Here is a 144,179-nt window from a genome sequence, read left to right as displayed (position 1 = left end):
ACACATGCCACATGTGTGGGGTGATCCCCACGCGTCTACTGATCGGATGGACGGTATGGACATAACACTTACCTCATGATGGAGGTCATAGAACTTGCTAATGATAATGCAGCAACAGTTGCATGCTGCTTGGGACCCACCGTCCTTACTTGGACAGTGTGGATCCAACACATCCTCAAGGTGGGTCCACAAGTGTGGGGCTCACCAGGATAAAGCTGATTTTTATTCTCCCCTACATACGGTCTAGCAGTAGGTGCTACTAGACAACCTATGTCGGGACGATCTAGATGACCCAGTCTCAGGGTGGGGCCGTGATCTGGCCAAAATGGATGAACAGTGTGGATAGACACAACATCAAGGGGGTCCACATGGGTGGCCCACCAGCCACGGACCAAGCCTGATATTTATGATTCCTCTACGGTCCGGGCCAGTCCAAACATACAGCAGTGGGCCCCGCTTGGACAGCGGTGTGTCCCACGACCTGGACAGCGTGGATCTCATATATAAATCAGTGGTGGGCCATACACGCACACATACCAGGTGGGCCACACGCCTCATCATCCACATAAAAATGAAAGAAGAGAGAAGGAGAGAGGAAGAAACGTGTGAAGGGGAGGGACCCCGCCACTATGGGCCCTTCCTATATAACGTATACATCAAGATGGGTCCCACCATATGTGGGGCCTCAAATCATCAAAATCGAGATGATGAACACCCACTGTTGGATCTCCTCTTCCTTCTTCTACCAATGCATCCTAGAGCTTCAATAAAACATGATTCAATGGTTGAGATTGATCATTGAGGGTGGGATTAGGTGGTAGGAAGGTGAGCCACACTAGCTTCTTTGGGAAGCTTGGACAATTGCTCTCATGGTGGATTGGAAGATGGGTAGAGAAATGAGAGAGAGAGAGAGAGGGTTGTAAGGAGAGAGGGATGGGTGATGGAGTGATGGGTGAGTGAGTGATGTCTACTTAACATGTAAGGGATGGGTTGCTTTGGTAAGGGAGTGATGGGATATGTACTTGACTAGTGATGTGTATTTAATTGATGTGATTGATTGATTGATTTGACATGTTCTCTTGGGTTTTACAAATTGTGGCATTTTACTTGAACGGAACGCGAGCCCACATCTCCTGGCCTAAGTATCTCCTCGGCGTACAGGATGCGGCGTCGAAACCGCGGTGACTGTGCGGTTGCTAGGGTACAAGTATCGGGTTGAGCCAACTTTAGAATATGAGACACAACTCAAGGTCACACTCTACTACTATCTACGCATCGTGGGTCATCCAAATTTGACCGGCAGGACTATGGAAGCCTACAGAATGGTACAGTCTAGGATAAGGCCTGACAACATCCACTATCCAGGTACCATCTTGAATGGCTACTTGCTTTGAAAGTTACGTGGATAACAAGACACTTACTTTTAGAACCCATTTTCATAATGGTTTTAGGTTTAGGAGGATCTCGTACTATTCGCTGTTTTTAGGAGTAAGAGTTTTTCTTGTTTCTACTTACTCTATTATTTCTAGAGTTGGATTTTAAGATCTCTTTAAGCAAGTCCACTATCTTATCTGTTAGAGGAGGATTCTTATTTTTCCTTTCATATTTATGATAGTTGGCCTAAGTTTTTGGATTAGAAGTTTTTTTTAAAGGTTTTTCATTCTTCTTTACTTCCTCTACAGTTTCAACTTTAAACTTTGAAGATTCACCTTTTACAAATACGGGAGCATAATTTTTAGATTTTTTTATGCGACTTTTGATATATCCAAAGCCAGATTTGTTGCTACTTCGTCAAGATGTAGTTAATAAATTTTCAAGTCTCTGGTCACCTTGGGTGTATATCCAAGTATCTTTTGAAGTCTTAAGGGAAGCAACTTCTAATTTTAAATTCTCATTCTTGGTTTTGAGATTTTGAATTTCAGAACTTTTCAAACTTAAATCCAGTTTGGATTTCTCATAGCAATCAGAAAAATGAGATTTTTCCAAAACTGATTTTTCAAGTTCTAATTTTAGATTAGCAAAGTTTTCTTTTTGAATTTTTAATTTAGCTGCAATCTTACAACTTTCTTTGTATATGGCATCATAAGTGATTTAAAGATCTTCTTCATTTTTAAAATCACTTCCAGGGTTTCATAGTCAGAAGTTTCACATTCATCTGACGAAGTGATTATACCTATGGTCATGAAAGCCTTTTAATCTTTCTTAATTTTTTGGTCTGATTCGTCAGTTTCTGAATTGGATTCAAATTATGATGATTCATCCCAAGTGGCAATCATGCCTCTTCTTCTAGATTTATCCTTCTGGAGACATTTTGAACCTAGATGCCCATATTCAGAACAGTTAAAGCATTATGTGTCTTTGGATTTTGATTTCTAAAATTTTGGATTTCCTTTTCTTTTGTTAATCAGTTTTTTTAAAATCTGATCTATTTTTATTTTAGAAAATTCTATAAAACTTTTTAGCCAACATTGCCATATCATCCACATTTTCCTCATTATTAGATTTTACATTTGTAACTTTAGATTTAGATTTAGAGGATTTAAGACCTATAGACTTGTTTTTAAGAGCTTTAAAATTCAGCTCATAGGTTTGTAGAGATCCAACTATTTCCTCAGCTTTTATAACATCGGTATCTCTCAATTCTTGTATAACATTAACTTTGGAATTGAACTTGTCAGGAAGTGATTGCGGTATTTTAGCGCAAACCTTATTTTCAAGGACTTTTTCTCTAAGACCCCACATCAAATTAACAATGTCATTTAGTTTCATATAGAAGTCCATGAATGACTCACATTCTTCCATACAAATTTCCTCAAAGTTAGTTGTGAGGATTTGGAGTTTAGACTTTTTGACAATGTTAGTCCCTTCATGTGTGATTTTGAGAAAATCCCATGCTTGTTTTGTTGTATGTTCAGCGTCAAATATTGCATATTTTCCCCATTTCTATCTTGGTTTTATGAACATGATAATACTTAACGGTATATTTTACACATGTTTATGTTGAAAGGTGAGTATAAGAGCTTAATTTGAAAAGAATGTGAAAAGCATGGATTTTATGCTTAAGAATCACCAAGGCAAATAATGGATCTTTAGAAACCAAGATTGAAGGTTTTATGACCTTCAGATTTAAGAAAATCAAGTGGAGAAAGAAGGAAGTGCAGAAATTGGAGTAGAAATTCTTAGAATCTGAGCTTAGATCTCATCGAAGGAGTTTCAATGACATTGAAGGATGTTCACTAACATCGAAGAATTACAGAAAAATTGAGTTGGTTGCTGGACAAACTGGATGCATTCTTCGATGACATCGAAAGAGTTTCGATGACATCAAAGCCAGTCTTCGATGATATCGAACACTGTTAGATGACATCAAAGAATTATAGGAAAATCAAGTTTAGTTGCAGGATAAATTGGATACATTCTTCGATGACATTGAAGGCTGTTCGATGACATCGAACCATTACACAGATTTTGCGCAAACTGCATAAATTTGATGCGATTTTTCGATTTTACGCAAACAAGGCTATAAATATGGGTTTCCTAAAGACTTATAGGGGGATCTAGGGTTTTAAGAAGCAAAGTAAAAGGCTGGAGTCGTCTCTCAAGAGTTCCTAGTTTTTAATGTTATCTTGGAGGATTCTTGATCCAACCATGTCTATAGTTGGCTAGACCTCTTAGGTAGGGCTAAGAGGTGAAGCTTGTAGCATTTTTACGATGTTTTTCTTATTTTTATTCTTGTTCTTGTAGAACCTCTTTGATATCTAGTTGATTTTAAGAATTACTTTTAGTTTTTAATAGTTTATTGTGACTCAAATTACAATAGATCAGCGATAGCTTTGAGTATCTTCTTTTCTTATTTGAGATTGTGGGATTGGTAAATCTTATTGTTTGTCATTGTCTCCTAGGCATGGTTGGGTGATGAAATCCCTTCCAAATCTTCACAATTCTCCTCCTTTAAGGCTAGATCAATGAGAAGTTCATAAATTAAAGTATCTCTTTCTCCAACTGGGTAGGATAGGACTCGAATTCCAATTAGGATTCCTGAATCAAGCAAGGTAGCATCTCAATTGTTACAAGTGGATCCTCGGCACCCTAGTTCCTACTTTTAATTGATAGTTTAAACAATATTCATAATTATTCCTTTTATTTCAGATTTCTAATTTAGATCTTCCTCTAGGTCTAGTTCTAGTTACTTTCAGAAACGTACAAGATTAGTCCCTGTGGATTCGACCTCGGTCTCACCGAGATTATTACTACATCACGACCCTACACTTGGGGTTATGAACAAGTTTTTGGCGCCATTGTTGGGGACTACAGCTACGTTTTTCTAAGATTAACTAGTTTTGAAATAAGGTTAAGATTAGGGTTTTTAGGATTTTTCAGTTTTTTTAGATTTTGTTTTTAGGATTTATCTTATTTTTCTTTTCTCTTTCTTCTTCTAACATTGCTAACATAGTTTAATTGTTTTGATTTTATAGGATTTTCAATTCTAGTTCTTCTTCTAATAACTTCTTCCCTCTACTTACTTTCCATATTGTTGTAGAATTTTTTTTTTAAGAATTAGAGTCAGAATTAGGGTTTCAATATATATATGCATGAGTGGGAATGTCAGTATGCTAAGCTACTTCTAGAAAGTGAGAGATATTGTGAAGGGCTGTCAGATGATTATGTTAGAAAATAACCTATGTCTCAAAATTCTTCTAAAACCATGATTGAGAATCGACCGGAATATAATGCTCCATCGATTAAGAAGTCTATATGCGATCATCTGCGGGAAAATAATTACACCCCACCAATTAAGAGAATAGTACGTGATTACTAGGGTGAGAACTATTATCACCCATCGGACAAAAAGAAAACAATGCAAGATTATATTATGGGTGATAATATGTATCAATAACCATCAAACTCTCCCACATATGACCCGTATGACGATGATCAGTGTAAACATCAACAATGGAGAGATGAACCAACAAGAAATTATAGTGACTATTCTCTCAGATCCCCTAGCTTTAAGATCCAACCAAAAATGATTCAAGAGGATTGACTTTAGAATTTTCTTCTTCACATAGAAGCTCAAGAACAATTCAACCAATTCATCACATAGTCATTTGCAGACATTATAAAATCATTAAAAGCGATTAAATCCTCCATTCAAAGAGCCGAATCATACCTCAATGATACAAAAGAGGCTATTTTTTCCCAGTCTCAACCCAATCCAAAAACAAAATGCAAGGAAAGTGATCCTAACTTGCTTATGTAGGGTACTGAAGTTGAGAATGAAGAATTGGATTGTGTTAATGAGAATATGGTTCAATTCCTCAAGGAGTTGATCTCGATGACTGTCCAAAGGGATGATCAAGAGACACTGATATTTTTCAAATATAATGATGCTGAGACACTTCACCCATATGACACACTTGACCTCAATAAGAAGGAAGAGGCTAGTTTATTTGAGCCTCAACCCAACCTAGAAACACAATGTGAGGAAAGTGATTTCAACTCACTTGTGAATTGTCCTGAATTTGACAATGATGACGAGTGAGACAACAACCATGAGTTTACAGCCCAAATCTTCTAGGAATCATTCTCAATTATGGTCCAGGTAAATGATTAAGAAGTACAAGGAATTGTCAACCATAATGATTTACTCCACCCATCTAACACATTTGATTTAAATGTGGAGGATGAGTTCCTTCCTAGTGAACTGCATGACCATTTCGAGGTGTGCTCGGCCCACTCCCCTTATTTAAATGATGATTTGATTAGGGAGATGGACGACTTGCTAAACATGACTCTAGTATTTGAAACTACCCAATGGAAGCCACCATTAGAACAGTCATCCCTTGATGATACAATGCCTCTACTGACTAGTATCAAGGAACTGAGTCTTCTCCCTAGATCTTCACTTACTAATTATCAATCTGTCTATACAGGGCAAGGCAAGATGCATCTGGTGGTGACTAACTCTCACCAAGATGAAGAGAAAGAGAGCACGTTTCCCATCATTCTAAAAGAAGAGGAAGGAGTCCCTGGGCATATCACTACAGACCTCATTGTGGAAATCGAGCTTCTCTTAAATGAATTTCTCAACTCTCTAGAAGATTGCTTGGCACACTTTAAAGATTTTAATGATAATATGATCAAAGAAATAGTGGATGCCTTGGAAGACAATACCTCGGTAGTTGTTACTGACCGAAGGAATCATTATTCTAAAGCCCCTCCTTCCACAAATCCTAAATGTTTTCCATCAAAAGAAGAGGAGCTAAAAATTGAACTGAAGCCTAAAACTTCATCATGTGTTGAGACTACACCACCTACTGAGAATTTTTTTGAATTTCATCAACTTATAGTCTCTGATTCACATAGTGATTAAAATTAAAAAAATTTCTATCACAGGTGAATCGTATATACTTTGGACACCTCAAGAGATTAAAAGGAAACCTTATGCTGAGATCCATAAATTTCTTTGGACATTCATGCTCTAAGGCATCTGAGCCTAGTACAAAAAGGGCTTTTGGATGATCTTATTGAGAAACCTACTTAGAAATTTATTAAGATACGGGCTAAAGGAGGAACCTTGCTACATGATTGAGTAGTTTTTCCTTGCTTAGCCAGTTTAGGATTAGAATTTATTGCCTTCATAGAATTTTGGATTAGGGTAGCTTGATTTTCAATAAGTTTATTCTTCTTGCTAACCCATTTGATTTTGAGAATTTTGGAAAAGCTTCAATTCTCCTTCTTCAGAGTCCTTTCCATCGCTTCTCCCTTCATTTCATTGTCTCATGTGCATTGTATGCTCATATTTGTAACATTAAGGACAATGTAGATTTTAGGTTGGGGGTATGGATTAGGTAAACTAATCAGCATTTTCTTAGTCTTTGAGCAAAAATTCAAAAAAATTTCAATTTTTCAAATTAAAAATCTACTCAGAAAATGAGAGTTTGCGTATTTAACTATGTTTTGAGTATGATGAGATAAAGATTGACTTTTGAATTGTTGGAGTTTGATCAACTAAGTAATTTATCACCTACAGTTCTTGCACTCAATTGATTAGGAAGTTCGAATATCATGTTAATCTAAGTCACAAGACACTTCAAATTACTTTCCATGAGTTGTTCTAAAATTTCTGATTGTTAGCATGAGAATCATTGATAGATATTGAGAATTGAGTCTGGAGAATTTTATCCACCTTAAAAAGGATGAAAAGAACCATTTAAAAAATAAAAGATTGACAAAAAGGTCATGAATGGTGAAAAGACTGGATTGAAAAGGAATGAAAAACAATGTACAGTCTGGAAAAAAAAAAGAATGAATAGAAAAAGACCATCGATATAAAATCAAAAACTGGAAAAAAAAAAAAATGGGGATAAGTTTGGAATCAATACTTAAGTTTTCAACTAATATTGATCTGGTGAGCATGGCTGACATTATGAAATGATTATATTCTTATGAGAAGTAAGTTGATTTTTACTAAGCACATTGAAAAACTTACTATATAAACTGATTCTCTGATTTAATCGATAAAGAACCTATTTGATTGATTGCTTATATGATTCGACTCTAGATTTTTAAAATCCCACTTTCTCACCTTAATTCTACTCATTCATACTTGATTCCAGAAAGGATTGATTTTTGAAAAAGGATTTGAACATTGAGAAGTGAGAAGTACTTCACGCATGTTTTTCTCGGGATTAGCAAAATGTTGGTTGAGGAGTGTGTTGAGTGTCAAATATTACATATTTTCCCCCATTTATATCTTGGTTTTATGAACATGATAATGCTTAATGGCATATTTACACATGTTTTTATTGTAAGGTGAGTATAAGAGCTTGGATTGAAAAGAATGTTAAAAACATGGATTTGATGCTCAAGAATCATCAAGGGAAAGAATGGATCTTTGGAGACTAAGATTGAAGATTTCAAGACCCCAAGATTTAAGAAAACTAATTGGAGAAGGAAGTGCATAAATTAGTGCAGAAATTCATAGAATATGAGCTTATATGCCATCGAAGGATTTTCGATGACATCGAAGGTTGTTCGATGACATCGAAGAATTACAGAAAAATTGAGTTGGTTGCTGGATAAACTGAAAGCATTCTTCGATGACATCGACGCCAGTCATCAATGACATCAAACATTGTTAGATGACATTAAAGAATTACAAGAAAATCAAGTTTAGTTGCTGGACAAATTGGATACATTCTTTAATGACATCAAAGGTTGTTTGATGACATCGAATCGTTATGCAGATTTTGCACGAACTACATAAATTTGATGTGGTTTTCTAATTTTACACAAACAAAGCTATAAATATGGGTTTCTTAAAGAATTTAGGGGGATCTACGATTTAGAGAAGTAGAGCAAAAGGGTGGAGCCATCTCTCAAGAGCTCTTCTTCCTTTCTTTCCTAGTTTTTCCTGCTTACTTTGAGGATTCTTAATCCAATCATGTCTATGGTTGGTTAGATATAGAGGGTGAAATATTGCATATTATCCCCCAGTTATATCTTGGTTTATGAATATGATACTGCTTAATGTCCTATTTTACTCATATTTGTGTTATAAGGTGAATTTAAGAGCTTGGATTGGAAAATGTGCTAAAAGCATGGCTTTGACGCTCAAAGATCACCAAGGCAAATAATGGATCTTAGGAGATAATGATTGAAGATTTCAAGGTCCCAAGATTTAACGAAACCAAGTGGAGAAGGAACAAAATCGAAAGAATAAGTGTTAAATTCACATTAACTGTGTCATCGATCACCATTTGATGACATCAAAGACACATTTGATGACGTTGAACACGAGCCGATGACATCTAATTTACGAATGAAAATTAAGTTGGTTGCTGGATAAATTGAAGACGTTTTTCGATGACTCGAAGCCTTACTCGATGACATTGAAGCCAGTTAAATGACATCGAATTTTATATGAATTTTTGGCAAAACTCGCTGGACTGTTTTGGATGCATTATCAATTCCTAGAACAACGCTCAATGACATCGAAAACATCTTTGATGACATCGAAGGTAGGTTCGATGACATAGAAGATTAAGTAGTCTGGACGAAGTTACGTAGCGTGAAAAAAGCACGTATAAAAGCCACATTTGATGACATCGAAGGCAGTTCGATGTCATTGAACTACTTACCCAGAGTTGCACAGAATTACGCGAAGTGCGTATATTTGAGGTGGTTTTCAAATTTTTCCAAGGAGGTACGAAAGGAGGTGTTGCACAACTATACTTAGGAGTCCCCAAGGCATCCCTAGGCATCTATCTATGGTTTGGAGGAGTGAAGCACAAGAATAGAGAGCCATCGCCAAGCATTTTTCTTCTTTCTTCCTTAGTTTTTTATGCTTTCTTCTAGGGTTTTGGATCCAATCATGTCTATGGTTGGTTAAACCTCTTAGCTAGGGCTAAGAGGTGAAGCTTGTAGCATGATGGGATGTTTTTATTACTTTAATTCATGTCTATGTTGAACTCTCTTTGATTATAGTTTGATATTTAAGGAATACTTTTAGTTTTTAATGGTTTGTTGTGACTCAAATTACAATAGATCTGCAATATCTCTGAGTATCTTCTTTTCATGTCTTGAGATTGTGAAATTAGGAAATCCCGTTGTTCACCATCATCCCTTGGGCATGGTTGGGTGATGGAATCCCTTCTAACCTTCACAATTCTCCTATGTTTGATTGTGGAATTGGTATATACTGTTGTTTTCCATTGTCTCCTAGGCATGGCTAGGTGATGGAATCACTTCCAATCCTCACTACTCATCCGTTGAGAATTAGGTCAAAGGAAGTTCAGATTTGGTTTTACAAAGATATCTTCTAACTAGATACGATAAGACTTTGATTCCAATTGTGTCCTTGAATCAAGTAATAGATCTCTTTGATTGCTATAAGTGAATCCTTAGAAACCCTAGTTCCCACCTTTGAATTCTTAAGTTTCTAATTAAACACTTCACAACTACTTCCTTTAATTTCAGATTTAGATTTATATCTTCTTCTAGTTCTACTTCTAGTTACTTTTAGAGTACACACGAGATTAGTCCCTGTGAATTTGACCTCGGTCTCACCGAGATTATTACTACATCATGACCCTACACTCGGGGTTGTAAACACTACACCTCTTAGTTAGGGCTAAGAGGTGAAGCTTGTAGCATTTTTGGGATGTTTTTCTTATTTTAATTCTTACTCTTATTAAACCTCTTTAATTTCTAGTTGAACCTCTTTAATTTCTAGTTGATTTTAAGGAATACTTTCAGTTTTTAATGGTTTATTATGACTCAAATTACAGTAGATTTGTGATAGCTTAAAGTATCTTATTTTCTTATTTAAGATTATGGGATTAGTAAATCCTGTTGTTTGCTATTGTCTCCTTAGCATGGTTGTGTGATGGAATCCCTTCCAAATCTTCACAATTCTCTTCCTTTGAGGCTAGATCAATGAGAAGTTCAGAGATTTAACTATCTCTTTCTCCAACCGCATAGGATAGGACTCTAATTCCAATTGGGATTCCTGAATCAAGCAAGGTAGCATCTCAATTACTACAAGTGGATCCTTGGCACCCTAGTTCCTACTTTTAATTGATAGTTTAACTGATATTCACAATTATTCCTTTGATTCTAGATTTCTAATTTAGATCTTCTTCTAGTTCTAGTTCTAGTTACTTTCAGAAATGTACAAGATTCGTCCCTGTGGATTCGACTTTGGTCTCAGCGAGATTATTACTACATCGTGACCCTACACTTGGGGTTGTGAACACTGTATCACAAGAGATGATTCTTTTGAATTCATCTAGTGATAGATCACAAGTGATTGCATTTAAGGCTTTTGCAATAACACTGTTTTCACTTTCCTGAATGGAAGTTCAAAAAGTATAAGTAGTTTTTGTGAGATCCGACCTGAGAGCACATGTGTGCATGTGTGTGTCAGTATGCATCTCATTCATCTTGGTCTTGGTTTCCTATCAGTCAAATTCCGGTGACCCGCGACCCTCGGGTGGTGTTTATAGTCATCCTTGAGTCTGGTCATGTAGACCCGACTCAGATCGACCCAAGACCTATGTCATCTTGTCCACATCGTCGTAGCGGTTCTGATGCCGCATCCCATGCGTCCATTTGAGTTGTAGATCATAAGTTCTAAGCGCACATCATTTAAGCCATTGATCATGATTGTGGACCCCACTTATGGGTGTGCACGTTTTTTCATAAGGCCCACCCTAGTGCACTTTCTCCTATAAAGCTACCCTACCTAGCTACTAGCCTACCTAGAGCCTAGTAACTCATGATGAGATTTCTTCCAAAAACCCATCATTACCTCCTCTAAACAAGAAAACCATCATGACCTTGCTCTTCCCTAGCCAAGAGAGCAATGAGTGCTTTGGTATACACCCCTCCCTTCTCTCTCTCTCTCTCCCTCTCATTCTCTCATTTCCTCTCCCCTTGTAAAAAATGTCCAACCTCCCTCTCCCTATTCCAGACCTTTCTTCCTCCTTTCCTCCACCATCTAGCCATCAAGACCCCATTTACAATCTTCAATCACCTTCCTCTTGAAGCAATGAACCTAGATCTTGGAGTTTGAAGGTATCTTTAGAGGTGGGTGTTCCTCTAGATGTAAAAAACTGATTTCAGTGGCTTAGATATTTTTTTCTTTCATGAGGAAAGTGTGGGACCCACCAATCAATGGTGGAGATCTCACAAAATCCCATGGTTGTGGCCTAATGGCCCACCTTATGCATGCATGATCCATACATGGCGCCTTTCTCTATGGGCCCCATCATGGTAGTTTTCTTTCATATCATATCATGTTTGGGTCATCTAGACCTTATAATCATGGTGAGGATGGCATCTCCTTCATACATTTTGATCATAAGCCATGCATGTGCAAGATCCATGTTGTAAATGTAAATCTATGTATGATGTGTGGTGGGATTGTTCTTGGGAGGGCTCAATAGTGGTGGAGCCCTTTCCCTATGACTAGATTATCCTTCTTTCTCTCCTTTCATTTATTTTCATTTCCTGATCATGGTGTGTGGCCCACCTTGTGCATCAACAAAATCCAGCCACCCAAAAAAGGAAGGACGCCCATGGCATTCCACCCTATGACATGTGGCCCTAAAATCCAACTAATTAGGGTACATGCAAAAGTGTTTATGATGGTAGGATGGTCTGGATATTTGTGGGGCCCACTAGGGTGGTCCATTCTAAAATTTTCTGGGATTAAATCCCATTTTAATTATTGTTAATAATTATTTTATTCCAATCTATTGTTGCTGTTCAGAATTGTATGGACAGATTTTTGGGCCACCTTGGGGCCTGATTTCTAGTTATTTGGTGGGAAGACTGATACTATTTAATATATGATTATTGTAGGTGTATGTACCACCTACAATCATACCAAATTTCAGCCCCATTTGACCCTATTTGGGCATCCAAAAGGGTTGGCTAACATAATGGACTGCCAGGAATTTCTGTTGTGCAGTCCAGCAGCATAGTCCCATAAAAACTAAAAGTTAAAAATACATCCTCTGATGGTGGGCCATCTTTCTGGGTCCCACCTTATTGTAGGCTTGATGAGGGACCTTGGGTCCAAATTTCAAGAATTTTAGAGGCCCTAAACCCACCCGTTTGGATGGCCCAAATTCAGGATAGCAACATGTATGTAACGGATTTTTATTCTAACCTTGTTGTCTTCTTTGCAACTATGGAACTTATTGGGCCCAGCCCATTGAAGCCTTTGTGCATGTCTATGGGGCCCATCTTGTGATGTTCTAGAGGGTCTTGGGGCCATGATTATGGGCCCATGTGGCTGGACCAGTGGACCATGATAAACGTCTAGCTAGTGGATGCCCACCATGATATATGTTTTTCCTCCATGTCGTCCTTCCGTTTTGTGGGGCCCATGTGTGTATATGGTCCACCCTATGTGGACATCCCATGTGAGGCCCACATGAGATGTGAGGGGACCACCTTAGTGTAAAGGCCAGGCCATCCATAGCCTTAGGCCTTCCCACCCTTGGGACATCCCTGTCTTAGGTTGTTGGGCCAGCATTCCGGTGACATGGCCCACTTGAAATATCTGTTGTACATCCCCCTCTCATTTGGTGGGACCCATAGTGATGTGTGTGGGCCATAAGGAAATAAATATGCTATAAATTAATTCAATTTGCTAGACTCCAACAAACCCAGAAAGCGGGTGGGCTGAAAATTCAGCAATGGACCCAATGTCGTTACCCAAAAATGTTTGTTTTGGAGCAACATGGCCCACCAGATTTGAGGATGATTTAATCAGTTATCTTACCTTTTTCCTTCAGTATTTTTGGGTATAATTAGTGCTCATCTGAGGCCCACCCAAGTTAGGTTTTTATTGGATCATTGTATGTGGTTGATTGGTAGTTCCTTAAGCCTTTTGGACTAGAACCTTCTAGATAGGCCCATTGACCTTTGGGCCTATATTTTTCTACCTGTTGTGATGGAGTTTGTGGGCCATAAAATACAAGTAGTTGGACCCTTGGCTGCCCACCAAATTGACCCTGTACTTAGGCTAAGATGTCAGGCCCAACTCACTTATATTAAGTGTGAAATTGCCCACATGGTTGAACTACTGGGCTGCCCATGAGGCCCACTACAAATGTGGGTTTATGACCTTTATGGTTGGGCCCAAACCTTGCTTGAGGCCCACCATATTGCCTATGAGTTGGGCTTTATGTATAGCCCATTAAGCCGTGGATTGCTTGGGCCTTGGATCTTACTTTATATGCATAGTGGGCTACCTTTTGGGACTGACTTGAGGTTAGATGTCCTCCTTGGTAGCCCTAAGGTAGGCCCATAGGGCCCTTATAGGTGGTTAAAGGCCCACCTTAGACCTTGTTAGGACTGTTTCCTCCATTAAAACCTTATAACTCTCTTAGCTTGTGGGTCACCCCAAAGTATTGGGCCCCCACTAGAGGACTTCACTTCTCCTTAAAATACTTATCTATGTATCTAGACCTTGTCCCTCCTTAGAAAGGAGGAATATATTCTACAGGTAGGGCACTTACATCATTATGACCTATATGCATCATCTGTGTGAATTGATTACATTGTATAGTGGTCATTGAGGGATGGAGTTTCTCCCCTCGTGCACATTGAGTGCCTGAATCTAGTACATGATCTATATGTGTGACTCATGCATTGGCATCGCATTTCTTGATAATACTGCCCTTGCTTTTCAGGGCCTCGCCTCCACAGGGATATTCGTGGATGGCTGGATGTGTGGACACTGGAAATAATACTTGAGCATACCGGGTGCATAGGATGTCCATGGATGAAATTCTCAAAACTTTCATGGTACCAAGGATCTACCCCAACGCCGTGACCAAGTGAAAACTATGAGCGCACGAGGGCCTTATATCGTTAGGCCACAACTCCCACTGTCGTGTAGTCGGTTGGGTGGGGATGTGGCCTTATCCGCTTGTAAGGGAGGGCATTGTAGGCTGAGTCTGACCAGCTCGTGAAATGAGTCCGCTGCCATCAAGCCTTATTAGTGATTGGCTGTCTACAGGCGGGTAGTGAGGTCTCTTATGCTCGTATGACTGTGCGGGTCTATAAATCGGTAGTCATTCCGCAGTGTAATGGACCCCGGTGATTTTCTTATAATTGGAAACGTACTTGATATATGGATTGGTTATGAGTACTGGCATTACTTTGCATCGCATTCGCATTGGCTGCACAAGCCCCTTCATGCATAGCCTTGGTATGGCATCCAGTACTCATTGTATCGTATTCATGATAAGCCTTGGTAAGGCTACTGATATTGTCATCAAGCATGTTTCTCTTCCTGTACCTCCTACTATTCTTCTGTACACCATTGTCACACACTTTCACCTCCCTCTAAGCTTTTATAAGCTTATACACGATTAATGCGTGCAGGAGATCCTAGGCAGGCATCGTAGTGGTGGAGCTAGAGTTGAGTTGAGCTTGAGGACCCCCAGTGTTACAGACTTTTCTTTCCTTTTTCTATTATCTTATGTATGTCCTTTTGGACCTTATAAAAGCTTGTAAAAGTTCAAATTCTTAGTGAATTTTATGATATATGCCTTGTTATTCTCAGATATACTTGTTGTGATCTTGGGTATGCTCATATTGAAAATGATTATATTGTTATGAAAATCCTCCTTGTAGGATCCCAGGATCGGAACCTGCCTCAGGAGCCGAGAATGGGGCACTACGGTAGCTATTGCGACCAGAACCGGCCATCGGGTTCCTTATGAATCCGGTTACCGAGTCTGGAGCATGACAGTTTTTTCATGGATCTAGTTCCATCCTCAGCCAATACTTCCATTGTTGAAGAGGTCAATTTAGTTACAGTGGCATACCACACACTTTTATCAATAGATTTTTTTAAAAAAAAAATCCTCATTCTGGCTTTCCAATAGGAATAATTTAAGTCATTAAAGGGAGGTGGCCTAGTAAAGGATAGACTATTGAAATTTGACATTCTAATAGCTCTGGATCTTACTTTAGGAGGTTAATCCCAAAGAGAGCAACCTCGCTCTGATACCACTTTAGAGGACGAGCAATAGATCCCCTAGGGGGGGGGGGGGGGGGCAAATAGGATTATACAAAATATTTCAATATAATGTGGAATAATAAAAAAAATACACTCAAATGATTAGAGTATTAAAATCTTGATTTTAAATAGCTTGTAGGACAACCTTCACTTAAAAGATTTAGGCAGGACGACCTTATTTCACGACATCTTTGAGATCAAAATATCAAACTTAGCAAGAGACAATCAATCATAAGTAAAGTATATAAAGCATTTAAATAATCACCACAATGCACAAGGATATACAGTGGTTCGATGTTAAACCCCACACCTACTTCACTCCCAAAATTAATACCCTCGTAATTTTGGCTTTCACTATTTCAAGGTTTCCACAAAGTGTAACGCCCTGAAATTCGAGGGTCGAGCATAACTCAGCTCCCGAGTTTCAAAACATCACTTATGCAACATATGCAATGATGGATATATGTTGTCTGTATGAGTGCATAAAACATGTAATAGATTAAGTCAAACTGCAAACATAATTCAGGGATAAGTGAAAGTCGCAAGCGGAAGACTAAAAGAAATATATGTATACAAGTGCAAGTCCCTGTGATATGTATGCTCTGTCAGGTCATAATTACAAGTGTTTGTCTTCAAAATACAAGTATTAAAATGAAATTATCTATTATAAAAAGAAAACCCAGAATCCCCGTAGATCAGGACACGGTTCACATGAACCCGCCTGAGAATTACATGAAAGAAAATGTGTCCTCATCATCCTCATACTCCTGCTTTGCCTCAGGAGTCGCATCATCATCTGCATCTAAGACAAATTCTAGTTGGTATTGAAACACCGTCCCAGAATGTGGGAGTGAGTGATCAACTTAGTGGAACTACACAGTAAAAGTTAACATGTTATCAAATCAATCAAGCAGTAATGATAAGGCAATACAATCAAACACGTCCTAATTACTCTTGTTAATGCAAGGATGTATGTAGAAATAATGCATGCTCTTGCCTGCACTCCCTCAACATCTTCATCTTACGGTACGCATGACAACCTCCTGCAGTGCCAACGACACCAACACACATGCAATGCGGTGCGTGAAAATGATTACCAAGTTATTATTAGTCTTTTTCATACAGCAGGATTGGGAAGCTAAGGTACCTTACTCATATCAACTCCCATATAGTGATACATTCTAGGGTCGTCAGTCCTAGACAATCTCATACGATCATATGGTTCTAGGTCGCTGCAAAGGGCTCGTCACTAATCAATGCATGCCTATCATACCTTAGTTACTACCCTAAGGCTCGTCGCCTCAATGTAGTATTAAAGTATGCTCGAGGTCACTACAAAGGGCTCGTCACCAATCAATGTAGGCCGACAGCACGAATATAATGTCCCATACCACCATAATCGGCTCACAAGTCTGGTGTGCTCACTGGTCACTACGAGGAGGTTCGTCACCTCAGCGTATACCGACAGCTCGACCACGGTGTCCCATACCACCATGCCCGGCTCATGAGTCTTAGCGGATCGAGGTACAATGGTTAACGGGATTGCATTGGTAAGTTTGGTACCCTAGATTCAAACAAAAGCGTCCATACATAATGCACATCCACCGAGACAATCGGGTTACTTGACGAATTCAACTAGCACGAGCGCATGTTGAGTTGAACGACATAGAGTGCGCAAACACTCCGTGTGGCCAAACCACTGCCGTCAACCCTAATACGACTCGGGTTCGTCAAACATGTCCTATGTGGCGGAAACAACCACGGCCACGAACTTAAGGTTTGTTACCGATTTCCTGGACTATTTCATAGTCCCAAACATCTTCAATCATAACATTATTCATATTAATAATTTAGAACAGTAATGGATCAACAATTCTAATCATACAGTATGTGAGCATTTAATAAATATCAACTTAACATGGATTTACACAAAAGTAGAGCTTGAATTTAAACAACAAAGAATGTAAATTGCGTGTAGGAAATCATACAAACTAATAGGATAGTTGAGAATCTCTTCTCAACGTCCATAAATAGGACAATATATTACACACTTGATCATTCAGACATTTCTACAAACACTTAGACTACATATTTGTGCCTGAGCACACCAGACAAACACTAGAAAACCTAAGGCATGAATAAAATGAACTACATCAACACTTAGACTATTCTAAGCTCCAAAACAAACTAGGGTTTGATTAACTTACCCAAGAATGAACTTAGAATCGTCGGAATAATGATTCAGAAGTGATGGTTTAGAGACACAGGGTAACAGGGAAGAATCTCAAGATGATTCACCAACTTCTCTCTCACTTTCTCTCTCTTTTCCTCTCTCTCTTTTAGCTAGGGTTAGAAATTTCGTATGGAATTGAGAGTGAGGGTTTTAAGGTCTTTATATAGGCCTAAAATTGATGAAAATAACCCCAAGGCCAAGGTATACTTAGGTTATAACCAAATCCGGTATATATCGGTCCAACGGAGTGCTTCTGGTGGTCCCTTTTCCACGTGCGGTCGGACTTAAGCTCACTGACCATGGATCTAGGTCAAGCTGAGTTTTTGTACCAATTGGATTTACAGATCAGCCGTGGCAGGCCAATCTCAATTCAACGGTCACCGAAACTCGATCAGGTCCACAAGCACTATGACATGCATGGGCCATCTTCCCTGATCCGAGGGTAAATTTGGGTCAAAATCCAATGGTCAGATTGCTTAAAATCGTCGCGCAAGCGACACGACTCAGATTTTATAAATTCATATTTAATTTCTCACCTTTCTCACCCTCTTTACTCCGGACTCAAGCAAATCGACTCAGGACATCATCTGGACTTGATTTTTGAGGTGATGGTCAAGCCCAACAAGGTGATCATAATTGTCTAAGATCATCGCTATCGGACTCTCGACGCACGATCCAGGTCCGATACAAGGTTTCCAAGTACTCCTGAGAGCAACTGGATTTAGCGTTGAATCCTAAATTTCAGGGCAACATAGCGCTAACGATTCTACAGGTTTTGAGTCTTGCAGATCAAATTTAAAGTGATGGATGCTAATTTCACAAGCAATTGAGTTTAGCACTAATCAACCCACATTTAACTTCTAACAAATTTAAGGTAGTACTCGGGTCTTTGCATGAAATTTTTCGGGTCATTACACAAAGTCACCTTAGCAACCTGATACAATTCTTTTGATTTTCAGGGGCTATCACAACAAAACTCACTTTGTGATTTTCATGGGATCACCACAAAACAACTCGCTAAGATTTTCAGGCTATTTCATAAGAACCCAAGCTGAAACGAAAGTAAAATAGTACTTATCGATTGGCGAGTCAAAGGCGCATCTGTAGCTTAAATGCAGAGATCTTCTTTCTTAGGATATAGATGAAGCCGAGTATGTGTTCAACCTAAAAAGAACGTAGGGATCTAATATATTTTCAATGAAATGAATAATACCCTAATGCTGTAAATTTACTTCTCTATTTCTCAAGTATGGATTACTCTATTAAAACAGTTTAAACTAACTTAAGAGAGAGAATAGAATTAGCTAAATCAAATATAAAAATTACCACACAAATAGCTTAAGGAAGCTTGGACTTTCACTCTTTTCTAGACAAGATGGATTTGTATTTTTCATGTATGAAAGAATAAGAGAAAGTCTTTATTTATAGCTAAAGTCATAGGGAATTCGGTTGGCCGAATGCATGGTTCGGTTGGCCGAATCTCACTGAAATCTGAGATCTTTATGTATCTGGATTCTTGACCGAACATGTTTTAAGCTGGCCAAGCGGACAAGTTTGGCTTGCCGAACTAAAGGTTGGGTTGGCCAAACTTACCACAGAAATACTTTGACCGAAGGTAGTTAGGCTGGCTGAACCAAAGGTTGGGTTAACCTAACACTAGTATATTTAACTTAGAATCATATAATATCGTGATGTTGTGAAATACACCTAACCTAGGGACAATCTAAGCTAATACCACCTGATGGTTGAAACATACAAAGTGTTCTGATTCTGAGACTTCCTTGAGATGTTGATCGAGTCTTTACGAGTCCTTCATGAGTTGTCAAAGCGTATCTTCATGAGTGCTTGCATTCCTTTCAGGACTACGAAATTTGATAATCTAAACTGTGCTTAAGTGTAAGCACTTACAGATGTGCTCCAGCTATGTTGCCAAAAAATCATCTTCGTACATATCTATAAACATTCAAATACACCACACGGATCCATCTAAATCACACATAACTTACTCTAATTAGCTCTCCTAAGAAATGGCAACAATAGGGAGGAACATTGCCCCCCCACATCATTCGCCTTTGGGAAAAGGTGAAAGCGACGTGCGACTCCTCATTAATAAGGTATTAATTACCTACACATGGCGACTCCCCAATAACCATCTTCGGCCAAGTCATTGCAATATGTCAACGGTAACTGTCCTTTATCAAAATGAGAGTCGAACCCTGTTTCGACACATGTTTTTACATAATTTCTAACAAAATCATAATTATGCCCTAATAAATGCTCCATCACTTTGGCCGATATACCCGTCGTTTCAGTATTCTTCTATCCTTATGCTTTCCTATTCTTTTCTAAAAATCTAGATCCGAACTCCAATCTCATCTTCGAACAATGGCTGCCTCATCGTCTTCCTCTCCTTCATTCCATCAAGACAATCTGGTCACAGTGATGGATGCCCTTTCTGAAAAATATCTCAATAAAACAGTCTTTAAATCGCTTATTGGAGATTATTACTACATGGGTCCAGAATTTTCTCTAGCAACAAACGTCGATGATGTTAGCATGATGGATACCCTATTTCCCATCTACCCTGTGAAACTCTATTGATTCAATCCGGATCCATCCCTGAACCTACCAATGCTCTGAAGAATCCTCATTTATGGTTAAAGCCATTACCAAAATGGGATGCTTGGTTCGCTCGTGTTTCCTATCAATACGAGGCAACGTGGAGAAATTTGGGCATTTGCGAATGCATCAGGTATCCGTTCATGATTATCCATCAGATCCCGCTCTTCTTATGATAGCTTCAATATTTTGGAGTTCTTCTACCAACATGTTTTTCTTCGGTTGTAGCCCCATGAGTCCAAATATCTTAGACATCACAACCTTAACTAAACTTCTTTCCTTTGATGAATCTGTTTTCCCTGGTTTCGCATAAAAAGCAACCAAGTGCTTCACAAATAAAGTCGGTAAAGCCTATTCTCACTTTATGCAGGCCTACCACAAATGCAGTGGACTAGTCAATTATGAAGACCATATGACTTTCCTATTGCTTTGGATTTTCCAATATTTACTCTGTGTGAATGCTCTGCAAATTACAAATAAGTACGTTCATCTGGCCGAGGTACTTGTTCAAGGTCGGAAACTTGCTCTAGTGCCTTTCATAGTCAGCCACCTATAGAGAGGCATTTACGAAACCACCACCAAAGGTCTATACCACAAAGGAGTACCATTGTGGCTTCTTCAAATGTGGATTTACAAATATTTTCGTCATTCCCCTGTACATAATTCCATAAACTCTGAAGCCGTTTATTCTTCATATAACGAATGCATCATCAACTCCCCTCAAGAAGTTCAATCATTTTCTATATATATGAGATCTTTATTCTTTTCTTTGGATAGGGGTAGGTGGAGTCGGTCATTCATCCCATTTCATGCACGGAGAATATGACCCTACTTGGTTCACTGGCCGATATGAGCAAGAGGGTGATCAAGATGTACCTTAGATGCATCATGCAACAGAAAGCTATCTCATCTATAGAGATCTTCCTTATGATGGTACAATCCATTTTTAAAAAATTGCCAAAGTTGAGATCGAACAATACTACCCGAACTTGCTCACTTGCCAATTTGGCCTGGTCCAGTGTATCCCCTACCAATAGAGTCAAGCTCTACTGTTCTCTCTTCTCTTCTTTTCATAAATCTAGCCCAACTCTCGATCTTCACTGTTATCTGAACCAGTCTTAAGTGATGGACACCTTTGCTATCTAGTGGGATAACCATTATAAGAAGCTAATTAATAAGTCTCAACAAGACATCATAGCACAACTCTCTTCTACTATAAAGCTCAAAGGGAAGAAAAAAAACAACACCTCCATCAACTATTACCCCTAGCTGAAGAACAAATAAGCCAAAGACTAAATCAGCTGCTACATCATCTCCACAAACCTCACTAACCGAGACAACAACTACTCAACCAAAGCGCCAAAAAAGTTATGGTGAAGGTACTTGTTGCTCCTACATCTCCACCAGTTCGCCAACCTCCAGCAGCTCTGAAAGGAATTCTTGACTTAGGAGCTCCTCTTGGTCCGCCTCCTCAACCCCCTACTCTGGTTTTCAAGCGTGTCGATCCACCTTCCCAACTGATTACTACAGATCGACCGTTGCCAATTTCATAGAAAGGATAAAGGCAATCAGGTACTTCCTCAGCCAAGGCCATATCTTCATTTGAAAAATACTTCAAAACTAAATACTAGCCATGACTCTCTGTTAAAGATTACTCTAAAGAAATCGAAAAAGGTTTGAAATGTCATCAGGAAACTCATTATAAGAAGTTGAAACAAATGGTGGTAGGATGGAAAAAGATTAAATAATTTAGATATTCCATTTGATGAAAAATATCTCACTCCCTATCATCCCATCTGCCACCATTCCCCACTTCAACATGAGCAATGGCACTGATCATAAAAAATCCTTAGACTATGTACAAATGATTCATCACCTACATCGTTTGTTCTGATTTAGTTGGAAGTTACTTACCTGTATAACTATTCAGAATGTTTTTCACTTCTCATCTCAAGTAACTATATCCTTCTTTTGTAGTTACTCGAGAGCTAACGGCTAAAGAAAAATAAGTCATAGTGGTGCAGCCACTACAGCAATGTTAACCAGCGACTGATGCTCTTGAAGTTGCTGATGTACAGACTGTTAACTCTGAGGACACAGTCAGTGTTGAATCTCTTCCTTCCCATAACTCCCCTTAAGACATAACTCTCATCATTGAGTCCGAATATGTTGTCGATCTTCCCCAAACACCACCTATTGATGTCAATCAAGAACAATAGGAAGAAGAAGAACACCCTTAAGTGCTACTCCTCACAGTTCTAGCAAAAGATCATCTCCTTGACCAATTTCTTCATCCATCGAGCAGCTTCCCACATTAGTTGCAGAGTCTTCATCTCATAAGGCAACTGTGCCTGAACCAATGATAGAAGAGACTCTAGCGATCGATGCTCTTGTGCCTGATTCACCCCCACTACCCACATATGTGCTAACAATCATGGATGACACTTCAACTCTTCCTACTTATGTCGAAGACGTGCTTCCGCTCGACGACATCCTTTTCTCTCTTGATTGGGTTCTTGTCGAAGATCTCGTTGTGCCCGAGTCACCTTCTTTCTCAACCAGTCTACAAAATCTCCAAGTAGAACTCCAAATCCTCATGCAAGCAGGGTTGTCTGGAACCTTAATAGGAAAGATGATCTATATGCTTGATCAACTAATTAAAACATATAGTGTCTTCTCTTACTTGGATCCCAGCCTCGTGGACAAATTACCAACTCTCCAAAAATTCTTAGGATACATCAAATAAGAACACAAGCTATGTGTTATTGTCGGCCTCTTTAAGACAGAGCACACAATAATAGAATTAGAAGTGGTTTCATCCAGAGATAACGCCAACAAGCTTTCAACTGGCACCGCTGAGTTGAAAACATCTGGGGCCGAGTTCGAGGAGACGTAAGTCAAAATCATAACTATGAAAGCAGAACTACCGGCTCTAAAGAAGAGTTATGCAAAGAAACACATTGAGCACGATTGTTGGAAGAAAATAGTAAAAAATTGGCAATGTCCGCTAGAGCACAAATGACAACCATCGATCAACTTTGTCAGGCTGCTTTCAAGCATGAAATTGCCTTATGCGTGGTGAAGGGTTGGTCAGAGAGAATCAAGGCATCGATCTTGAGTTGTAATTTTTTTACATCAGAAAACATTTACTAATACAAATAGGCTATCGAGCCTCATTTTTATTGTCCAAAGCCTTAGCTTATTTTTGTAACTAATTACTAATTAGGCCTCTAAATACAAGACATCATGCATTACCTCCTGAATTAAAGGCCCGGGCGGCTACACATCCCTGACTTCTTAGGACATGAAGCATCTTTTCCTACCATAACTGCTCCAATCGTGGGCACCTGAATCATGCATTTAAATTGCTTCGAATCCTATTTGAATTTACACCAACATCACCCTAAACTATGCAAACTCTCCCTTCTTGCTTCCATTGCTTTTGACTCTTCTTCATTCCTTACCGGTGCCAAGAGCTACTTGTAGGAGATCTTTGACTGGGGTTTGACAGACTTCTATCAATCTTCATTACTCTTTGATGTGAACTGCTTTGTTAGGGAAGCCTTGATAGCGGGCAAAGTAGAGGTTGTGCTGGAAGACCTTCTTTAGAAGTTGAAGCGTTTGTACTTCATTGGGCATCGTTACTTCAATCTCACCTTCGAATCTGAGTAGCTCACAAGATACCTCCAACAACAACCTGCAGTCAAGGAGGATTATCTAGAGGTGAACGAAGCTCATGAGCTAGCTTGGAATGAATGACTGCGATGGGCTCAGACTCATCAGTTCAATCGAAATATGCTCTGCATGCTACAGGTGCAACATTCTGGACTACTGGAAGAACTTAAGGAACGAGAGCATTTCTTCTCTACCAAAGACCTTTTCGTTCCTGAAGATCTTTCCTTCCTGGATACATAAATCGTTATCTACCAGGCTTGGTTGAAAATAAGCCTAGCTGGGAAGACAGAGGCTAAGAACAGAGTTTCTTCCCATAGCATCCACGTCGACCAACTTCTTCATATTCTTCCGATGATCATCGAAAAAGGGGCTAACTGAAAATCTAAACAGGAGCCAAATGAAGTTAAGATGTAAGCTCTTATTGAAGAATTCAAAGAGATGAAAGATAAAATGGCCTAAATCGTTCATCCTCTTTGCTTTTTTTCTTTTCTTTCTACTTTTATAACGTTATCGATGACCAACAATGCCTTTAACTAAATAGCACTTTTTTAGATTTCCAAATGCATCAAGATTGATTTTCATAGTATATCATAACAAGATATCAGATTTTTCTTCTTGGATATTGAACCCTTTCTTCATAATCAGCCACAGCTCAAGATATTCAGAGTGACCGATTAACCCAATCTGTTTACCATTATGGCACAAGATTTGCTAGATGGTTACCCTTAGCTGATTTAAGCTATTGTGTAGCTCATCTCATTGATATCCTTCATTGATAGAACCTATCCGTCGTAGCTCAATTGCTTAATACTTAGCCTTTTTTTCATTTATTTTGTATGCATAACCACATACTAACTCGATTACAGTGAATGCACACCATTTTCTGAGAAAGCTCATTTATCCCTTTACGTACTCTCACTTTTCAATAACTGAAACGGCAACTCAACCATTCATTTCAGGTTCCCAACCATCAAACCCTATCTGATACATGCATTTATTACCTTTTACAAAGCTTATAAAATCACCCCTTGCTCAGATTTGTAACACATTCTAAAGTGTCAAATATTACATATTTTCCGCCATTTACATCTTGATTTTATGAACATGATACTACTTAATGGTATACTTTATGCATGTTTGTGTTGCAAGGTGAGTTTGAGAGCTTGGATTGAAAAGACTGTTAAAAACATGAATTTATGCTCAAGAATCACCAAGGCAAGAAATGGATCTTTGGAGACTAAGATTGAAGATTTCAAGACCCCAAGATCCAAGAAATTTAAGTGGACTAGGAAGGAGTCAAAAGAACAAAATGTTGAAATTCACTTCACTTTCTGTGTCATCGACCACAGTTCAATGACATCGAAGACATTGTTCAATGACATCGAACACAGGTCGTTGACATTGAATTTATACATGAAAATCAAGTCGATTGCTGGACATATTGGGTGCAGTTTTTTATTATTCGAAGCCTCTCTCGATGACATCGAAGAACTGCTTGATGACATCGAAGTCTATTCGATGGCATCGAATTTATTGAAGAATTCTAAAGCAACTTGTGGACTGTTTTGGGCATATTCTCGATGGATCGAAAACCCTTAGATGGCATCGAAGGACTTCTCATTGATATCGAAGGAAGGTTCGATAACACAAGGACTTACGCAGTGCGTAGAGGCGCGACTTCCAAATACAAATCCCCTCGATGACATCGAAGGATGTTCGATGTCATTGAACGAGTTACACGGACTGCGTAAATTGAGTCAGTTTTATGAATCTAGACGGGCAAAACTATAAATATGGGTTTCATAAACACTTCTTGGGATATCTAGGGTTTTGAGGAGCAGGGCAAAGGGGTGGAGCCATCATCTAAGAGTTTATTCTTCCCTTCTTCCTAGTTTTTAATGCTTTCTTTCAGGGTTTTGATTCCAATCATGCCTATGGTTGGCTAAACCTCTTAGCTATGGCTAAGAGGTGAAGCTTATAGTATTTTTGGGATGTTTTTCATATTTAATTCTTGTTCTTGTTGAACTTCTTTGATTCTGATTTAATATTTAAGGAATACTTTCAGTTTTTAATAGTTTGTTGTGACTCAAATTACAATAGATCTGCAATAGCTTTGAGTATCTTCTTCTTCTTATTTTGAAATTGTGAGATTGGTAAATCCTGTAGTTAGCCATTGTCTCCAGTGCATGGTTTAGTGATGGAATCCCTTCCAAACCTCACAATTCTCCTTCATTAAGAATTAGGTCAATGAAAGTTCAGATTTGATTCTATTGATATATCTTCCAATTGGATAGGATAGGACTCCAATTCCAATTGTGTTCCTCGAATCAAATAAGGAAACATCCTAATAACTGCAAGTGGCTCCATGGAACCCTAATTACCTTTAGATTATTGAAATTTATTTCACAATTACTCCTTTATTTCTAAATTTCTAATTTAGATCTTTCCCTAGTTCTAGTTCTAGTTACTTTTAGAATAGACACAAGATTAGTCCTTGTGGATTCAACCTCAGTCTTACCGAGATTATTACTACATCGCGACCCTACACGTGGGGTTACACACATCGCAACCGAGACTTTGATAGCGAGCCTTACACTCATGGCTTCCTCCATTTTCTTCTCACAATCCTTGACGATTCTAAAGGAGATCCTTGAAGAAGGGATCAACTCTTCTTCCTTCCTCCGTGATACCTATTGCTTCATAAGATATGCCACTAAAGCGGCAAAGACTGATGAACCTTTATGAGAGGTTTTAAAGGTTCTTTCAAATTTACAGCGCCTCAAGGATGCCTATTCTAAGGACAATTTGGAACTCCAGTAATGTACTACTCTTCTAAAGAAATGTTCAGCCATCCATGATGAGGCTGGGACCCTCTTAATTGTTACAATGCTCCATGGAAGAATTGATTGCACTGGACTCGCCAACATCACTTCGACCAACAGATGTTGCGACTACTAAAGGCTCGGTATGGCAAGTTCCTCGCTGTCCTCTCAGAGGTTGCCCGTCTCTATTTAGAATGTGATTAGCCAAACTCTTAAGACCTTCTGAACTTCATCAAGTCCCAACTAGAATTCTATCTGTCTCATGAAGAATCTAGCAAGTTTGAAGAATTGAAGGCCAAGCATGAACTCAAAACAGTCAACCAATGCCTTGACGCAGTCATCGACCTTCTTCACTGTTCACGAACCCCAAGTGCAGGGCTATGATGTAGTAATAACTCAGTGAGACTGAGGTCGTACCCATAGGGACTTGCTATATTATATGGTTTCTGAACTACATTAGAACTAGAAGTAGAATCTAAACTAATTACTGAATTCTGATTTTTAAGAAGTAGTTTTCAAAGAAACTATCATAAATAAGATTGTAACACCCTGAACTTTTCAATACCCGAGTATTGAAAGTTCTCTAGTGTTATCATGAAGTTTAACTAAATATGTACATGTATTCCTTGACAGGAATCCAACCGTTAGGAATGATCTCCATTCAATAAATCAAGTCATCCGACTGTTGATCACGTGGATTGATACTTGTACATTCTTTTAACTAAATCAACGAATAACCCTTCATCCATAATAATTGAGACATAAGTTCTTTTATAAGAATTACTTAGAAACGTGCCTACGACCATGTAGAACCATTAAATTTCGCAAAACTCCCATACCAGCAATGATTATGAAAATATCATTAACCTAAACCCTTGAATTTCAAATCACATGGTTCTTATGATCCGATTCATGTGAAACCTTATATCCGGCCTAATTATCATAAATTAACCATACATGTCAATTTTCAATCGTTGGATCATCATAGTAGTGGCCCAATTGGGAAATCAGCCCCTAACCGTCGATTTTGATCTCCGTCAAGTGAAAAAGCTGGTATGTAGTTGTAGTAGGATGTTTCCAGTCATATGAATGACTTGGATCCCACATCATATGGACCAAACATGAAGTATGAAGGCCCCACTTATAGTGCATGTGCACAACGCATGTGCACCAATAATGCACTAAGCAGGAAGTCAGGTCAAACAAGGTTTGACCCGACGGAATTTAAACGAGAAGAGAGGGAGAACCGTCTCCCCGAAATCCCTCCGTCTACAATGCGAATAGACGGTGTCTCTTGGAAGGAGTTGCGGCCCTCCTTGATCGTCTGATGGGGTGATCCAAACCGTCCATCCAGTAGGAAAGCCACCACCGACCAAACTCTATGAAACTTGCATGTTGGGACACACATGTGTACACACGATTCCCGGCCTAAGGGGGGCCTCTGCATTGCAATGTTAATAGACATCATCCGTTTGGGAGTTGTTGTGGCCCACCACCACGCAATGATAACCCAATCTAAACTGTCCTTCTTGCCCGAAGGGGGAATTCGACCAAAACCCCACTCTTTTCACAACTTGTTCTATCAAATGGATGGTTGTTACAAACCTTATGCAAAAACATTAAGAGAAGGGCCTGTGTGAACCTTTTTCGCGTGTAAGGAATCCACATTAGGCACCCAAACTCCAATCTGGACCGTCCATAATAGAGGGGTGAGCTTTCCGACCCCCTCCAAGTTGACCAAAAGCAAGGCGTGGGTGGAAGCCTGTGCGCTGAGCTTCAGTTATGCAAGGAGCCTTTGCGTAAGGAGAAACTGGAGGGTTAACGTCCATTTTTCTTGCTGGGTAAACAAGTTTATGCAACAGGACTTCCAGGTTCGAACCAGCTATAAAAGGGTCTTGCTATTCCGCAAGAAAGAAAACAAGAGAAAGAAAGAAAAGAAACGTGAGAGAGGGAGAGTTCTAGCCAACCAGTGACAGCAGGGAGGCATCCCAGCGAAAAAGAGGGAGAAAAGAGAAAGAAAAAGGAAAGAAAAGAAAAGAGAGAGAAAGAGAGAGAAGAAGAGAGAGTAAGATGGGCCACACCAACATTTGGAATTCTCATCCGAAGAACTACGGCCCTGGATCACGTAGTTAGTAAACTAAGTCCTTCTCTTCCCAGTATTTTCGTTAAAACCCATCAATCTATTACTCTAAAAACAAGAAATGATCACACACAACCCTTTCTTTCCAGCCAAAGTGTCACACCTGTAGGATATCTAGACCATCCAAAGGGTGGCCTAAACTATGACGATCGCCGTGTGCGAAAATCAGCCCTATCCACTCATCGGGCAAGGCACGACGCCAAAATCAATGGACGGCCGATGATATGACCCAAATCTATAATTACATCCCACCGAATGAATGGATGGCTTCGATCTTCATGGTGGTGCTCACCTAACTCAAGGATTTGATTCCCTTACAACTAGGTTTTTGTATGATCAAGACTATAATTTAGCGATAAAAACCCCATATCAAATCTTAACCACACAAATTACATGATCTAGGACAAGATCAAGATTGACGAAGTAAATAAATGGCCTTAGTCAAGAAACGATTTGATTTCACAGGTGAGGGTTTTATCCTTTAAGCTTTCGTTAATTTAATTTGCTATGTTTTATCTTACCTGTTACATACTATGTTTTCATGTTGCTATGATTTTCTTCCTGCAATTATTTTATCATCAACAAATTATCTACCCTTTGGGAATTATGATATGATGTTAATTACAAGTGATCTTTATGAATTTATGTGGAGTGATGGATACAAGCATTGCCCTTACCTTTATCAATTTGTTGAGTTGGCCCTTATCACTCTTCTCTTTATTGAGTTGGCCATTACCACTCTCCTTATTATTGAGTTGGCCTTTGTCACTCTTCTATTTATTGAGTTAGCCATTGCTACTCTCCTTTTATTGAGTTGACCATTGTCACTCACCTCTTTATGAGTTAGCCATTACTACTCTCTTCTAGGGCTGTACACGAGTCAAGCTAGCTCGAAAAGCTCGCTCGACTCGGCTCGAGTCAGCTCGGATTGACTCCGCTTGAAAGGCCAACTCAATGTGAGTCAAGCTTGTTTACTAAAGCTCGAGTTGAGTTCAAACCAAGTTCGATCGTGGTGTATTTCAACTCGACTTGACTCAAAGCTTGAGCTCGAGATCAGCTTGAATAATATATTTTAATAATATATATTATATTAATATTAAATAGATAATATATATTCCAGTTTTCTTTTAAAAAAAGTTAAAACTTAAAAGTTTTTACTAAAAAACCCTATCCGACCCTACCTGTCCCCATTCCCTCTTTTTCTTTCCCTTACCCTACCGAGGTAAACTCGACTTGACTCGAACCACTAGCTCGACTCGAACTCGTCTCAAAAGCTTTGGCAAATAAGCCAAGCTTCAATGTTGAGCTCGAGCGTGAGCTCGAACTTAAGTATAGCATGAACAAGTCAAGCTGAGCTTAGCCCACCTCGACTCGACTCGGCTCGAAGTAGAGCCCTACTCTCTTCCTTACTTTACTAGCCTCATGTTATTTATCTTTGAGGCTTGGACATGTGTCTTGATATTCCAGAACCCCCATGATTCGACTTTCGTTCTCTATAAGTACAAGTGATGTGTTAAGAGGTATCACAACTAGTGATTTAATTATTATATCATGGACGTAATGCGCTTTGGGTAGAAACCCTCTTAGTCGACGCGTAATTCATTGGGTTTTGGGTAGTGGTGCACAAATTGATGTAAGTAATTTACAATGCGTGTCATATCACTTCCAGGATTAGATGTCGTAAATAGTCGGTCCATGAACAAATCGTGTCACATAAATTCATCCGACTCATGTGTTGTGCCACCTTGAGGTGTTCACGTAAATCCACGGTAGCGTTGGACATGCCGGTGAATCTCCATAGTGTGAGAATGCAGGGCGATCCAGGTTTTCTATTAATTGTATTCCACATTGTAATGATCACTATGTATGATGAGACGCACATGCCTTACTAGGCATGCATCTCATATAGGTTGTTTGCGCATGCTGATACCCATCGTAGTAGTGGAGTATGAGACGTATCAAAACCCTTACATTACTTTTATGAATCTCTTGAATTATTGTTAATTTTAAGATATAACCATCACTATGAGTAGGGCATTGACCCTCTCCAACCGTATAAATGATGCAAGTAATGTACAGATTGAAGACCTAGAGGATCATCTCCCTATGGAAGATTATACTGAAAGAATAAGAAGATAGCTTTAAGTTTTGGTTTTATACTTCCGCTGCGAACTCGATAAATGTAATAAGCTCCCATTGAGAGGGTATTTAATTATTTACTGAATTCTTTTACTTTGATGAAACAATCGATGCAGTCAATTTTATTCTCATGAATGTTACCTTCATGAATGTATCTAGATGTGATCTAAAGGGAAAAAAAAATGAGGTACGATTTTTTTAAAGCATCCAATTTGTACATTATTAATACCCAATTTTCTAAGGCACAAGTATAAACTCTAGCCATGAAAATTCGGGATGTTGCAAAGATATTAGAGCGTTGAGGATCCACTTATAGCTTCCTTGATGTTAATTTACTTTATTCAATTGGATCACACAATTTGAATCAAAGTCCTATCCTATCTAGTCGAATAATAGAGCAGTTAAATCATCATTCATGCATAAAAATAGAATTGACCTTTCATTGAACTAGTTCCCTCATAAAGCATCAGCGTTTTGATCATAGGGAATTCAAAGTATTTATCGTGCCCGAAGTTAACAATAGATCAATAGAGTTTACAGATCAATCCCTTGCAAAATAAGTAAGAAACTATTCATAGTCTTCCTAAGCATCCAAAATGCCCGGAGTCGACAATCGATCAAAATAAACTAGAAATACTTCTTCATTTAAACCAAATATCAATGAATCATTCAACATATAAACCAAATAACTTGAATCAAAGTAAACTAAAAATTAAGAAGACTATGAGCTTCTCCTCTTAGCTCTAACTAAGAGATTAGCCAATCGAATAAATGATTGAACTAAAACTCAAATATAAAAATATAAAAACTAACTAGAACCAAAGGATTGGAGAAGAGAAACGATTCCTTGGAGCTTCATAACTCTTTGCTCTACTCCTTCTACCTTAATTCATATATAAGAAAGCAATAAACATCCCTTTATATATCTTTGATTCGCATCGACTTCAAACTGACATTGAATTTGCACACTTGATTGTATCTTAGAGGTCACTTTGAGGGGCTTCGAACTCCCATTGAAAGAATCGAGTGAAAATAGAAAATTGTCTAGCAAGGAATCTTTAACTTCTGTTATTTTCTTGATGGCATCGAATGGTGCATGACTCTGTCCAGCAACAAAATTGAGAAATTCATTATTTTTGCAAAAGCATCGAGGATAGCTTCGATGGCACTGATACTTACTTTAATGGCATTGAAGGTGTCATCGATGTCATCGAAGTGTCATTTTATGCACTTCTTGATTTCTTCACTTCAACTCTACAATTTTCTTCCATCCTCACTTGGTTTCCTTAGATCTTTGGCTCTTAAATTCATTAGTATTGACCTCCATAAATCCAATCCTCTACTTGGTCATTCTTGAGCATTAAATCATCGCTTTAAGTGTCATTTTCTCCTTAGCTCTTAAAATCACCTCGCAAGAGAAAATGTGTAATTAGATCGATTAAGTGCATCTATGTTCATAAAACCAATGCATATAAGAGGAAAGTATACAATATTTCATACTCAACATTCACCAATCCACAATCAAATATTCGTTGTGTAGAAATAAACACATGTAAGCTAAGGAGGCAAATGAGTTGTCTGTTAGGGAAATTGAAAAACTCAAAGCAGCCTACCTGTAGCTATTGAGGGTCAAATATTGCATATTGAACCCCATTTATATCTTGGTTTTATGAACATGATACTACTTAATGTCCTATTTTACTCATGTTTGTGTTGTAAGGTAAATTTAAGGTTTGGATTGGAAAAGGTGCTAAAAGCATGGATTTGTCACTCAAAGATCACCAAGGCAAAGAACGAATCTTAGGAGACAAAGATCGAAGATTTTTAGGTCCCAAGATTCAAGAAAACCAAGTGGAGAAGGAACGAAGTCGAAAGAACAAGTGCAAACTTTACACTAACTGTGTCATCAATCACTATTCGATTACATCAAAGACACATTCGATGACAATAAACATGAGTCGATGACATCGAATTTATGAAAGAAAATTGAGTTGATTGCTGAACAAAGTAAAGACATTTTTCGATGACTCGAGGACTTGCTCGATGACTCGAAGCCAGTTCGATGACATCGAATTTTCTGTGGATTTTTGGCAAAACTCGCTGGACACATTGGGTAATGTTCGATTATTCGAAGCACTTCTTGATGACATCAAAGACCTGCTCGATGACATCAAAGGCCTCTTCGATAACATCGAATTTATTGAAGAAATTGAATAAACTCGCTAGACTGTTTTCGATGCATTATCGATTCCTCGAACAACTTTCGATGACATTGAAGGCCTTTTCGATGACATCAAAGGTAGGTTCGATGACATATAAGGTTACAGAGTCCAGATGAAGTTACGTAGCGTGGAAAAAGCACGTATAAAAGGCACCTTCAATGACATCAAACCACTTATGCGGAGTTGCGCGAAATTACGCGGAGTGCATAAATTTGAGGCAGTGTTTGGATTTTTCCAAGGAGGTGCAAAAGGAGGTGTTGCAAAACTATAAATAGGAGTCCCCGAGGCATCCCCAAGCATCAATCTAGGGTTTGGAGGAGCGAAGCACAAGGACGGGGAGCCGTCGCCAAGCATTTTTCTTCTTTCTTCCTTAGTTTTTCATGCTTTCTTTTGGGGTTTTAGATCCAATCATGTCTATGGTTGGCTAAACCTCTTAGCTAGGGCTAAGAGGTGAAGCTTGTAGCATGATGGGATGTTTCGTATTGCTTTGATTCATGTTTATGTTGAATTCTTATTGATTCTAGTTTGATATTTAAGAAATACCTTTAGTTTTTAATTGTTGATTGTGACTCAAATTACAGTAGATCTACAATAGCTTTAAGTATCTTCTTTTCATGTATTGGGATTGAGAAGTTAGGAAATCCTGTTATTCACCATCATCCCTTAGGCATGGTTAGATGATGGAATCCCTTCTAACCTTCGCAATTCTCCCATGTTTGTTTGTGGAATTGGTATATCCTATTATGTGCCATTGTCGACTGGGCATGGTTGAGTGATGGAATCACTTTCAGTTCTCACAACTCTCATCTGTTGAGAATTAGATCAAAGGAAGTTCAGATTTAATTTTATTGAGATATCTTCTAACTGAATAAGATAGGAATCCGATTCCAGTTGTGTCCTTGAATCAAGTAATAGATCTCCCTGATTGCTACAAGTGGATCCTTAGAAACCTTGGTTCCCACCTTTAAATTCTTAAGTTTCTAATTAAATCCCTCAAAATTACTCCCTTTATTTCCTAATTTAGATTTACATCTTCTTCTAGTTCTAGTTCTAGTTACTTTTAGAATACTCACGAGATTAGTCCCTGTGGATTTGACCTCGGTCTCACCAAGATTATTACTATATTGCGACCCTACACTTAGGTTGTGAATAGTAGCAAAGCTACTCGACCGAGCACTTCCCTTTTCTTTAGTTTTTCTTTTCTTCTTCTTTCTTTTTTTGGTAATTGAATGGTCCTTAATTTTTTGGCATTTTTCTTACAATACAACTATTTGCATCTATTCTTTCGCCCATAATAGGATATTGTAATTCTTGCCCTTTAAAATTATTTAGTTTATTCCTGGACTATCACCCATAGCAAGGGATAATGCAGCTTTAGCAATTGGCCATTAATTAGAGCCTTTGCAATTTTTTCATTCATATCTTTCAGAATATACGCTCTACCCTTAAGGAATTAGATGACGATCTACAGTCCATCCCATGTGGGAGACCACTTCTTACCTAGAGCACGATCTGTCGTGCCCCAAACTCGGAAAACTCGCTCACAGAATTCCCAATCACTGAATTCGGTGCTGACAGCCTCGATAGTACCCCATTCTCGGCTCCCAGCACCCATACGCTAGATTCTAATCCTGGGATCCTACATGAAGGATTTTTCAACGTATATTTATCTCGTAAGAAGCATAACCACAAGTTTACCCAAATCACAAAGGCAACATCATCATCACATATCCACTAATATAAACAGTTGAATATAATGCTGAAAGGGAAATACATATATTAAAAATAAAGCTCCAAAAGATACTTGCATGCTCCAAGCTCAACGCTACTGCGACCTAACGCCACCTGCACGCATCTATCGTGCATAAGCTTATAGAAAGCTTAGAGGGTGGTGTAAGTGTGTGTACAAGGTAAGTGTCAAGTATGCAATATCAAAACAATGAGGAAACATGCTGGTAAGTCCATAAATACCATTAGCCTTATCTAGGCTATGCGATGCAAAAACATAATAAGCCAATATCATATACTGAGGATGTAATGCAATATGCAAATCCTGACGAGTCCACGAATATCGTCAATTGTATCTAGGTCATGCATCAAACCTGCGTGTATCGCGTAATCATGTGGGCACAACTCCATCTCATAAGGAGTCTCATAAACATCTCAGCCCAATGGCACATGCTTTAATCAATCATCCCTCACAACATGCATACAAATGATAAGTTCTACAGAAGGACAGTGGATTTAGTCCAAATATCAAGATAGGCTCTAAACGGTGGATACACCAAACCTGATACTGCATATCCTTCCGTCTATGGCAATGGGTAATATAGACTACTTTGCCAAAGCTCACTGATTTAAAATGCATCATGACAGTTAAGGAAGGAATCCAACTTATAGCCACCACAACATTAGACGATGCTTCCAATGTGGGACAAAGTTCTGTCTTCACTGTGTGCACAGTCGCCTGCCAATCACTGGTAGCTCGCCCAGGCCCTTAGGCCCTACCCACATCAGTGTCCGCCCACATGTGCCCGTTCATGTGTGCAACAGTGACGGAGCATCACAATATTCCCCACCGAGGGCAGACCCGAGTTTAAGTACAATAAGTGGGCTTCCTTACCCTCTCTATCACGCAATAAACTGGACTTCCCTATGGGCCCAATATATACACAAGGTGGGCTCCAAGGTGTGAGTAATTCTACAAGGCATGATAAAAGGCACCATCATTTATGGGGGCCTAACGATTTAGGATAGCACAATGAATAGATGGATCATGCAATATCAATGGGGCCTAATGATTTGGGTCAACCCACTTAGATAAGGATGAGAATGGGCCTAACAAGGCCTAACGGAAGGTCACAACGTGGACATTTAACCATCATTGCCCATTAATGTGGACATTTAACCAACATTGCTCCCAAGGAGTGGCCCACATAGAGCGTAACGTATAGTGGGTCCATGGCCTCACATAAGGGCCTAATATACATCACCATGGGCCTCACTCAAGGGCCACATATACATCATATTCGGCCTCACCATATGGGCCTCACTCAAGGGCCACATATACATCACATTGGGCCTCACCATATGGGCCTCATATACATCACATCAGGCCTTACACATGGGCCACATATACATCACATCGGGCCTCACTCATGGGCCACATATACATTACAAAGGGCCTTACTACATGGGCCATATATACATCACAATGAGCCTCACCAAATAGGCCACAAATACATCATAATGGGCCTCATCAATGGGCCATAAATACATCACAATGGGCCATAAATGTGTCACAATGTGGGGTCCACGGGCTGGACAGCGCTGATAAAACACGTACAACATGGTGGCCCACGTCGAGCCCATAGACGACAAGGATAAACACGTACAGCTTGGTGAGCCAACGGCCGGACAACATGGATAAAATAGATACATTATGGTGCGTCCCACATCACGTCCAGATGGACGGTGTTGATATATAATGCATACTTAAATGTGGGCCTCATCCTAGAAAACAGATGCATGACATGAATATACAATGCATACATGAGGTGGGTCCCATCGTCCTGGGGCAGATGGATGGATGGTGGGGATAAGCCCCATATAGCACCGTCTAGATGGACGGTGTGGATACAAGATACATACATCAAGGTGGGTCCCACCCCCACACGTGCCACACGTGTGGGATGGGCCCCACGCGTCCAGAAATGGATAAACAAAGTGTATATATAACACATTCATCTGAGGTGGGTCCCACCGTCCTGCCCAATGGATGGTGGAATATAGAACACGTACATCAAGGTGGGCCCCACCCTCACACCTGCAGCACATGTTGGGTGGCTCCACGCCCAACAAAACAGATGGACGACGTGGCTATACAATACATGCATCCAAGGTGGGTCCCACCATCCTACAAACAGACGGATGACGGAGTCTATAAATCACATACATCGCGGTGGTTCCCATCCAAGGTGGATATAATACATAAATTGTTGTGGGCCACGTAAATGGGGTCCATATCTAGCTGGACTGGACGACGTGGATGCAACACGTACAGCGTGGTGACCCACGCACCATTGTCCTAGGATGGACAGTGTGCATAAATCACATACATCACAGCTGGCCCCACCATCCCTGCCTTTGGACGGTGGCTGCACACAACACATACCTCAAGGTGGGCCCCACCCCCACATGTACAGCACGTGTGGGGTGGGTCCCACGTCCAGATAAATGGACGGACAACATGGATTAAAACACATACAACATGGTGGGTTCCCACCACCTACATGTGTGACACGTGCAGGGTGGGACCCACATATGGACTGTTGGATATAACACATACATCTAATTAGACCCTCAGAACTTATTGACGTTAAGGGGGTCCCACCATCCAGGCAATGGATGGTGCGGATGGCACACATGTGGCCCACCAAACGAGTTTTGAATTAAGCAGATATCTGTGTTTTCCTTCATCCAAGCGTCCTAGACGTCCATCAGACGGACGGCCTGGATGAAACCCATCATCAAGGTGGGTCCATATGGATGGACAATGTGAAGAGAATACATGCCTCAGGTGGTGCCACGTGGGTGGGCCACCAGGGTCTGGATCAAGCTGATATTTATTTCCTCCCATCGTCCAGGCCTGCTAGACGGTCTAGACAACATCCATCCAGCAGCCCCTGGCCCATCTGGCCGTCGAGTATGGACGGTGTGGATGCACCACACACACATCAGATCAAGGTGGGGTCCACAAAAATGGGAAGAGAGAGAGAGAGAGAGAGAGAGAGAGAGACATGTGTGTGAGGGAGGAGCTCTGCCACTATGAGCTCCTCTCGGTTTACAACACATACATCAAATGGGTCCTATTTAATGTGGACTCTCAAATCCTTAAATCCATAGTAGAAATCCTAGATCACCCACCTATTTCACTTCTTCTAGGCTCCTTGATCTCCCGAGCTCCTAAGCTTCCTCTTTGATGGAGGATGATGAGATTTGAAGGGTTGGATGGTGAGATCTTGGGGTAGGAAGAAGTGGGCCACACGTGGCTCCTTGCTCTCCTTAGAGCCTGGACGGTCCTCTCTCATATAATGGGTAGAGAATGAGAAAGAGAATAGGGTTTGCTATAAGGGAGATGGGAGGAATGGGTGTTGTAAGGGAAGTAACATGAGAAGTATGGGCTTGGTTGACTTTGGGAATGGGAGAGGTATGGGTGTGATGGGTAGAGTGATAGGTTGTGTACTTGATTTGATTAACGTGATGGATGGTAGAGATTCTCTCAAGATTCACAATACGTGGAGTTCTCTCGAAATAAACGCGGGGCCACAACTCCTGGCCTGGGTATCGCCTTGGCGCACGAGATGCAGCGTTAAAACCTCAGCAACGGTACGGTTACTGGGGTACAAGTTTCAGGTCAAGTCGACTCGGGTTGACAAGGTGTGACTCAGGGCCGCACACAAATGCTATCTATGTGTCGCGGGGCCGGAATTCGACAAGGAGGATCGCAGAAGTCTAATGAATGATACGGACTAGGATACGGGCCTTAGACGATCTGCATGACTGATCAATAATACAATTTTCCAAACCACATCCACTTCTCTGAAGGATTTTTCTTTTACCCTTTTGTTATATGCGCTAGCGACGACCGATTTATTGGTAATGATGGAATCAAGGGCTTTCATTCAGACTTCATCCAATCCTTTGAACTTAATCAACATGGCATCTGTAAACTCAGGAGAGGTTTACTCGGCTTGATAAGCGGTTCTTAAGGATGGCATAGTGACCTCTAGGGGTATTACCGCGTCATATCCATAAGTTAACGTAAATGGACTCATCCCAGAACTTGTACACAGCGAGTTTTTATATGCCCACAATGCTTCTGATAATTTCATATGCCAGTCTTGAGAATTTTCATTGATCATCTTATTTAAGATGTCTTTCAGCACCTTCTTACTAAGGTTGGCCTAACCATTGGCCTGTGCATAATATGGCGTTGAATACGAGACTTTTATTCCATACTTGTTCGCCATTGCTCGCACCTCTTTTGCTGAAAATGATGCACCCTGGTCCATCGTGATGGATTTTGGAATCTCAAATCGATGGATGATACTATTTTCAATTAATTATATAATATCTCAATGGTCGACCCCTTTCATAGGCTTTGCTTCCATCCATTTAGTAAATTAATCAGTCGTTGCAATGATGAATGAATCCATCCGTGATGAAGGTGGGTGAATTTAACCTATGAATCAATCACCCAGCCTCGAAAGGGCCAAGACTTTAGGATCGAATGTATTTCAGTGACGACCTCTCTTGAAATTTTTAAGAGGAAACACTGGAATGAGTTTTCCTTAAAACTTAGTGGGTACTTCTATCAAGTGTCATAACACTGTAGTGAGAGTATAGTGCAAGAAATCTATTGCATCATAAATACGTTGCATTTACAACTAACAAATTAGCACAGATAACCACATATAACATATGCTACTGAATAGAAGCGGATGGAATGCAAAGATGAATATAGATGCATACATGTATACGACGCATTGACTCTCCAAAATACCCCAAATAACAATAGCAAAGATAATCTCACATCCCTCCTGATAAGGTCGGGGGATGGGTGCAATTCACTATTCCCCCTACGTCGATTTGTCAAACTCTCTCCCCTTCTTCCAACTTATACACGTGTGAAGTCAGAGCTTCCCATTGGTCAATTAGGGTAATTGTTGAATATCGTATCCTAAGGACCCAATAACCTCCATAAGCTAGGGAATTGGGGCTTTTTCACATAGAAGAAGATTACTACAACATCCTTTGGGGCGTCTGTATGCTTCCCAGTTAGATAGAACCATCCATGAATTTGGTTAAACCAACATGAGAGCCACTACTAACCACCCATACTACTCCTCGGTTCTTGTCACCACATCGAGAGAATATGATGGGCCGCATGGCAATACACATCATAAAACCTTGGGTCTTGTCACCTTATCGCGTGGATGGGCCGCCCGATAATCATATAATGCAATATATAATCTACTTAGACACATGAGGACCCAAATATCTTATCATATACTTCAATTGACCAACATGAGGGCCTACTATCATGTCACATATTTCACTTGGCCAACAATATCATATCACATATTTCATTTGGCCAACACGAAGGCCTAATATCATATCATATATTTCACTTGGCCAATACGATAGCCTAATATCTTATAACATATTTCACTTCGACAACACGAGGGCCTAATATCCTATCACATATTTCACTTAGCCAACACGATGGCCTAATATCATATCACATATTTCATTTGGACAACATGAGGACCTAAGTCTAGTCTTCCTTTTCCTGGGATTTATGCATGGGAATGTTATATTATACTAATGTTAAATGAATATCATATACTATTCAGGCATGCATCCGACTATCATTGAATCATCTACGTATGATATTCAAATGGGCTTGTGCCGAAATCCTTGGGTTTCATTTTACACCACTTAAGTACATAAAATCATTCATTATTGTGCAATTAGTACTCTTGATCATGAAAGCGGCCTTCCTAGCCCCTTAGCAATTCCTTTTGTGAGTCGGCTTAAAGGCCCGAATCCCATGAGCAAGTGGGCTTAACCAAGACCTATGAACATGTGGGGTTAACAAGGCCCCATAACACAAGTGAGCTCTCCCTCCATCCCACAACACAAGTGGGCTTCACTAGAGCCCGCCAATCAAGTGAGCTTTCTAAAGGCCCAATTTTCCATAATATGTGGACTTCTTATAGCCCATAGGCCGAGTGGGCTTCATTAAGGCCCAAATAAAATAAATAGGCTCTCACAAATCCCAAGGCACAATCACTACAAGAGATAATAACTACATTTACACACTTATTACATTATAATACCAAATAGGCCGAATGAAAAATATATGATATGAGGAAATTTACATCATCACAACTACACATTCCATCACACACGTCAAAACCAGTCATCACAATCAACCAAACATCATAGGGGCGTCCACACATTACATTAATTAAGTTGAAAATATATGTTGTGATTGGATCATGGTGGATGTCATATATATAATGCATATATCAAGGTGGGGTCCATGGCTAGTGGGTCTATCATCTCATCCAATATATGTACAAAGTATCGACATCATGTTGGGTCATAAGGTGGGCCTAAGGGCCACTGACCAAGTGGATATTTGTGTTATCCCTTCATCCAAGTCCTAATGACCTTATTAACGGGTTGGTTGACAACTAACCTCACAAAGAGCCCCTAGTGTGGTTCAATTTATGGAAAACATGGGTTATACATATTGGATTGGCCTCAAATTTGGTATATAAATGTCATATCAATTATAATATCATCCTACAAAATTTAGAATTAATTAGATATCTTTGGACCCTACAACTCTAAGCCATTCGGAAGGGTGTTAATGCTAGCCACTGCACTAGAAACAAAACTGGTTTGAATTACATGAATCAGATGAAGGGGTTAGAAAGATTAGATTAAACCCAAATTTAGTATAGACATGTGTTCACAACCCCGAGTGCAGGGTCGTGATGTAGTAATAGCTCGGTGACACTGAGGTCGAATCCACAAGGAATGAAGAACACGACCTAAAACTAATCTAAGTCTTATGGTTTGTCTAGGTTTTTAATCCAGCATTTTAAGAAAAAAAATTTTAAATAAATAAAGAAAAAAAGACTAAGGATCCAGGAATTCACCTATAGCAATCTCAATATTCAATCTACTTGATTCAATGACACCTCGATTGGAATCGAACTCCTATCCTATCCAATCGGATGATGGAGCAGTTAAAACATAATCTGAACTTTTCATTAGTTTAATTCTTAAATATTCGTCTAATTGCAATGATTATAGGGAATTCAATCATCTACCATGCCCATAGACGAAGGTGAACAACGAATTTTACACATCACACAATTCTGAAGCTAATAAGATTATATCAAAAGCTTTCACAGCATCTACTATAATTTTAGTCATAATAAATTATAGAAAACTGAAAATATATCTTTATTTAAACTAAAACTTAATTGAAGTTCAACATATACTTAAATAAAAATAAACTAAACATCAAACTAAACTATAGGTTTCGTCCCTTAGCCTTAGTTAAGAAATTAGCATAAGAAGACTAACATCTTATAAGAAAAATAAAAGATCAACTAGAACCCATGAAGAAATTGAAGTGAAAGATCATTGTCACACTCCACCTAAGCTTTCTCTCTCTTTCCAAGCCTTAAAAGATGCTTTGAAACATCCTAGGTGTCACTTCCCAAACTCGAAAACTGGGCTCACAAAATTCCTAATTGCCAAATCCGGTACCGACAGCCTCTGTAGTACCCCACTCTTGGCTCCCAGAGCCCATACGCTAGATTCCGATCCTAGGATCCTAGAAAGAGGATTTTCCAATGTACATTATCTCGTAAGAAGCATAATCACAAGTTTACCTAAATCACAAAGACAACATCATCATCACATATCCACTAATATAAACATTTGAATACAGTGCTGAAAGGGAAATACATGTATTGAAAATCAAAGCTCCAAAAGACAGCTACACCCTCCAAGCTCAACGTTGCTGCGACCTAACACCACCTGCACGCATCTATCATGCATAAGCTTATAGAAAGCTTAGAGGGTGGTGAAAGTGTGTGCGCAAGGTAAGTGTCAGGTATGCAATATCAGAACAATGCGGAAACATGCTGGTAAATCCACAAATACCATCAACCTTATCCAGGCTATACGATGTAAAAACATAATAAGCCAATATCATATACTGAGGAAGTAATATAGATCAACTATGCAATGCAGAGACATAGTAAGCCAAATATCACATACTGAGGATGCAATGCAATATGTGGTGTGAATAAAATGACCAAGCTGAAGTATGAAGTCGGGATGATAGTACGTAGTATCGTAGGCTATGGGGTCCATCACAAGGGACTTCTATCCAAATCAGTCTCATACCTAAATTTAGATAGTCAGACACAATGTAGTAAACTCCTGACCTTAGGTTGGTCGCACGCCTCAACCAAGATCCTAGCCATTGTGAAGGTACAATAATAATTAGTTGCACATTACAAACCCGAGTGGATAGTGAATGAATAAATAAAATGTTGAGAATGCCACACCTGCTAAATAAGTCCACACATTAGTACTGTACATCTCTGGGATATCACTGGGGTCTAGTACACTCTACTCCAGCTTGTCGCCCCTATTCGAGTGCACAACTAGGTAAGTGAAAGAGACCTCACTATCTGTCTGCCAATAACAGGCCCAGCTCGTCGATAACAGACCCATTCCTCAAGCTGGTCAAACTCAACCTAGATATTGCCCCTTCACTCAGGCAGGTAAGGTCACACCTCCTCCAACCGACCACAACAGAGTGGGAAACACGGCTTACTGGTATATGACCCTCATGCGCTCATATATATCCACTTGGTCTAGAAGTTGGGGCATCTCCTGACCATGGAGGTTTAGAATTTTCACGTAGGGACATATATGGCGCTCGTATGCTAGAACCAAACATTTTCAGTGTCCCATCTAGGCATCCAAGACATGTTTGTGGAGGCCACGGCCCTGATATCGCTAGGACGTATGGTAGTCATATTACAAAATGTGAGATGCATGAGTCATACCATCCAGTCATGCAACAATCCTGTGTACCGCGCGATCATGTAGGGCAACTCCAACTATCAGGGAGTCCTATAATAATCTGCCCAGATGGCAAATGCGATGGTCAACCATATCTCATATCAAGCATTAGATGATGCGTATGGGCATGTGTCATGATGTTATACTATTATGTACTCATAATCGATATCAATAATCGACCTAACAAATGGCTTAAGGGAAGGTCACAATGTCAACATTTAACCATCATTGCCCATTAATATGGAATTTAACCAACATTGCTCCCAAGGAGTGACCCACATAAAGCCAAATGTATAGTGGGCCCATGGCCTCCCACAAGGGCCTAATATACATCACCATGGGCCTCACTCAAGGGCCACGTATATATCTCATCGGGCCTCACTAGATGGGCCGCAAATGCATCATATTGGGCCTCGCAAAAAAGGCCACAAATACATCACAATGGGCCACATCTCATAGGCCTAATACATATCACAATGGGCCTCATACAAGGACCTCATATACATTACATTGGGCCACATCCCATGAGCCTTAAATACATCACACTGGGCCTCATTACATGGGCCGCACATACATCACAATGGGCCTCAAATATTGGCCGCATATACATCACAATGGGCCACATCTCATGAGCCTTATATGCATCGTAATGGGCCACAATAATGGGCCTCTTTTACATCAAGTGGGCAGCATCACATGGGCCTCATATACATCAAGTGGGCTGCATCGCATGGACTTACATTACATACATCTAGGTGGGCCTAATACACCACAAAATGGGCAACCCATAATCCAGGAAAAACAAATGGGCAGCCTGGATGTACAATGCATTCATCAGGGTGGGCCGCTGCCCCTAGACAGTGTGAATATACAACACATCACAAGGTGGGCCTCATGTCCAAGGGACGGACGACGAGGGTATAAAGTACATACATCATGAAGGGGTCCACCATTGTCCTAACCTGATGGACGGTGTGAATATATAATGCATACATGAGGTGGGTCCCACCATTCAGAGGGCTGGATGGTGTGGATAAGACCCATACGTCACGACCGTTCCCACATGCACTGTCCAGGAATGGACGGAGTTGATACAGAATACATATATCAAGGTCGGCCCCACCCATCAAACGGATGGCGTGGATGAGACCCAAACATCACAGTCAGTCCCGCACAATAGAAAACAGATGGATGACATGGTTGCAAAGCACATACGTCACGGAGGGCCGCACAAGTGAAGGGCATACATGAAACACGACATCAAGGTGGGGTCCATGTGCAGTTGGAATGGACGGTGTGTACATAACACATACATCAAAGCTAGCCCCATGATCTGGACGGTGTTGATACAGCACATGCCTCATGTGGGACCCACTGTCCAGGGGTCTGGACAGTGTGGATATACATCATATGGGCCCCATGTCCCAGCCCATGGTCGGCATGGGAAAAACGCATACATCATTGGAGTCCCACGTGGGACTCATGGTCCGAACGGACTTCCGGACATAAGGCACGTACATCACATGGGCCCCACCGTCCAACAAAGGGACGATGGGCTGCATGGATGAAATGCACATGTCAGAGGTGGGTCCACACATGTGGCCCACCTCAACTTGAAATGAGCTGATATTTGTGTTTTCATTCCTTCCATCCAGGCGTCCTGAACGTCCAGCGGACGGACGGCCTGGATGGAATACATCACCAAGGCGGGCCCACCTCCTGGCCAGGGATGGACAATGGATAAAATATGTACATCGTGTAAGTGCTATAGTTTATATCCCTGTCTGTTGTCAAATTTGTGGTGCCAAAATCACTGTTATGTTATATATAACTTGCATAAGTGAAGCTCCTCAAAGATCAACATTCATGAACAAGCTAAGCTCACAACAAGCAAAGCTCGCAAGTACAAGGATCAATCTTGAATGAAAGAACAGCTCACAAGACAAGACTCAAGCTGCAAGACTTCAAGAAGAGTTCAAGGCAGTTTGTACACTCTCAAGATTAAGCTGCATCAAGGTATGATCTACATCAAGATTACAAGGCTCATACTTCAAGGTCACTTGTTCCTAATGTTTCAATGTCTATACTTCATGATTGAGGTTTGATTGACCATAGGTTGACCTTAGAAGTAGGTCATTTTGGATACATAAACCAAATGTTTATTTTACATGTGATTGGTCTGTTCTTCGACTAGTCCTAGGTCTTCTTCGACTAGTCCTAGACTTGCTTCGACCAGTCTAAGATATTCCTCGACCAGTCGTGAGTTTGTTACAAATTCCGGATAAAATCTGTTAGCCTTCGACTAGTCCAGGAATCTGTTCGACCAGTCGTAGGAACAGTGTCAACTGATCTTCGACCAGTCGTAAAACCTTCGACTCGAAGTCCAGCGATGGTTTACAGGACCTACGACCAGTCGTAGGAAAGCTTCGACCAGTCGTAGAACGGTCAAAGCATATCCGGCCGGATTTTTCAAATATCTGTTAGTGCTTCGACTAGTTGAAGAGCACTCTAGACCAGTCGAAGACCTGATCTTCTCACTTATAAATAGTGCACGAATCTCAGAAGAAATCATCGATTTAACTAAAGTATTCAAGCCAATCTTCGTCGAAATTTTGAGAGATAATTCTGTGCTCCATCTAAGCTAAGTGTGCTTATTTAATATTCTTCTTTCCTTAGCTTTATTTTAATTGATTTTGTTTCTGCTATTCCAATCTGATTTGAAAAGAGGAATTGTTATTCCCTTTCTTTGGAATCAAAATCAATTAAGGCAAGCCCTATTTGGTTTAATTTAAAATCTATTAGAACTAGAACCATTGTAATCGAGTACTGGACATTGAACTTGGACATTCAGTCATCTACTTTGATTTGGTTCTACCGGGCTGCTACAACGAAGAAGATATTCAGGTATTTTACATATTGTAAATTCCTTTCTATTATTTTGGTTTCTTTCAAGATTTGCCAGAAAAATCTTGTTATATTGGTTATCTGAGGAGAGCCAGGAAAACTCAGAAGTGGGGTTTTTTAATTGTGTAAGCCCACATACAAAGACACAATTGTAAGGGTTTTGGGTGAACCTGGGAAAACCTATTTGTTAGTAAACGCTAATATCCCCTATGTGAGGATATTAGGAGTGGAGTAGCTTTTTGTGTGGCTGTTGTTTAACAGTTGGTGAACACACAGGCGAACCACTATAAACCCTTGTGTTGTAGTTGAATGGTTTATACTTCTATTCTTTAATTATTCTTTTGTGGGTTGTATGTGAAAAGGCCAAGCTATATGTCCTAGAGGGGGGGTGAATAGGACAATGCCAAATAAAAACTAATAACAGCGGAATAATAAAGAAAATGATAGCCAAATTAAATAACAATGCAGGAAAGAAAAACAACCTCAAAATTCAGATCTTGAAAGGTTGATACAAACGTTGTTCTAAGGACAACCTTACACCAAAAACAGAGTTTATGGTAGGACAACCTTATTTCTAGAAAGGTCTTTGTATCAAGTCTCAAATCGAAGAGGAATACAAAAATAAATATAAACTGAATTGAAATAACTTGTAATTAAAGATGTATTGTTCTAGGGACAGCCATACACCATAAAAATGGTAGGGCAACCTTGCTGGAACAACTTTCAAATGAAATTGAAAATCAAGCTTAAAAAGGAATAGCAGAAAGTAAATTCTAAGCTATTACAACATTCTCACAAAGCTTGAAAGAATTACAACATTCACCAGCATACATACATCCCACAAAAAGAATAAAAAATTAGAAGAATAAAACAATCAACCACAACTCAAGGGATTATAGTGGTTCGCATGTGTGTTCACCAACTGTTAAACAACAGCCACACAAAATGCTACTCCACTCCTAATATCCTCACACAGGGAATATTAGCGTTCACTAAAAATAGGTTTTCCCAGGTTCACCCAAAACCCTTACAATTGTGTCTTTGTATGTGGGCTTACACAATTAAAAAAACCCCCACTAAGAGTTTTCCTGGCTTTCCCCAGATAACCAAAATAACAAGATTTTTCTGGCAAATCTTGAAAGAAACCAAAATAATAGAAAGGAATTTACAATATGTAAAATACGTGAATATCTCTTGTAGCAGTGCGGTAGAACCAAATCAAAGTAGATGATTGAATGTCCAAGTTCAATGTCCAGTACTCGATTACAATGGTTCTAGTTCTAATAGATTTTAAATTAAACCAAATAGGGCTTGCCTTAATTGATTTTGATTCCAAAGAAAGGGAATAATAATTCCTCTTTATCAAATCAGATTGGAATATAAGAAACAAAATCAATTAAAATAAAGCTAAGGAAGGAAAATATTAAATAAGCACACTTAGCTTAGATGGAGCACAGAATTATCTCTCAGAAGTTCGACAAGGATTGGCTTGGATACTTTAATTAATTCGATAATTTCTTCTGAGATTCGTGCACTATTTATAAGTGAGAAGATCGGGTCTTCGACTGGTCTAGAGTGCTCTTCGACTAGTCGAAGCCATAACAGATATTTAAAAGATTAGGCGGGATAAGCTTTGACCGTTCTACGACTGGTCGTAGCCCTCCTACGACTGGTCGTAGGTCACCTACGACTGGTCGTAGGTTTCCTTCGACTGGTCGTAGGTCCTGTAAACCTTCGCTGGACTTCGAGTCGAAGGTTGTACGACTGGTCGAAGATCAGTCGACACTGTTCCTACGACTGGTCGAACAGATTCCAGGACTAGTCAAAGGCTAACAGATTTTATCCGGAATTTGTAACAAACTTACGACTGGTCGAGAAATTTCTTAGACTGGTCGAAGCAAGTCTAGGTCTAGTCGAAGAAGGCCTAGGACTAGTCGAAGAACAGACCAATCACATGAAAAATAACATTCGACTTATGTATCCGAAATGACCTACTTCTAAGGTCAACCTATGGTCAATCAAACCTCAAACATGAAGTATGGACATTGAAAAATTTGAAACAAGTGACCTTGAAGTATCAGTCTTGAAGTCTTGATGTAGTTGAACTCTTCATGTAACTCAATCTTGAAAGTGGCTTGAGTTTCAGCTTGAGTCTTGAGTTCAGCTTGAGTCTTGTCTTGTGAGCAGATCTTTCATTCCAGAGTCTTGTCTTGTGAGCAGTTCTTTCATTCAAGATCTTGAGTCTTGTACTTGAGAGCTTTGCTTGTTGTGAGCTTAGCTTGTTTATGAATGTTGATCCTTGAGAGAGCTTCACTTATGCAAGTTATATATAACAGAGTATAATAGTGATTTTGGCACTACAAATTTGACAACAAAGGGGGATAGAAACTATAGCACTTACAGTATGTATGATGGTGAATGTTGTAATCATTTAATTCAAGCTTTGTGAGAATGTTGTAATAGTTTAGAATTTATTTTCAGCTATTCCTTTATCAGCTTGAATTTCAATTTCATTTGAAAGTTGTTCCAGCAAGGTTGCCCTGCCATTTTTATGGTGTATGGCTGTCCCTAGAATAATACATTTTTTATTACAAGTTTTTCCAATTCAGTTTATATTTATTTTTGTATTCCTCTTCGATTTGAGACTTGATACAAAGATCTTTCTAGAAATAAGGTTGTCCTACCATAAACTCTGTTTTTGGTGTAAGGTTGTCCTTAGAACAACGTTTGTATCAACCTCTCAAGATCTGAATTTTGAGGTCATTTTAATTTACTGCATTGTTATTCACTTTGGCTATTATATTCTTTATTATTCCGTTGTTATAAGTTTTTATTTGGCATTGTCCTATTCACCCCCCCTCTAGGACATATAGCTTGGCCTTTTCACATCGAGGTGGATCTTGCACGGATGAACGGTGCAGATACAATGCATACCTCACGATTAGGCCCGCACAGCTGCTGTCCAAGTAGATGGACAATTTGGATATAACACATACAACGTGGTGGCCCACGTGGCCTAGACGGTCTGGATGGCAATTATGCCAGAGGTGGGTCCCATGACCTATACATCACGGTGGAGTCCACACGTGTGTGGGGCCCATGCTGCTGGGTAGTATGGATAAAATACATATATCATGCGCGGGCCCCATAACATTTGCTGACGTCAACTACAGCAAGTGCTACTGGTGCCGCCTGTTGGCCCACCATCCAAATGGACGGCTGGGACACAATACATATGGCATGGTGGCCCACGACCACGTCTAGACTGTTGGACAGTCTGGATGAAATAGATGGACAACAGTGACAAAACACATGCACCATGGTGTAACTCACCGTCCATCCATACATGCTAGGTGGGCCACGATTAAACTGATGTGTGTTTTCCCACTGTCCAGGCTTGCTGGATGGTGCATATTAATACATAAATCATGGTGGGCCACGTCCAGGGATGGGTGAACAAATGGATATAACACATCATGGTGGGCCACACACACACATCATGACCATAAAAATGAAAGAGAGAGAGAGAGAGAGAGAGAGAGAGAGAGAGGGAGGGAGGGAGAAACCTGATGGAGGGGAGGAACAACCCTACCATGGGCCCCCCCTTTCTTACAATGGATACATCAAGTGGGTCCCATTGAATGTGGGCCTTAAATCAAAATCAAGATCTAGTACTATGATCACCCACCTATATCACTCATTCTTTAGCTCATTGGACTCCTAAACTCCATGGCTTTCCTTTTAATAGAAGTTGATGAGATTTGAAGGGTGAAGATGAGAGATCTTGGGGTAGGGAGTGGGCCACACTTGGCTCCTCTCATGAAAAGCTTGAATGTTTTCTATCCTTGAGAATTGCTTGGAATGGAGTAAGAAAATGAGAGAAAGAGGAGTGGTGTGTATGACATGGGAGGCATGAGTCTCATTGACTTTTGGGATGAGATGAATGGGCTAAGCATGGGTTATTTTGACTTGGTGAAGAGAGAGGTATGGGTGAGTGATGAGTTGTGATGGGATGTACTTGACTTAATTGATGTGATTGATTTGATAGATTCTCTTGGATTTTGCAAATGCACGGCGTTTTTCCGAAATATGCGCGAGCCCACAACTCTTGGCCTGGGTATCGCATCGGCGCGCGAGACGCGACGTTGGAACCGCGGCGACAGCGCGGTCGCAAAGGTACAAGTCTCGGGTTGAGCCAACTCAGATCTACGGGATACGATTTAAGGCCTTTTAATCCAGCTAGAGGTGAATTTATCATAATGAAGTGTGTTTTTGGTTCTAGAAGCATCCAAGCGATTTGGTCAGAATTGGATTGGTTAGTCATTTGATCCTTTGATCCAACCCATTAATTATTTCAGGACTTACCCGAAACATATTCTACCTAGGTCATGCGGTCACTCAATGAGTATCAAACCGTAAAGATGCATTTTGTTTTATTGAAGCTTGACTGAAGTGGAAGAGTAATTTTAATATCATTTTTTGTGGGTGTCTACGCCATCCTTTCCCACACCACTTATGGCCAGCTTGTTGGTCAGATTCCACACTATGTATCAAATGATTCATAGTAAACAAAGGATACCCCATTACTTAAAGAAGCATTTTAATTATCTATGGCTTAGTATATAAAAAGCTTATTTTGATTATCTGACTATTGGATAGGTGTAAATTTTATTAGATGGTTAAAAATAAAAATATCCAGTGATGCTGTTTCAACAAACAAGTATCCATCAATCAGAAAAAGCCAGCCGGTTCTACAATTAAGTATAATTGTAATTAGTATCAACCGTATATACACCCTTGGATGGAAATTGGTCCACGGAAACTATGAGGTCCACTGTGATGTATAAATCCATGCCATTCATCCATGTTTTTTAGATCGATTTAGGATACCATCTAAAAAACTGACAGATCCAAGTGGGCCACACCACAGGAAACAAATGTGATAATGACAACCACCATTGAAGCCTTCCCAAAGCCCACCCTGATGTTTATATGCCATCCAACCTGTTCATAAGGTCGCACAAACCTAAACGCAGGGAAAACACAATTTTCGGCTTGATCCAAAACTTCTGTGGCTCCTAATAAACTTTTAACGGTCGGCAATCCAATTGCGCGGTCTACTTGAATCTTGGATCTGCCTAATTTTTTAGAACATAGCCTCAAATGATTTGAAAAATGGATGAACGGAGCAGATAAAATCCATACATCAAGTGGCCCCACAGAACCCCTGCCTGGACCGATTTCGTACAGGGCGGGACGCCGCTTCCCACGTATACAAGTTTTGAGTGCCTGTGGATCGTGCACCGTACTCTGTGAGGGTATCAAATAAACTCCCCGTCAATTAATTGGTCACTGGGATACGAACTTCCACTCCGTCCTCAAAGACAAGTTCAAGTGTAACTTACTTTCTGATGGAGTTCTTTGATCATCCTGCAAAGTGTAGTGATTTATATGCATGCACCTAGCGATTGTACCATGTAGCAGGATTTAGATCAAATCAAATCGTCCAAATAATGGGACCCACTGTAGATTTCACATAATCCATAACCAGATTGGTTTGTTTCGAGGATCTTAATTAGGGAGTTTGTTTCTGTTGACTTAGGGCCACAGTTCTTTATTTGGACAAATAGGCATGTTAGAGTCTCCAATTCAGTGTAACGTGTGTCGTGAAGGATATAAAGTGACCCCCACGGATTGAACAGTTTTGATTAGAGTTACTTGTTTTCCACATGTATAGTATGGGATCAGTCGAGCATGAATCATATTACTCTGCCAGAGTATCACTTTGCTCTCTTTCGCTTTCTATCCTTGCATCATCCGAGTAATGCTCAGCGGAGAATAAGCTGTAGGAACGAGGTCGTTTTCCGTCCATTGAGAATGGACAGAAAACCATCTGTATGTGCGAGATGGATGCTTTTATATGTGGCCGAATTTGAACGTGCCTACCTTGGGCTCCCACTCGACGAGTGGGTCCCGCGCACATGATTTTGGGAATGCCACATGTTCTAATAATCTCCCAATGAATGGACCAGATCTTACACACGTGTACCACTTTGGCATGCGCGACACAAACAAAGCGGGAGAGGATTAGCTGGCAACGGCCTGGTGGGTGTTACCTTTGATGTGTCGAGCTCACCTTGATGAACTTTTTGTATATCCACATTGTTAGAAAATAATATGTTAGATACACCGAAAATAAAAAATAAAATAAAATATGAATATCGTTTTACTAGGCTGAATCACATAAAATGATACGCTATCCTTAAAGCTTGATTTACCCCCTTATTAAATTAGACAGTAGAAATATTCACCGTATTTTAAAAAGGAGATATAAATAATCCAATGGGAGAGATGGTGTTGAGATGATTGATTTTGGACTGGAATGATCCAGTTTATATAGGACATAGGTAGTGGACCATTGTTATGTGGCTATCAATGGTTCAAAATATTTGAAAAACATTTCTGACTGTTAATTATTAATTCCAGCTATTTCTGGTTGTCGGATCACAACATCTGACCGTCACTCTGCGACACGATGCGCATGCGCGAAGTGTAAAGCGCGGCAACTAGCGTCACTACAGCCACATTGTCCACACCCGAGCGCGTGGGCATGCATGTGTTCTAGTCCGTCCAAGTGAGAATACTACCCACACATTTACATATAAACCCCGAAAACTTTTCTACCATTTCTGATGTGGGACTAAAAGCACACACCGCACTTTTTAATTTAAAATTCCTAAAAATCGTTTTGGCAGCAAAATCCTGAAATTTTGAATATTTTTTAAAAATCACAAATTTCAACACACACACTATCCATCCGTTTTTCCATATCATTATGGGAGAGTTATGCCAAAAATTAACTAGATTCAAATCTATTGTAGACCTTAACTACTGAAAAAATAGTAAATGATAATTTAAAGCTTTTGTATGCCACAAAAGTTTTAAATCAAGCTGATATTTATATGCTCCTTTCATCCACATCTTAAGCTGATATTTATACATTCCCTTCATCCACATCTTTTTGACCTATCAACAGGTTGGATGAAAAGTAAAGTAAAAATAAACTTTACTGATACACTTGTAGTAGGCTTGAGAAGTCGTTAATAGTAAGTGTTTAATCATCACTATTTCATGTGGCGTGGTTGACCTGAGATTTATATCTACTTAAAAGTTTGGACCACATTCTAAAATTGGTGGCAAAAACAAATGAATGGTATGAACATACAAAATATCACCAAAGGGAAACACCTGGATAACACATAATCCGCTCCCCTCAACCCCACGAAAGTTGCTCTCATTTGCATCAATAACTAAGCCAACAAGAAGGAATTATCTGATCCTTGTCCTGCAAGAAGCATGGTTTCTGTAAGTGCTAGGGTTGATTGCTCCTTTGTTTTGTTAAATTTTGTGGTGCCAAAAACACTTTCTGTGTCTTGTGTAGCATGAGAATATTTATATGTTCAAGGCATTGCATCATAATGCTTCAAGTTGAGAATGGAGCTCTACTTCAGGACATGCAAGGTCAAGTACATTGTCCACTCTTGTAAGCTTCAAGGTCCAGAGTATTTCAAGAGCTACAAGAGCTACATCAAAAGACAAGTTCTTGTTCAAGACTCAAGTACAACTCAAGACTAAAATACAAGATAAAGTATAATTCAAATACAAGCTTTAGAAGATCTTATATTCAAGCTACATCAAGTATAGAGATCTCAAGTTTCATAATCTTCAAAGGTCAATCATCATCTGAAGAAATGAAGACTCAATGTCCATACTTCACATTTAAGGTATGAATGACCTTAGATTGACCTTAGGATACGTCATTTTGTAAACATAAGTCAATTGAATCATTTTATAAGTATTTGATCTGTTCCAAGACTAGTCCTGGACTTTGTTCGACTAGTCCTAGAACTGGCTCGACCAGTCCAAGAAATTCCAAGACTAGTCCTAACTTGTTGCAAATTTTTAAAATTTTTGGTTGAGCTATGACCAGTCCTGAAGTCTGCTCGACCGGTCATATAAACAGTGCTGACTCGTTCACGACTAGTCCAGCAGCTACGACTTAAACTACAGCAACGAATTCTGGTTCCTCACGACCAGTCGTGGAACGATTTTTTCTGATCGCGCTCATAATTTCAAAATGTTGTTGGTCCTACGACCAGTCGTAGTATCCATAAGACCAGTTGTAGATGCGATTTCTGCAACTATAAATAAAGCACGAATTTCAGAGTTTTATATCCAATCAAAGTAAAATCAAGGCATCACTCTGAGAGATAAGTTTATGTTCTTTTTAAGCTACATTGTGCATATTTAAAATTCTCTTTTATTAGCTTTTTATATTTAATTTTGTTTCTGCATTCCAATCTGATTTGAAAGAGGAATTGGGATATTCCATTTCTTGGAATCAAAATCAAATAGAGCTAGCCCAACTTGATTAAATTTAAAATCAATTAGAACTTATAACCATTTCAAAGTGAGTATTGGATATTGAACTTCTCTATTCGAACTTCTACTTCGATTTGATTCTTCCGGGCTGCTACAAAAGAAGAAATCCAGGTATTTTACATTTGTGTAAATCTTATATGATTTTGGTTTCTTTTGAGATTAAGCCAGAAAAATCTCATTGTGTTGGTTATCTGAGAGAGCCAAAAAACTCAGAGTGTAGAGTTTTTGAATTGTATAAGCCCATTTGAAAGACACAATTGTGAGGGTTTTAGGTGAACCTGAGAAACCTATTTTCATAGTGAACGCTAATATCCCCTATGTGAGGATATTAGGAGTGGAGTAGCAAGCTATGTGGCTGTTGTTTAACAGTTGGTGAACACACAGGCGAACCACTATAACTCTTTGTGTTTTGTGAATGCGTAAATTATTTTCTATATCTTTTATCATTCAAGTTTGTGGGATGTAGTGTGGATGTGAATGTTGTAATATTTTTATTTTAAGCATTGTGGGGAATGTTGTAATAGTTTAGACTTCCATTCTTTTTATTTACTTTTTATTCCTCTTCAGTTTGAGATATTAATACTTAAACCGTTTTAGTACGGTTGTCCTGCCATGAACCCTTGGTTTTTATAGTGCAAGGTTATCCTTAGAACAACATTTGTATCAACCTCTCAAGACTAGAATTTTTAGGTTGCTTTACATTTCCGTATTGTGATTTGTTTAAAGTGTCATCTTTCCTTTATTCATTTAAATTCCGATATTAAAGATTTAATTTAGCATAGTCCTATTCACCCCCCCCCCCTCCCCTCTAGGACATATAGCTTGGGCTTTTCAAGTGGTATCAAAGTCATATAGCTCGTTTTAATTGTTATATTTTTGAATTTATTTTCTGAGCTAATCGATCTAAGCTATTTATAAGATGTCAAATTTTGATAGTCTTTCAGTCACTAGGCCTCTATCATTTGATGGCTCCAATTATGCTTATTGGAAAGCTAGGATAAGGATTTTTCTTAAATCCATAGATAAGAGCGTGTGGTAAGCTACAGTGACTGAATGGATCCCTCCTACCATTGAAGTAACTGGTATCGATGGATCTAAATATATGAGAATCTCACCTTATTTTTCTTCGACCACTCTTCAGAAAAGTGAGAGTAGTGTCAATGCAAAAGCACTAAATGCAATCACTTGCGCACTATCACCGGATGAATTCAAAAGAATTATATCCTGTGATACTGCAAAGCAAGCTTAGGATATTTTAGAAATGACACACGATGGAACATCAATTGTCAAGAAATCTAAAGTCCAAATCCTCACAACCAAATTTGAGGAAATACATATGGAAGAAAATGAAATATTCATGTACTTCTGCACAAGATTGAATGACATTGTGAACTCTATATGGGGTTTTGGCGATAAAATCCAAGAAAGTAAAGTGTGTGCAAAGATACTACACTCATTACCTAAACGGTTCAACTCAAAGGTGACCATGATTCAGGAACTTCGTGATACGGACAATATGAGGGTAGAAGAACTAGTTGGCTCTTTACAAACCTATGAGTTAAATTTTTAAGTTCCTAAATGTAAATCTATTGCCCTTAAATCTTCTAAAAATATTTTTTAAGAAAATAATAGTAATTCTGATTTAGAAAACTCAGAAGATGATATGGCCCTTCTAGCGAAAAAGTTTTACAAAATTTTTAAAAATAAAAAGAGGTTGATTTTCAAAAAGCAAATGATAAGAAAAGATCCAAATCTAAAACTTGGAAATTATTAAAAGACAGTCAATGTTACAATTGCCAAGAATATGGGCATTTGGCAAACAAGTGTCCTAAAAAGGACAAACCCAAAAAGAAGAGTATGTTGGGTACTTGGGATGAATTTTCCGTTTCTGAAACCTCTTCTGAATCAGAAGATTCTGAAATCGAGTCGGGTAATGAAGTCAAAGCCCTTATGACTCTAGCCAATTTCACTTTTTCAAATAACGACGACCTAACTAGTGAAGAAAATCTGAATAGTGATCATGAAAATGAAAAAGATCTTCAAGATGCTTACCATGCCCTATACAAGGAAAGTTGTAAAATTGTTGTTAAATTAAAACTTCAAAAAGAAAAGTTTTCAAAGCTTAAAGAAAATTTTAATTCTCTTATTTTAGAAAAATCCCATATTTCAGATTGTTTTGAAAAATGCAAATGCGATTTAGAATTCAAAACTTTCCTTATTGAAAATCTTAAATCTGAAAATGAAAAACTTAAACTTAAAGTCTCTTCACTTTTGAGTTTAAAGGACACATGAAGGTATGCCCAAGGTGATCCAAAGTTAGAAAAACTTTTATCTAGATCAAGAAAATGTGGCGACCAATCCGATTTGGGCTACGATAGATATATTCCTCCTAAACAGAAGAATACTCTTCTTAAGTTTGTAAAAGGAGAGTCCTCACACTCAAAAGAGAAAAGTTCTAATCCAATGTTTTCTAAATACCAAAACATTTTAATAATTTAAACCTAAAAGTAATCATGTCAAGTATAATAATCAGAACCGAAACCCTTTAACTGAGAAAATAATTGATTTACTTAAGGAACTCTTAAAATCTAACTCAGTGGGTCATTCTTACAATAATTACAAACATAAGAAGACCAACTATACTCCTAAACCCAAAGCAGTTATGAAGTGGATTCCTAAGGTTACTTGCTTGGTTGCCCACACGGCTTTCAAAGCTACAAGTCATTCAAAGTGGTACTTAAACAGTGGATGCTCAAGGCATATGACTGGTGATAAAGGTCTATTCACCGAACTTAAAGATATGACTGATGGTTCAGTCACATTTGGTGATGGTAGCAACTACAAGATTATTGGCCAAGGTACGGTTCAACTTTCCAACCTCTCCTTATTTGAGAATGTTTTATATGTAGATGGTTTAAAACATAACTTATTAAACATTTCTTAAATATGCGATAAAAATCATAGTGTTAAATTTTCTAACCTAGGGTGTGAAATTTCAAACAAAAATAGTTCAGTAATATTAACCGGTCGTAAAACTTCTAAAAACTGCTACATCGTAAGTAAGACTAGCTCATCTAATTAATCGTGTTACATGGTCTATACCGATGAAACTGAGTTATGGCATAAATGCCTTGGACATGTACACTACTGTAATTTATATATATTAAGCCAAAGAGAACTGATAAGAGGTCTACTTAAATTATAGAAAATAGACAAAATATGTGGCGAATGCCAGATTGGTAAACAAACTAGGAGTACTCACAAAAAGGTGAACTCTAATGCCACATCAAAACCGCTCGAGCTTCTCCATATGGATCTTATAGGACCAACCAGAACGGAGAGTTGAGGTGGCAAAAAATATATACTGGTAATCGTGGATGACTATACTAGATTCACCTAGGTAGCCTTCTTAAGGGATAAATCAGAAACCCTTGGTGAAGTGAAAAGAGTTTTCAAATGACTCCAAACGGAAAAAGGTTCTCAAGTCTGTAAGATCCATAGTGATCATGGATCAGAATTCGAGAATAGTAGTTTTGAAAAATTATGTAGCGATCAGGAAATATCACATGAATTCTCTGCACCGAAAACATCATAACATAATAGAATTATTAAAAGAAAAAATAGAGTGCTTTAAGAAATGGCTAATATAATGTTGAATAGTATGAAGCTATCTAAAAGTCTTTAAGCTGAAGCTGTAAATACTGCCCACTATATAATCAACCGAGTTTATACAAGTAAATCTAATAATTAAACGGCTTATGAAATATGGTTCGATAAGAAGCCTACTGTCAAATACTTTTGAGTTTTTGGCAGCAAGTACTATATTTTACGTGACCATGAAAATCTGGGTAAGTTCGACATTAAAAGTGTGAAGGTATCTTTTTAAGATATTCTTTAAACAGTTGAACATATCGAGTACTGAACAAAAGGACTGGTGTGATTTAAGAGTCCATCAATATGGTCATTGACAATCACTTGAATACACTTGCCCCAAGTTCAGATAATGATGAAGTTCTTTTATTTGACAAACCAGATACTTCATCAAGTTAAAACAATTCAGAACTGAGGACTGTTAAAGATCATCCAACCACTCAAATTCCTTGAAACCCTCTCACTGGTGTGCGCACTCGTAGACAACTAGAAGACATATAATTATGTGTGCTTTACATCTAAGATAGAACCAACTAACGTAAAAGAAGCTCTTACTGACGAAAACTGGATAGTAGCGATGCAAGAAGAGCTTAACCAATTTGTGAGAAATGATGTTTGGTATCTTATTCCTATACCTAAAGATAAATATATTATCAGAACTAAGTGGATTTTTAAAAATAAGTCTGATGAACTTGGTAATATAATTCGAAACAAGGCTAGACTGGTTGTACAAGAGTACACTCAAATTGAAGGCATCGATTATGATGAAACCTTTGCCCCAATAGCTCGTCTTGAATCTATCAGATTATTCATATCCATTGCTTACTTTAGAAAATTTAAAATTTATCAAATGGATATAAAGAGTGTCTTCTTAAATGGCGATCTGCATGAAGAAGTTTATGTTGAACAACCAACGGGTTTTGAAGATCCTAAGAATACTGATCATGTCTATCACCTTAAAAAGGCTTTCTACAGCTTGAAACAAGCTCCCAGGGCATGGTATGAAAAATTGACTAAGTTTTTACTAAAGAAACATAACAATGATATCTTAATGGTGCATATCTATGTTGATGATATTATTTATGGATCTACCTGTACTAACATGACTGTTGAGTTTGCAGATTTAATGAAATCTAAGTTTGAAATAAGCATGGTTGGGGAATTGAATTATTTCTTAGGGTTGCAAGTAAAACAACAACCTGATAGCATTTTTATTTCTCAAACCAAATATGCTCTGAACTTAATTAAAAAGTTCGGATTTGAGAATGAGAAAATTTTTAATACTCCTATGAGTACAACTTTAAGACTCTCAAAGGACTCTACAGGTAAAAATATGGATCCTAAATTATATCGCAGTATGATTGGTAGTTTACTTTATCTAACTACAAGTAGACCTAATATTGCTTTTAGTGTTGGTATTTGCGTTAGATATTAATCTGACCCTGAAGAATCTCATCTAACTATTGTTAAGCGGATTATGCGATATATTGCAAGTTCAACTAATTTGGGTCTTTGGTATCTATATGATAATAGTGTTCAGTTGGCAGGATACAATGATATTGATTGCGCTGGAAATATCGATGATAGGAAATCAACCAGTGGTGGTTGTTTTTATATTAGAAATTGTTTAGTTTCTTAGTTTAGCAAGAAGCAAAGCTCTGTATCGCTCTCAACTGCTAAGGCTGAATACATCGCAGATGGAAATGCATGTACTCAGCTTGTATGAATGAATAAAATATTAAGCAATTACGGAATTGCACAGGATTCAATGGTTTTATATTGTGATAATTTCGATGCGATAAATATATGTAAAAATTCAATCCAACATTCACGAACCAAGCACATTGACATTAGATATCACTACATTCGTGAATTAGTAGAAGAAAAGACTATCTCTTTGGATTACATTCCGACTGAGAATCAACTTGCTGACATTTTCACTAAACCACTCAATAAAAGCAGGTTTAATAAATTAAAATTTGACCTTAGAATGTTCAATTTAAATTGATTAATCATGCATTTCTGTATTATAGCATATATAATTATTAATTTATTTATTTTAAAATTCAGAATTATGTGAAAAATGTATATTTTAGTTGGTACACGACCAGTCGAGGACGTACTCGATCAGTCGTGGCACGACCGGTCGAGGACATACTCGACCAGTCGTGGCACAACCGGTCAAGGACGACCCACGACCAGCAGTGTAGCGCGTTGGACCTTTTAAATTTTGAAAAAAACTCTTTCTTCTTCATTTCATCTTTTCTCTCCAACAAGCCGACGCCCGACCGGTCGTACCCTCCTTCCTAGATCTTCAAGGTTAGTGAATCATTTGTATTTTTCTTGTGGATTCTAGTCAATATTAATTCATTTTTACTTTTGGAGTAATTTATTTTGTGTTTCATTGAGGTTCTAGGATTTTCTTTTGAAAAATCTATTATAGCTAAACCCCACTCTATATCCTTTGTGATGTCTTGATTCTTTGTACTCTTAATTGCAAATAGATGCTAGAGGGAAAAAGAAAACTTCCCGTGGTGCTTCCTCATTTAGATCGACCCATTTGTGTGAGATTTGTGATTGTGCAATGTCGTTATTGAACGACCTATTGATCTTGAACACATTGCTCCTTTTGGTCTCCTTCCACTCCTTCAAGTTGTATGCTGGGCTAACATCCTACATTGGGGTGGGCCAGCATACAAATCTATTGCACATGCTATGTTTGCTTGCATTTTTTATTTTTCGACTGAAAATTTAACATTTAAAATAGCTACTAGAGAAGGTCCATTTGATATAGACCATCATCTGATTTCGGCTCTAATGGACATACCTGTTAATGACGAGGATATTTCTATTCATACTCTAGTTGAGAAACCCTCAGAATCAGAAAAACGCATGCTCACTAGAGCACTATACAATATGGATGTGCAATGGACTCATAAGGGGAATGCGCTCCCCTCAAAGTACTTGTTACCCAGATACAAGGTTCTCCACAAAATGTTTATTTCAAATATGTATTCACGTTCTGGTAACAAAACAGAACTGACTTCCTTTATGGTTCGGGTTTTGCATTCCATTGTCTTTAGTACTTAAGTTTGTCTTCCATATTTGATCTATCATTTTATCATTCAGTTTCGTCTCCATCCAGGACACAGTGATATTCCATTTACACATCTTATGACTGTGTTAGCTACTCACATGCTAGTTGCTATGCTTGTTGGAGAGGCTCCTATTCATCACTTGATTTTTAACAATTCTAATATTAACAAGATGAAATTGGAATTGGCTCCTGGCCAAATGGATGTGGGTAGTGGTGGAGGTGAAGCAGGGAGTGTAGAAGAAGGTGGCGATCTTCCTCCTGATGATATAAATATGGATGACATTTTCGATGAACTTGAATCAGACTCTACAAATGATCTTGACTATGAGCCATCTGATTTTGATGCTCGTCTACATGCACTTGAGAAGGTAGAGAACATGAATGTTGCCCATGATTTACAATTTAAATATATGCACAAGTATCTTAGGCGCTTAAACAAAGACCTTCATCAATTTGATCCTACCATACCTGCTCCTTCTTCAGGATATGATTAGGTGTTTTTATCCAATGGTCTGTAATAACTCTTATACAACTTTGTTTTCTTTCAATTTGTGAGATTGGCTTTGGTTGACTTTGATTTTTGCTGGTAAATGATATGTGAACTTTGAATTTGCTTATTTATCTCTTATATCTTGCCTAGTTAATTCCTTTATTACTCTCTTATTTATTATCCATTTCCATTTCTTATTTTATTCTTTTGTCATATTGTGACAAAAAGGGGGAGAAATATTTCAAGTTTTGGATTGATTGCTTATGGATATGGATAATAGCACTATTTTTATGGTTATATATGTGCTACTTAGGGGGAGTAAATAAGAAGGTATGATATGTGCTAGTTAATGATAACTGGTGCATGATTCTTTAACCAGACTGTACTGGTTTTCTTTTATAACTGATGCATGATTCTTGTGTGCATATTGGTCATATTATTGTGAAGTATGTTTTGTCACAAATTTGACAAAGAGGGAGATTGTAAGTGCTAGGGCTGATTGCTCCTTTGTGTTTGTCAAAATTGTGGTGTCAAAAACACTTTCTGTGTCTATGTAGCATGAGAATATTTATATGTTCAAAGCACTGCATCATAATGCTTTAAGTTGAGAATGAAGCTTTACTTCAAGACATGCAAGGTCAGGTACATTGTCCACTCCTATAAGCTTCAAGGTCCAGAGTATTTCAAGAGCTACAAGAGCTACATCAAAAGACAAGTTCTTGTTCAAGACTTAAGTACAACTCAAAACTAAAATACAAGATGAAGTATAATTCAAATCCAAGCTTTAGAAGATCTTATATTCAAGCTATATCAAGTATAGAGATCTCAAGTTTCATAATCTTCAAAGGTCAATCATCATCTGAAGAAATGAAAACTCAATGTCCATACTTCACATTTAAGGTATGAATGACCTTAGATTGACCTTAGGGTAGGTCATTTAGTATACATAAGTCAATTGAATCATTTTATAAGTGTTTGGTTTGTTCTAAGACTAGTCCTGGACTTTGTTCGACTAGTCCAAGAAATTCCAAGACCAGTCCTAAGTTGTTGCAAATTTTTGAAATTTTTTGGTTGAGGTACGACCAGTCCTGGCGTCTACTTGACCGGTCGTGTGAACAGTGCCGACTCGTTCACGACCAATCTAGCAGCTACGATTCAAACTACAGCAACGAATTCTGGTTCCTCACGACCAGTCGTAGGTAGGTCACGACCAGTCGTGGAGGGTTCACGACCGGTCATGGACAGGCTACGACCAGTCGTGGAATGGTTTTTTCCGATCGCGCTCATAATTTCAAAATGCTGTTAGTCCTACAACCAGTCGTAGTATCCACAAGACCAGTCGTAGATGCGATTTCTACAACTATAAATAGAACACGAATTTCAGAGTTTTATATCCAATCAAAGTTAAATCAAGGCATTACTATGAGAGATAAGTTTGTGTTCTTTTTAAGCTACATTGTGCATATATAAAATTCTCTTTTGTTAGCTTTTTATATTTGATTTTGTTTCTGCATTCTAATCTGATTTGAAAGAGGAATTGAGATATTCTACTTCTTGGAATCAAAATCAAATAGAGCTAGCCTAACTTGATTTAATTTAAAATCAATTAGAACTTAGAACCATTTCAAAGTGAGTATTGGACATTGAACTTTTCTATTCGAACTTCTATTCCGATTTGGTTCTTCCGGGCTGCTACAAAAGGAGAAATCCAAGTATTTTACATTTGTGTAATCTTATATGATTTTGGTGTCTTTTGAGATTAAACCACAAAAATCTTATTGTGTTGGTTATTTGAGGAGAGCCAAAAAACTCAGAGTGTGGAGTTTTTGAATTGTGTAAGCCCATTTGAAAGACACAATTGTGAGGGTTTTAGGTGAACCTGAGAAACCTATTTTCATAGTGAACGCTAATATCCCCTATGTGAGGATATTAGGAGTGGAGTAGCAAGTTGTGTGGCTGTTGTTTAACTGTTGGTGAACACACAGGCGAACCACTATAACTTTTTGTGTTTTGTGGATGTGTAAATTATTTTTTATATATTTTATTATTCAAGTTTGTGGGATGTATGTGTGGGTGTGAATGTTGTAATATTTTTATTTTAAGCATTGTGGGGAATGTTGTAATAGTTTAGTCTTCCATTCTTGTTATCTACTTTGTATTTTTCTTCAGTTTGAGATATTGATACTTAAACCGTTCTAGTAAGGTTGTCTTGCCATAAACCCTTGGTTTTTATTGTGCAAGGTTGTCCTTAGAACAACATTTGTATCAACCTCTTAAGACTAGAATTTTGAGGTTGCTTTACATTTCCGTATTGTGATTTGTTTAAAGTGCTATATTTCCTTTATTCATTTAAATTCCACTGTTAAAGATTTATTTTGGTATAATCCTATTCACCCCCCTCTCTACGACATATAGCTTGGCTTTTTCAGTTTTCTCGTGTATTCGCAGTGCAGGGGGACTCATAGTCAATGGTTTAAACCATTTACTTGATGGACGCTGATTAGGCCAACACCACCCCCACCAATGATGTGTAATGTGGGGCCTATCCTCATTGATATACCTGCTTTATATTCGCTCATTTTAAAACATAAACTTAAAAACTAATATAGATCGAAGCTTAAGTGAACCACACCATTCATATATAGTGGTGATTAAACTTCCACCATTAAAAACTTTTTGGGGGGCAAAATAGATGTGGATCAAGCTGATATTTGCATTTTACCTTCATCTAGATTTATATGACCTTATCAATAGGTTGATAGCAAATAAACATTAGAGTCAACTTTAGAAAAGTTCTAATAATGATTGCCAATGGCTCCGCTAATTCCTATGGTGTGGTCTACTTGGGCTTTGGATATGTTCCATTTTACAGGGTCATGCATTAAAATAAGCTGAAAAAGAAATTAATGGCTGGCATGAATACGAAACACAAACATCAAGGTAGGCCCCACAGGGCCAACACATCACCACCCAATCTGCATCCCTATACGATAGACCTCACCTTTAATAAATCACGACCTAAAAAATCTCTAGACCTGGAAAATCCTAGCCATCCAAATTTGGTAATGTTCTTTTATGAGCAGAGTTGCAGGCCGTATTTACTTTTGAAGCCTTTTTTTTTGCAGGCGATGGATCTCCTCTGTTGTTCCATTGAGAAGGTTCATGAATCATGGACCACCAAGGTGATGCAATCAAACCAGCTTTCTTGATCATTGAACGATGGGTCATGGGCCCCCTGGAGGACAAACTGAAACTCCCAAGCATACCATGCACCATTGTACGTCCTCTAGGAAAAGAAAAGGATCATATATATGTATTTAATTCCCTTTAACTAAGGTCCACTCGATTTGACATTCTAACCGTTAGAGAGAAATTTGAAAAAAAACTAAAGGTCCACATTTAACAAGAGAAAAGTCTAATTGTTAGACGGTTAGGATAGTGGTTATCCATTAAGCAGTCCCACTAATAGCCAAAAAGCACATTGACTTAATTGCCCAAGTGGGCCCAACGTGCATTTGGTAGTCAACATATGACCAGCAAAAATTCCATCAATTGGCTTACCATGGCTACGGTCCATCAGTGACCTTACCATGGATGGTTATGATGCAGAAAAATTCGTTGGCGGGACCACCGATTGTAAGATTGGTGGCCAACCGGTGCATGAAAAGAGCCCAAGGTATGATGGTGGTTTTCCATGAAGTGACCCCACGACTGATTGCCAGGACCCAAACATCACTCACTTTCCATGACAGCCCTAACTGCACAACTGGCAGCCTGTGTAGTAGAGTTATTGCTTCATACACATGGACAGCTAACTGTTCACGTGGCAACATGTAACCTAATTGGAGGTGGGGTATGTCTCCAGAATCAGATTCATTAGGAGATCCTGACCTCTGATTAATAAAATTAATTTCGTGAATCTGGACCATTACTCTTTTTCGTTCAACCGTCCGTTATATGTCTGCCAATCAACCCGTCAGTATCATATTTTGGCTTGTCATCTATCTATGGCGCAGTCTATTATTTTGTGATCAATCTGCGGACGAGTATGGTCCATGACACACTGCCAGCGTAAAAAATCGGACGCCGATTAGCTACTGACAGGTTGAGGAGCGAGACTCACTATGAAGTGACGTCACCAAGTTATGTGGTCCATCATGATGTATATTTTGCATCAACGCTGTCCATCCATTTGGAAAGATCATTTAGAATAAGAGCCCAAAAAATGAGTCAAATCTAAGGCTCCAGTGGACCCCACCATAGAAAACAGCAGGGAAAGCGATGCCCACCATTAAAAACTTTGAAAGGCCACAAAAGTTTTGGATCAATCTAATCCTTGTGTTTTCTCTTCTTTCATGTCTGTTTTAAGTTATGTACTGGTTGGATTTCAAATAAACATAACGTGGCCTCCAGAAGGTTTCATCGGTCTCCCACTGTTTTCTATGGTAGGGTCCATTATAGATTTGGATCCACGTCATTCCTTGGATCATGCCCTAAAATGATATCTCCAAATGGATGGACGGTGTGGATACAACATATAGTGGGGCCAACAGAACTTGGTGACGTTACTTCAGTAGCGAGGCTGCTCAACCTGTCAGTAGCTGATCCAGAAAAATCTTCCTCTTCTCGTATAGCAAGCCATACGGACGGCTAGGTTGTTCGACTAAGTGCATTTTGTGGCCCGTGCTCGCCAGATTGGGGCCCATGAAATGGGCGGCCATTCGGACATGACAGATGGATGAAGAAAAAAAAAGACATAAAAAGAAAAAAAACGATCATTCTTTTTAGTCTACCCCACACGCTCCACTCTCAGCACTCTTCACCTTCTTAGTTGTCTCCTTTTGGCGTTTCTCCACCGAAATCCCAACACTCAACCCCTCTCTCTATAAACCCTAGAAATCTTCAGAAGAAAGGCACAAAAACCCTTACAATAGAGGTCGGATACACGTGGCATTTCCCCTTACTCGATGCACCTATAGCTCGGCGGATAGAATGTCGACCTCCGACGCGCCGAAGCGCGCCCGCCCGGGGCCGTGGCCGCCGGTCCCCCCCACCGAGCCGACCACGTCAGCAATGCCGGCATCGTCGTGGGCGAAGAAGACGGGCTTCAAGCCGAGGCTCTCCGGCGATACGAATGCCAGCGACTCCGGTCAAATTGTTGCTGCTGCCGCTCCCGTGAAGCCACGCGAAGCTGAACCACAGCCCGATCTGGAATCCGGCCGGGCAGTACGGGCAGTGAATGGCGGGCAGGAGCCTGACAAAATGCCGGCGACTGCGGCGGATAGGGATCTAGCTACTAAGAAGAAGAAGGAGTCGGATGGAGGCGCTGGAGTGAATGGACAGCTTCGGTCTGAGCCACCACCGGTGAAGCATACCCGGGAAGAGGAGGTTGTCGATGCGTTGCCGCAATCATATGGTGATGAAGGTTTTGTGGCCCGGCACTCGCATATGAAGTACGAGCTCAGAGATACACCTGGCCTCGGTATGTTTCTTGCTTTAGATTACTTTGATTCGTTTGAAAATGTGATCTTTTGTGATTTTATTGATTTGATAAATCTGACATTTTTTGTTCAGTTCCTATCGGATTGTATGGATTCCAACATTATCTTTCTATCATGGGTTCTTTGATACTCATTCCGCTCGTTATAGTTCCTGCGATGGGCGGCACACATGTGAGTGATGTCTTACGTATTTTCCTTTATCTGATTTACAACGAATTTTGTGATTGGTAATTTGGAGTTCTCTATCATGGCAACTGTGCACAATGCTGTTTATCATGTGCCCCAATGACAAGTGGACATTTGGTGCAATGATGGGGCGATCAGGACTGCCTGTTTTGTGGGTCCTACTGCTGATGGGTTGAAGAAATTTGAAATTTGGAATAATTGCACGGTACAAGCCATCTGATAGGAGGAACTTTTTCCCCTGTTGGATGTGGGCCATTGCCAATGGTGTTACAATTGAGATGGTTGAGTCATTTGCTTGTTGGTCTGTGGAACACGAACATCTTTGTTGGAGCTCACCAGATGTATGGTCTGGATCACAAAGCCATTGTGCCACTTGTGCATGACTGCATGGTGCATATTTTAGATTTCTATTATTTCAAAAGTTCAAGGTAGCAATGTGGAGATCTTTGCACTAATTGATAAGAGTGGCAGGAAGACACTTCCATGGTGGTGTCGACTGTGCTTTTCGTGTCAGGGGTGACGACACTTTTGCACACATTCTTTGGGTCAAGGCTGCCATTGATACAAGGCCCCTCTTTCGTATATCTAGCTCCGGCCTTGGCAATAATCAACTCCCCCCAGTTTCTGACATTGAATGGGAATGTAGGTTTCTCACTGCCCATCTTGTGTTTTTTTATTTACATGACCTGTTTTCAACATATTTCTTATTATGCGACCATGTTGTGTTTATACGATATGGTTTGACATCGGTGTAATAATTTTTCTTTGAGCGATAATTAATTTTCAATTTCGGGACTGAAACAAATTTTGACAGTATATTGTGGATTGTCGTTCCGTACCAAATTGTTGCTGTAACATCATTGCTTTGCTACTTGATATTGTAATAGGAAGTAACCAGTCATCTTTGTCTTGGTTTCTTAGCAGCACAACTTTTTTTTTTTTTTTTAAAATATTGTTATAGCCATTTTTAGGTGCTTTCTAATAGGTGGGGTGAAATGTTATAGTTAGAACATGTTGTGGAATTGATCTTTTGTTTTGATAACACTAGCTGACGGTGGCTAGAGATTTATATTACATTGTTTAACGCTGTGCAAGGACATGATAATTTTATGTTTCTACCATGCTGCCAGCTGTCGACAAAAGCTTGCATGCCCAACACCATGAACATAGCTCAGTTTATAACTTTTACTTTTTGATCTATTGTTATTATTTTGTACATATAAATAACTGGTGTTATATTTTCATTATTATTATTATTATTTTTTCATTTTTTTTCCACACATGGATGATTAGAATACACTATTGAAACATAGTGTGATATTAATATTTTAATGTTTCTCTATGTTCATGTTTGTATATTGGGTTAAAGGGGTTTGTGTATCACACACCATACCGTTTCTGGCACCAATATTGAAGGTTTATGGTTCTCTATTTTTTTTTGGTAGGCAATGATAATTTATTATAAGCAAAAACAAGGACAGTATAACATGGCGGGGCTGATGACGGACCATCCTTCTCTTTAGACTAATGACCCTGGAGTCCTAGACCCCAATCATTAGAGCTGGCTCCTTAGGAAAAGAATTCTATATCTATTTAAAGGGTTGTGAGGGGATTGGGCAACCTCAAAGTGGCTACAGCAACGTGTCAGTTGGAAACACCCAGGAAAATATGTAAGGAAAATCAATAGGCGTTGATCATAGGTCTTCTGTGTAGCCACATAAGCAAAGCCCTGTTGTTTCCTGGAACTTACTTTAGAAAACTGAGATGAATTAATATTCAGGAGTGGAATGTTAACTCATCTTTGTTTTGTAGGGAAGTTCCACAAAACTTTCGCTGATGTTGTCTTATGGAGGGCCCGTTGTTAGTAGTTGTCCATTCTCAGGATATACTTTCCTGAGGCTTCCAGAGCTTAATGGAAGTTTTCTTCCTTTTCTTGTAACTAGCAAATTTTCTCCTTTATTCTAATTAATTTATAGCAACAAATTCTTTTCAATTGATAATTTTAGAGCAACAAATGTCTTGCATTAATTTCACTATGGGAACTTAAACAAACATTAGGGAGAGCTCAAGCAAGAGATGCAAGTATGCAACATATCAGGAATAACATTTGAGATCAGTTTCTCAGCGTACATACTCAGGTTGTGGCTTTGTATCACATCACAAGATACTATGCTTTGAATTATATGTGTGTTACTTTGGGGGCTAAGCCATATTCTACCTATATGTGGTGTCATGTTGTGGAAAAATTTGAATAGAGCCTTGTAATGTGGTAAAAGAACTACTTATCTTTTGGAGGCTACATCTCCCTTATAAACAAGGTATTCCGTAATGGTAACGGTTGCCATAACGATCACCACTGTTACCTTTACGCTACAAGTCATAACGGATGTTACTGCCCCTGTAATGACCATTACGGTCTCTTTTTTATTTAACAAAAAATCTAAAAAACCTATATCTGCCCTGTAACGTTGAAAAATATATATATTTAAAAAACCTATATCTGTCCAGACCATTACCGGACCGTTACAACCTTTATAGGGGGTGTAATGGGCCGTTAAATGCGGTTACAGGTTATTAATATATATATATATATATATATATATATATATATTTTCCATAATGGCTGTTATGGTCGTTACGGCTGTTACCTTTACGTAACAGCCTTTACAGTTCTGTAACAGCCTTTATGGCACACCATGCTCATAAAAGCTTCTTTGGCAAGGTATTCCATAACGGTAATGGTGGCCGTAACAACCACCACTGCTACTTTTACAATACAGGCCGTAGCAGTTGTTACAGCCCCGCAACAGCCGTTACGGTCTCTCTCTCTTTCTTTCTCTCTCTCTCTCTCTTTTGAGAATTAACTGCGAATATCATTAAAAACCAAAGAAAACAAAAAAAGGGGAAAACCTGCTGAGATAGTAGGCCTCGCACCTAACAAAAAGGGGAAAAATTACAAGAAGAAAGATTAACCACATTCGAAGCCCATTCGAAAATGAGATGGTGCACCCTTCTAACTATGACCTCCACAGGATTGGAAGCATCACGAAAACTTCTATTGTTTTTTTCTTCCCAGATTGCCCACCAAACGGCTAGAAGAGTCATTCTCCAAACCACAACAATATCTTTTTCCGAGGATACACCTTCCCAGGCTGCGAGCAGGCGATCCGTAGAATGTGGAAAGGACCAAGAAACCGCACACGAAGACAGCAAAACTGACCACACCTGATGGAAGAACGGACAATGAATGAATAGATGATCAGTCGTTTCTTTGTTTGCCATGCAACAAAGACAGATGTTAGGAATAATCATTCCCCTTTTCCTTATATTATCAACCGTAAGAACTTTCCTTCTCCCCACTAACCAACCAAAAGCCGAAATCTTAGGAGACACTTTGTACTTCCAAACTTTTGTTGTCATCGCCTTATTAGGAGTCACTGATTTTCTACCTATGCAAAGATATAGGGATTTAACTGAAAAAAGGCCCTTCTTGTCCGGATGCCAAATCAGCTTATCATCTTGATTTATGTTGGGGTGCTTGTTGCCGATATGAAGGAGGAGAGCCACATATTCCTCAATTTCCCAGTCATAAAGATTCCTTCTACAAGGGGGGTGCCAAACCGTTTCATTACCATGAATCGAATAACAATCAACAACCGCAATAGAACGATCGGGAGCCAAACGATAGATGAAAGGGAAATCCTCCTTCAAAGCCGAAAAGCCAACCCAAATATCTTCCCAAAATCTGATCTTATCTCCTTTGCCTATAGAGTGCCCAATCCTATTCCGAACTTCCTTGCTAGAACTAAGCACCCCTCTCCATAAGGAAGAAGCTCTATAGGAGGAGGACTCCTTGGACCACCACCTGTTGGCCGAGCGGCCATATTACATTTGATAAGCCTGTTCCATAATGCCTCCTCTTCAGTCCCGAGTCTCCACCACCAGTTGCCTAATGAGGCTCGGTTCATAACTTTGAGATTTCTAACACCTGCCCTACCTTCTTGATATTGCTAACACACCTCGTTCCAATCTAGCAAGTGAAGTTTCTTCTTATCCTCCATCCCATGCCAAAGTAAATCCCGTCTCAATTTTTCTAAGGTCACAAGAATCTTAGCCGGGCACTTGAATAGAGACATGAAGTATAAAGGAAGATTAGAAAGAGCCGCTTTTCTAAGGTCCCGTCTCTCTCTCTCTCTCTCTCTCTCTCTCTCTCTCTTTCTTTTTAGTTTTAAATTGAAAAAGAAAACTCAAAAAAACTATAGCTGCCCCGTAATGTTGAAAAGAAATCTGAAAAATTTGTCTATGCCTCGTAACAGACCATTACGGGGTTGTTACGACCTTTACATGGGGCGTAACGGGCCGTTAATGGTTGTTACGGGACATGTTTTCCAAAACAACTGTCATGACCGTTACAACCCCGTAACGTGTAACGGTTGCCATCATTTCCTTTATGTAACGGCTTTTATGACACATCGTAATCTTTGGCCAACCTCTTAGCATACCATTTACCATCCATCCATCTTCAAAATTTCTATGGCCATTGTAAAATGTAATGCGGGGGCATTTTCACACCGGGCTCGAGCGGAGTGGCTTGTGGGATGCAGAGGCACACTTGAGGTGGGCGGCCTGCATAACCCATGGATTTGGGGCTCGTGTGAGGCGGAGCCCGTGGATTTGGTGCCCACAAGAGGGCGGAACCCATGGATTTGGGGCTCACGAGGAGGGTTCGGCCGATGACCTAACCCATGGATTTGGGGCCTGGGCTTATGAGATAAAGAGATCAATTCGCCATGCTCTATCAGTTCGAGCTTTTAGAGCAAGTGGTTATTTGTCCTGCATCAAATTGATCTCAGAGGCAGGTTGGTCTCGTGTTTGAGACTCCTCACTAGGGGTGATTAATGCGGGGACATTTTCACATCGGGCTCGAGTGGGGTGACCTGTGGGATGCAGGGGCACATTCGAGGTGGGCGGTCCTCATAACTTATGGATTTGGGGCCACGAGAGGGCGGAACCCATGGATTTGGGGATCACGATGAGGGTTCGGCCGAGGACCTAACTCATGGATTTGGGGCCTGGGCTATGAGATAAATGGATTAATTCGCCATGCTCTATCAGTTCGAGCTTTTAGAGCAAGTGGTTAATTGTCCTGTATGAAAATGACTCAAGAAGATTCAAAGGGACATTCCAAAGGAACTTTGAAGGAAGAAATGAGAAACACATATACCCTTTAATAAAGTGAAAAGATGATAAAAATTCATGTAAGAGGGAGAGATCGAGTAGGAATGATTAGGGAGCAAAATTGGAGCCTCGTTGCGAATGTTGTTGGAGGCATTCCATGGAGCTTGGGAGTTGTATATTATGGAGGGAGCTTTTGCGTATGGAGTATGGATGATTATTATTATCTATTATTTTTTGAGAGGTAACTAAGCTTTTATTAAGAAAACTCACCAAAGACAAATAGCAAATACAAAGCCAAAACGCACTCACACCCAAGAATCTAAATACAAAGAGGTTCTACTAATAACCTCCTCAACTCTCACCCCAATATTGTTGAAACAACCCCTGTTCCTCACTCTCCATATAGGTTAGAAAACTGCCATAATGAGGAGCCTGGGCCTAGATTTGCCGATCCTCCCAACTCCTCCCCCATGCCAAGCCCAAAGGAGGCCATCCACCAATGTTGGCACCACCCTAGACAACTGGACCGACGAGACACCTTAAAGGCTATGGTGGGGCAATGAATAAAGATGTGGTTAATCGTCTCCTCATCACTCATGCGCATGAAGCAAATGTTCAGAAGAATCATCGACCTTCTCTGTACATTATCTATTGTGAGGATTCGTTTCCGACAAACCAACCACACGAGGATGAGCCCCATAAAACCAATGATGGAACGGATGCCTAGGGAGACCATGCGAATTCTCCAAAACCACACCAAATAACGATTTAACAAATAACTTCCTAGAAGCGCTTCTACGCCACACCAATGAGTCCTCTCGAGGATCAAACTTCACTTTCCTTAACAGCTATTGGAGGCTAGATTAAAAAGGGGGTGGGACCTGAGAATTAGTGGTAAATGGGTCTGACGTATGGAAATTGAAAAGGCACACAAAATGGTTAATGATCAAACAATTTGGGGGATGATCTTCGAAGAAGGTATCTATTTCAATATTGTAGATAATGGATGAGGAGTATGGTTGATCAAATAGGGGTTGGGACCTAAGCATATTGCAATGGGAAATGGGACCCACATGTGGAAACTGAAAAGGCCTAAGCAAAATGGTTAACATTCAAACAATTTGGGGAAAGATATTCGAGGAAGGCATCGGTTTCAATATTACATAAGGTGAAAGATGAGGTTATGGGAAGATGAATGTTTGGGAGACAAGGCCCCTTGCTTTGACATTCCCAACTAAATCCCAAAGTTATATAAAGTGGTTTCCAAAAAAGAATCTCCCGTGAAAGATTATTTTAAGGTGTTGGGGGGCCACAGTTGTGGAGCATGGCTTACACAGTAAACCTTAATCACTACTAAATGGAAGATTTCCTTGAGTTGTTGTAGGAGATATTCCAAGGAGCTGGATGCGTTATGAAGATTTTGCATGAGCTTCCTCGAGAAGTTCCTCACTATCTTCCTTAAGCTTCTAACTTTCAATAAAATCAATAGTTTTGAAACTAAGATTCCCAGTTGAAGTCAACAAATCAAGAGCATATTTCCATGGAGACAGAACTATACTCTTCTTCGACCGAGAAACTTCAATTTTAATAAAGATTTTAATGGTACTGAATCTTTAATATCAAATACCTTGCTTAAATATAATTTCAGTGTTAATATACCATTAACATCATCACCTGTAACAAGAATATCATCCACAAACACGTTCACAATAATAGTCCCCTTCGCATGCCGCTTGACGAACACAGAATGATCAAAGAATGGATACGAGTGAAACCAATACTAATTAAGGCCCTACTAAACCTTTCAAATCAGTTGCGAGGAGCTTGCTTCAACCCATATCGCCTTCTTCAGATGATATCATTTGCTTTTCTCCCCCCTTTGAGCAAATCTAGATGGAGGAAGCATATAGATCTCATTGGTCAAATCATCATTCAAAAAAGTATCCTTGACATCCGACTAATGCAAGGGCCAATTCAAATTGGCAGCAAGAGGAATAATAACTCGTATAGAGTTTATCTTAGCAACAAGAGTAAAGGTCTTGAATAATCCTTACCAAAGGTTTGGGTAAAACATCTAATTGCAAGGTGGGTTTATGGCGAGCTATATTTCCATTGGGTTGTACTTGAGAAGTATGATTCCCTTCAAGAGCTACCATCTCCTCCTTTATAGCTTGGTGTCGCAGAGGAAAAATAAAAGCATTTTAAAGATTTTTAGGAATGGTGGATGAAGAACACTCAATAGCCGAAACAAAGGATTGATGATGGGGGGATAATGAATGCTAGGAAACAAACCTTTGAATAGGATGAGAGGTACACTATGTCTTTGCTTTTCTTACACCAAGAGGTTAACTAAAGGTAGGTTCTAAATAAGGATCATCATAACTAGACAATCAAGTAGGAACAATATCAGTACCTGTAGCCAAAAGAGCATGTTTCGTGGTGTGGTGTCCTAAGAAAGAATGGGTTTATAAACATTCATTTGTTCATATACTCTCAAGTTTAACTTAGTGGAATCAACAACCTTATTTTTATCACTATCAAGATTAGAAGACGCAGACATTGTGATTAGACTCAAGAATATGAACATGAAGAACCATAAAATGTCTCTCCCTTTCTATAAAAAAAGTATGGAGTATCCCTTTTGTGAAGACAATGCTTTTTAGTAAGAGGATGAAGACATTTATATATCATTTGTGAAGATGAATATCCCAAGAAAATGCATTTGACAACTCTATTTGACTATTTAACAATTTGTTTCTAAGAGGATCAGTGTTATGGACATAACATAAACACTCAAAGACATGCAGGGGAATGCCAGAGATTGGATAGAAGTATGAAAAAATATTAAATAATAGACTTTCTAGCAAGAACTTTAGTGGGAAGACGGTTGCTCATATGGTAGGCTGTAATAACAATATTTGACAAAAAAGATTTAGGAACAAATATTCCAACCAAAAGAGCAAGAGTGACTTATAAAAGATGTCTATTCTTTCTTTCAACCACGCCATTTTGTTGTCGGGTATATGCACATGTGGTCTGAGAGTTAATACCATGCTTTTGAAAAAGAAGAAGAAGAAGGAGAAGAAGAAGGAAAGAGGCTTAGGAGCACTTAGGCTCTAATACGATGTCAAAGGAGGAGAGAATTTGAGAAAGAGAGGAAGAGAGATTATGAGGGAAAGAGAGCACATAGTGCTGGGATGTCATGCCCCTTCTTATTTATAATAATAGGAGGGAAGGTACAATTACATATATGCGCTTATTATTATTATTTTTGATGACGTCAGGGTGTCCCTGCCCAATTTTGAGACGAGACTATTCCCTACGGATGCATGCAATCACCCACAAACCACGTGCATAGGGTAATCCCAAGGAGGGGAATTGAACTTGCGTCTGTGGGGAGTACATCGATGATGCTTACTGTTTGCCATATACATGCACTTATTATGAAAGAAAAAAACTTTAAAAAAGATTAGGGGCCAAATAATGAAAGCATAAAAGAAAGAGAGAAATGGGAAAAAGGCTAAGAGTGAGGCCCATAACACATAAGGCCGAGGTGTATGTACCTGTCAGAGTTTTAAATAGCATGTAGCGTATAGTGTGGCATTTGGCCCTTTATAGTGTGTAGTGTAAGCTACACAATCCTTAATATTTTTAATTAAAATAATAGAAAATATGATAAAATTTACAAAATGCATAATTTTTATGAGTTCTTGACTATGAATCTGGATCATCAACCACTTATTTCCATGCAAAATCTCTCTCTCTGCCTTTAGACATCTCTAAGTGTGACTTATTTATTTATTTATTGAAACACTACAAATTCATGATATAGACCACAACTTTGACGCAGGACATGAAAATTAAATATGATATGCGAGATTTCAAGCTTAAGATCACGTTAGTTCAGAAACAATTACACAAATTCCATATCCCACATGAAAGTCCAAACATTCAATTAAGGGGAATCTATTCGGGTCCAGGCCTACACATGATAGGGCTGGATCAATAAAAATTATGAACCAAATGATACTCAAAGATAAGAAATAATCATCCACACATGCATAGTAATCAGTCCCTAATCTAAGGGATTCAGAAATTCCAATTCGAGGAACCCTAGAGTAAGAAAAAGGACATAAAATTGGAAATTTGAGTAATTTAGGGTTAGGTTTAGGGATTTTGGGTGAAAACGGAGTGAAAGAGAGGAGAGAGACGAACCAGATAAGTACTGCACGCGTGGACAACGACAATGGCCGAGACGCACGTGCGTGTGATCCCGGCCGCACGTGTGTGGGGCCTACTATTCAGAAAAAGGCCACCTTGGCCCTGGTCGGCCAGGGATGGACTCCAAAACTGCCAAATCTCAGCTCGATCCGATGTACGGTTTGTGTGTGATGCTCCGCCGAAGTTTCAGCCCTCCTGTAAGGCTAGATTCTGAAATTCTGCTGTGGGGAGGAGAATTGCTGCAATAGATGATTGATTCGAAGTGTAGATGATGGGGTGAGATGAGAAGAAGGGATGGTAGAAGATAGGTAGTAGAGATAGCGATGGATGGGGGTGAATCGGGATAGATGTGGCTTCGCACCACGGTAGTTAACCGTTCGATGAAGGGAGGGCTTCGCACCCTATTAGGCTTCACAACTTAGAGAGTAGGAAAACGCAGAATTTTTATTAATCTTTAATCAATTAAAAAAAAGCTACAAGGGGTGCCTATTTATAGGAAAACCCTATACCCCAAAACTCGCGTCATGTGCGCAACCTATTACTTGGCGATGAAGTAAATCAAAATAAAAACTAATCAAAGAAATTTAAAGCGTCCATGATGTTCTAAATAACATTAATAAGCAAAACCTAAAATATTAAATCAATCTGACTAGTGGGCCACGATCATGAGATCCCATGATGGGCTTTTCTTGACTAACGGGCTCACTCTTTTGAATCAAAACTTCGTCTTCTAGGTAGGAGGCCCTCCCTGGACGTCGTCATCAATCCAGATCGACGGTGGGGCTCTCCTTCTGGCGTACGTGCGTAGGGGGGCGGCATGAGTGCGTGTGATGTCCCCATTAAACTTGGATGGTCCAGATTAGTTTAATGTAGTGCCATGTGTCATAGGTATAACTCATCACCATTTTAAAATAGGTGTTAAACTAAAATAGAAAAAACACTTAAAAAATGAGATTTCAGGTAGCTTATGCTATCCACGCTATACATTATGCTATGCTATATGTAGCGTACGCTACATGCACTGTAGCTTTCGCTACATACCCTGTAACTTACACTACTAGGGAATTATGCTACTTGCGTACACTACATAGCGTTTTCGCTACGCTACGTTACAACGCTACTGAAAACACTGGTACCTGTGGGCTCAATCATAGGCCCACATGCACCTACACCTACACCTACAATTAATATATGGAAGTATAGTGGTCCAACATTGTGTACCAGACTATGTACATGCTTTTACTTTTTTACATATATTCTCAATAACTTGAACCCAACCTAAGGTCGGATTGAGGATTTACAGCCCGAGCCACCAGACCTCAGCCCACCGAACCCAACCTGACCTAAAGGGTTGGGCCAGTCAGGTTCGGGTTGAGGCCAACCCATGGTGCACCCCTAAAAGGTCATGCAATTTAGGATGCTTTTCTGTTTTTGTACTTTTATCTTTTCTTTAGTATATTCACCTTAACTGATTTTTTCATATATTTGAAGTTTTCTGTTTTTGTACTTTTATCTTTTATCAAATTTCATATATATATATATATATATATATATATATATATATGCAAAATTTTGTAAACAAGGGATTGACCTTTAGGTAAGATTCTGTAAGGTTTGCATGGGATCATATTTCAACTGATCATGATTGAGCTTAGAAATTTAATGTTCATCGGAGCTTTCATGGTAACCTGGGTCCTGCTAGGACCGAGGGCATCGTTCAAGATGAGCAAGTTGGAGTCTGCGGAATTCCCTGTGTTGAATGGGAAACAAATTCAAATGAGGCAGAGTTAAGGGCCTTATGGGTTGGGGTGGGTTGGCCTGCATGCCAGTGGTTGCTGAAGGGTATTTGACCAATCCATAAAACAAGCCCTTTCTTCTCTTTGCTTCCCTTGGAAGTGGGTTAATTGGGTTAAAGAAATTCAGGAAATTTGTATGTCCTTACTAGCATATTCCCAGGGAGGGAAATCTAAAGTCGATCCTCTTGCTAGGGAAGGGTGGTTGTGCCTTTCGATTTGCAGATGCCTTTTTATTTTGTAATTTGTTCTTTTTTTCTTTAATAAATTTATTAAAATTCACCTTTTTCGATCAAAGAAAGAAAGTCTCTTTGTTTCTTTGTATAAAATATCCTGTTTGAATGCGGAAGCTAATGGTGGATTACTAGGCAAACCTTAGAGTGGAAAGTTGGGCATGTACATTGGATATATTTCAATAGCGTTGGTTGTCAGGTTGCTTAGCTCCTTGTTTTTGTATTGTTTCTTCTTTGATACATGGCTGGTAAAATGAAGAGAACGGGACTAATGAGTCATCTAAATGCTGTGCCTAGTTGGTTGGTTTGCCATATATAGGATGAATAGCTTAATATGGACAACTTCCTAAAATTATTTTCTGCTTGTGTCTGGAACTGCAAATTCTGGATGTAGTTGTAGAAACAGTCTATGTTATCATTCTAATTTTTAATATATTTGTGACGTTGCTATTCTTTATTATTTAATAATGATGTTCTTAGTTTATCAAATTTCATACTCGGGAGTGGAATCTGCAATGGTTCTCAACCCATTAATTTTTCATGCAGAGTTTTAAGCACATCATGAAGGAGCTACAAGGGGCTATAATTATATCTTCTGCATTTCAAGCAATAATGGGTTACAGTGGTCTGATGTCAATCTTTTTGAGGTATGCTTCTCATCTGTCAGAAAAAAAAAAAAAATCTTTTTAAAGGTACGCATTTCAACAAGTTTGCATCTCTGTTACCATTCAAAAAGATAAAAAAAGATAGCATTCTTTTTTTTTTTTTTTTTTTTTTTTTGTGGTTGAATATTTTGGGATGTAATCTTTCATCACCTGCACATGGTATTTCATTTGCTTCTAAATTCAATACATTTTGGGAGCATGATATAGGCTTGAATGTGTATGAAATCAGTTGACCTTGTTTACAAAGAGGTCATTTTTTTCAGTTATATAATGCAGATTGACAGTTTGATTTTAAGCACCGGAACTGGTTGCCAAGGACTATTCATTTTGCAAAAGGCCACTATCCTTATATTAAAGGCTATTTAGCTGAATGCAGTTGTTCATATTAGCTACATATATGCACTCCTGATGTGATGCCAAACACTGAATTTTCCCATTAGAGTAAGATTGCATGATAAAGATTGTAAAGTAATGCTGGCATGCAACAGAAGTGACCACTGCATCTCTACTTGTAGAGGTGTTGTGTTCAGTCAATCATATAGAGAGAGAGAGCTTGAAACGGTTCGGGCCCTGTTCCAAAAAAAAAAAGAAGGAATGTAATGACCCCGTTACGGGCTGTTACTAGAGCTGGGCATCAGACCGAGTCAGATTGGATTGGGTCCAACTCGACTCGGTCTGAAATTTACATGGGCTGACCCGAATTCGATCCGATTCGGGACCGAGTCCGGGTCATCTGACTCGAACCAATCCAGACCACTGCTGGCCTGATCTGAGTTTGACTCGGTCAGGGAAACCGAGTCAGATTGGATTGGGCACGGTTCGAATCGGTCCTGATTTTATTTTTTTGAATTTTTTTTTAAAAACAAAAAATTCTAATCCGACTCTGTCCAATGACAATTTGATGACAATATACTTGTTCGGGCCTTTAACAATTTTCAGGTTATAAATCCAAACTATAAACACTTCTAAAACTGGATCCTGTGTGGGATAATGGTCATATAAACAGCCTAACCATCCAAAAAAAAAAAACCCCAGCTCGTATACAAAGAACCATTGCTTTTATCCCTTGCAGTTTGTGAATTTCATGGAGATAATGGCGTAAAACATCCCCTTATGCAAGAAGGAGACGCAGTTTGCTCTGGCGGCATTGATGGAAATACCATCACAATACAAAGCAACAATAGAACTTCATCTTTTGGGGTATTTACTTGTCTTTTTAATTGAGAGGAGTCTGGAGTGGCCAGATCGGGATCGAGATGGCTGCCTGCTCCTGCTCGTTCGGGTAGAGACGAGAGAGATTTTGGGGATTTAGGGTTCGGCGGCCGTTCAGGTGCGGGTGGAGGGTAGGTTAAAAAGTAAAAGGTATATATATATATATATATATATATATATATATATATAGGGTAAAATAGTAAATATACACAACTTATTAATAGATTCGGATCGGATCGGTTCAGATTGACATTGATCTGAACTCGATCTGATGAATGGTCGGATCTGATTGATCCTACTCGAACCGCATCGATCCAGGCCTTCGGTTTGGTTCGGATCGGGTCGGTTTCTGCCCAGCTCTAGCTGTTACTGGCTTGAAACAGTTCTTAATGGCCCAAGGCTGCTAAGCACATTTAATTAAAAAACGGCCATTATGCACATTTAACCACTTATTTCCATGCAAAATATCTCTCTTTGCCTTTAGACATCTTTAAGTGTGACTTTTTAAAAAAAAAAAATAAAAAAAAAATAAAAATAAAAATTGAAACACCACAAATTCATGATATAGACCAAAATTTGGATGGTCTGGATTAGTTTAATGTAGTGCCATGTGTCATAGGTATAAGTCATCAACATTTTAAAATAGGTGTTAAACTAAAATAGAAAAAACACTTAAAAAAATGAGATTTCAGGTAGCTTACGCTATCCACGCTACACGCTATGCTATGCTATATGTAGTGTACGCTACATGCACTGTATCTTACGCTACATGCACTGTAGCTTATGCTACTAGGGAATTACACTACTTGTGTACGCTACATAGCGTTTTCACTACGCTACGGCGCTATTGAAAACACTATCTCCTTGTACCAGTGTGCTTTCATTTCTAGTAGACAAATCTTAGATAGCATGTTGATTGCCCTTGGGTTCCTGCTAGAAAGCGGGTACACCAGTTGTGCTTTGTAAACTTGATCTTGGAAAGGCCTATGACCATGTCGACTGGTCATTTCTGCATCATATGACGCTTCGTATGGGCTTTGATTCCACATGGAGATCTTGGATTTTTTCTCGTCTCCTTTTCTAAGTTTTCGGTTCTCATTCATGGATCTCCATTTGGTTATTTTCAGTCCTCATGGGGCTTGTGTCAAGGTGACCTGCTATCTCTTTTCTCTTTATTTTGGGCTAAGAAGCTCTCAGTCGTATGCTATTAAGAGGCCAAGAGGCAGGGTTGTTTTCTGGGTTTTTGGTTGTGAATTTCTCCCAGTGCATCAATCACCTACAGTTTGTTGATGACACTTAATTGTTTTGTTAGGCTAGTGAGACTGGTAGAAAATTTGGGCATGTCTATTTGTTGGTTTGAAGTCGTTTGTGGGTTAAGGTAAATATTTCGAAGTTTGAATATTTTGGTATCCATTTGTCGGGTGTTGATATTGGCGAACTTGTTTGGGTGTCGAGTCGGCTCTTTCCCAACCTTATATCCGAGTCTCCCTCTTTGTGTGGGGAAACTAGCTTTGTATGTGTGGGATAGGCTCATTGAGAGGTTGGAGAAGAAACTCTCTCCTTGGAAGAGTAGGCTTCTTTCTCTCAGAGGTTGTATTACCTTCATTAAAGCCTCTCTTTCTCTAGGGGAAGGGATTTGGCTCCCACCCTTTAGGGATTTGGCTCTTGCCCTTTAGGCATTCAAGGGATGTCGAAATAGATGATCTAGTGAGACTCCTTTCCTGTTTGCAGAGGTTTGTGCTGTTTTTGGGTGAGGACTCGTTGGTTTGGAAGATCGGAAGTTCATCAGTATTCTTGGTGAAATCCTTCTACGACCATCTTTCTTAGCCTGTAGTCCTTCTCCGTGGCAGTCATAATGGCGTAGTTTGGTTCTGTGGGGCTCCTCCAAAGGTTGCTGCCTTCGCATGGTTGGTGGGGAGGAATCAGACATTGACGATTGATAATATTCAAAAACATGGCATGGTGCTGCCTGATGTGTGCTTGCTATGTTTTGGAGAGGTGGAATCTGTGGACCATTTATTCCTCCATTACACTTTCTCCTCGTTTATTTGGTTCGGAATCCTTTCCCTTGCAGCAATACCTTGGGAGATGCCCTCTATTGCCCATTTCTTCTGTTCTTGGCATGACTGTTCCGGTGCTAGGCTTGGCAAAAAGAAATGGAGATTATCTATGCTTTTGGTCCTCTGGGCGATTTGGGGAGAGCGAAATGATCGTTGAGTTAGAAAATATGTCCAAGGAGTAGTTGAATTGGTAGGATACCTGAGTTGAATAAGTAGCACGATAACAATTGAATAAATACATTGTATTAGGGCTGGCCCATGTTGGGCCTATTAGGCTAAATATGGGCACATGTTTTGCACACGACATGAAGTCTATGTATCATTGTTTAGGGTTAGGGTATGGAGCCCATACTAGGGTGTCCCAAATTGGTTACGTAACGGTCGATACGTAACGGTTACGGCTGACACCGTTACGCGATACGGGGTTGAAACGGGCACCCCCCCAATTTTGTGACTGTAACGGCCGTTACGGGCCATAATGGCTGTTACGTCCCGTAACAGCCATTACGGGCTAAAGAAAAAGGGGAAAAAAAAACGTACCTTTTTTCTTTTTTCTTTCTTTTCTTCTTCTTCTTCTCCTTCTTCTTCTTCTTCTTCTTCTCTCTCTCTCTCTCTCCCCCCCCCGCCCCCCTCTTTTTCCTTTTTCGGTTTCCCTCTTCTTTTCCTCTTTTTTCATTTGGTATCGCAAATAACTCTCTCTCCATTTTTTTTTTATTTGCAGCAGCTGACTGCTGCAAGTACGTGTCATGCTAAGACGAGCGCTGACACTCCTCGAGCTCCGAGTTGTACGAACGGTTCAAAGGAGATCAAAGTTACATGGGCTCCACAGTGATGTATTTATTATATCGACACTGTTCATCTAATTTTAGAGATCATTTTAAAGCATTACAAAAAAAATGAATCATATCCAAAGATCATCTGGACTGCACCAAAAATAATGGTGGAGATAATGATTTTCACCGTTAAACAATTCGTAGGGCCCACTGTAACGTTTATTTTCCATCCAATCTGTTGTAAGGTCAAAAAGACCTGAATGAAGAGGAAAAACAAATTTCGTATTAATCCAAAACATCTGTGATCCCAAAAAGGGTTTCAACAGTAGACGTTCAATCCCCCATTGCTTTTTGCAGTGTGGTCCACTTGATAATTAGATCTGTATTATTTTTCGTGTCAATCCTTAAGTCGAGCTCGTCAAATGAATGGACGGTTTAGATATAACACATACCTCATGATTAGGCCCACATGAATTGCTAACGTCAAATGAATGGACTGGGTACGCGGCACCCTTTTAACGGACAACTTAATAAATGGTACACGTGCCACATGGGCCCCACCATGATATATGTATTTTTTCCATGCTGTCCATCCATTTTGCCACATCATTTTAAGTCATGATCCAAAAAATTAGTAAGATCCAAATCTCAGGTGGACCATAGCATAGGAAACAGTGGTTATAGAATGCTTACCATTAAAAATTTCTTAAGGTCCACTGTAATGTTTATTTTCCATCTAACCTGTTAATAGGGTCACACTGACATGGATGAAGGGAAAACACACATGTCAGCTTGATCTAAAACTTTAGTAGCCCCCAATAAATTTTTAATGGTGGATGTTTAATTATTGTTGTTTCTTATGGTGCGGTCCACCTGAGCTTTGGATCTGCCTCATTTTTGGGCTCATGCCCTAAAATTATTTGGCAAAATGGATGGACGGTGTGGATATAACACATTCATCACGGGTGGGGCCCAAAAAACTTTGACACTCGTGTGCTACACTTCACAATCTGAGTCCCACCTAATTTGGGCCCTTAAAAAATTGTACATAAGACACGTATTAACTTAAAATTTACCAATTAAATTATGGACTGTAATTGCTAACTCATAATGCCAAAATCAAATTGTTTGAATAGTTTAATTGTTAATTTGTGGACGCTTATTTTTTAAAATAGGGCCTTTTGATTTTCTTTTTTCATGATTCACTATCCAATAAATGCCCACCAATTCGTAAGTGGGATAATTCCAATAAATTGCAGGAATTTGAGGCTAATTTGGGGCATGGATTGGTCCTCCAAGTCAGCCCCAAATTGGCAACGCCATCTACCTAAATTTAATTTCATTTTTTAAAAGAACTATTGGGAGAAATGATATCAAATTGTTAAGTATATAAATTAGATATTTAGAAAAATAAATATATGAATTTTGTAGTCAAATTCAGGTTATCTGGTTCATAAATTCATCAGACAATCTGATACAACTTCTCACCAAAGAGTGGACCGTTACGCCACCATAAACATGTTCCAATTTATAAATGAATGCATATTTGGAATGCTTCGAATATTCCGGATTCAATCCATATTTTTTTCATATTTTTTTGGCAAAAAAAAATTGCGCCGTTATGCCCCCGCATTGCCGTTATGCTCCCGTATCCGTATCGGTTTCAGAGGGCACCGTTACGCCAACCGATACCGATACGGGACACCTTGGCCCATACCCTCTTCACGTTTTACGACTTTTCCTCTCTCTCATCTCTCTCCCTCTAGTCGCTATCCTCCATTTCCATCTCCATTTACTTTCTCTGCTGGTTGGTCCCTAAGAGCCGCAAGATGTAGCAATTCAACATGGTATCAGAGTGGTGATTGCTCGCCTTCTTAATCACTGCAATCTCTGGCCTCTGATATGATCTGTGCGTGAAGATCACCATTGTTGTTTTTAGATCTGCCGGCCTGCTGTGATCTCGTTTCCATATAGATCAGTTGCTATTTCAGTTTAGACCTTCCTCGTCATTGTAGAAAATTTGTTGTTATTAGATCTGCTAAAGAATTCCCATTCATCTCCATTCTCACCCAAGGTTCCAGATCCGCACAGTGGAAATACCCAGTGTGGTTCTTTTTCAGCCAGATCATACCAGCGTAGATCAATGTTTTTGATCATTCTCGACTGTTGCCCACCATTTTTCTACTGTGTTGAGATCGATCTTTATGATAGCTGCTTTCATATGTGAAAAAGCTCATTTGCTGTTTGTTTTGCAAGAGCCAGTTGGGTTGTGCAATCAGCCATTAATGGTGTGAAGAGGAATTCATCTTTCTCCTCTTGAGTATCAGTTGGATCTGTGTTTCCTCTGTACCGGTTGATCGTCATTACAGGTCGTTGTTGATCTCAGATATGCGATCAACGGTGCCGAGACCCGAGATCCAGGCCGTGGCATCGAGATCTGCTGACTCCCTGGATGCTTTTTCTTCTTTCTGCATCTATCTATGTTGCTGTTCTTCATCACCATTGTTCCCCTCCAAGATCTGCCGCCCTCGCCATTGTGGGGCCATCTTTGCCAAATCTTGTCATCTTCTCCATTCGTTTTTGCAAACCACTGTTCTTCTCAACCATCAGATCATCTGTTGAGATCACCTTGGAAAATGCATCTGTTGCTACTATGTGGTCCTGTGTGTTGCCGCCATTGCTGAGATTGCTGTCTTGAGGGACCCACATCACTGTTGACCCATCATGATTGCTGTGTGTGTTGATGCTGTGGAGTCCAGTTCATTGGACCGATGATCAGTTGTTGCAGTGCTGTTGTTTTTTGGTGTTGTTGCTGTTGTGTGGGACCCACAATCATCTCTTCATCTCACGCTTTCTGCGCTGTGGGTCTCTGGCTGTTGACATTGTGGACCATCAACAGGTTGATCACCATCTCATCGTGGCCCAAATCTGCGTTAGATTTTAACCATCATTGATGCCAGTCCATCAACCATCCTCATTACTGCTTGAATGCTCGTATTGCTGGAGCTTCTCTCTCCTTCATTAGATCCGGTTCAGATCTGCATGCTGACCATCTGACACAGGCTGTTGAGGACCATTGCTGTTGGAGTGTATTGTGTATGGCTGTTGGGGTCCACATCTGCTGGCTAAAGGGCCACCATTTAACACATCTGATCGTCATCTGCTGCTGGACCCATATGCTGGATCTGAGGTGGACTGATTGATCAGACGGGCCACTGTGATCTCTCTGATTATAATGGCCTACCTTTATTCGTAATAAGCTACCACTAGGACTCGCTACAGATCACATATTACCTTTTTTCTTTTTTACTGTGGCCCACCTTCTATCAACGGTTCGCAGCTTCTGCATGCTCGTCCTTTGTGTTTTGGGGACATCTTTGCTAGGAGCACTTTGGGCCATTATATTTGTCGCCCGATCATCGCCAATATCTTGTGCTCCACGATCTTCGTTGTGCCGTTTTAATTTGATCAACGGCTGTGATTGCTTTGACTCATCAACTGTGTTGCTGACAGTGTGTTGCCACTTTCCTGTTATTGTGGACCTACTTGATGTTGGTAGACCCAGTTGTTGCTTGGCCTAGATATTGGTTTAGGGCCTAGATCTCTAGAATGCTTGGTTTAGAAGTTGCTAGTGGGCTGTTGTTTGTTGTGGTTTGGAAGATTGCTGTGTGGACCAGATCATTGCTATGGGCCTACTTGTTCCCGTTGACTCAGTTACTGATTGGCCTCGTTCGTTGTGGGCCCAAATCTTGAATATTGTCTCTGGTTTTTGTGAGCCTATTGGTATTTTAGCTATTGGGCCATGGTTGTTGTGGCTCACCTCATCCACCTTGTTGATTGCACTGTTTGTGGTTGTGTGATGCGGGCTTGACTCTTTCCACCACCTCATTTGGCAACATCGTAGCTTCTTTGTATCAGGTGCTCCTTTGCTAGCATGTGTAATGTGACGTGTTTATACAGGGCAGTTGGCTCGACTCATTTATGCATCGGTTAGTTGGCCCGACTCGCGTTTGGACTGGGTGGTTGTCCCAGCCTTGTTTACTCCAAGCAATGTACTCGGACTCATTGTTTGTATTGGATAGTTGGTCCATTCTTATTTGTTCCGAATAGTTGGTTTGGACTTACGATTGTGTTGGGCAGTTAGCTCAACCTTGTTTGAGCTGGATAGTTGATCCCGACTTATTTGTGCTGGATAGTTGGTCCAGCCCCTCACAGCACTACTTGCCCGCCTGATTGCCTCTCGTCATAGCCGGTGCTACTCATTTTCTCGGTTGTGTTATCTTTTATTTATTTATTTATTTTTAAAATAAATGTTGCATGTGGCTTTTTAAACTCGATTTCCTATTTTCCAGAGCACCTTGAGTTTGAGGGGGGATGTTAGAGAAGAATTTCTTCTTTTTCTTAGGTTTGATTATATTAGCCCTTGTTCCAAGCGTGGACATTATTAAGATGCTCCAGCTTGAGGGGGAGTGCTAGAAAATGTCCAGTAAGTAGTTGAATAGGTAGAATACCTGAGATGAATAAGTAGGGCAATAAAAATGGAATAAATACATTGTATTAGGGCTGGCCCACACGTTTTGTACATGGCATGAAGTCTACACATATCATTGTTTAGGGTTAGGGTATGGCGCTCGTACCCTCTTCACGTTTTGCAACTCTTCCTGTCTTTCATCTCTCTCCCTCTAGTCTCTCTTCTCCATTTCCATCTCCATCTCCTTCTCCATTTACTTTCTCTGTTGGTCGGTCCCTAAGAATGGTAAGATGTAGCCGACACGTAGCCGACGCATTGTTTCTATAATAAGAGACAGTCTGCGGCGGCCGGCGGGGGTTCTTGCATTACTCAAGGATTGGGCTCCTTAAGGGTTTTTTTAGGGGGTTGGGTCCCCTTGTATTTTAGTTTCTGGGTGTCTTTTCTATTTCTAGGGTAGTTTCTTTTTAATTTTTTGTTTAGTTTTCTTGTTTTGTTCTCTTTGGCCTTGCCTAAATAAATTGCTTCATCTTTCAAAAAAGAAATATAATGTTTTATTATATTAATATTTAAATAGACATTTTGGTGAATCTGATTTTTTTTATGACACCTAGTACCTTTGTTCGTGTTAGACACGGACACATGTTCATGTCCAAGAAATGCAGCTGTGATTTTCCTATTAGATTGAGAGAAGTGACCATATGGATGGATAATGAATGTAACTTCGAAGTTATCCTTATGTGCCAGCACTGGAATGTGTACCTGGTACTGCTGTGGTATATGTAGATATGTATGTGTATGACTAATTTGCATATGCACTGAGGGTAGTGTAGCAATTATGTACAAGAGTCGTGGTCCCTTAACTATGGTTTTAAATATCCAATATGATATGGTGCCTGATATTGCCCTGGTTTTTTATTCGAGCCAGGTGTGAAAATCTTAATATCATTATATTAACTACATTATTCCTCTCAACCTTATAAGTTATTTACCTTTTGAAAGCTCTTCTCGTTTATAATTAATGTAGTTAATATAACATTTTATAGCACACTTTGGTTTCTCAAGCTCTTTGCATAATGTTGGGCCCTTTTTAACTGAATCCAATTGAGAATAGTTTGTAGTAACCCCTGATGCATGGATGGCTTACTTCACAAATTTGTTATTAAGATTTTGATGCAGGACAACTAACCACTTGCTCTAAAAGCTTGAACTGATAGAGCATGACGAATTAATCCCTTTATCTCATAACCCAAGCCCCACATCCATGGGTTGGGTTCTCGGCTGAACCCTCCTCGTTGGCCCCAAATCCATGATTTCCGCCTCACATGAGCCACCCGCCTCACACGGGCCCCAAATCACATGCGTTCCGCGAGCCACCCACCTCGAGCGTGGCCTCACATCCCACAGGTTAACCCACTCGAGCCAGGTGTGAAAATGCCCTTGCATTAATCACCTCCTGTGAGGAGTCTCGAACACGAGACCTCCCGCTCTGATACCAAATTGATGCAGGATAATTAATCACTTGTTCTAAAAGTTCGAACTGATAGAGCATGACGAATTAATCCCTTTATCTCACAGCTCATGCCTCACATCCATGGGTTAGGTCCTCAGCCGAACCCTCCTCGTGGGCCCCAAATCCATGGGTTCCGCCCCGTTGTGGCCCTCAAATCCATGGGTTCCGCCTCACACGGGCCCCAAATCACATGGGTTCCGTAGGCCGCCCACCCCGAGTGTGCCCCCGCATCCCACCATGGTGTGCCGTAAAAGCCGTTACATTAAGGTAATGATGGCAACTGTTACACGTTACGAGGTTGTAACGGCCGTTATGGAAAAAAATGACCCGTAATTGCCGTTAATGGCACGTATGTCCCTATAAAGGCCATAACAGCCTCGTAATTGTCTGTTATGAGGTAGATACATGTTTTCTATACTTTTTAATCAACATTACAGGGCATATACAGGTTTTTCGAGATTTTTTTTTTTCAATAAAAAAAGAGACCGTAACGGACGTTATGGGAGCCGTAACAGCCGTTACGACCCGTATCGTAAAGGTAACGGTGGTGGCCGTTACTACCACCGTTACCATTACAGAGCACCTTGCATCCCACAGGCCACCCCACTCTAGCCCAGTGTGAAAATGCCCCAGCATTCGATTTTCTTGCCAAAGTTTAGTCTATATATGCTTGTTTCTTATAAAAAGTACTGTTGAAAAAGACAAAAATGCATGATTGAGATACTTGTATATGCATAAAAGTTTGAGCAAAAAAATGTTAAGTAAAGATCTTGATGTGGGGAAATGGAAGAATAAGTCAATAATAGGAAAGGAGAAAAGGGCTCCTTGAAAAGAGTCGAGGGGAGAAATAATGGGTTCATGTGAGAAATCTTCAATAAACATCAGCCATCTTCTTCTATGATAGGTTTTATGTGTTTATTTTTCCTCTATATTTTAAAAGAAATCCAAATACATTCCTAGTTATCCATTATATCTGATCCTACCTACCTAATTTACTTAAGATAACTATACCCCTTAATCCTGTAACTACCTTATACCCTATCAGTAAATGGGCCATAACTCTCTCAATTCTTGTTTGAATTGCACGATCTTAGGCCTTTTGTAAGGTAACTGAATAACCTATCAAATGTGAAATAAAGCCTTCGATAAAAGATTGAGAACCAGCAGCCTGCATATTTATTTCTAATGTTGGACCTTACCAAACCCTTTCCAACAACTGTTTTTTCATCTCTTTTTTACTCTTTGTTTCTCAATCTTCCTCTGCTTTTGCATTGTAGATGAAGATGGTAAAATACCAAAATTATAACTCCTGAATTTGTGTTCATTGAATCGTAATAGCTTCTGAATAGTGAATTATGATGGATTTGTTCTGAAGTTGTACTGTGCTGACTTGTGGACTCTATGTATAGAATGCCTTGATCTCATGCTTCTGCAATCGGTATTTTTTCTCAGGTTGATCAATCCAGTGGTTCTATCCCCAACCATTGCAGCTGTTGGACTTTCATTTTTTAGTTATGGTTTTCCTCAAGTGGGTACGTGCCTGGAGATTGGTATACTACAGATATTGGTGGTCATTATTTTTTCTCTTGTGAGTATCACTGCTCTGCTGCTTGTGTTTTTTATGTTATCGTTTTGTGTTTTTTTTTTTTTTACTTTTATTTGGTATCCTTTTTGTGGTTTCTTTTATTACTGCTCATTGTGCCTATTTCTGTTCAACATTTGTTGATGTCACAATTTTATGCCAAAATATCTAATAGTTTTCCTTTGCAATTTTCCTGCAGTATCTTCGTAAGGTATCAGTATTTGGTCATCGAATATTTCTAATCTATGCGGTAAGCCTTTACTATGGAGTCGTAGTATATTTTCTTCTAAATACTACTATCCCCACACATGCCAATGGTGTGCGCTTTGAGATCGGGATAGTTGATCACATGGTCCAGTGGCATAGTGGACCAGAAAATCAGGTCAGTCCAATATCAAGTGGGTCACAAGTGTTCATCACATGTGGGCTGCTGGTCAATTTTTTTAACCATCTATTTTTGTATACTCGTGTGGCCCACGCGATGACTATGTTAGCCCATTTCATTTTTTCCAAGTCCATTCAGGGGCACCTACCTGATTGTGTACACACGTGGATGCTGAACCCTACTTATGCGAGCAGCTATTTCATTTCTATTTTCTATTACATGCTTGTTATGGTGCTATATGAGGTAAATAATGTGTGGAAACTTGTCAAGGAACACTATTTGTTGATTAGTGATTGTGTTGAGGCATAAATTTACAGGTTCCATTGGGCCTGGCGATCACATGGGCCGTCGCTTTCCTTCTAACGGAAGCTGGGGCCTACAACTACAAAGGTTGTGATATTAATGTACCTGCTTCAAATATTATATCCGATGCCTGCAGAAAGCATGTCTCAAGGATGAAACATTGCCGTGTGGATACTTCTCGTGCACTGAAATCTTCTCCATGGTTTAGATTTCCATACCCGTTACAGTGGGGTGTGCCTGTCTTTGACTGGAAAATGGCTATTGTTATGTGTGCAGTATCCATAATTGCATCAGTTGACTCAGTGAGTGTCCAATTTTCTGTTTACAGTTTGGCTGCTTTTGGACATTTTTTTTTTTTGGTTTAATTATCCTTGTTATGATTTTTATCAGATATTTCATTATGAATGGATTAGGCTTGCACATACTGTATTACTGGAGGTTTGCTAATTCCACACACCAGCCCCTTTACCCATAGCTGAATGTGCCATGATGCCAAGTGTATTGAACATCCCAGCCATCATGAGGTCCATTGTCCTGAAGATGCCCTGACCTAAAAATCAAGATGGTCCCCGCTTCAGGTGAACCATAATTTACGAAACAAATGGATGGTTAAAGAAAGTTGGCTGTCCATTTTAGGTATACAAAAATGCTACGGCACAGGCCGTTATGTGATATGGGTCCTAATGGCTGATGTCAAAAATTTTGGCCTGGGCCTGTAACAGTCCATTATGACCAGGCGCAACATGTATGTCCTTTTTTGGGTCTGTTTTCATTTTCCCTCCATTTTTCCTTATCTTTTTGACAATTTTGCTTCTTGAAGCTTTTTTTAACCTATTTTTTACTAGATTTGCGCAATTTTCGAAGATTAAAACACAAGATTTAAGCCATTTAAAAAAATTGAAGATTCGGGGCTAAATTTGGGAAAATAAAAATAGTTAAAAATTCTCTCTATTTTTTTTTTTCTAGCTGCAAATGTATTGATTCAACATTATATTACCAAATCAACCAAATCTTGCTAGATTTGAGTTTGATTTGGCCATGTGTGTGTGTGTGTGTATTGTATTTTTGCTTGTTTTAATTTTTGTAAAATATTTGGCTATGCTTGTATAATTTTTCAAATTTTTTTTTTTTTTTGTTTGTTTTTAATTTAGTTTAATTTTTTTGTAAAATATTTGGAGTGTTGATTGTTTAAATACATTTGTCGAGTTTAGATCAGCACTGATTAATGTTTTTAATCTCTCTTCTATTTTTTGGTACTTTCTGGTCTTTTTTAGATGAATAGTGATGGATTTTTTTTTAGAAGAATATTTTCCTCAGGCTTTTGAAGTCAGTCTAAGTAAAGCCTGAAACAACATTCTTACGAAAGAATGGCCTGTTACACTATCATGAACATGTCCAAAATCAGAAAAGAATACATATTTGGAATCCTCTTCTTTTTTGTTTTTTTATTATTTTATTATTTTTATAATACTTTTCTAGTATTTTAACCTTTTTTTTTTCTTAAAAAAAAATCGACTGTTACAGGCCATAACATAATAGTCCAATGGCTGGCTATTACATTAGTCATTACTATTATTGATTACCTTGTTTGTTTCATACATTGTATTCCACTTGATTAGTGGACTGGCTTGATTTTGGGCTAGCGGCAGCATCTACAAGATGACCCACCCTAATGATTGCTTCAAATGTTTGATGCCTTTGGGACATCCAGCAACTTATGGCGGTGTTGTGTATATTTGCATGATGAAATGGCAAACCTCATGTTACTAATCTTCAAAACTCTTCTATGTGATTACTTACATCTAATATGCAATTAGATGCATCCCTGTCATACTTTTAAGCTATATGAATGAAGTTGAGATGTCTTTTGAGCATTGTGTGATTGCCGCATCTGTCAATGGAAGGATTTTTTTTTTTTATTTAATTTTTTAATTTTTAATTTTTTAATTTTATTTTTAAGGTCTAGCTTTGGATTGGATATACTATATGCAAAGTGTTAGGAAATTAGGAGGCAAAGTGAACAAAGGATGGTGATTTCAAAGATGAAGATGTAGAGATAGATGTGTGGGAAGACTAGGAACTTTACAATTAAGAATGAGGCCATCTAAAGCTGCCTAAGAGTATCTTCAATGGGAGGTAAAAATGATGGAAGTAGATTGACATTGAATGGACATGTGCTGTGAAAATCGAAGACAACCCTAGTAAGGAGGGAACTTCAATTAAGGTCGAGGGTTGAATGTGGACAATGTTGTTAAATGGCACAAGTGATCCTAAGCGATCGCCTATGTGTGATCGGCTGATCGCTTATGGGATCCAACAATCGCATAAGCGATCGCGAAGTTTTTTTTTTTTTTTTTTTAATGGGAAAAATTAAGAAAAAAAATCTACAAAATTAAGATTTACATTATATAATTAGTAGATGTGATCCAATTTGGTTTTTTATTTTTATTTTTTAAATTATCTGTTTCATTATGATTTGTGTAATTAGTACCCAAGTTACATAAATATAATAATCAATAAGTCACACTTAACACTAACCCATCTTCTAAGTTCTAATTCATTAACAAGTAACAAATAACAACAAGTCAACAACTTATTAAAAGTTTAAATTTTTTATTGAGAAGTGATATCTTGATGGTTGAGGAGTTACTTCACTTGATAATCGATTACGCGATCGGACATGACAACACTAAAGGTGGATGAAGGGAGGATTTAGGACTTGTATTGAGGAGGTGAGAAGGAATTTGGAGTCTTGTTGAAAGATGAAAGAATGTTAGCCTGGAATATTTATTTATCTTTATTTTTTTAAAGGGCTGCCTTTAGACTGGATATGCTGTACGCAAAGTGTTGAGCAATGGATGAACATTTCAAAGATGAAGATGTTGAGATAGACGTGTGGGAAGAGTAGGAATGATAGAATTAAGAATGTGGTCATCCAAAGCTGACTATGAGTATTCCTAATAGGTGGTTAAAATAATGGAGAGTAGATCGACATTGAATGGACATGTGCTATGAAAATTGAAAACGATCCCATTAAGGAGGGAACTTCAGTTAAGGTTGAAGGGCTTGGAAGGAGGATGAGGGGAGGGTTTGGGACTTGTATTGAGGAGGTGAGAAGGGTTATGGAGTCTTGTTTAAGGAAGACAAAACTTTAGATTAGAGTAATTGGTGAAATGAGATTTGTAGAGTTGTCCCCAACTAGCTTGACATGGCTATTGACATAATGAGGTCATCCAAAGTAGCTAAGAGTAGCCCCAAATATGAGATAAAGTGAGAAGGGATTTTTTTTTTTTTCCCTTTGAAGATTGACGAAAATTTTATTGAGAGAGCTCACAAAAGCAAGGGCTAAGCAGGGAAAAGAATACAAAAGGGAAGCCTAGACAGATTATAGCCCCAAAAAGGAGATATTACAATTAGTAATGGCTTCCTAAAGAGAAGCCCATTTGATCACCTCCACCTTGACACCTCCACCTTGCCTTACCCATCACCTCTTCTATCGAGGCCCCTCTATTTCTAAAGCACTGGCTATTTCTTTGCCCCCAAATGACCCACCACAAAGCCAGAAGGACAAGACGCCAAATCGCCTTGCCCTCCTTTCCTACCCCTCTCCCATGCCAAGCCCACAAAAGATTGCCTACATTGCACAACATGACCCATGGGTCTATGGACTCAGCACATATGTTTGGGATAATCATAGCTCTCGTTTGGAGATTATCAATCGCCAACACCTTTTGCCTCCCCACCAAGCGAAAGCAACAACCTTAGGAGGGGTGCCATAGTGCTAGAAGAAGAAAGCATGTTCATGCTTCTCTTTTGACCCATTGACCTAAAGCATCCTGTAGAAAGAGCGAACTGTAAACTGGACAAACTACGAGTACGCCACGCCAAGTCTTTCCTTCCAACTGAGGGAACAAGGGTTGCAATCGAATTATTAATTGGGTGAAATCTTCCAATTCCTCTTCCGACAAGTCCCTTCTATGTGGAGGTGCTCAAGCCGATGAGATGTCACAAGAAGAGAAGCAATCAACAACATTAACCTCCTTATTCGGTGCCAAACAAACTAACCTTGGAAAATCTTCTTGCGTAGGTCTTTCACCACTCTAAACATCAAATCGAACTCATATTCCATCTTCAATCTTGAATGAGTTGCTTGCCTTAAACTTCAACATGAGTCAAGCAATTGACTTCCCGGTGTAGGAAGCCCTATCAAGAGAGGACTCCATTCCCCATCCCCTAGCCTAAGTACCATGCTTGCTATGATCTCTCGTCACGTCCACCCTTCTTTAGTATTGGATCACCATAGCCACTTTCTTAGGAGGACATTGGTCATGATTTGTAATTCCCTAATGCCTGCTCCACCTTGATCCATAGGCTTACTGACCTCCTCCTACCTCAAAAGATGGAACTTTTGCTTATCTTCTGCTCCCTCCAAAAAAATTTTAAAAAATAAAATCTCTCATTAGCCTCCCTAACCCATCCAGAACAGATTATGGGCACTTAAAGAAAGACATGAGGTACAACGGCATACAAGAGAAGGCAACCTTAGTTAGGGTTAGATGACCTCCAAGAGAATGGTACTAGCTTTTCCACGTGGACAACTTCCTCTCAATCTTCTCGATCACCTTGTTCTGTAGATGCTTGGCAGGCTTCTTGATGCACAGCGGAAGGCCTAAGTAGGTTGAAGGAAAAGATCCAACCTCACACTCAAACACCTTGGCCAACCTTGAAACGTCGTCCTTATCCAAGTAGCTACCTAGGATTTCACTTTTGTTGATGTTGACCTTCAATCCTGAAGCTGCCTCAAAACACCAAATAACTTTACGCAAGTTGTCTTCCATGCTTGTTATAACATTGGAGCAGAGGATGTTGTCATCTGCAAATTGAAGATGAGAAGGTTGAGCTCCTGCCTTCGCCACCTTAAAGTTGCTAATGAGATTGGCTGCCTGACCTTTATCTATCGTACGACTAAAAGCTTCCGCGATGATAGAGAGGATCCCCTTGCCTTGAAATAGCCTCTTGGAGATCGTTCATGAGAATGGAAAAAACAATTGACCTTATGCAACCTTAGATCCAACTCCATTTCTGCTTGAATCCCATCCTATCCAACAATTAGTCTAAGAATTTCCAATGGACATCGTCGTAGGCCTTTTTGATGTCCAATTTACAAACGATCTCTGCCTTTTCTTCTCTATGCTTGGAGTTGGTGCACTTGTGGGCAATGAAGGCACTATCCGTAATTTGCCTTCCTGCCACAAAGGCTCCCTAGTACTTTGATATAATGCTCGCTTATAACTTCTTAGAATTGTGTAGCAAAGATTTTCGCTAAAATGTTGTATGGGCTCCCTATTATACTTATGGGCTTGAAGGCTTTTAAGACTCCACTCTCACATTGGGAACTGATTCGCAATGAAAGACGCTCCTTCAAAAAAGTGAACACGTCCTTAATTACATTCCAAAACGATTGGAAGAATGCCAAAGGGAAGCCATCTCGGCCAGGAGTGTTGCCCCTTCCCAAGGAACCATAGCTTCCCTGATCTCCTTTTCTGTCATTGACCTTTCAAGAGATGCTACTTCTACATTTGACAGTCGTCCAGAACCCAGATTGTCTTGCCGAGGCTGATTGCATTCTTGGACAATTACTCCCTACAATACTGAATGATAGCATCACAAATTCGCAACCTCTCTTCTAACCTTCTGCCCTCCTCCACTTAGTTGTCGATGTTGTTGTTTCTAGCTCTTGCACTTGCTATGTTGTGAGAAAACCGCGCGTTCTTGCCTCCTATCAGCTATACCTCTCTTGCACGCCGTCTCCATTTGATTTCCTCTTCCTCGAGCCATTTTGAGTATTTTATGGATATAGCTTTGTGCGCCTCCCTTCTCCTCATCCGTTATGTCTTCCCCCTCCTTGACATTCGAGGCATGGACTTCCTTAAGAATTTTGGCCATCTCCTTCTCTCAAGCTTCGAGAACCTCTTTTTTTTCAGACTTTCAACAACTTTAGCTTCTTATGCAAACCTTAACCCCACGAATCCTAAGTGAGAAGGGATAATGGTGTCTTGTTAAAAAAATATAAAGAGTGTTAGATAGGTCTAATTGGTGAAAGAAGATTTATAGCGTTGACCCAAACTAGCTAGACATGGCCACCACTAGAATGGGGTCATCTAATAAAGCAACTAAGAGTAACCCCAATAAGTGATAGAAATGGAGTAGATTAACTTGGAATGGCCATGTTCTATGAAAATAAGAAACAACCCTAGTAAGAAGGAAACTTTGATAAATGTTGGTTGGATGGAAGAAGGACGAGGGGGAGATTTTTGATATCAATTGAGGAGGTTAGAAAGGATATGGAGTCTTCTTGAACGAGGATACAATGTTAGATAGGACTAATTGGCAAAACAAGATTTGTCGATCCAGCCTGGAGTGGCTAGACATGGCTAATGATAGAACAAGGTCATCCAAAGTTGCCAAAGAGTAGTCCTATGAAAATAGGAGGCAGTTCCAGTAAGGAGAGAATTTTGATTAAGGTTGAAGGGCTTGGAAGGAGGATGGGGGGAAGATTTAGTACTTGGATTGAGGAGGTGAGAAGGGATATGAAGTCTTGTTGAACAAGAATAAAGTGTTAGATATGATGAGCTAGTGATACAAGTTTTATAGAGCTGACCCCAAATGGATAGATGTGGTTATAGACAGAAAGGGGTTATCCAAAGTAGCATAAGAGTAGCTCTAATAGCAGATGAAAATGTTGGAGAGCAGAATGACACGGAGTGGCCATGGCTATGGAAATTAGAGGCAGCCCCAGTAAGGAGGGACCTCTGATTTAGGTTTGAAGGCTTGAAGGAGGATAAGGGGAAGATTTAGGACAGAGAACGAGGAGGAGAGGAGGGATATGAAATCTTGTTGAATGAGGATAGCGCATTAGACAGGACTAATTGGTGAAACTAGATTTGTAGACTCGACCCCAAATAGGTAGATGTGGCTACTGGCGATTAGAGGGTAAGATTCCATGTGAACACTAGAATTAATAATCAGGTCATCCAAAGCAGCCTAAGAGTAGCCCCAATTGGAGATAGAATCATGGAGCGCAGATTGACTAGGAATGGTCATGTGCTATACAAATCGGAGACAACTCTAGTGAGGAGGAAGGGTTGGAAGGCGGATGAGGAGAAGATTTAGGACGTGGGGTTTTGGAGGTTAGAAGGGATATGAAGTCTTGTTGAACGAGGATGTAGTGTTTGATTGGCGTACTTTACAAAACAAGATTTGTGGAGCTGAGCATGACTGTTGATAGAATGATGTCATCCAAAGCAGCCTAAGAGTAGACTGAGTAGGATAAAAATGATGGTGAGCAGATTGACATGGAATGGCCATGGGTATGAAAATCAGAGACAACCCTAATAAGAAGGGAACTCTGTTTAAGGTTGAAGGGCTTCAAAGTTCAAAGGAGGATGAGGGGAAGATGGAGGACTTTAATCGAGGAGGTGAATGGGGTGTTAGATTGGATTAATTGGTCAAACAAATTTGTAGAGCTGACCCCAAATAGCTAGCCATGGCTATGGACAATTGGAAGGGAAGATTCCATATTGAATGATAGAGAATTAAGATTGAGGTCATCCAAAGCATCGTAAGAATAGCCCCAATTGGAGAAAAAAAAAAAATGACGGAGAGCAGATTGGAATGGAATTGCCAAGTTCTATGAAAATTGGAGTTCTAGCATGCATGGAACTTCAATTTAGGTTGAAGAGCTTGCAAGGAGGATGAGGGTAAGATTGAGGACTTGAATCGAGGAGGTGAGAAGTGATACGCTGTTTTGTTGAATAAAATACGGTGTTAAATATGACGAATTGGCAAAACAAGATTTCTAGAGATGAGTGCAAATAGCTGGACATGGCCTCAGACAAATACAGTGACGACAATAGTGCTATTATATAGAAGTTGTCATAGGACTAGATTGAGGTTGTGAGAAGGGATGGTGATGGTGATGATGATGATGATGATGATGAAGGCTTGTTGAAAGACGATTGGGTGTTAGATGGGAGTGGTTAGCAAACAAGATTTATTGAACTGAGTTCAAATAGCTCAATGAGGATACTATGATAATAATGACGACGTTGATGGTGACAAAGACATTGAGGACAAGGATGGGAATGATATAAGGATGAGAGTAACTTTGAGGATAGGATGATGGCAACAATGATTATGAGGATGACCATGAGGACAGTGATGAGTGACAATTGGAAAATGACGACGACAACGATGTTGTTGATGACAATTGGAGATGATGGATGTGAACGACAAATGAGGGATGAAGGTTATGATGATGATGAGGATGGCAAGGATGAAGATGATCGGATGATGGATGAGGACAATGTTGATGATGATGAAAATAAAGGAATATGATGATGATTGCAAATGAATGACATATCCCTACAATTTGCAAACGACCAAAAGAATGCATGAATTTAGCTAACCTAGAATGAGTTTCATGGATCAGAGTGGCAGTTATTTTCTTTCAGAAAAATACAATGACACAATCAGTATCCACTAAAACATGAGATGATGATAGAGGCAGTTATTTTCTTTTAAAGGAATACAATGACACAATACATAGCAGCTACAGCATGCAAAATTTTTGGCTCTATTTATCACTAGTACTACCCTGCAATTGTTATTACCTACTTAGAATGCTTCCCTGGAAGTTGAGTGCTCTCAGCTCTATAAGAGCCACGGATGGTTCTGCCTTCAATACATGCATGCATGCCTGTAGCTGGTTTTTATTGTAGTTTTGAATTCATTTCATGCTTTTGTTTGCTGTTTTCACATCTCTTATAGCTTGTTTGGATGTGCCAGTGAATCTGCATTGTTTTTTATCCCTTAGGTGGAACTGATTGCCATTGCAATTGGATCAATGTTGAAAAAAAGAATCCAACCGCCTTTCATATCTCAATTCTGACATAAATTATTTAAATAAATGTGTAGTATTATCTCAGCGATGACCATCTCAGTTGAGAGCGCATGTGACTAAATAACTTAACATCAAAGGAACCAAAGACTAGACAAGGTGTCGAACATGAAAGCAACATATAAAACATCAGAGAAACCAGAGACTAGACGAGATGTCAAACACAAAAAAGCAAAAAGTAAAATGTCATGCCATGCCCAGTTTGAATCACTGCCCCATAGTTGTGGAATCAATCGTTGACGTGTGGGGCCATGTTCTGTTCACATCCAAATGTGGTTGGAAGAAGAGGGCTTTTTTGATCTTGTAAAGGATTGGTGGAGGTCATTTCACATGTTAGGTTGGGCTGGATTTAGGCTTATGCAAAACCTAAGAATGTTAAAGCAAAGAAAAATGGAGCAAGGAGCGTTTCGGAAATGTGTGGGCAACTAAAGGGTGTTAGATCAGATCAAGAAATCCATCCGAAGAAAGTGGCAGGGCTTTTATCAGAAGAGTACAGATATAGATGGACACAAATGAAGCTATAATTTAGTAGAAAGGCCAAGGAAGAAGAAATCAAATGAAAGCACCAATTGGTGGCGTTATGGTTAAATGTGGAGCACAAAAACCACGAACTACTTTCACAGAATAGTGCATGCTACAACAAGATATCGAGCCTCCTCATTAACAGGGAAAGAATTGATGAGTGTTAAGCGACATGCAATGCCATTGTTAACTTCTACCATGACCATTGTTTTTAATTGTGGTAGCGTGTTGCGTAGCATTCAATTCTCTGTAGCGTGTAGTGTAAGCTACATGATACTTCTATTTTTTATAATTTAAATATTGAGAAAAATATAATATATAGTAAGAAAAAAACAAAAAATATAAAAATGCCTAAAAGATGATTCATTTTTTTCAACTATAAGCACATTCAATTAAGTTATTAATTATCATTTATCAAAAGCCAATCCACATATGAAGTTATAAACCAAATCAAATAATTATCACATCAACAACTTTCTAAGCAAACCACTTAAATTTTTTTGAATCAAACCACTTTAATTAATAATGTCTAATTGAAAAAACAAGTCACAACTCACAAGTATGAAAAGAAATAACAATCCCACATGTAAAGAGTATTAAGTACAATACAGATGTCATCTATACAAAGGAGTTTTCGAAAACCCTCTTTAGAAACTCTTTTTCTTTTAAGTTTAGTTTTAAAGGTTTTTTAGCGTGTGAGTTTCACACCAACTTTCACAAAGTCATTTTAAGTGAAAGTAAACAAAGAAATGTTTCATTTTAACTTTACATTTTAACTTTAAAAAAAAATAAAATTTAATAATATGATTTCTACACTATTTTTAACAAACAAAACTAATAAAATAAAATAAAAATAAATTTTCTCGTCACTCTTCAATTAAAAATAAAAATACACTGTAGTGTACGCTACCGTCTCTACGTAGTTGTAGCTTACGCTACGATCCCTGTAGTACGCTACAGGGGATTTACGCTATTTAGCTAAACTACATAGCGCTACGACTACGCTACGCTATGTAGCGTACACTACCGCTATGCTATGAATGCTATTTGAAACATTGTTTCTGACTTGCATACTTAAGGGCGTGTTTGATTTTTCTGTGAATTGGTAAATACCGTGTAAAAAAGTAATAATTATTTCCCCGTGCATTTACAACTTACCTAATTTGACTGCTTACTTTTTGACATGAAAACTAAGAATATTACAAAATATCTGTGGGTCCCACTGCGATGCATTTCGCTTATCCACACCATTCATCCATTATTCCAGTTGAATTCATAGCATGAGTGAAAAATTGAGGCATATCCAATACTCAAGTGGACCACGTCATACAAAAAAGGGAATCGAATACTTACCGTTAAAAACTTTGTGGGGCCACTGTTTCTTTTGGCGTGGGCCACTTGAGTGTTGGATCTGCTTCATTTTTTGTCTCATGCTCCAAAATATTGTAATAAAACAGATGGACGGAATGGATATATCATATGCATTACCTTGCAGTTCAAAAATTAAAATTATCTCTTTTGAACCAATTTCAAAGGCACAAAATCCTATGAATTTCCAAACACGGTGAAATCGTAATAATTACTATTTACCGTGTATTTCCCATTGCTTTGAAAAAACAAACAGGCCCTAAGAGAATTGGGTGAGGCCTAAAATCAATAATCTTTAATTTGATCAAATCAAAGAAGAAGAGGCTGTTTGGCTTGAAAGCCCTTTTAGCAAATAAGAGATTTAATTGGCAGTGTTCAAGTTGGGTCGTGATAAGATGCCGGGTCCTAACAACTTTCCTTTAGCCTTCTTTCAAGTGTTGGTGGGAAGAAAGATGATCTCTTTGCTTTTGTGGCTGAATTTTATGTGGGAATTCTAAAAGTATATGGGTGTTTTTATTTGCTCTTATTCCCAAGAAAGAGGGTGTAGAATGCCTTTGGGATTTCAGGCCAATTAGCCTTATCTGCAGTCCTTGCAAAATTCTGGTGAAAATTCTTGTGCACTGTCCAAGGAAAGCCTTTTGCAGTGTTACATTTCCATCTCAAGGGGTTGTTGTCTTTTGTAAGTATATTCTTGATGGGGAATTTGTTACCCATGAGTGCATTGGTTTCAATTTTAGAGAGGGAATGCTTGGTATTATTTGCATGCTTAACTTGGAGATGGCATATGACCATGTGGATTAGGATTTTTTAAACGACATGTTAAGGAGAGTCGGTTATGGTGTGAAATGGAGAAAATGGATGCAAGAATGCGTGGGCTGGGCTTGTTTCTTGGTGGTTGTCAACAAGTCTCCTAAAGCTTTTGTTAGGGGTTCTAGGATCCTAGGTTAGGGGACTTCTCCTATGTCTTGTTCGTGGTGATTGTTGAAGTGTAATCTGAATGTTGGTGGAAGCAAATGGAGTCTTATTAGGGGCTGTTTGGTGTATGGTATTATATGGGATTAGATGGGATGGAATTGCATTTGCCCTTGCAAATTCCATTTGGTGTTTGATAGCAACAGAAAGGCTTGGATTAACCCCGGTATCACATATTCCAATGCCAATGGTGGATACTACAGTATTTCTGGTGGATTTCGAAATCCAATACAGTTGTGGGCCCCACATTGATGCGCATGTTTTATCTACACCGTCCATCCATACATACCCTTTACACGTGACATTCAAGCTGCATATACGCACATGTGACCGACCTCAATTGTAAAATGTGGTCCGTTGATTACAATTCCATGGTCCACCAAACGCAGACTTCACATAATACAGTGTATTTCTCAAGGGAAGAATTTGATCCCAAGTAGGGGATTGGACCCATATTGGAGACATGTAATCGTTGTGCAATAAATGATGTTAATTCCATCTAATACAATTCCATCCTATTTAATACCGCTATCCAAACAGGCCCTTAAGGGTCTCAAGGTTGGGAGCGCTGATTTTGCCATTTCCAACTTTCAGTTTGCAGACGACACGATTTTCTTTTTTGATCCAAACATGCAACAAGGTATTGAATACCACTATCAGATGATTTATCGGCCGGGCCCAAAAATGATATTATAAGGGGGGTCTTGGACCCGTATTGGATGAAACTCTTTTTTTTGTCCAAAATAATTTGAAAATTATTAGGAAAAAGAGGAAAAATGTGAAACACTGGAATCTTTCAATTTTAAAATGTTTCAATGGCATATCAGATCGTTCTTTGATAAGAATGTTGTCCGTTGTTTTTGAGCTGTTGAAAGCCTGATTTGATAGGTTAGTGTCCATTATACTAAAATTCAACAAAAAGAAGAAAAACATGAAAACGAAGTGATTGCTTCTTATTCTAGTTTTATTTTTTTTAATAACCCAAAATGGTTCATTTTGCTTCGATTCGTCGAATGTCACCCAAATATTGTGTTTTGATATCCATAATAAGCCCATATCTATTATACCTTGAACCTTTTAAGCTTCCTCTTTGGTTAAATGAAGGAACAAGTTAAAAATTTGGAAATAATTGATTTTTTTTTTTTTTTGAAATAGAGCCATTATGGCTCTATGGGCCCCATATTGAGACCAAGGTGTTTCGTAACGGTAATGGTGGCCGTAACGACCACTACCGTTACCTTTACGATACGGGGCATAACGGCTGTTACGGCCCCGTAAGGGCCGTCACGGTCTTTCTTTTTTAATTTTTTATTTATTGAAAAAACCACCGAAAAACCTGTATCTGCCCCATAATGTTGATTCAAAAGTATGAAAAACTTATGTATGTCCTGTAATAGACCATTACGGGGTTATTATGGCCTTTATAGGGGATGTAATGTGTCGTTAATGGCAATTACGGGTCATTTTATTCTATAACGGCTGTTACGGCCGTTACGATCCCATATCGTGTAACGGTTACCATCGTTACCTTTATGTAACGGCCTTTACAACCCTGTAACGGCCTTTATGACACACCATGATTGACACTGATATGGCCTGTATCAGCAGACATGGGCCGATATCTTCCATCTCTCTCTCTCTCTCTCTATTTATTTATTAGATGTGCATCCCCGTATTGCATATTAGGGTAGGCTGATAGGAATATAATATGGTTGATATGGCCATATCATAAAAAATATTCAATAACCATGAAAGGTAGCATGTGGAAAATTTGTAGTATGGAGATTGTATGCATTTTAGTAGTATCTAGATTAAAGATCAATCTCCAAAAAAGTGCAATGGAGGGGTGGTAATGGGCCAGGCCAGGGCTGGTCCGAGTTGGCCCTAGGCCAGCCCTGGTCCATTTGGGCACTTGTAGTTATAATTAGTAATAGGGATAATGGATTGGGCTGGCCTAATCAGTATTAGCCTTGGCTTTGTCTGGCCTGAGCACCAGGCCTGGTTTTCAAGCTCGGGCCTAGCCTTAGACCAAGTTTTGGGGCCCAGGCCTTGGCCCTATAGGGCTGGGCCATCTAGCCCACTGCCACCCCTAGTGAAACCAATCAAACTATGGGGATTTGGATGGACCAAGAAGAGATAACTAGGTGGGTGCCCCCAATCCACTTATGTGATGCAGTGGTAGAGAGAGAGGGTTGAAAGAAAGTTGTTGTATTGTAAAAGAAGATATTTATCTTTTGGAGCCACAACCTCTTGTCAACTCGATGACTTTTGAATATGCCAATCAACTTCATGTCTCATTGTTCAAATCCCCAACTAGGGTGATTAACAGGTTGGTAAAGATCCAAAGTGATTGTCTGCGGAGAGGAACAACCGGTAAGCATTAGTAACTTCTTTTGGGATGGGTGTAAGTTTGCAAACCAAAGAACTTGGGTGGGGTAAGATCTCTTAGATTTGTCTGCATCCTGCCCTGCTCGGGAAGTTCTTTGGCTTTTTTTTTTTTTTAAAGGTTTGGGACAGAAGGTGGTTCATACGGGAAGTGTGACCTGAGCAAATACGCCTCAAGTGCAAATGGATGGTTCACTAGTGATTCCTCTCCTCTTGACTGTGAAAAGTGGTCTGCAGCATTAAACATGTTTTCTTGAAGCCAGTGGATGGTGTCATTGGTGATGGCTCGTGAACTCAGTTTTGGTAGACATAGGGTGTGATTCTTGAGCTTTATGTTATGAGATACCCTGCCTATATCAGTTGGCAGTTGACAAAAGTGTAATGATATCGCCCTGGTTTTTAATATGAATGGTGGCCAAGCTGTTTGGTTGGGCATTACTGGAAGTGGAATTTGCAGAGATTCTCCATCTCTTGGACCTCCTTTATTGCCCTTGTGAAAGTTCAAGGGATTCTTGGATTTGATTTTAGAGAGAAATGCGTGTCAAGTCCTTTTATTCCCTGTTGGCGGGGGTGGCAAGTGAACAAGTGCTAGCTCAAACAGCCCTTTAGAGGGCAAGTCTCAGTATCTCCTGTGGTGGTTGCTTGCAACTGATTACCGAAGGGCTAAAGTTCTCACCGTGAATAATTTGTGAAGCAGAAATCTTATTATTCATAATGTGTGAATTCTTTCCCTTGTGGTGAGGAGACTGTGGAACACCTTTCAATTTATGGTGGCTTCTCCTCTGAAATTTTGTGGGGGTTCTTCAGTCGATTTGTAGTTGTTTGGGTAATGCTTGGTGGCGTACAATCTTTTCTTGGCCAAACTTGGAAGGGAGGTTGAAAGGGGAAGAAAAGGACATCTGCGGAGTTTTTGTCTCTTAGGGCATGTTTGGAATGCCCTTTCCGATGGTTAAGAGTAATAACGTGGTCATAATTAAATGTTATACATGTTTGTTTCCACTGAGCAAAAGCCAGAAATCAGAGTCATCTATTTACCGAGCCCTCTTGTCAGTGCAAACCGAGACAGGGAGATGAATCCCAGCTCGATCTTCGCAGGGATGCTTTCTGACACTCACCTTCCTGTTGCGCTATATGATACATGTGGAATCACAATATGCGATTCAACCTTTGCCTCCACTCTATAAACAGTGTCTGTCTGGCGGGGGTGGGCACCATATGAGTCACATCCTTTGATATGGTCTGAGGTTGCAAATATCCAAATGTAGGAAACATCCCTGCGAAATCAGAACCATATAGTGTCATGATGTATTCAAACGGCATCATTGTGCGGCTGTTTATTGAAGAAATCAGCTGACTCCACGTGTCACTGTAATCATTACACCTTTACTTTGTTTTACCGTAGTAAGGGGCAATCCAAGCACACCCTTAGCAAGCCTTTTCACTGTTCGGAAAGAAAGAAACAACAGGTCCTTTTGTAACAAGGCTGAATCTCCTGGGCAGGTTGTTCACAAAGCCAGATATATTGGGCATCCTGATTCAATGTGTTCTTGTAGGTAGATGATTCTTCATCTCATCCTTTTCTGTTTTGGCTCTATGGCCTCTTGTCCTCTTCTAAATAAAAATTCTGTTAAAAAGAAAAGAACACGTCACTCCTAATTTATCCTTTTAAGACTCCCTGTAATAATTCGAACAAAAAGAACTTGCAACCCACTGGGTGATTTGTCGTTCTTTTATTATAGAAAGTCATGTTGCTTCTACCTGTTTGGCTTTTTGTTTCTGTGGTTCAACCATGCGGCGGATTTTCAATCTTTGGTGTAAACACTGGAGAAAAATATTGGAAGTTTTCTCGATTGATCAAGAATATTTTGGTCATTTTAAGTATTTTATCGGAAAAGATGCTTAGTATTAGTAGTGGATGGTTAGCATTTTATTAAGGTTTCTTTTGCTTTGAGAAAAATTATGTAAACATGTAAAGACTCTTTTATGAATAGTTGGTGATTATTTTGAAGAAAGAATGTTGTTTCCTTAGATTCTTACAATGGGTTTCTTTGTTCGTTATTGTTTCCTGCGATTGGATGCAATACTCTGTTGGTGTGATGCCATTGTGTTCTCAAGGAGCAGTTCTGTGTAGTTATCCTTTTATTTGCTGTTTCTATCATTAATGGTGATTCATGGGGTGTTTGGAGATCAATTTGTGGCACATTGGTGAATGATTTGAGTTTTAAAATTGGTACCTACTAACCTCGATTTAAGAAGTCGAGATTCTTCTCCAATCTTACTGCATCAGTCTGCATTGAAGTTTCTTGATTCGATCTTGTATAGATTGTATTGTGATACAGTACATTATGTGACTACTCACAGAAAATGCTTGAATATTTTGAGATAAACAAAATCTTGGAATATTGATTTACCTTTTCCTTATGTTTAATATGGATCTTTATTCTAGGTTGGATCATACCATGCATCTTCCTTGTTGGTGGCTTCTAGACCTCCAACTCCTGGTGTTCTCAGTCGAGGGCTTGGTTTGGAGGGCCTTTCAAGTGTTTTAGCAGGTCTCTGGGGCACAGGAACTGGGTCTACGACCCTCACTGAGAATGTTCACACTATTGCTGTGACCAAAATGGGTAGTCGGAGAGCCGTTGAGCTTGGTGCTATTGTTTTGATACTCTTGTCTCTTGTAGGTGAGTGGAGTTTCTATTACCCTCCTATTTGAATGGTTGACTATGCATTCTGGACACAAACATGCATTCTGGACACAAACATGCATTGGGCCCACATTGATGCTGGGAGCTTGAAACTGATTCCCAGCAATCCTAATGCTCTGAATTGTAGCAACTGTTAATTGAATGTTGATGTTATTTCTCATTCTTGTTCGAATATGGATAAAGAAATCTGATAAACTGACATGAATTATGTCAAGTAATGGCTGAACATGAGAAGAAGGGAGCTGTTCTATAACTACAGGTTTATTTATTTATTTTAATTATTATTATTTATTTTAGATCCTAACATTTCCGGATGAGTTGTTTTGGATGGCCAAGCTCAATTTCGTAGCTAGGGCCTTTGTGTTGAAGCCCTTCTTGGGTTGTCCTTTGGATGTGTGTTTGTGTGTGTGTGTGTGTGTGTGTGGAGAGAGAGAGAGAGAGAGAGAGAGAGAGGAATGATCACCGGTGCTCATATGGCTCTTCGCGCACCACAATATATGACATCATGCGGAAATCATACCTCAGACTCTCTCCCACAAGATGTGTTGGTGTCACCTAATTTATGTGGGCCCCACCATGATCTATGTGTTATATCCACACCGTCCATCCATTTTGCGAGATCATTTTAGGTTATGGGTCCCAAAATGAGGCAGATCCAATGCTTAAGTAGACCATACTGCAGAAAGCCATGGGAACAATGATACCTACCATTGAAAACTTTCCAGAGCCCACCATGATGTTTATTTTCCATCCAACTAGTTCATAAAGTTACACGGACCTGGATGAATGGAAAACACAGTTACTGGTTTCAACTAGAACGTCTGAGCCCAAGAAACTTTCAATGCTAGGCATTCAATTGCCACTTCTTTCTATGGTGTGGTCCACTTAAATTTTAGATCTGCCTCATTTTTGGGTGCATGCCCTAAAATAATCTCATCAAATAGATGGATGGTGTGGATAGAACACATATTATAGTGGGTCCCACAAAACTTGGTGACATAGATGGTGTGTGGCATACACACAATCAGCTTCCTTGTCCAACGTTGTCCCCTTGGGATGCGGATTGCCTGTCAAAGTCTTTTCCAGGAACGTCCAACAACAAAAGTTGGGTAGGGCCCACCGTGATGTTTGTGAGAAATCCACCAGGTCCATTCATTTGGCTAGATCATGTTAGCCACTAGACCCCAAAATGAGGTAGATCCAAAATTCAAGTAGGCCACACGATATGAAAAAGTGTAGGGAAATGCCTACCATTGAAATCTCCCTGGTGTCCACCATGATGTTCACATGCCATCCACAGTGTTCATTAAGTCATTCCTACTAGGGTGAACTAAAAACATAGAAATATTAGCCTGATCAAAAACTTTTGTGGCCCCACGAATGGACACTCAATCCTCATAGGAAAACACCATTTCCTATCATGCTCTTCACTTGAAGTTTGGATCTGCCTCATTTTTGGGTTCATGTCCTAACATGATCTGTAAAAATAGATGGACGGGGTGGATTTCTTACGATCATTACAGTGGGCCACACCTAGCAAACATTTTGTAGGCATTCACATTTGAGTGGATGGCGTGGGGGTGGAATGGATTTGGTGCAGCCCTGGCCTCCCCCAAGACGATGCACCCTTACCATGAGGCCCAATTGATGTATGTATTTCATATCTACGCTGTTCATCCGTTTTACTAGATCATTTTATGGCATGAGCCTAAAATGAAGCAGATCCAATTCTTAGGTGGACCAAACCTTATGAAACAATGGTGATTGACCATTAATGGGGCATAAAAGTTTTGGGCAAGCTGACATTTATTTTATCCCTTAGTCTAGATTTATTTAACCTTATCAACAGGTTGGATGGCAATTAAACACTATGGTGGGCCTTGGAAAGGTTTCAATGGTAGGTGTCATTATATCCCCATCGGTGTCATTGTATCTCACAAAATGGATGGACAATGTAGATATAACACATACATCATGGTGGGGCCCACATAATTAGGTGACATCAACACATCTTATGTGATAAAAGACCGTCCACGTTTACCATGGTGCGCAAAGAGCTATATGTGCACTGGTGCACAAGTGATCATTCCTCTCTCTCTCTCTCTCTCTCTATATATATATATATATATATATATATATATATGGGAAATGGTTCTATGCTGTCGAGCTGTGTGGGCCCCACCCGGATGCGTATATATATATATATATATATATATATATATATATGGGAAATGGTTCTATGCTGTCGAGCTGTGTGGGCCCCACCCGGATGCGTGTCGAACATCAACACCGTGAATTTGATGGGTCCCCTTTAAATTATGGGATATCCCAAAAATCAGCCGTATACGGAACTCAGGTGGGCCATACCATCTAAAATCATGTGAAGACATGCCTAAAACATATAAAAGCACTTGGTGGGGCCCACCTGAAATTTAGATGCGTCTGAAACTTGGTCTGACCCCTCATCCAAGTGGGATACACATAATGGATGGGCTGGATTTGTGAACCACATCTCGGTGGGCACAACAAATGATTTTGAATGTTTTAATGGGAGGGTAACCCCTCTCAACTTTTGTATGTGATGTGGCCCACACATGTCGTGGATTGACTTGATTTTTAAGCCCGAGGCCCACATTGGAATGGTGCATCTGACTGATGGGGTAGATGTTCGACACGCATCACGGTCGGCCCACACAGCTCGACCTCTTGGGAAGTTCCCATGAGGTCGACTGCATAGAACCAGAGAGAGAGAGAGAGAGAGAGAGAGAGCCTTACGTGAGCACCTTTGCACACGTGTCATGGCACGGAATCTGAATGGTCCACATGATGCGACACCCAACTTTAAGCTCGATACAAAACTCTGGTGGGCCATGGAAAAAGGAAACAGTTTCCTCCCTTGATTTGCATTTTTCTTTGCTATGGCCTACTAGAGTTTTGGATCAGGCTAGAAGTTGGGCTCATAGAGTTTCAAGGGGTTCCGCATCACATGGACCGTTCAGATTCCGTGCCCATGACGCATGTGCAAAGGTGCTCACATAAGAAGGTGTGTAGGTGAGTATTCCCCTATATATAGAGAGATATAGGGAAATGGTACTATGAGGTCGACCTCATGGGAACTTCCCACGAGGTCGAGCTGTGTGGGCCCCACCATGATGTGTGTCGAACATCTACCATTGACTTGGGTGGGCCACACCACATACAACAGTTGAGAGGGGTTACCCTCTCATTAAAACCTTCATAATCATTTATTGGGCCAATCTAGATGTGGTTCACAAATCCGGCCCATCCATTGTGTGTGTCCCACTTGGATGATGGTTCAGACCAAGTTTCAGCTGCATCCAAAACTCAGGTGGGCCCCATTAAGTGCATTTATATGTTTTATGCATGTCTTCACATGGTTTTAGATGGTATGGCCCACCTAAGTTCCGTATACGGCTGATTTTTGGGATGTCCCATAACCTTAAGGGGATCCATCAAATGCACGGTGTTGATGTTCGACATACATCACGGTGGGGCGCACACAGCTCGACCTCATGGAAAGTTCCCATGAGGTCGACCTTATAGTACCATTTCCCTATATATATATATATATATATATATATATATATATATATATATATATATATATATATATATATATATGTAAATGTATGTATATAGTTTTGTGAGACGTTTTGGTTGCCTCTTTCTGACTAAAATCGCATTGCCTTTCAAGAAACGAAAAAACAAGATGAAAAAGAAGAACAACGGGGGAAAAAAAAAAAAACATCCTAATCGTTCCACGTGTACCAATTTCGTAAATGTAAATCAGGTGAGACCACCATGTGTGCTCCGTGGCCCAAAGATCAGGCATATGTTCATCAGGTGGGCTACACTTGTATGTTGAGTGTACACTATTAGTTGATTTCCTTTCATCGTCCATTTTTCACATCAAACCCATGTGACAATTGGACCTGCATGATTTTGGGCTAACAAGTGTGTCTAGTGGGGCTAAGACTTGCAAAATGGGCTTAAGACTTGGATCCTACTTTCGGTAGTAACTTCAAATTGTTGTTGTCCTAACAATCATGTGGGTGTGTGAACTGACTCCTGTTTCTTTCACCCCTTCTTTTTCTGCTCTTTCTGTCTTTGATCTCACAGTCCTCGTACTTTGTGGATGCCATTCACAGGTAAAGTTGGGGGCTTTCTTGCTTCAATTCCTGATGTCATGGTTGCTGCTCTCCTTTGTTTTATGTGGGGGATGCTTGCGGCACTGGGCTTGTCAAATCTACGTTATAGTGAAGCGGGAAGCTCCAGAAATATCATCATAGTTGGGCTCTCTTTGTTCTTTTCCTTATCAATACCCGCATACTTCCAGCAATATGGCGTTGCTCCCAACGCCAACTCACCAGTACCGAGATATTTTCAGCCATACATTGTGGCATCTCATGGACCTTTCCGTAGCAAATATGGCGGGGTATGCATCTCTATCTCGATGTTTAGTTTCTGAATATTTATGGGAGTTTGGATGTACCACAAAATGTGGACAGCCTGTCCCAGTTGCTACCTAAAATGTGGACTCGATGAAAGCGTGCAGGAGCTATTTTCATCTCATCATGGTTTTGGGCCAGTTCAGCACATCCCACCATCTGCATTTTACGGGATGGTGCAATCTGTTACTCTCCCTTAAACATTGGAGTGCTTGCCATCATTTGCATTGTGGGGTACATCCACAAACCCCTAACTTAGTCCTCTTAGAGGAATGCATATGAAACATACATGGACAACAAAGGATTGATGCACGTACACAAGATATCATGTGCATACAGTTATAAGCACTTGCTTCATGAATAAACAGTTGTACATAAACATGCAAATATGTTTTGATGTATTTATTCATACATGTATACAGCCATAACACATCGACGTAATTGAGGGCAGCATATACATATGGTATGACGCACATACATGGAGAAAGTTACATTCATTGATGTGCATGTGTGCTAATATATGTGCGTTTACTAATATGGTTGACACACATGAACTTGCCAATGCGCCAATATGTATGCATGCTTGTGGTAATGTGCACATGTTGGCATATCCCAAAATTGGCATGCATGCAGCGACAAACAGAGAATACATTCCATGTGTCTTGACAGAACTATATGCGCACTTACATGGTGCTACCACATGTATACCTGCATACTGCACATCGACTTGGACATGCATACAGTAACATTCATGGACTACACTTGTGTGTGTGTTGTGCTCTTATTTACGCTCTTACATGCGCTCTCACATGTGCTCCTATTTGCATTGGGTAACTCAAACAGTCCAAGAGATGGATCTGAACTGTTTTCAGGGGCTATTATGTGAAAATAAGACTGATTGGATAATCAAATCCATCCTTGATTTGGCCTTACTATAGTCATCCTTTTTCTGACCCATGGATAGGATGGTCAGGATGGCCTAACAGAAGTGATTCTTTAGAATCATAATCAATCCAGTGTGGGAATGGATTGTTGATTAGATCCATTTTTTCCACGAATCTTGGCCATCCACATTTGTTGATCAAATGTTTGAGATGATAAGATAGAGATGATATTTATATGGTAGCCCATGAAATATGTGCTAGACCTAAGGGACAATCTAGGTCAATTGATTGGATAGTGTAAGTGTCCTAATGCAACTAGGAGCACTATGTGATAGAAATGATTCCATGGTAACTTTGTTACCATATATGATGAAAACAGTTTCTGTGGCCCCCCTGTGATGTGTTCACTAGATCCGACCCGTCCATAAGATCCACCATCCCTCATTTAGCCATGGGCCCAAAAATTAGTCTAATCCTATAGAAATGATTCCATGGTAACTTTGTCACTGCATACGATGACAACAGTTTGTGGGCCCCGCCATTATGTGTTCACTAGATCCGACCCATCCATTAGATCCGCCATCCCTCTTTTGGCCATGGGCCCAAAAATCAGTCTAATCCTAAACTCAGGTGGGCCACATAAGTCAGGAAATTGTTGAGGGGTCCAACGGAGTGTCAACAATCCTTGATATATGCGGGATACCTTCATCTAGGGTGGATGTTCAATGTGCATTGGATTGGATGGTATATACAACAAACGTGGGCCCTCCATGAAATCAAGGGTCTGTGTTTCGCCTCAACTGCTCTTTGTCAAGTGGCCCATTGCATGGATTGGTCTCGATTAATGGTCGGCTGGATATCCAACATACATCATGGTCAGCCCCTTAGGGCTCGACCTTAACCATAGCTTAGGGTAACGTCGACCTATAGGAACATTTCCCATATATATAGATTGCGTGTGTGTGTGTGTGCACGCGCGCGCGCGCCCTTTCAATAGGTTGTCCACACCATGAGGATAGCTTTGTGCAAAAAATAGTCCTAGCCACTCATTAGGTATAACAAAATACAAGTGTGATCCACTAGGTGAGTGGATGTGGCTGATTTTTGCTGGTAATCCCAGTTATTAGGGTAATCTATTGGATTGGTTGGATGTTGCACGCAAGTGAAGGATTGGAAGTTATTTGTTGGGTGGACCATAAATTATGGTCCAACCGGTTGGACGTGTATCTATGTATATGGGAAATGTTCCTACAAGGTCAACCTTACCCCAATTTATAGTTAAGTCGAGCTCTGTGGGCCTTACCGTGATATATGCCAGGCATTCACCTTTTCCATTAGATTTGTTGCCCCCTGTTAGACCTAGAGCCCAAAATGTAGCCTAATCCATGACTTTCGTGGGGCACATGACAAGAAACAATTGGGAGTCGACGTTGAACCGTTAAAACCTTCCTGATTGTTTGTCTGGCCCTCAAGTTGTTGTTTAGACATGCAACCCATTCATTGTGTATTTTTCAACCTAGAGGAGGGGTTCCACCAACTTTCAAGTGATTTCTAAACTCAAGTGGGCCCCACAGTGATTTTAGATGTTTTAGGCGTGATTTTGCACTATTCTAAGATGATATGGCTCAACTGAGTTTCAGATTTGACTAGATTTTTGTACATTCCATGTTTAGGACGGAGTCATCGGATGCACGGTTTTGGCCATAGTCACTTCTGTCCCCTCTTTGCAACCCATGTACCCATTTAGATAATTGTTACCGCTAGATCTTGGACTTAGATTAAGAAGACTATGGTATTGGGCTGTCCCCGCTCTCTGGTACCAACGCCATAAATGGCCAACTTTGAGAAGATAACGGGAGAAGCATCTTGCAAGTGCTAATGGTTGTAGGACACTACTTCTAGACATTCTCAAGCTACTGATTGAGTACCTTACGGCAAGTCTCCTTAGAGATTGGTTGTGTCATCTTGTAAGTGCCTTGAATCGTAGGACCCTGCTTCCAGACTACCTCTAATCCATGCCCTACCTCACTCGTCTCAAAAGTAGTCTAGGAAACATAATAGGGAAAACACTCTTGTAAGCGGTCTAGATTGAAGGACCGTACTTTTAGATTACTTTTCTGCCATTCTTTTCATCATAACCTGCCGTGCCTAGCTAAAGGATCCATCTTCTCGACTGAATCTACCGCACATTTTATTATTATTATTATTGTTGTTGTTGTTGTTGTTATTATTATTATTATTTGTGTCATCATGTTTGTTGTCTTTCTATTCCAACACATAAGCACCCAAAAACAGGGGGGAGAGATTGAGTACTTGTCCCTCATGGCCGAAACCCCTACCGCCACTCTGTTAGCCACCGGCTCGATTGGAGTGAGCCTTGTCATCTCTGGCCTTCCCACTTTGAACTTTGCTTCCACCATCAATAGCATATACTCGAGAGAAGAGCACTCTACTCGAGAAATGCACCAACCCATCCAAAGAGGTTGTCGTTGTGTTGTCTAAGAAATGGACATTGCCTCCACTCTTGACCCAAGATGTCTATGTTTCTGAGTGCCTAGTAGAACATTTTAGGCTCATGAATGTCTAGTGCTGTGATGTTGCATGGATCTCAAAAGTGTGTTCAATGCCAACTAGGCCTTCAACATCCAGGTTATGAAGCATGAGTGGTTTGCAAAGTGCTCTAGGAGCAGGTGCAACTACATACACTTGGGTGACCTACAAGTGGGGCTCGTCCCGCTTATGAGGACAAGGCTCAATGTTGGGGATCTCACATGCATCCTTGACCAACGACACAACAAGTTCAAAAATGCACTCATCAGAATAGTTCAATTGTCATTAGATGAAGGTGTCGTCTACTTCCATATATACCCTAGCTTTGTAGCATCTCTACGTGATTCATATCTCATGGAGGTTCTCCAAGTCTTGATACCCACGCCGGTGTTTGATATGCTTGCAAGTACCACAACATGTCAATAGTTTGGAGGGTTGCTACCAGATCACCAACACCTCCCAACCTCTGGTGGTTCACTCAATATTTGATGCCATGCTTCTACATGGTAGCTTCCATGCTGATTGGATTGCTCCAAAGCGACTCCAAAAAACAAAATTCACCTTCTTGGAGTCCTGGAGTTTTACACAAGCTTACCTCGGTGCCCATGGTTGTGCAATCATCCTATGATTATGTTAGTATTGAGGAAGACCAAGACAAAATCGAGCTCGAGTTCCTTCCTCTCTTGACATCACTAGGAGAGCTGACTTGTCTTGAGCCAACTCACGTTAGGTGACCCTTCCCTGCATCAAGGCTCTCAGTGCTTATGATCTCCAACACATGGTTCAGCATGGGTGATAATGACCTCCAAAGAAGCTTAGACCACCACCTGTACAATATAAATTGTTTGATGACCTAATTGGGCTCTACATGCCAGAAGAGCACCAATGACTGCTGGGAAGCTGCGATATGACCCTAGAACAAGCAAACTATGTGAGTTATCCTTATAGAGAGTAGAGACGCATGCCTAATGCTTTACACAATGGGAATACAAGCACATGCAATGTAAGACTACCTAAATCATTGGATTGTTACCATGCATCAGATTTTGCTCTTGGACTACATCTAATGGAGAGACAATGCTGTCAACTTGCCCTGAAGGCATAAGTCTTTATCCCTAATATGCTATATACCTTCTACAACCATGGGATGGCTCTCCCCATTGGTGGAGAAGCCATTAACGATGCCTTTAGAGTTGATTGAGAGAATAATAGGAACATCTCATGTGAAAGGCTCCACCTTTCTAGCAGAAAAGCCATTAGGAGCCGTAACAAAGGCGTCTGGTGAACCTTAACGATACCATCAGTAAACCCTGTGTCCAAAGTAGTAAAGGTCGATGCAAGCGATGTCCTCCATAGAGTTGAGGAGGATGCTTGCCCTCCATAGCGTTGAAGAGGATGTGGAAACTGACATCTTCCATAGTGCAAGCCGGCACAACAAGTGCATCGACGCGATCTCTAATCTGAGGATTGTTACGATAGCTTAGTCGGAAGACCCTGTAGGGAATAAGAATTGACAGCTCATGAAAACGGCTAGCTAACCAAATGGCTTGTACTGGCAACTCATGAGTTGCAGAGGTCACACCATTTACATCCTTCATCTTAATGAAGGTCCTTGGTGTCCCCATATGTCCCTTGGTCATCATCCTTAGGGTGAGGCACTACCTAGATCTACTTCATCAGTAAGTTAAATAGACCAACCATGCTCCACAAACGTTTGATGCAAAGATCGATCATGATCTAATAGTCAATATTGTATGCATCTGCCATCTCTTATAACAGAAGATAGAGCAAGCATCATCTATGAAGAATCCAGACGCTCTATGCTCGGCCCTGGAGAAGCTTAGTTTGCTGACGACTGGAGAAAGCAATGTTAAGAAGCAAGAATCGATGAACCCTTTCACCATTGTTCTCACAAAACAAAATAGTTTGGGAAGATAGCTCTGTTCCTCTAAGGCATGGTCTACAACTACACATCCCATAAATTTGCAACAAAAGTGATATTGATGAACAATGTCGACATCATCTATCATAGATCCATCTTGGTTAATTCTCAAGTCTTCTTGCTCCGAGATGATGCATCGACTGAGCAACTCTATCTCGACAGTTGTCGGTACTCTCCATTACCTTGCATAAAGGATACTACGTATCACAACACTCAACCCTTCTCGACTTTGGTTCAAAATTCAATTTTATCTGTAATAAGCTTGTTTTGAAGCATCTCTAGTAGAATTCAGGAGTATTAGCTAAGGGAGTGGTCACAAGATCGACGTTTCGTTGAAGGTACGAGAAGTATATATACGCCACGAGCTACTTTTCCTTAACTTTGACCTTATGCTACTAGATCATCAAGAGTATAGTGCTCTCCGAGTAATTCCCTTTCTCTCAACCATTAGTCCATTTGTTGTAACAAGAAAGGGAATTTGGTGTGATTTTATTGGCTATTTGGTGTTCCTGCTATACCAGCCCACTAAAAAGGGGTAGGAGACGATACAACGGTAAGCAAAAGGCATTCGTCATGCAGGAGATGGTGGTAGTGGTTTGTAGAAGGCAATCACTAAGATAAGCCGAGAAGTTTCTCATGAACAAATTGGAAGAAAAAAATGTGGTAGGTAACAAACTTTGACGAAGCCATTTGTGCGGTTGATCTTTAGGATTTGAAGAGAAGGCAAGGGTAGGGAGAGGGATTTTCTCTACTATGGTTTGTTCCATAAAAAAAAAACATCAGTAGAAAATAGCCAAACCTAATCTAGCCAAATAACAAATGACCAAGAAATGAAAAGTCTAGCATCATAGAAGAAAGCTGTTGGTTGCCCTATTCTCAAATCCTCAAAGGGAGACCCCTTTAGAAGACCATGAATCTTGGAGCATGCTATTTAAATTTTAAAAGCACAGTGACTTTAAAAGGAACTACTTAAGAGTTTAGAAAGATTGAGGGTCTGGTGCTATTCTCAGGGAAGAACTTGCTTCCTATATCGGATACTTGGAAACTTTCCAGAAGACCCTCAAAGCATTATATTTCCCCAGAATTTCCAAGATTCTAGCCTCGATGTCCATCTTCAAGGACCTCGAGGATCTATCAACCAAACTTCAAAGCATGGTTGCACCCAATACGGCAATCATGGAAGCACATTAAGGTTGCCCTTGATTAGCAGGGAAAGAAATTTCTATCTCTATTCTTTCTAGAAATGGTAATAGGAGTCAAAATATCTGATACTGGATGGGAATCAATCTTCATGCAAAGGAAACGAAAATGTGGATATCCCCTTTAGTTTGCCATTGGAATCTGTATCGACATCCAAATTGACTACTCATGTTAGGAAAGAAGCATTTGTTGCTTTAAATGCTATCGTGAAGTTTTGACCTTTCATCCTCCACTAGAGGTTCACGGTAAGTAGCTACGATCACATAAAGGGTAATTTCAAAAAGAAGTTTGCCAAGAAACCATCTTCTAAATGCAATTTTACATCGACAATCTTGAGGGAAAACGATTGCAGCTAACTGCCGAGATATCAAGAGACGAGAACAATTCAAACGGCTTGGAAGAGTAGAGAAACTACACAATCAACACCCATAGCAAGATCATAATGGACTAGAACTTCTTACGCCTATAGTAATTTCATTGCACCAGGCTACCTGCATCAGGAGTGATGTCACCCTTCCTGCATCATACTATGTGCATCATGCCTACATCAACAAAACATTATTAAGGGCTTCTCAATTATCCTCCATATCTTTATGAGATTCCCCACTATCTAATATTATTTAGAGTGTGACAATACGATCCATTTGTGTGTCCCTCATATAATTGTTGAAGTGGGATGACCTAATTCCCAACTACTGTCCTTGAGGTTTTTTGTCCCCCTAAAGTGGGGTGATGTGACCTCAAACTAGTGTCTTTACAGTGTGCTTTATTCTTAAAGTGGGAAGATGTGAGTACCCACTAGAGTCTATACAACATGCTTTTGTCATAAAAGTGGGAACATATGACCCTCCACAAGTGTCCTTGAGGTGTACTTTGGGAAGGGAGATGTGACTAAAAGCATGAAAGATGATGTAATGTAAGCCATGAGGTGGAGAGATTCTCCACTCTTATGGAAGATGACATAAGCCATGACATGAGATGCTCACTCTAGTCTTATATAAGTAGAAGGCTATGAAAGGGCGAAGTATAACTAATTCAAGAGAGAAGTTCTCTATGCAAGCTTTCTCATTATCCCAAGGTTGCTTACTCTCCCATCTTGAGTTAGGGTTATTTGCTTGTATCCCAAGCTTCTTCTCTTAAGCTTTAGTATCTTCTTCTGATTTTTCTGCTGTGTTCTTTGTTAGAGTTCCCTTGACCATTATATATAAGTAATGCCTTCATATATATGAATCAAGTAGTTCCTCTTGCATCTCTTTGATATACCTCTATAATTATATATATATTTAAAGATAACAAAACTTCTATTAAAACAAAAAACCACCCAAGCAAGGCACTAGGGCGGAATTACAACCGAAGTAGAGCTAACAAGACACTGACGTCTAGATCTTTTATGCCGGATGCCCAACTTACAATATCAACCTTTACTTTCTTAATGATCACATTGACAAGAACATTTCCATTGCGAAAACAACGATTGTTCCTTTCCCCACAAATAGCCCAAATCACCACCATGGGGGTTAAATTCCTTGCCATCTTTCCCTCTTCTTGCTTTGTGCCAAGAAAAGAGAAGGTTGGTGGTGGATTCTAGCATAACCCAAGCGATGTTGAAAAGGTGAAGAACACATACCGATACCTTATGATTGAACTCACAATGGATGAAAAGATGGTCAATAGATTTTGCATCCAATGTTCGAAATATCGGTCTCGCGTTACATATCGCACCCTTGGGATACAGATACATATCGGTTATCTCATGGGATATATCGGTTGTATCACATAATGTATCGCTGTTGTTAGAAACATTGAGAAATTGGTCCAATTTTTCAATGAAACTTCAATGATTAAAAAAAAAAGACATCAATACATACTAATAAATCAAAGCATTACAAAAAACAAGTGCGCATAATAGGTTTTCTTTGTATGGGGTTCCTAATTTATGCGCTGTGTAACTGAATTGATGCAAATATATTCAAAGTTTATTCATATAATTTATAAATGTAAGAAGACGTGTTGAAACACAAGCAGTACATTCAAAAGCAGAAGAAGAATCACTAGATCAGGTTATATACGTGTTTGATTTTATGTTTGGACACAAATATTGCAACCGATTTGTGAGAAATTGGAAAATTTTGATTTTTTTTTTTTTTCACCTTTTCGAAACTTGGCCTATCTCCTCCAATTCTCGAAATCGAAGCTCTCAATCCGTAATTTTTCATGGAAAACATGAAAAATCATGGATTTGTAATAATTTGACAATGACTTGACATGATTTACAGAAAAAAAGGATCGAAATTGAAGATGCTCACCAGATTGAAAATGTGGGATATATCCCACTACTTGTGCGTTTCGTATCGCACAGGTGGGAATGGGCTTTTAGAGCAGCTAGATCTAGGTCCCTTAGAAGCTTGACGAGAGATCAGTTGGAGAACCGACTTGACTTTTTAATGTGCCATACCATTGAGTCATCAGTCCCCAGAGAAAGATGGATGCTTCAAGAGAGTTTAATCAAGTAATTTCCAATCAACGTGATCACAAGTCTTTTTAATATCTAACTTGCACTCCACACCTTTCCTGCCTTCCTTGTGTCTTGAATCTGTGCATTTATGGGCTAGAACAACAGTGTCCAAGATTTGTCAGTCTGCCACGAATGCCCCCTGACTTTTTTTCTTTTTCCGAAGATTTGCCCCTTGACTTTTGGAAATGAAGTTCAAAAGAGAGGTACAAAATCTATTGGTTAGAATTTTGTAAGGGCTTTCAATTAAACTTATGGGCTTGAAGTCCTTCAAACTTTCCACACCTTCCTTTTTCGAAATGAGGGCAATAAATGACACCCCTAACTCTGAATACATTTTCGTTCTCTTGAAGAACCTCGAGATAAAATTGACGACATCTCTTTTCTCCACATTCTAGAAAGTTTGAAAAAAGACAATAGGGAAACCATCAGGGCTTGACGTTTTATGTCGACCCAAAGATTTTCTCGTTGATCAGTTTCTCGAGCATCTTTGACTCTACATGGGAAATGTGATCAAGGGGAAGATTGTCCAACCAAGGGCAGGGGCCCCCCTTTAGACAATAGGAAATCCTTGAAGAACCTTACTATAGCTTTGCTAATATGCTCCTTCCCTTCAAACCTTTTGCTATTTTCTTGTTAGCTTACCATTCTGCTGTTTATGGGTCTAGCACTTGCAATGCCATGAAAAAAATTGGTGTTTTTGTCCTCTTTCTTGAGCCACACAATCCTCGAGGGTTGCGTCCATTTGATTTCATCCTCTTTAAGATGTTTAGTATAATCCAATGACAAATTGACACAATGAGACTTTTTAGCCTTCGACAATGAGCTCCCCTCTTCCTTGGTATTCAGGGCTTGAATCTCCTCCAGAATGTGCTCGGTTTTGACCTCCCTTCTTCTGAGGCCCTATAATTCTATATTCCATCTTCTTCAGTTTTCATGTTAGTGTACACTTTGTAATTATGATCCAAAGTACCAATAGTGTGGAACCTTCTGTGTGCAACGTGGTTTATGGCGATTGTGGTTAAGGTTGATTATATGAAGAAGACGTCAAGCAATCTATGTAGCTATCGAGACGCTAGCTACTAAGGAGAGGGGACATAGAGTGACTATTTCTCTAATGTCGATTGCCTTTGATGAAGATAGAGGCATCTTCCCATCAAAACGTTCCTTGTGAGATCAATGGTGACAGGGTTCACTGATTCCTGCTTCTAAGTGTTGCTTTTTTATGTTGCCATTAGCAGACTGAATGAAATTGGAGAAAGAATGTAGCCTCAGAGGTTCCTTTGGTGTTTGAACTACCTCTCAAATTAGTACAAAGACCTCACGGAAGATAGAAAGATCCCCCCAAATAGTCTTTAGAAAAAGGCACCAATGAAATGGCTCCAGAAGCATAGTGAGGTCATTCAGCGAATTAAAAGACAAGGTGGAGATCTCCCAATCCTTTCCCTTCCTATTGTTTTTTTATTTTTATTTTTAGTTTTATTTTTATTTTTATTTTTAAAGAGGGGACAAAAAATTATATTAAAAAGAAAAGGATTGCAAAAGAGGGATTTGACCCGCTGAGATAGCGGGCCAAAACACCTAAGAAAACGAAAAAGAAAGCAAATTACAAATACTGAAATGCAGAACATGGGAGGCCCACTCCACGATAAGAAAGTGGACTCTTTTGATTAGATACCCTACTGCGTGAGATTCCCCTTCGAAGCATCTCCCATTACGCTCTTCCCATACCGCCCACCAAACTGCCGCAAGGGACATTCTCCCAACCATATGTTTCTGCTTACCAAAGTCTGCTCCATGCCAAGCTTTGAGCAAACAACCGGAAGAATAGGGGAGCACCCAAGAGATATTGAACTAAGAAAAGACAGCTGTCCAAATCTAATGAATAAGCGGGTAGTGGATGAAAAGATGATCCACTAATTCTGCCTCCGCCATACAACAGAGGCAGATGTTAGGAATGCACATACCTCTTTTTCTTAAGTTATCTATTGTCAGCACCTTCCTGATACTAACCAACCAGCTGAAAACCACAATCTTTGGAGGGAGCCGGTATTTCTAAAGTTGTTCAGACAAGGGATCTGCCAAGACATAGAAGTTGTTGTATATGTGGTTGTATAATGATTTGACTGAGAAGATGCCCTTTTATCATAATGCCATATAGGTCTGTCGGGATCCCGCCGATCTGGATTGTTGCTATTGAGAAGAGAAAGGAGAGCCGCGAGCTCATTGATTTCATTGTCATGAAGGTTTCTTTGACAGGGGGTGTTCCACACAAGAAACTGTCTGCAACCGAGACGAACCGATAAGGAGCTAGCCGATAGATGGATGGGAATGCTTCTTTTAAAGGAGCTTCACCAACCCAGATATCATCCCAAAAGGAGATATTATTACCTTTGCCAACCGAGAAGCGAATCCCATTAAGGACTACCTGTTTCATCTCTAGCACTCCTTTCCATAACACCGAAGCTCTATAAGTTGCGGAATCTCTGATCCACCACCCTCCAGCTGAATGACCATATTTGCATTTTACCAAGGAATTCCATAGGGATCCGAATTCAAACCCGACTCTCCAAGTCCATTTACCAAGGAGGGCCCGGTTCATCAACTTCAGATTTCTGACACCAGCACCACCATCTCGAGTATGAAGACACCGTTTTTCAGTCGACCAGATGGAAATTTTTCTTGTCCCCTTTACCATACCAAAGGAAATCCTGTCTTAGACTTTCAAGCTTATCCAGGATTGATTTCGGACATTTAAATAAAGACAAAGTATAGCGGCAAGCTGGAGAGGACCGCTTTGATCATGGTGAGACGACCCCCTATGGATAGACATTTGCATTTCCAAGAGGCGAGGTATTTATTGAATCTATCTATGACTGTATCCCACAGAAATTTTGGAGGCTTACCCATGCAAAGAGGGAGACCAACAAACGTAGTGGGAAGAGAACCAATCGAACAGTTGAAGAGGTCAGCGAACTCGGAGACCTCCGCCTCTTCCATGTTAACACTAAAGATAGTGGATTTAGCCAGGTTGACTCTGAGACTTGACACCGCCTCGAATTAACGAATAATGGTGTGTAGATTACTCGCCTTTTCGTGATTGGCTTTGTAGAAAAGAAGAGTGTCATCTGCATACTGAATGTGGGATATGAAGGGCATGCCTCTGATAGGACAATCGCCGATAATACTAACTTCTAAACCTTTTTGTAGTATCTTGGATAAGGCTTCTCCCACTATTATGAATAGAAAAGGGGACAGAGGGTCTCCCTGACGGAGGCCCCTAGAACTAGCGAAAAATCCTTTGGGGAACCGTTGAAGAGAATAGAGAAGAAAGTTGTCCCCACGCATTCCTTAATCCAACCGTGCCATTTAGCACCAAAACCCATCTTCTGCAACATATACTGAAGAAATTCCCAGTCTACGTGATCATAGGCCTTCTCGATATCTAGTTTGCATAGGATGCTTTTGGACTTGGCTTTATGAATTGAGTGAAGGCATTCGAAAGCAATCAGAGCACTGTCAATGATTTGTCTACCTGGAATGAAGGCACTTTGGTTGTCTGAAATAATCTTACCCATAACCCCTTTCAAACGAGAAGCGAGGATTTTAGCCAAAATTTTGTAAGGCCCGCCTAAAAGATTGATCGGTCTGAAATCCTTCAAGGCCATTGCACCCTGGATTTTTGGAATCAAAGTGATGAAGGCTGCTCCCAGCTCCTTGGATAGACAGCTCCTATCATGAAATTTAGAGATAACGCCATGATGTCCCCCTGAAGAACTTCCCAGAAGGAGTGGAATAACCCTAAGGTTATTGAGAGAAACACATCAGATACAAGGTGGAGAGCAATACTCAAATAAAAGGTAGAAGGAAAAGAAGAACTCGTCCGGTCCAATTTAGCTTATCCACACTCTAGGAATAGATAGACTTGCCATCGAACCCCTTTATTGTGGTCAACTGATCATTATAGGCTAGGTCAATTGCCACGTGCCTCTTCTTCTGGATCAAAAGAATCTAGCATGGGTCCTGTGTATGTTCTTCCTCATCGAAGGACTCAAAAGGCTTTTCTTCAAAAGAGCTAGATCTTATGAGCATGTTGATGTGTGGGCCTTTAGATATGGCCTTCTTCTTTGTGGACTATTACTGCTCATATCGTAGTTTGTTATGATCTCCATGTCGTCGATGATGAACTTTAACATGGAATAAGTGGGTGATGGACTTAAGGAACATCCTGGGAAGGCAAATGGTTTGAATGCGCCACTAGCCATGTAGGGCTGAAAGGATGACTTGGGTTGGAAGGTCGGCTCGAAAGCTAGTTTGGGTGCTAGAGCGAGGTCTTTGTAGTATGTGGACTGTGGAGAAAACTGAACCAATCTATAGGGAGGTTTGCCTGAAGGTTTCTAGACAGTGGCTTGAGAAAGTCAAGCAGTGTCCTATGAACAATTGCACTTGCAAGAATGCTTCTCTTGTCGTCTTCTCAATGTTAACCATTTATGGCTCTGATACCAAGAGAGGAGGCACGGTGATTATGACTCAAATATTGTTGTGCTAATCTGAATGCAAGATCTGGTGGCAGCATCTCAATGGCTACATGGGCTGTCTGATGTCTTCTCTCTCATGTAATCGACTTAATGGCCTTCATCGGAACCACCATAAAGCCTGTTGCACTTAGAAGGTTCCACACTATTGGTACTTTAGATCACAATTACAAAGTGTACACTAACAAGGCAAACTGGAGAAGAAAATGGAATATAGAATTACAGAGATACATAAAGGATGCAAGAACACTTAATTCATATATATGACAACACATTTACATATAATGGTCGCGAGGACTTACAACGTACCCAAAGAAAAAAGGTATTTACCAAACTTAAGGAGAAGCAGCTTGGGATGTTAATGCAAGGGCATTTTTACACTGGGCTTGAGTAGGGTGGCATGTGGGATGTAGGGGCACACTTGGGGTGGGTGGCCCTTGTTAGGTGGGCCCCACCTGTGTGAGACGGGTGACTCGTGTGAGGCGAAACCCATGTGAAGTGGGGCCCATGAGGGGGGTTCGACCGAGGTCCTAACCCATGCGATGTGGGGCCTGAGCTATGAGATAAAGGGATTGATTTGCTATGTTCTATCAGTTCAAGCTTTTAGAGCAAGTGGTTAGTTGTCTTTCATCAAATTGGTATCAAAGCAGGAGGTCTCGTGTTCGAGACTCATCAGGGGTGATTAATGCGGGGGCATTTTCACACCCAGCTCGAGTGGGGTGGCCTGTGGGATGCAAGGGCACACTCAAGGTGGGCGGCCCGTGTGAGGCGGAACCCATGTGAAGTGAGGCCCACGAGTGGGGTTCGGCCGAGGTCTTAACCCATGTGATGTGGGGCCTAGGCTATGAGATAAAGGGATTGATTCACCATGCTCTATCAGTTCGAGCTTTTAGAGCAAGTGGCTAGTTGTCCTGCATCAAATGCAAGCACATAACTGTAACTTAGGATGTGAGTGCAAGCCACTTTGGGATAGTGAGAGAGCTCTTGTAGAGAATTAATCTTGTGAAACTTATTATGTGTGCAAGTTGGTACAAGTTGAAGTCTAAAATGGCAAGGGGAGGGCCCAAAAGGATGTGGATGGAGGTAGTAAGAAAAGACTTGATAATCTTAAGAAAAGACCTATGGCTTAACTGAAATATGGCCCTTGATAGAGTGGAATGGCGGAACAAGATTCATGTAGCTGAACACAATTAATTGGGATAAGGCTTAGATGATGATCATGATGACCCTTTTAGAGCCTTCTTATATAGGTCTCTAAAGTGAGCATCCCGTGTCCCTCATGTCATCGTCCATGTAAGAAAAGACTTGATAATCTTAAGAAAAGACCTATGGCTTAACTGAAATATGGCCCTTGATAGAGTGGAATGGCGGAACAAGATTCATGTAGCTGAACACAATTAATTGGGATAAGGCTTAGATGATGATCATGATGACCCTTTTAGAGCCTTCTTATATAGGTCTCTAAAGTGAGCATCCCGTGTCCCTCATGTCATCGTCCATGTGAGTGGACAATCTGTCCACCTCATGGCTTATGTCATCTTCTGCATTGGTTTGTGAATGGTTGGCTACTGGCCCGGGTGATGACGGTCCTGTTTTTGACCTCTCTGTTAGAGCTGTTCTTTTGCCTTTTGATGTCCCGGTTGTCAATTGCAGTCATTTCTCGGCAATTCTTGCCGGAACTTCTGGTATTTTCATTGTTGAAGTTCCACAGAAGGGATAGGATCATCACTGTTGTATATCTCTGGCTTTAGCGGCTGAACTACTAGCAAACTTCACAAGTGCTTCCTTATTGATATTGGGATGAGTTCTCAGGGTGAACTGATGGTTGATGATGAGAGGTTAGAACTTCATGATAGCGTTTAGAGTGGCAAACATTTCCTCTTGATAGATAAATAGTTGGGCTGGTCTTCCGTCCATGCTTTGGTGGTGAATTGAGTGGGATCTTCATGTCTTTCCTTCTTTTGTATGCTGCTCTCCATGCAGTGCTAGTTTGACTTCCATAGTAGAAAGTTTTTCTCTTGTTCTTTTATCGCGGTCTTGATGTTTTTCTGCAACTGTGGTACTGGATACCGGCATTGGAGTTTGACTAGGAGATCTTTGAGATCTTGAAAGATCAGCATCTTAGCTAGGTGCCAAAGGATCTTTTTTTTTTTTTCGGAGTTGCACTGCTCTGAGTGATTTCTCAAAGGCCTCCAAGTATCCAATATGGAAGAGTTCTTTCATGGTACTTGTTGTTTGAATCCTGAGAGCTCGTTCTCTCTATTCTTCCCCTAAGAACCATAGCGTTTGCATAATTTTCTTCATGGCTATCCCTCTGTCGAGGGATTTTCCTAGAGGGAGGCAAGAAGCTTATGTCTTCTGTCTTGGATTCCCTGTTCTCATCCTCACTGGCTGTTCGGCAGGAATGGGCTTTGAGTCTTTTGGCAATGAACTCTTGGTGGAGAAGCTCCTTCTCCGCCTTGCCTTTTCTTCAGGAATTGGGAATCAAGTTAGTGGGTGAGTTCATCTAGGCTCTGATTCTCATGGCTGCTGCCTTCAATGGTATGCATATGCATAATTGCGCTGTTTATGGTGATTGTCTTATGTATATTCCTGTTCCTATCTCCTTCTGTTTTAGTGGGCTTGGAATGGGAGGAACACCAAATTCTCAGTAAAATTGCAATGGATTCTCTTTCACGTAACGAACTGATGGCTGAGAGAAAGGGAATTTCGAGGACACTGCAATCTAGATCATCTTGTAGCACGAGATCAGAGATGAGGCAGAATTGGTGGCAGATTTGTACCCAACAAATCTCTGTTGAAATGAAGATCTTGTGACCATCAGCAATTTGCATCCCATGTACCCATTGGACAGTTCAAGATGACCTATTGATGATTTGAACTGTTCATTCATTCATACTACTAGGAGCAAGCCATGGTGCAAAAAACACACCAATTGGATGATCCTAAAGATCCTATCAATAGCATGGAAAATAGACAGTCCAGATTGAGCGGAGAAATAAAATAGGTCCAATCATCATCTGGAAACATCCATTTGATAGATCCCACTTTTTATTGTTTATGATTCCAAAGTAGCACTTTGGTTTGATGATTCTAACCATGTGATCTATGGCTCGTAGACGATGGATGGTTGTAACAAATTGGCACCATTCAAAGGTTTAGGATCATCTGATGGCTTGATTCTTGTACCATTGTCCCAATGGTACTATTGAATGAACTGTCCTGATTGATGCTCAGAGTGTCCCACGTGTCATTCAAAAGGTTTGAGGGCATTACTGGCGTCCCCATAAAGGTGGGAGTGTTAGCAAAAACATGTGTCGTGTGCGTTGCTTGAGCACCATAAGTTAAAAGTGTTCCTAGTTGCATTGGTTCACGTGGACAATCTGATCGTTATAGTGCTCCTAGTCAATGTTGTCAAATCGCATATGTGATCGTGTGCGATTGCATATGCCTATGCACATATGCGGTTGCATATATATATTTAAATTTTTTCAAAAAATTTTAAAAAAAAATCAGGAAAATAGGGAGAAATTAAGAAAAAATTGAATAAAATATAAGTAGGGGGGATTTTCCTAAGTTAATAGATAAATAATTTTATATGCCCTTGCAATACATTTAAGTAAAATAAAACCAATTAAGCAATGAATTAAATATTAAGTCATCATTCATCAACATTCTACAATATGGTTAACAAATATCAACATTCAACATTCAACAGTATAGTCAACAATCAACATCAACACACTTAGTAAGTAAACAAAATGAAGAAGTTATTTATTTATTATTAATCTAATCATATACTATATACATTGATCTATTTGCCATTGTGGCATTTGATCACCAGCACCATCATCATCCAAGTCATCTCCTTCTTCCACATACAGTTCTTCTTCTTCTTCTGTTTCTTTATCAACTGCATGTACTAATACTTTATCAACATCCAATGGTGGATCTTTAGCTTGATCATTATCATCTCCTCCTCCATCTCCTCAATTTCTTCAACGGGTTGACAGTTACTACTCACCCCCCGGCTCCCCCATCATTTGCCTTCAAATGGTACCTTCTCCATGTGTCGATTCGTATGCGGCATCTTCAACTTGCGCCGATGTCAGGTCTTCTCCAGCAAATACTGAGTCCTCTGTCTCTACGAGCCACTCGTTATCCGTATCGAACTCATCTCAGCAGATAGGGTTAAAGAAACTAGGCTTTTCTTTCCTAGTTTGGAATTGTTCTTACAATTTTTTATTGTATTGGACGAAACCAAGTCGTTGAGCTTTTTTTGCTCAAGGCGATTCCTTTTTTTGGGTATGAATCTGCATGAAATAAAGCGCATTTGGCTTAGCTATTTAGGTAATTAATTTAGCTTATGCCTTACACTAAAAATTTGAAGTTTACAATTACTAAACTTACCGCCTCGAGCGTGCTCCAATTGCACTTGTAACCACTGGCAGAACACATGAGTCTAAGAATCATCATAGCCAATTTCTTTAGAGCTGGATCCTTCCTGTCCGGATCCACTCCATAGGCAGCCCACCAGTCAGCTGAGAAAAACAATTTAAGTAGGTTAGAGTCACTTTGTAGATTACATTGTAAAAAAACTATTTGTAAGACTAACATTCATATTACTTACTGGGTAATTTCATTGTCCAAGGCCTAATGACGATATCCCTTGAGAATATCCCCGCACACTTTGTATAGAAGTCCAGTAAGGTTGAGATTTTGTCCTATTCTTCTCTATATGTAATCATTCTTTCCAACAAATCAATAAATCCAAAAAATATGCATGGTAAGTGCTTCTGCTGGATCAGCAGAAGTGAATTAATAGGCTGGGTTAAGGATGTAAGCAGCCGAATACAATGGAGATGACATTTGACTGCCCCATCTTCTATCTATAATTGGCTTATAATCACAGCCTCCATAGTTAAAATGGTCCATGATCTTATTTTTCGCCCTCTCCATCGCATCATATATGTAACTCATTGCGGGCTTCACATGCTTTTGCATTTGACCCCGGTAAATGTGCAAGGTGTTGCTTGTGCCGCGCAATGCCGCAGGAACTCACATATTATGAGTCTTATTTGAAACACTACGATGGTGCCGATACTTCCCACCAAGGTCATTCGACTTGGGTTTCAAAGAGGAAGATTGGGAAGAAGACATTATGTTGGTGGTGTGTGTATTGATTGTAAGTTGCTACTTGCTAGTACTAAAAAGTAAACTAAAAACTAAAGTAAAGTAAATAAAGACTAAAGACTAAAGAGATGAGAGAGAGAGAGAGAGAGAGAGAGAGAGAGAGTTATATACACTTATACTACTAGTAGTAGAAACTAGAAAGGGAGAGGGAAAAGAAAAGGAGAGAGAGAGTTACACTTACTTACACTTACACTAGTAGTAGAAAGGGAGATGGAAAAGAAAAGGAGAAAGAGAGAGAGTTTTACTTGTAGTAAAAGAGAGAGAGAGAGAGAGAGAGAGAGAGAGAGAGAGAGAGAGAGATTTACACACAAACACAATTACAAATTTACAAAAACACAAATTCTTTACTTCTTGTCTTCACTTTTGCCTTGACCCTTGAGTCTTGAGTTTAGAATATTGTAGACTTGTTGTAACTTGTAACTTAAGCTTGTAAATTGCAAGTATCTTGTAACTTGTAACTTGTAAGTAACAAAGTAACAAACTAAACAAAAATGTTAGAACTTATAACTTGGAAGAAACTCAAACTATAATAAATTAAACTTGCAACTTGTAATGTAAGTTGAGTCTCTTGAATGTAAAGAAACTTTAAGAAAGAAAGATAGAGTGGTGGGTGTGTGAATATGATTATGATCTTTAAAACTTGAAAAAAATTAGAAAGAGTTCAATGGATGGAGCTTGGTTGTCTCTTGATTCTTGAATCCTTATAGTTGTAGTTATCCCTTGATTGAAATTTCAAACTTGAAAGAAATATCGATGGAGTGGAGCTTGGGGCTTGGAATTATGTCAGAGAGTGTAAGAGAGTAGAAAATAGAGATAGAGAGAGTTTGAACTTTGAGTGCATGTAGGTGTTTAGAATCCCATTTTATAGACAAAAAATATAGATTTAAAAAAGAAAATAAAATTCCCAACGGTCAGAAAACGGATTTCTGACCGTTGGCGAATATGCAATTGCATATGCTGTATATGATGGCATATTCTTGCATATTGTGAATATGCGATCACATATTTGCGGAAATCGCATATGCCATTGTCGCATATGCGATTTCCAGCTGGATGTGCGAATATGTGATCGCACATGACAACACTGCTCCTAGTTGCATTGATTCTTTTGGACAGTTCAATTGATCAATCTGAACTGTACATTAAGCCCAAAACATGTTTAATGGGCTACCATGCTGAAATCACTTTGATCAAATAATCCAATCCATCCTTGATTTGGCCTCTTTTCTATAGCCATCCTTTTTCAAAGCCTTGGATGGGATAGTTATGATTGCCCAATGAAAGTGACTCTTCGTAATCACATGCAATCCATGATGAACCCTAACACAAATAGAAAATTGTTGCTTGGAACTATTTGTGTGAATGCTCTAGGCCGTCTATATTAAAGGTCATTGATCAAATGGTCAATTTTTGTCAGATCGGTTTTACATTTAAGTGGTAGCCTATGGAATGTGCTTTGGAACCAAGGAACAATGTAGTTGTAAGGGATCGGACGTCTCTGTGTCTAGATGCAATTAGGAGCACTATCACTTACTGGGGGACATGACCTATGCATGCACATAGTATGTCACACAATTATCATGGTGGGCATCATGGAACCTTGTTGCTTGAACTCCAAAAGTTTACAACCCTCCCACGGCTAAGTTTAGGGGTAAAATTGGCCAAACACAGCTACACTGCTGGTGTTATAATATAGTAGCGATAGTGCTCTGATAACATCACGTTGGATAACTTCCGACTGGTTAAGTGCGTGCAACATCTAACCCTTCCTTGGCCCCACCATGAGGATCACCTAGTGCAAAAAAACAGCCCCATCTACTCATTGTGTGGGCTACACCAACAATATCTAACTGTTGATAAATAGAAGAATACAAGCGTTGTCCATTCAACTAGTTATGTGGTTGATCACTGTGCATGGTGATCCTCATGATGTGGCCAACCTATTGGATTTGATGACGCAAGCACATGAAAAGTTGGAAGTTATCTGCTGGGTGGACCATAGCTCGTGGTCCTGTCCAATGGGGTGGACTTGAGACACACACATATCATTGATGGTAATCAACCTATGTACTATAATATCGGATAGTGCATGGGAGTTACGTAATAATCAACCTATGTAACTCAGTGATTGTAATCAACTCATTTAATGTAATCAACCTATGCAATATAATATTGGATAGTGCATTCTTTTTACACACCCCCCACACCACACACTCACTCCCACACCCACACAACATGAGCACTCGATCCCATGATCTCAGTGTTGAAACAGAGCCTGTCTACCATTGAGCCATGGAGCCAGACCCATTGGGTAGCGCTTGATTGCAATCAACTCATGTAATAGTCTATTACATAGTGGGAATTTTGTCCTCTCATTGCAGGTCCCAAGCCCGGATAAAGGAAGTTTGCATCATGTCAACAACCAGCATCAAAACATTTGCCATAACTTTCATCATGAATCTGGACAATATGCAAAAAAGGATTCATGTTGCCAACCTGAGTTAGTTGGGATGAGGCTTAAATCATAATGATGATGATATGAATAGAGATATATATGGATATATAGGTATAGATACAGATGGATATAGATACACATGTACGAACATATAGGAGATTTGCTAGAATATATCTTGATGTATTGCCATTGAATATGGTGACTTTAGCCATTGGAATGGACACTCTAATGCCCTCAGCATTTATATGATGGTCCTCACAATGGGTGGACACCCAAAAACAGTCGCACATTTAAATATCTCATTCCTTTGATTATTCAAGGGGACCATCCATGTGCAGAGGAAAAGAGCTAAACGATCAAAGGATTGAAATATATATATATATATATATATATATATATATATATATATATATATATATATATATATATATAAGAGTTTTAATTTTTTGGATACCCCCCATCATGTTGAGGCCCATCGTATAAACATTTTGGATAATTGAAAGAAACCCAAGATCCAGGTCCTATTGCAATACGATGGGATGTATTCTACACAGACACAGACATACAGAAACATGCATCAATACATATACAGAAGCATGCGTAGATACAGACACGCGTGCATGCTCACACAAACTCACAAACACACCCTGACATACAGTTGCACAAAGGCACACATGCATGCATATACAGACATGCACATGTACATATATGCATGCATGCATGTGTGATCAGGCGCTGCATGAACATGCAGGCATGCCAATATGGATATGAAGACTAACACACTGAAATATGCAGTGTTCTATTAGAAATCCATAAAAGATTTACATGGACAGAGGCATATTTTCATGCTCGAATGTGAATGTATGCTAATATAAAGATTTGCACACATACCTGCAAACAAGTACATGAAGGGGATGCATGTGTCAGTACTATGTACAGGATGTAACTTGCTTCTATGTTTGTTTCTATTGCAGCTGAACTATGTCATGAACACAGTATTGTCCTTTCACATGGTCATTGCGTTTCTGGTTGCTCTAATCCTTGACAACACTGTACCGGGCAGCCGGCAAGAACGTGGTGTTTATGTCTGGTCCGAAGCAGAGGTGGCAAGGAGAGAGCCAGCCATTGCCAAAGACTACGAATTGCCTTTCCGAGTTGGGCGAGTCTTCCGATGGGTGAAATGGGTTGGCCTGTGAGGTGGACTTCTTCTAGCAGTGTCAGCATTGTTTTCTCATGTCCGTGGACGGTCATATGGAGAAAGTTCTGTGCATTGTTGTATTTCTAAAGCATAGATAATGTATGTTGTTCTGAGTCATAGCAAATGACCGTCCAAGTTGGGTTTCCTTTGTTTCTTCAATTTTTTTTTTTTCTTTTTGTTTGTCCCCCCCACCCCGTCTCTTTCTATATATGCTTGCAAGCGATGCTGTGGCTGTAATGTTTCTCCGTTGGCCATTGACATGGGACTGGAGATCTTAGGGAAATGAGTTTGTGTACAATAGCCTGTGGTTGAGGACCGCAATGCCTGGAAAGATCATCATCAATGTTGTAATGCTAAATTATATAAAGATGTGTGTAGCTCGAGTCATAGGAAACAAGTGGCATGAGATGGATTCTTTGGAAAATTTTAAGGCGGCGTTGTCAGTGTACAGTAACTACCACTAGCAAAGATTTTTACTTATTTATTTCTTCTTACGGTGTAAGTTCCCTTATCTTGTGTCACTTTCTTCATGGTTTAACTAAATACTCTCCATCTGTAACCCTAATGCCCAAGGACTAACAATGCGTCCCAGTTGATTTGGATTAGCCACAGAACTAGCTGATCCTTGACTTGGTGTTTTATGCTCTAGCTGATTTGGATCATTTCTATACAAAAGTCGTTGGCGTTTTCCGCAACTCGCTTAGCTCTACATTGACTTGGTGGATCCACCGAGTCATGAAAGCTTGTGAGGGCATTATCCTTGGGAAAAATGCTAAATCAAGTAATAATAATACTCTTGAATGATTTTCTTTGCTTTTATTAGTAATATCCGAATGTTTTACTTTTTAAAAGCAATTCCATATCAATTCACGCAATTGATTAGATTTTAATATGTCCCAATCCACGTTTCCCCCTTGTAATTTCTTTGATAAACCCACAATGCAATTGTTTTATTCATTCCAATCAAAGCCATTCAAAGGTACATTGTACTACCAAGTCTTGAAAGGTATGTATCCAAAATCTCTTGAAACGTATGTATCCAAAATCTCTCTCTCTCTCTCTCTCTCTCAAATCCAATTGTCATCCAACATATTTTCTAAGCTTTTTCCGTTTACCCTTTTTTTTTTTTTTGGCAAGAAAAGACTCTTATTACCAACCAAAGGCAAGTGCCCAAGAGTACAAAGACTGGAGACGTTGAAGCCTCAACACAAAAAAGAAAAAAGAAAAGAAACCTCCAAAAAAAAAAAAAAAAAAGAAAAAAAGAAAAAGAAAAAAGGAAAGGCCCACACCTTGGGCCAAGGAAAGACGAGCTCAAACCTCAGGCAAGGGAAAAGAAAGTGCTCATTCTTAGGGCTCAAGAGGGGACCTATATAAAGGTAGGAGAATCAACTAATGACACAAATTGCGCATGAGGCCCAATATAAGGCGCGCCTCCATCTCCCTCGCTTATCTGTTATGTAGAAAGGTTGTTGCTAACTTGCATAACTGGGAGTTAAAAGGGGTCAAGACGATCTTCTTAATATCGTAACTGGGTACTAACTTTGACATCTAAAATATAACTTAAAAATGTTTCATCAAGCCAAGACGAAAAAAAGAAAAAACTTAAAAAGAACCAGCTGTCCTTCCATCCAGCCTTCGAAATAATAGCCCTGCATGCTCCAAGGAACAGAGGGAAAAACAAGGAATGCTAAAGTTAGATAGAGGAGAATCGGAAAAATACCAACTCCTAGAATTATAAGAGGAAAGAACGTCATTTTTTTATTTTTTATTTTTTATTTTATTTTAAAGTAATGTGAGGGATTGTAAGAGGAATATCTTAATAAGCGACAATATCATTGGGAAAATCACTATCAACCCTAAAAAATAAATGGTCTCTTAATATCCTCGACAATGAGCTTTAGAAGAATTTTCTTGCCAACTTCTTTCTGAGAGAAAATACAGGAGTTTCGTTCTCTTCAAATTTGCTACACAAGCATAGAAAAACAAAGCTTAGCTTTAATAGAGCACTCGGACCTAGATGGCATAGAATTGAGAAGAAAGGTAACAATATAAACAAATATTAGTTTTAGTTGGATTACCTAAATCAAGCTTGATATGCAAACATTTTCAGATTTAACAAATATAATTACATTTAAAGAACAAATGCTCATTAAATTTAATAACGACAGTAAGATTGAAAGGGATAATACCAAAGCAAAAGAGCATATCTTTAACCTTTAACCTCTTGTAAGAGGCAAACTAAGCACAAAAGGAATGACTTGGGTTATAGCTTCTAAACCAAAGTTGGTCAAACCACGAGGGGTGGGAGGGGCCCAATAAATAGCTAGGATGGAAGCAAAAGAGTGCTTGCCAACAATATAGGGCTTTCATATAATCTCATAATCATACTAATAAATCTTATACCCAGAAAGAGGCACCGAGGAACATTTCAAATTCCATTATGAATTAGAGCACTAACTTTTGGTATTTTTTTAAATGCCAAGACTACAAACCACCCTCCTACCAAACCGGGTAGTAAGCTGCCATTGTTTAACCATGGATCGTACCAAAAGTTGGTAGGGTCACCATTCTCAATAAGAGCTTGTATTTACTAAGGTAAGAGGGTGAACTAAGAGAATTCTTCTCAAAAGCCCAAGTAGCATTTGAATGGATTTTCAGGGCTCAGATGAATTTTTCTTAAATATATTTGACCTCAAGTTAGGATTCCCACAAGTTTTACTTTTTAGAAATGATCTTCCAAATTTACTCCAACAAACCAGCCTAACCAAAGAGGTCAAGAGAAATAAATTTCATGACCACCCTCTTCTTTGGTCTTATACACATCATCCCACCCTATAGAGTGGACTTTGATACCTCCCCACAGGAATTATCTTGTACATTTTTTTAAATAAGGGTCGGGCAATCTTTGGAAAGTAGAAAAGCATTACACCAAAAAAGGTGTATGCTAGAAATGGTGAATTTGATAAACTCAAGGTGTGCAGCAAAAAAAAGGAGAGTCATCTTCCAACTTCCCAACATTTTATTCAATTTATCAATAAGAGACTGGTGTTGATAAACTCAAATAGAGCCTAACAGAAAATGGGAAGAAACCTAAATATCTTATTAAAAGTTCACCTCTTTTATGAAGAGAATAGAAGATATAACTTTCTTACAGTTGTAGGAACCATGAGAAAATGATTTCACCCTCATCTAAGTTAATATGTAAACACAAGTGGAGACAAACTATTAAGCAACTCTTTAAGATTCATGTTAGTGATAGTGTCAATATTTTAGGAAAAAAAATCATTTAATCATTTGTAAAAAGGAGATAAGATATAGTCACCTCACCCTTAGAAAACGAGGATATAATAAATCTATTATTTTGAGTTTGGTAAATAACGCTTAAAATTTTTTTGTAACACTAGAAAAAAAGAAAAGAAAAGGGTATAAAAGGTTACCTTAAGAGAGACCTCTATTACTCTTAAAAATCCCCCAAAACTTCTTTATTAACAATAATGGAAGAGGAAAGATAAACATTATAATCTTTAATCCATTTAATTCATTAATTAGGAAAATTAAGAGCTTTCAAATTTAAAAAGAATTCCAACTAACACTATCAAAGAGTTCACGCAGATCAACCTTAATACAGATAAACCTTAACGTACAAACTTGCTGTTATACCTTATTTCTAGTAATTCTGGGAAAGCTAATAGGAAGGTGACATGTGGCATGGTATGATGCATTAGAAATGGATAAAATGATCTTTAAAGATTTGGGGTGCTTTTTGCGGGTGTAAAGCTAGCTTTAGTTTATTTTTATACGTCAATGGATGTTGAGTGTGAAATATTATATATTTCTCCCTTATTATGCATTGATTTTATAAGCATAGATACGCGTAATCGATCCAATTACGTATGTTTTCATATGCGAGGTGATTTGGAGAGCTAAGACAAAATAAACGATTAAGAAGAAGATTTAATGCTCAAAGAATGACTAAAAGAAGATTTAGAGGTGATTAATGAAGAATTCAACTGTCAAAAATCTAAGAAAAGCAAGTGCAAAGAGAGAGAAAAGACTGGTGAAATCATAAAGTTCGAAAACAGAAATAACAGACTGTTCGGTGCTACCAAAGATTGGTTCGGTCCGACCGAATGTGCATAAAATAATCTAGTAAGAAATTATGATTTTTCAGAGTAATTCGACTCGACATTCGGTCAGACTGAAACTAGGTTCAATGTTACTAAAGGTTCCTTCGATGCGATCGAAGGAAAATAGAGACTTCATATGCAAATTAAGAAAATTTGACTGTAAGTAAGAGTTAATTCGGTGCGACTAACACGCATTGTCAACTGTAGCAAAAGCATAACAAAAGTGTATAAATTGAAGTCGGTTTCAAGATGGTGCAGATATTTTCTATTTAAAGGAATGTTTTAAGCTTTCTTGGATACAAATTAGAGTAGAAGGGGTAGAGCAAGGAGTTATGAGTATCTGTGGAGTCATCCTTCTCCAATCCTTTGGTTCTATCAAGTTTTTATATTTTTCTTTTTGAGTTTTAGTTCAATCATGTATTTAATTGGTTAATCTCTTAGTTAGGGCTAAGAGGTGAAGCTTGTAGTTATTCTTAATGTTTTTGTCTACTTTTGATTTAAGTATTTAATTTGATTGTTGAACAATTCATTGATATTTGGTTTGAATGAAGATTTATTTCTAGTTTACTTTAATCCATTGTCGACTTTGGGTACATTAGATGCTTAGGAAGGCTAAGAATAGTTCTTATCTATTTTATAAGGGATCGATTTGTAAAATCTATTGATCTATCGCAGACTACGGACACGATAGATGCTTTGAATTCCTTGCAATTAGAGGTGTACATCGAGTCGAGCTGGCCTCAGCTCGACTCGGCTCGGCCACTAGCTGACCTAAGCTCGAACTTGGCTCGACTCGGTCCTCGAGCCTAACTGGCCAGCTCAGCCTGGTTCAGTCAGCAGCTCGGGCCAGTTCGAGCCAAGTTCAAGCCAAGAACGGGTCGAGTTCGTCATTATAGTATTTTCACAAACACCTGGACTGCACCTTCAAAATCTCACTGTATTTAAGATAATAGCAATGGTTTTACAGGTATTTTATCAAACACCTTTTAAGCAACATAAAAGTCAGGAAAAAAAAGGGTGTCGGTTTCATATACATACCTTCCTTGCCACCAGCCACACTTCTTTGAGGCATTTCATCAAACACTTGGTGAGCAACATCAATATCAAAGTAACCGTGTCACCGAATTGGTTCGATCCGAGTCGAGTTGAGCTGGGGCCAGCTCGAACTCGGCTTGAACTCAATTTTGAGCTTAAAAAATCAGCTCGACCTGACTCGAACTCAGCTTCGAACTGAGTCGAATCGAGCTTTTTCGAGTCGAGTCGAGCGAGCTAACCGAGCTAGCTTAGTTCGTGTAGACCTCTATCTGCGATCCATAATTTGATGCTTAATGTATGAACCAATTTAATTTAAAGTTCAATTCTATTTTACCAAGGTACACAAGTTCTTTTGGGATGATCCATACCTTTTTAAGTATTGTTCAGACCAAATCATTAGAAGATGTGTGCCTTACCATGGATAAAAAAAGTGTCATCTCCTTTTGTTATTCATATGCGTGTGGTGGCCACTTTTTGGTTAAAAAGACCACAACAAAAATTTTGCAGTATGACTTTTATTGGCCCACTGTGTTCAAAAATACACATGAACTTTACAAAGTGTGTGAATGATGTCAGGAAATGGGAGGGTTATTCTATAGAAATATGATGCCAGTGAACCTCATTCTCATCATTGAAGCATTCGATTATTGGGGCATCAATTTTATGGGACCATTCCCCCAATCCTTTGAAAAATATCTACATTCTACTCGCTATTGATTATGTCTCCAAATGAGTCGAGGCAATTCCATGCCGGAATAATGACCGTCACATGGTTATTAAGTTCTTGAAAGAAAACATCTTATTCCGGTTCGGAACACCTCGAGTCATCATAAGTAAAGGAGAATCTCACTTTTGCAATAGACCTTTTGAATCTTTAATAAAGAAATATGGTATTTCGCACAAAGTGAGCACCCTATATGTAACACCCCATACTTTTGCATATTCGGGTGTTACCATTATAAACTATAATCTATGTGAAGGTACACGAAACCTAAGTTATTAACCATTATTTAATAAGTCACAAGACTTACAGCCTGCCACTAAATCTCAATAGCTAGAATAGAAAATACACAAATTCAACTGTTAATTTAAAATAAATCGAAGATCATAAGTTGAGACCCCTGTATTGTGACCCACTTATAATTAAAATAACTAAATCTTCTTAATTAAAGCCCTATATGGGCCGAGCGAATGAATAAATGGCGTTGATCTCGGTGTGACCCACATAAATAATTAGAGAAAAGTGGAAGAAATTGTAAATACTATTACTACTAATAAAAATAATAATAATGATAATAAAGTCATTAAAATGGCATAATAATGGTAATTAATAATATGAATATGCATTGAATCATCAAATTCCTAATCCAATAGTTGATTTCTAGTTAAGTGGTCCCTTGGACCCTTTGTAACCGTTAATGTTCAACTTCGGAATGATCTAACCGTCGGACCAGTAGGAATCTACAATTAGAGCTAAAACTTTAGAAGTATGGCCCACCTGAACGTTGGATCAAGCTCATCTTTGGTGGAATAGTTCAAAAACCCTACTAAAGACAAATGGTTGGAATGGATTTATCGAATACATCACGTAGGCCCCATTTTTATCCATGCATGCACACAGGAGCATGTACACTCGCGCAATCATGGGACTAGATATCGGGTCAAACAGAGTTTGACCCAATGAAAACTCAAAAATCAGGGATTTCTCCTGATTTCCCACCACACGATCATTCAAACGCAGCAGCCCGTGCGTCTTTGAGATGGGCCACCATCAGAGATCACTGAGGCTCATCTCACGAGATCTAAACTGTCTATTGGATTCAGTGGGGTCCACCGACCCTAACCATGGTTAGATCCACGGACGAAAGATCCCCACATGTGCTCGGTTAGTGACCGATCGTGCGTTGCAAAGGAGGAGTTGCCAACGAGGAGAAGATGGCCACATCCGCAGTTGCGCTGGCAAATCCAACCGTTGGAGATCGTCGGACGACAGCTACACACGCAGCAGAAGCCTTGTCATCCCTATAGTTTCTAAAAATAGTCTCCTACCCTGCAAAAGGCGGAGAGAATCTTGCCATTTTGGGAAACCGATCATCCAAGCCATTTCTCCCTCTTTTAGAAGCTTCTCTCGAAAGATCCTGGCTGTAGGACTTAGGGTGGCACGAAGATCTCGTCGCAAGGCTAGATTTTGACGAGATGTCGCAGCGGCACCAGTAATCACCATTTTCAGAAGATTGTCGTAATCAACAGTCTTCGCTCACCGTTGGATGGGCCCCACATACTCCCTTGACATCATCCGAATCCTTTAAACATACTGGATCAGCAGGTTAGCTGGCCATTGAAAAATTGTCATTATCAAGGTATCATCTTCCCCGATTGGATTGTTTTTGCCACATTTCGTAAGGACGGTCCTTTCCCTGATCCAAGA

The 144,179-nt window shown here is 39.6% G+C and overlaps 1 protein-coding gene across 2 annotated transcripts; it reads left to right on the top strand.

The window, feature by feature from the left end:
• The first annotated feature begins 67,369 nt into the window (after positions 1 to 67,369).
• Positions 67,370 to 137,078, top strand: LOC131251595 (nucleobase-ascorbate transporter 12-like). Of its 2 annotated transcripts, XM_058252410.1 has the most exons (10): positions 67,377 to 68,149; positions 68,242 to 68,339; positions 68,826 to 68,996; positions 80,326 to 80,426; positions 91,923 to 92,058; positions 92,252 to 92,302; positions 92,755 to 93,042; positions 109,393 to 109,627; positions 113,821 to 114,107; positions 136,366 to 137,078. In XM_058252410.1, the coding sequence occupies exons 1-10, from the start codon at positions 67,660 to 67,662 to the stop codon at positions 136,585 to 136,587; spliced, it is 2,079 nt and encodes a 692-aa protein (XP_058108393.1). In that variant the 5' UTR covers positions 67,377 to 67,659; the 3' UTR covers positions 136,588 to 137,078. The 2 variants fall into 2 exon arrangements, with proteins under 2 accessions (XP_058108401.1, XP_058108393.1); XM_058252418.1 differs by lacking the exon at positions 68,826 to 68,996 and having other exon boundaries at positions 67,370 to 68,149.
• Positions 137,079 to 144,179: the final 7,101 nt, after the last annotated feature.

Source organism: Magnolia sinica, chromosome 1, assembly GCF_029962835.1.
Source record: "Magnolia sinica isolate HGM2019 chromosome 1, MsV1, whole genome shotgun sequence".
NCBI lineage: Eukaryota > Viridiplantae > Streptophyta > Magnoliopsida > Magnoliales > Magnoliaceae > Magnolia > Magnolia sinica.
This window is presented reverse-complemented; position numbering and strand designations above follow the sequence as displayed.

Excerpts from the sequence above, each read along its gene's own strand:
- LOC131251595 (XM_058252410.1), top strand. The coding sequence starts at position 67,660 with ATGTCGACCTCCGACGCGCCGAAGCGCGCCCGCCCGGGGCCGTGGCCG. Across the intron at positions 68,997-80,325 it reads TTCTGACATTGAATGGGAAT|AGTTTTAAGCACATCATGAA; the intron begins GTAGGTTTCTCA and ends TTTTTCATGCAG. Across the intron at positions 109,628-113,820 it reads GATACTCTTGTCTCTTGTAG|GTAAAGTTGGGGGCTTTCTT; the intron begins GTGAGTGGAGTT and ends TGCCATTCACAG.